Source organism: Scardinius erythrophthalmus (genome assembly GCF_964197995.2).
Source record: "Scardinius erythrophthalmus genome assembly, chromosome: 24".
NCBI classification, from domain to species: Eukaryota; Metazoa; Chordata; class Actinopteri; order Cypriniformes; family Leuciscidae; genus Scardinius; species Scardinius erythrophthalmus.
Window position 1 is genome coordinate 11,535,131 of NC_138244.1, and position 129,420 is coordinate 11,664,550.

The window sequence follows — 129,420 nt, forward strand, 5'->3', positions numbered from 1 at the left end:
TATATGAAATATAAGTGCATAAAGAGACAATAAGTCAGTCTTCTTTTAAAAAGATAAGACACAAGGCAGTTCTGATGGTCACAGCCAAATTTGCAAAAACAGACTCAGTATTTGTCATACTACTTCTTTTTTATGGACATAAATAATGTTTTTTGTGCACTTACACTGCATGCTTAGATTACCCATAAATTATTTTTATATTCTCAAAATAGTCCTAGGTATGACATTGCTCAATGCCCTGAACACATTAGACTATACTGAATATTTCAGTTAAAGTATCTAATGTGTTCAGGGCATTGAGCAATATAGGACCATTTTGAGAATATAAAAATAAAAGTTTAAAATAATATAAAAGGCCTAATTGTGAGGCAGCAGTTGCACTAGAAAAAAATAAAAAAATCATGTATTTTATGCTAATTTAAAAAGCCTCAGGGGAAGCAAATGTAATAATTTACATCGGTGTCTACAGTCCTGGTTACAAGATCATGCCTCTAAAAGATTTCAGCAAGTTTAATGCAATGCACACTATGATATCAGTGATGTGGTCCATACTTAATTTATGAATGCAGAAATATGATTTACTGCGAGCAATACAGCAGAGAGAGATGCTTCTTCTTGCTGGAAGTTTATTTTATTTCATATTTTTATATTGCAAATATGGATTTTCCATTTATTGTGATCATTTTACTATCACGATAAATGGTGATTTTACTATCACATTATATTTGCTTTATTTTATTAACACACACATAACTTTTTTCCTATAATTATGTGTGTGTGTATGCAACATACTAAATTGGCAATAAAACGTGCCATAAATTACATTAAATTGCAAACTGACAGAGAAAGATGCACATTTTGACTAAACGTGGTTTTCTTGTTGTCTGTCAAATGCCCCTGAGGTTGCATGGCTTGTTGACCTAATACACTCGCATTTTTGGCCCCATTATGGACATGAAAGACCATTAATTTTCAGATAGCAACTCAAGCATGTATAAGGCCCTCGACTGAATGGTTGCAAATGAAAACATGAGGAGTACCTAAATTAAACAATGTCTGCAGCCGGGCCGGCAACGTTACTGGGTCACATCTCTGTCCTCCTTTAACACCATATTCAGATCACCAAGCGGCTGTCGGAGGCGAGACGTTGTCTGTGTTAACTTCTTAATAATTGATTGTTTGGGCTAGGTGTTGTAAATCCATGCTCGCGTTTACAGCTCATCTCGCCACTGTTAATCCGCGTATGCGCAGTAACCGCCTCTATTGTCTCGGAGCAGCAGCAGCGCACGGACGGATCTGCGCGTGCAGGGGAGCGGCACACGCTGACCCGAATCTCCAGGCAGACGGAGGGGGGACGAGCGGACCTGGACGTGTACACTGAACGGGCATCATGACTGATGTATTTTGAGTCATTCCTCTTTGAATAAGAGAGAGCCTTCGCAGTCAAAGTACTGCGGATGTGTTGTTGCGCGTGGTGATTCTGGGCAGGCTGTCCTGTCAGTTTGCTTTTAAGCGGAGAACGTGTTGCGTTTTTGCTCGCGCGAACGGCTTTATCACCCCCTTGTTCCCTCGTGAGTTAAGGTGATTATTGAGACTTTAGGTCCATGATTCGACCAGGAAAATGGGCTGTTGCGTCTGCGAGACACAGCTGTTTTAGTCAGACTTGACAACCGCGGATTTTAGCGCTTGTTTTGGTCGCTTGTTTGAAAGGAGGCTCGAGAAGCGCCGCAGGGCGATCCGTGACACCCTTTCCGCGACACCCCCACCCATTTTTAGCGGATACTTTTGGATGGGGGGCAAACAGAGTACGGCGGGGCGGCCCCGGGGTGCTTTTCCCGGTGTCTCGACAGATGACAGCGCGGTGCCACCCTCGGCCCACTTCGGGCACTACCGGCCAGGTGGCACGATGGGACTGCGCAGCCGCTCGGTGAGCTCCGTGGCGGGGATGGGCATAGATCACAGCGCCACGGTGCCCTTCGGGTTTTACACCCCCAGAGGAACAGACACGGACAGAGCAGGAGGGGGGTCTGGCTCAGATCCTGCTCATAACGGGAACGGATACCAAGAAACTGGCGGGGGGCACCACACGGACGGTATGCTTTACCTGGGATCCCGGGCGTCGTTGGCAGACACTTTGCCCCTGCACATCGCGCCCCGATGGTTTAGCGCCCACAGCGGTAAGTGATAACTCAAACTCCGCATTTACAGGGCGCAGTGGCACAAAGCTACATCGATGCCACCACATGTAGTACGGAATATCACTCGAGGGCATATGCTGCTGCTGCTGCTGCTGCTCCAGTTTTCGCGCCGGCGGGAGGGGGAATGCGCACGAGACTTGTCTGACCAACGGCTGGACTCGACTGGCGCGAATCGACGTTAATAAGCCAGGTTGCAGCCTGTGATTTAAGAGGGAGGGGGATTCAATGGTTATCATCCGCTTAGCTCGAACCACAATATGTCTCTTCGACTGGGTCATAGTGGTTAGGGACATTGATTCATCCCAGTGACTCGAATTTTTCTGATCACTTCACCATAAAGATTTGTTCACTGGTTTGTAGGTATCGACCATGGAGCTTCTTTTTGTGTGCGAGAAAGTCATTGAATAATTCGCTGAGCCGATTTGTTACATTAATTCATTTTTGTTTCACATGAATTTAAAGTCACCGTGAAATCAAAATAGACAATTCCCATTTTTTAAGAAATATTGCTGTATTTCAGATATGACATCACTTAGGTTAAAATGCAAAACGAGTTAGCATTTTAGCACCTCCGGTACCGAAGTCAATGGGTTTTTTGAATGGGATTTTGGTTAAATGGCTGAAATAATGTCTGCGGTGCACACAAGCTCAAGGCATTTTCACATTTTATTCTATGACATATAATACATCAGTATTATTACCCCCCATTTTTTTAAAAGCTGTTATGTGTTTTGAAAAAGGTGGTTGCTAACAAGTGGCTAAATGGGACTTCAGAGGCTGTCAGGTATGGGGCGCCGTTTGTAAAGTGGCTCACGCTGAAAATAACAGCAACATTTTGTCACATTTAGCTTCAAACAATGTTTAAAAAACTGGTATGAATTTTTGATGGTCACTTTTTACCACATTTACAACAATATTTGTCAACTTAGAGATATTTTAAATAGTTAAATCTAAATATTAAATGTTACACCTAAATGTTAAATATTAAATCTAAATGCTAAATATAAATATAAATGTTAAATCTAAATCTAAATGTTAAATCTAAATGTTAAATATAAATATAAATCTAAATGTTAAATCTAAATATTAAATCTAAATCTAAATGTTAAATCTAAATGTTAAATGTTAAATCTAAATCTAAATGTTAAATCTAAATATTAAATCTAAATCTAAATGTTAAATCTAAATGTTAAATCTAAATGTTAAATCTAAATGTTAAATCTAAATCTAAATGTTGAATTTAAATCTAAATGTTAAATCTAAATGTTGAATCTAAATGTTTCGGGTGAAACTAAATATTTAACTAATATGCAAATTCAAAATGCCGGTAACCGGAAGTGCCAGAATAAAAGCTCGAGGTGGTCAGTGTGTGTTTATAGCATGGTTTATAACGAATAAAAACCATCTCATAATAATAACTATAATATAACGATAATAACTACCTAAAATAATAAACACGTTTGGAGAAACTGTAGAGTTTGTGATGAGAGTGATGACATTCAGTCAAAGTGAGCCCCCTAGTGGCTGGCTATTATGGCTACAGGTCATAAGTCCCGCACTTTTCATAAAAGTGACACTAGCCTACTCTTCAAATAAAGTTTCTCCAAGCGTGTTTATTATTTTAGGTAGTTATTATCACGATAATCCATGTCCAAGAGTCCATTTCCTCAGATGAGATGGTTTTTATTCGTTATTTGACACTATAAACCATGCTATAAACACACACTGACCACCTCGAGCTTTTATTTTGGCACTTCCTGTTACCGGCATTTTGAATTTGCATATTAGTTAAATATTTAGTTTCACCCGAAACATTTAGATTCAACATTTAGATTTAGATTTAACATTTAGATTTAAATTCAACATTTAGATTTAGATTTAGATTTAACATTTAGATTTAACATTTAGATTTAACATTTAGATTTAACATTTAGATTTAGATTTAACATTTAGATTTAGATTTAACATTTAGATTTAGATTTAATATTTAGATTTAACATTTAGATTTAGATTTAACATTTAACATTTAGATTTAACATTTAGATTTAGATTTAATATTTAGATTTAACATTTAGATTTAGATTTAGATTTAACATTTAGATTTAACATTTAGATTTATATTTAGATTTAACATTTAGATTTAGATTTAGCATTTAGATTTAACATTTAACATTTAGGTGTAACATTTAATATTTAGATTTAACTATTTAAAATATCTCTAAGTTGACAAATATTGTTGTAAATGTGGTAAAAAGTGACCGTCAAAAATTCATACCAGTTTTTTAAACATTGTTTGAAGCTAAATGTGACAAAATGTTGCTGTTATTTTCAGTGTGAGTCGCTTTACAAATGGCGCCCCATAGTTAGGGACAATAAACGTCATCCCGCTGAACAGGTTAACTCAGTCCGCTTTTACAGCAGCGTTATGCTTATAATTGTGCTTTTAAAATCTATTCTAACTCAAACTCTCTGGGAAAATGTTTTTAGATAAACACTAGAGCTGTCAGAGGTGATGGTGACGTTTAAGTCGTGGGCCTACCTTTATAAGTTTATAAGCCTACCTTTAGCTTTTTACTTCTGGCGACTGTATTTAGGCTTCAAAATTAACCAAAGTTGTGTTCATTTGTGAAAATTATTTTGATGGACAAAAAAGTATCATAATCTTTTGTTGATCACAAATCTTGTTTTTTTTTGCAATAATCCGAAAGCCTGTAGAAAAACCTATAGTGTTTTTGTCGAGGGAACCATGCAGTGTGATGCTAACTGGCGAGTGACGAATATAGCAAACGACACAATCCATCTTTAAACAAGCTTTAGAAAAAATGCAATAATATCCCTATTAACACAAGTACATGTACATCTCGGAGATGTCTATTTGATGTCTGCATTTACATCTGCAAGATGTCTCTAGGACGTTTCCTGTCAGATGTCATACAAACATTTACAAGATGTCTTTAAGATGTTTAAGGTGATTTAGAATGTATATAAAACTGACGTTTATCAGATGTTTTTACACAGCAGATGCTTTCCAGATTAACAGATTTATAGCAGACATCCCACAGACGTACCTGTGCTATTCTTAGCCACATAATACATTATTTTAATTATATTTTGTTAAAATTCCACATATTCATAGATCGTTCACACATTTCTGTCCTTGTTGTGTTCACAATTATCTCACTTGACAAACTGAACAAACAACTGTCTGTTAGTCAGCAGAACTAAACGTAAGAGATGCGGACCTTTCACGACCAAGATGTCTTTCTCATTTGTTTTGTTCAAGTTATCAAAATTTCTCATTCATTGCTGCTCTGAGCCTCGTTTAGACTAACAAATTGAACTCGTTCAGTGATGCGTACGTTCGTTTTAACCATTAGACAATGCTCCTTCGCCACAACCTGTGAAATCATATTTATGCTATAGCAGTCCTTAAAGACAGGAAAGCAGTCACTTGCATCTTAAGGAAGAGGAAGAAATATGAGTCAGTGCATGGAAGTGAACAAGAACGATTGATTCAGGACTTAAACACCACCACTGGGCTTGTCAAGGCCTGAGCCGCAGCGCTCTGATGTCTTCCAGCCTCAGTCCCTCGCTGCTCATTAAACAAGCCCCAAATGTGGCCTACAGAGGAAGCCTGCCAGATGTAAACAATCTCACTCAGTTTTTCCCTTAAAGGTTATTTCACTGACAGCAAATGAGGTTCCCCTTATTGTCAGGGAACGTAGCTCATGTTAGCAGGTGAGGCGTTCAGCTCTGAATGTCATGGTGTGTGTGATTTGGCTTCTAAACAGTGATCACACACAGGTTGCCAGGTTGCTACTGTGAGTTAATGAATGTCACAGTGAACACCGGGGAGGTCAGGTGCCTTTCTAAAGGGTGGGGTTCAGGGATCATGAGGGGAAACTGTTCTTGGAAAATTACTGCCTGTTCCCCTGTGTTTGAAAGTAAGACTTAGTAAATAGGTATATGTTCATGTCAAACGCTTAATGAAATGGGAATGACTCATCTGAAACACTGACTTAAACATACCCACACATTTCAGCCCAGTTCAGCTATAATTTAAAACTTTTTTTCCTCTTTTAAAAGCATAGTTCGTCCAAAAATGAAAATGTGGTCATTTACTCATCCTCATGTCTTTCCAAACCTGTATGACTTTCTATCTTCTGTGGAACACAAAAGAATATATTTCGGCAACACTTGATCCATTAATACTAAAACTTGCCTTTCTTTTTCTATTCTATATTTTAAAAATGTAGGTGGTGTACTGCTTTAGACTAAACTGGGAATGGTCACAGCACTTGCATATTTTTGCCCTATTGTTAGTTTAATTGCTTTATTGCTCTCCTCATTTTTAAGTCACTTTGGATAAAAGCATCTGCTAAATGATTAAATGTAAATATATGTTTAAAAAAACATAAATAATTATAAATATATAAATATTTTTTAATATATATTATTGATTAAAACTGAGTATACCAAGTAACACCAATGACAGTATTTTTTTTTAGATATTGTCTTAAATGTAAAATATCATATATTTTTTGGTTTCGATACTCATTTATACTTTTATTTAACAACTAGTATAACTTTCCTAGGTTTTTTCCTCCGAAAAAGTGTACTAATCTGTTTCAAAACATTGATCTGTTTGTTTGAGTTTGAGTTTAGGGCGGGACTATCTGTTAGACTGGCCAATCGTATGGAGGGAGTGTTCAGGAAACCTGTTTGACACTCATTGTTTTTGCAATTTTAGTGGCACAGAAACCCCATTTTTTGTTTAACAAAAGAACATTTAGGTCTATGTTTTGCTGTTTTGTTTGACTTTTCAGAAGAAACATTATTGTCATGGATTTGATACGTAGCCTAAGCGGTAAGCTTGTATAATCTGTAGAGCTATCAACCCCCTACAGGCTCCACAAAGCATGAATGAGGCTGGATTCAATCAGTGTCTTACAAGTTAATTCTGTTTATTCTCACTAGGCAAACAAAAGTTCTGTTTGTACCAGTGGCTGGCCTACTTGCAACATATCACATATAACTTCAAGCCTACTTGCTTTATTCATTTATCTCCTGTGTCAAACGTCATCCATGTTATTTACATTAACTTCATTACAGTGACCATCTTTGGTATTTGGAGTCAATCTTTCTTTCTTTCTTTCTTTCTTTCTTTCTTTCTTTCTTTCTTTCTTTCTTTCTTTCTTTCTTTCTTTCTTTCTTTCTTTCTTTCTTTCTTTCTTTCTTTCCTGGAAGATCCAGTTATTACATTTTGATTAAAAAAAAAGTATGAGGTAAAAAAATTAATTCATGAATTGTTCTCAATAAGATCATTAGGATGAATTTGAATAGGGTGAATTTCCTTCTGAATTTTTATTGAAAATTGATTATATCAGTATGCATTGTCAATATAAAAATGGATTAAAATCAATGTAAAACAAACAATACCTGTCTGAAACAGAAAATTCTGCTAGTCTGTGCAAAACTCACTTCCACACCATACTAGGTTATCACTATGCTGTAGCTAGAATGATCTGAATGGTTGCTGGTGTTTTCTGGGTGGTTGCTAGGGTATTACTATGATGTTCTGAATGGTTGCTAGTGTGTTCTGTCTGGTTGCTAGGGTATTACTATGATGTTCTGAATGGTTGCTAGAGTGTTCTGTCTGGTTGCTAGGGTATTACTATGATGTTCTGAATGGTTGCTACTTGCTAGTGTGTTCTGTCTGGTTGCTAGGGTATTACTATGATGTTCTGATTGGTTGCTAGAGTGTTCTGTCTGGTTGGTAGGGTATTACTATGATGTTCTGAATGGTTGCTAGTGTGTTCTGTCTGGTTGCTAGGGTATTGCTAGGACCTACCTAAGTTTATTTGATATTCTGATCCTAGGATATGATTTTTTTATTGCCTGCCTGGAGAAAATTATAATTCTGATTGCTTAGAAAAGAACTAGCACATCTCCCCTCAACAGACCACACGACTTGAGATGTCACTCATGTTCGTATCACAAACAGTGTGGGACTGGTTATAGGCTGGACTATAAGCATGAGCAATAGTAGTGAAGGTTTCCTTACAAAACACCTCTCATAATCAATAATTGCCTTTGTTTAAAGAGTAAGCACTGGTGATTTAACGTTGACTAATGGACATTTGTTTATTGGAAGTCATTGGAAGTTGTTCAGATTAAGTAGGCTCATTGTGTCAGTAACAGTGTTTAATTTCCAAAATAATTTATTTGCTGATCTTTTTGTCGAAACTATGAATTCCATTCTGCGCTGTCACAGCAGTCTTTATGCTCTCTACATACTGTAGCTAGTTTGTTTATTTCAAAGCTGGTCCATTGATGTTACAGCTGTAGCGTTTGTGTCGAAGGCTGGACAACTTATTGAGGCACTCACTCACCTGTTTGCTGCATTGCAAGCAGATTAAAAGCAAAAGTAATCGCTCTACTAAAAGTGCTCTGTTTAATCATTATTGCTCAGCCATTAGAAAACTGAATAATCATTCACTGGCCTTCGCTCCTGCGTGTTTCCACCATATATATATTCACACCTGAGCTGATATCACAATGGAAGTCTTTAAGATGATATTTTAAATCAACATAAACGTTTTACGTTAATTGCAATCGAAATAGAGTTCTATGGTGCTGGTTTCGGTGGAAGTCTTTTAGGAATGTTGGGATTGTGGAACATCTGTGCTGATCTGTCTGGCAGCACGATTCAAGAAATGTAGGTCACTCTCTTATTTCTGCTTTTTCTTTGCCTCACTGGTCTCTCTCTCTCTCTCTCTCTCTCTCTCTCTCTCTCTCTCTCTCTCTCTCTCTCTCTCTCTCTCTCTCTCTCTCTCTCTCTCTCTCTCATCTCAGGCTGTAATACATTTATGCAAAGACACAGATGCACATACACATGCGCTGCATCTTACTGACACAAAAGGAAGACACAGAGTCCCTAAAACAAAATTAGACATGCACACCTGGTATTGTCCTCTGAATTAGGGAATTTTGGGTATGCCGAATTATTTAAAAGTATAATGTTTGGTGGGAAATATATATATATATATATATATATATATATATATATATATATATATATATATATATATATATATATATATATATATATATGGTATTGGCTATAATTGTAATATTTAAAATGAATAGTATGCATATGATAATCTAGCGCAGGGATGGACAACTTCGGTCCTGTCCTACAAAGTTTAGCTCTAAACCTGAAAAAATCACCTGCCTGTAGTTTTCTAGTAATCCTGAGGACCTTGATTAGCTTGTTCAGGTGTATTTGATTAGGGTTGAAGCTAAACTCTGTAGGACAGTGGCCCTCCAGAACCGAGGTTGCCCATCCCTGATCTAGGTTGACATGTCAACATACACTAGGTGGCGGTATTGAGCCTTAGGCCGTGTGTCCACCAAAGCGTTTTTTCACGCGGCTGGCGTGTTTTTTCAATTGTTTTCAATGGGAGCGCCGCGTTTTTAAAACGCCATGAGCGCAACGAGGCGCTGAGCGTCTTTTTCACGCTGAAGCGCCGAGCGCTCTGCGCTCTTTACAGGTCGCCGAGAGTTGAAGAATGTTCAACTTTGGGTAAAACGCTGCGCTCATCACTGTCACTTTTACCCAGCCGTCCAATCACAGTGGAGGAGGGGCGGGACAAATACCACACCGACCAACTGTCACAACATTCTTTCTGTACAACGACATCAACCAGCAGAGCTAACCGAACAAAATGGATGAAAAATATTTTTTTAGTATGAAACAAATTATCTGCAAACCCAGTTACAAGTAAACTATGCTGTGGATATTCTGTATCATAGCAACGAAGCGTCTCAACTGAAAAAACGCTGTGCTGCCAAAACGCTCTCAAGCGCCCAGAGCTAGGCATTTTCAGCAGAGCGTCTAGCGTTTTCAGCTGGCAAAAAAACGCTTTGGTGGACACACGGCCTTAACGCTGGTTGCCACCTAAACACAAGGAGATACAGCACGCAGCTGCCACTACCTTGTATGTTGTCGAATGGACAAGACACTCTATCCACACGCCAAGAAAGTTAGTTCCCAGTGTGGACGTTTTTTGTATTCCGCGAAAATGACTCATCACCCTAGTCTGCAGGATTTGACGATCAACAGTGAGTGCAAAAGGGGGCAATACCACCAACCTCTGACTCCATTATCTTGCAGATTTGGCCACTGTACAGAGAGTAAATTGCAATTATTTTGCTAGTCTCGGAATGGGAAATGTTGTTATCTGCTGATGCCTTTCTGTGTTTTATTATATTTCCCTCTGGACTTTATACACCAAAAGTGTACTCATTCGGACAAAAACTTATGGATTATCATGTGTTTACTTCAGATCTTCTTTAGAAAGCAGTATTTATTCTATGTTTACCCAAAATATGGGAATGTGAGCATTATGGAACGCTAAAGGCCCTATCCCAAATGACAGACTTACAGTAGGCCCTGTCCCAAATGGCACCCTAAACACTCGCGGTCTTCCTACGAGTCCGCACTTTGACTGTCAGGAAAAGGTCTGCTGCGGAGCTCGCTTCAGTGCGTGCTCGGCAAAAGTGAGCATCCAGGGCGTCCCATATCGACCGCAAAGGGGGCACTTGTGAGCACAGTCTCATGGACTTAATGGACACGCACGCAGCAGCCATTGTAAGTCCACAAGAGTGCAAGGGCATATTTAGGCCCTTTCCCAAATGGCACACTTCATATTCACTTTTGATCTTGTCACTGAAGCGAGCTCCGCAGAAGACTTCTTCCCGACAGTCAAAGCGGCGTAACGTCACGAAAGTGCGGACTCGTAGGAAGACCACAAGTGCTTAGGGTGCCATTTGGGATAGGGCCAAACTCTCACATGTAATTTATGTTTCATACATACTCTACGCCGGAGTGAGCCCTCACGCAGAATGTCCACAAGTGAGACTCGTAGGCGTAATAAAACTTATGACATTCCAGGAAATCCCTAATATGGACAAAGCCTGCATCCGAAATCACATACTTCCCTACTATAGTAGGCAAAAAACAGTACAATATTACTCAAAAAGTAGGCAAAAAGTGGATGACCTACTCTGAAGTGTGCATATGATAGACACTTTACTATCCCATGAGGCCATGGGAGAGGATTTGTGAGTGGTGGTGAAATGACGCAACTGATGCTGGTAGGTAATGTGATAAGGCCAACATGGTGAATCCAGTACGTCCAGATTACATTCATACTATATAGAACATACTTTTTTAGCGGCCGTGAAGTAATTACTTATTCAAAATAAGTACCTCCTCAAGAGAGTATGCGATTTCGAATGCAGCCATCCAGCTATCGCTATAGCTGAATAAACTGCAAATAGAGACATTTGGACTGATTCAACATAAAGAGAATAAACACATCATTGCGACAGTATGGTTTATCTGTTCTTCAAGCCATCTCAGGTATTTTCAAAAGGATAATGTAATTAAATTAGTAGAGTGTGTCATTATACTCGACTCAAATGTTGAATCAAGTTTTGATTGCACTGAACTTCTACACATATCACCTTCTTAGTGCGTATGGATCAGTGTACACTGCGTAGGGCCCCTATGAATCGGAACGCAGCTACACACTGCAAAGTTGAAGGAGGTCGGCTGTTGCTGTGACAACCCTGTCGCTTGCCACCGCTGTTTTCAGTCTGCAGTCTTACATGCGGCCTCAACAAGCCTGCCACCCCCACAACACTCGCACACTCATTTCATCGAGACCCAGAGGGAGGGAGGGAGAGAGAGAGGGAGCGCCAGAAAGACATTTCCCCCTGCCCCGTTACTCACACTTCCTGCATGTAGTGAATGACAGCTGCCAAAGCTCCTTCAATGAAGGAGGAGCCGCTAGTGCAAACGACTGGCCAATTAGCAGCGCCTAGCAGACAGCAAGAGGCCATGACAACAGTTTCCATGGAGCGGGGACCAAACCTTGCCATTATACAGCGGAGACCAGCTAAAGATAAACCTGTGACAAGCACAAGCGTGACTTGTGTCACCCCAGGGACCTTTGCGATATAGTTTTACAATGGTTGCTTCGGTTTTCGCCATTGTGTGCTCACTTCCTTGTCTTTTGAGACCTTACACATTGTTATGTGATTGTCACGCACTGTCGACGGGCAAAATATACCCCGTCTTTTCTCTCAAGGGCCAAAACAACATCCTGTAATCAGGAAGTTTACAGAGGAAAACAGTATGTCTGCATCTATAACCACACACACATAAACACACTGGCAGACACTCCTCTCCCTCTCCATGTCATTACCTCCCTCTCATTCTGCTGTTGCCATGGAAACAGCTGTTCTTTTCTCACTGAAGGTAATAAGTTGAAACTAGTTGAGGAGAGTTCGTTCTGATGTCATGTGAACACGGTTACGTCCATGTATGGGCATCCTGGCCGTTCCATTCAGGAGCGATTCAGATGACCGCCGCCGCTGGTGTCAAGACACAATAAGCCTCCTCGCAAACAGCATTCTTTGAGAGCTGATAAGCAGCGAAAACAACATGCAATATTGATTTGTTTTTGTTGCCGCTTTCTATCTCTTTCATGCGCTATATCTCTCTGCTCTTTGCATTTAAATGCTTTGTGTGCTCATCTGTGTCTTTTAACCTTGTTATGTTTGGAGCATTGTATTAGGCTTATGTAGTGACAGATCAATAAATCTGCGATTATTTTCATTCTGGGATAACAAGTATCTGCTTGACCGATTGACATTGTTAGTTCTCTCTTGGTCATTTCCAAAATCTGTAATTATTTTGGAATCATTTTGGATGTTGGTGTGCTGGTGTCCTAACTAGCTTAACCAGCAATATATGCACACATATTATTAATATTTTAATAAAACTGATAAATGTAATCTTTAGCAATGTTTATCATTTATTTGATCAAAAATACAGTGAAAACCGTAATATTGTGAACTATTATTACAATTTAATATAGCTGTTTTAACATATTTTAAAATATCATTTATATCTGTGATGGTAAAGCTGAATATTTAGCATCATTACTCCAGTTTTAAGTGTCACGTCATGATCCTTCAGAAATCATTGATTTGCTGCTCAAGAAAATGTTGAAAACTTCTGTATCGGCCATCATTTTAATATCAACGCATCCCTAGTAATCTCACGTGTCATTTCTTGAGCTTCAGAAGAGATTTCAACAATCTCAAACTGTGCTCAGATTTGCCAAGATACCAATCATAATATCAGTCTGCAATCGGTAAGATTTCAAGCATTTCTCATCACATTCTTCCAGGACCACATGATCAGATCTGTGGTATTCACTATTATTTTATAGTTCAGTCCTTTCTTTGTATAATTAATTCATTTCTGCTTGTGAGATGGAGTCGACATAATGAAACAACTGTGAAGCTGTGAAAGAGCAATATATCCTCTGTGACTCTATATAAACACTTAAAATTGATGTGTTTGTGTATAACCGACAAAGTGATATGGAGGTACTTGCGCACAAACACACTTGCCAAGTGTCTACACAACGCCCTCGCAACTAGTGACAGGGAATGCCCTTGACTCGTCTGCTCTCGAATCCGAGGCTTCAAACGGCAAAGCTGCTTGTTGTGAGGCGGCATGCAGACGCAGGAACACTGTCCTGATGGGCACTGCTTTAAAGGATGCTGTCACGCTGTCTTCTCACTCTCTCGCTCTCTTCCCTCCTTCGACAGTGCTGTGTCACCATGTTTACGTCCTTGTCTCGCTCTTCTCCTGCACTCCTCTTTTCCCTCTGCTCTTTCCTTTCAGAGTGTTAGACTAATAAATCATTATGCCATTGATGAAAGTGATATACAGTGCCAACCGGCAAATTACAAAATACCATGTACTTTTTCATAATTGCAGAATCGAGTAAATGTGCATAAATTACCAATATTCTACATGTTACTGTGACATGTGAGGGCGATAATTCATTTGGTCTGAACTTCAGAGTTAAAAAAGTCCAGTTTGTAAATTTAGTAAATTTGTTCTAAATATTGCATAAAATAAAAATTTGAATCATTTTATTTATCTAGGTAGTTGACTTAAGAGAAAAATGTAAATTGTATATGCTTTGACTAGTCTACATGCTTTATGATATAAAACATATATATATATATATATATATATATATATATATATATATATATATATATATATATATATATATATATATATATATATATATAGCCTATATATAGCCTATATATATCCTTACATGATTAGTTTATATTTTTCAAAATCTATATATACTTCATATCTATATACATATAGGTCATTACATTGTTTATCCATTTATGATATATATATATATATATATATATATATATATATATACACACATATATACATATATTAGTGCTGTAAAATTAATTAATTGATTAATAAAATATATATACATTTACATATACAGTATATATATATATATATATATATATATATATATATATATAGTATTATTGCTATTAATCACATCTAACATAAGTGTGTGTGTGTATACATATATACACGTGTGTGTGTGTGTGTGTGTGTGTGTGTGTGTGTGTGTGTGTGTGTGTGTGTGTGTGTGTGTGTGTGAATGTATATATATATATAGTATATATATATATATATATATATATATATATATACACATTATATATTTACAAACTTTTATGTTAGATGCGATTTATCACGAATAATCACGCTAATACTATGTAGGCCTATATATATATACATGTACTCTACTGTATATCATGTCTATCTATCTTTTGTCTGTCTGTCTATCTATAATTTGTGATAATAAATACTATATATATCCCTAATTTATTAATAAATGGTTCCTTTTTGCACAAATTATGTATATCTACTTTTTATAATATAATATGTGTCAATTATACTGTTTACCACTAATAACTATGGGCACACATGTAGTATCTCTAAAAAAAGAATTATAATGACGTCTTAAGGTAAATCCCACTTTAAACATTACATCATAAAAGGTCATTTCTGAAGTTTCTATTGTTTGCTCTACTGTTTACACAATGAATGTAGCTGTTATGATAACTTCCACTGCCTACTGAACACTCTTTAAATGGACTTAAATATATATAAATAAAAATATATATATTTTGTCAAATCAACTGTCTTATGTGGTTCAGATAACATAATATTTTGAGTTTCTGTTGATTAAACCTTCATTTTATTAACTACATTTTTTAATTTCAATGAACTTAAAATGTTAAGGCAACCTGGTTGCTTACTTTTTTAAGTAAGTTAAACCAACAATAATTTTGTACAGTGTTCTTTCTGTTTGCTGTCAGAGTCATTGCAAGATGTACCACGATATAAACCTCACCTAAGAAGAGCAGACAATGGAGTTCTGCCATTGTATTGGTGCAGATGTGTGTCTTTTTCTAAACCCAGTTGAAGGTCAGGCTGGGAGAAATAAGCTCTGCTTGTCAAGCTTTAACCGAAAAGGGGGAATTTTAATAGCAACGAGACATTAAACACCAATCTCTCTGACTTCAGCGTTAGAGATGGTTCACTATGTCCCCAGAGTAGTTATATATTTTACAGATCAATATTTTTTTAATGAAAGAGGCTGGCGAGTGAAACCGAGCTTTAAAGTTCTGCAAGCAGTGATTGATGTGTGTACTGTGCTAAGCTGCAGTGTGTTATGACAAATGAACGGTCACAGGAAGTCACTATCTTCTGGGCAGTTTCTAGTCAGTCCTAAAGGCGCTTAACACCTTTTAATGGTTTGACCTGTTTTTGTGTGTGGTTTTCTGCTGAGTCATGCAGTGTTTCCTGCTTGTACAAAGGCCTATCTGTCTGACAAGTGGCTATCGTTCCTTTAATCACTTCTGCTTGAAATATCATGACATATTCTTATTTGCTTGATGTCAGAGCACTCTGAATGCAACATTCAAGCAGGCCGCAACTCACACAGTGTATTTATTAAGACGCTGTGTATGAATAGTCTCAAACAGTTTGTCAGTCGCGCATTGGGTTCTCTCGGCGATGCAGTTCTGTGATGTAATCATCGAGTCCTTTAGAGAGTCATGCTGATTGATTAAAGCATCGCTGGTGTCTGTTAATGCCCTCATTGTAATCAACCATTTTGTTTAAATACTGTTTAGGAAACACTGAACCTTTCAGGCCACCCTGTTAGGAGGCACTGATCAATACTTTGATTGAGAGTTGACTAGGGTTAATATAAAAAATGAAAACAAATGTACATGTACATACATGTATGTATAAATGTATGTACAGTTGTAATCGAAATTATTCAATTGCAAAACAGGTTTATTGGCTAAATTTACAGACTTTCAGCTGTTTGCAATAAACATATAAAACAATAGTAATTGAAATAGCTCAACACAACAAATGTTTCAAGTGGTTTCCACAAATTCAACTGAATATGCAACAATGACTTCCACAGTCTCAAAATGATTCAACCCCCTGAATAAAATCCCTCACATCAGCACAAATCTGCAAAACAGGTGTTGTCTCAAGCAACTTCATTAAGGGCTTCATTAGTTGCACCAGGTGGGCTTGAGCTAGAACACATGAAATGTCTGAACTGGCTTGGTTTATTGAGTGTCACATTTGACTGCATGTTGGTCCAAATATGGTCAAAAGATTGGTCCAAAAAGTTAAGAGAAGATATCATCGCCCTTCACAAACAAGGAACAAGATACAAAAAAATAGCAAAGGAACTAAATGTTCCCAGAGACACCGTTAGAAGCATAGTTCAAAGTTAAAGGTACAGTGCTTACACCTGGACAGGGCTGAAAAAGGAAGCATTCAATGGCTGCAAACAGATTTCTGAGAAGGCAGGTTCAGAAAAACCCTGAGGTTTCAGCTTGCACAGTAAGGCGTGTACTAAGCGCATGCGGTTTCCATGCCAGAACTCTAAGATTTACACCACTACTGACCCAAAAGCACAGGAAAAGTTCTCAAAATCATATAAATAAGCCACAGAAGTTTCGGGATTCTGTTCTGTGGAGCGATGAAACAATGCTTGGAACTTTTCGGCCCTATGGATCAGCGGTATGTCCGGAGGAAGAAGAATGAAGCATATGCTGAAAAGAACACTCTGCCTACAGTTAAGCATGATGGTGGCTCGGTGATGCTCTGCGGCTGCTTTGCATCCTCTGGCACTCTAAACCTGCAGCGTGTGGAAGGCAAGATGGATTAGTTGAAGTATCAGGAAATCCTAGGAGAAAACGTCATGCCGTCAGTGAGGAAGCTGAAGCTTGGGCGTCATTGGATCTTCCAGCAGGACAATGATCCCAAGCATACCTCAAATTCCACCAAGGGTTGGTTGCAGAAGAAGTCCTGGAAGATTCTACAGTGGCCATCACAGTCACCTGACTTGAAAATCTCTGGTGGGATTTGAAGAAGGCTGTTTCAGCACCCAAGAATATTACTGAACTGGAGGCAATTGTTCATGAGGAATGGTCTATGATTCCTCAGAGACACTGCCAGAAGCTGGTGTCTGGTTATACATCGTGTTTGCAGCAGGTCATAACAGCAAAAGGGTGTTCTACTAAGTACTAAAGATGCTTGCCATGGGGTTGAATAATTTTGAGACTGCAGAAGTCATTAAAAGTTGCATTTTCATTTGATTTTAGCGAAACCACTTGAAACATTTGTTGTGTTGAGCTATTTAAATTACTTTCGTTTGATTTGTTCATTCATTGCAAACAGCTAAAAGTCTGTAAATTTTATACAACTGTTTTGCAATAGGGGTTGAATAACATTGATTACACAAACATGCTTTTTTATTTTAGTTTAAGTTTGTCTGTTTTCTTCTTTTTTTTTTTTTTTTTATAATTTTTATAATTAATTTTAAAATAATTTCTTCCCATTATGTAGCACTTTGGGTTTGGATTTTTTATTTTGTCACAAAATGTAACTATTTTATCTCCCAACTCTATATGTAAATTTGGATATATAAGTACGTCCAACTTTATGCGCATAAACTATAATTGCGTAGGGCGATATATAATATATGGCATATCTCAACTGCTTGATTGATAAGGCATAGATATTAAGATATTATGAACATTAACATCATGATTTTCTGTAAAGCTACTTTGGAACAATGTGTATTGTGAAAAGCGTTATACAAATTGTAATTTGACTTGACTTGATCCATTTCACAAATTATTTGATTAATCAAATGAATCATTTAATGATTAGTCCAATTTGGACTGATTTGGTTGTTGAGTTTAATTCACTTTCACATTAAATGTAACATAGTGAAGTCATGTGACTAAATATATTTATCACTGATAGCAAATGTTTATCATTGTACATTGCGTACTATTTTACATATTGAAGAATTTTTGAATTTAAAAAAGCAGTACGCTAGAAGATTTTTAGTTGTCTTTGTTTTTGAAATGCTTCCGTAAATGTTTACTTTTGCTTGCTTTTCTTTGACTTGACATGCTAAAAAAAAGGTCCCATGTTTACAATTTCAAAGAGAAAATAGTATTTTGTACAGCGCAACATGTCTTTGAGTCTTGGGAATTTTGGTTTGCAGAGTTTAGAGTCTTGGCATGAGCGTCTGTATACATATTTGACTTCATCTTTGGCCGTGGGAAACGGAGCAAGAACTAAATGCAGAGGTATCATCAAAAATGCATGGAGATGAGACGGAGCAGTCAGCTCTGCTTGAGGAACACGTCAGCTCAGAGGAAGAGAGCCAGGGGACACTTTAACAGATGCGGAGCGTAATGACTCAATTTCAGATATGTGCAGATGCTCTCTGAGTCTCAAGCCTGGATTGTTTTTATGAGGTGAAGCGGATGCTGATTGGTGCTGCAAGTGTAGTGAACAACTTTGATATAAAAATAACTTTATAGGTTATAAGTTAATAAGTTATTTAATCAGGGTTGGAGCTAAATTCTAGCGCTATGTCAGCCAACTCACGATTATAGCTTCATTATAAATAAACATTACTTTGATTATATATCTGCAGAAAGGTTTATTGAAATGATATTATATGTTAGATTATCAAAGGTTTACTCACCACGCTAGCACGACGTTCTTCTGGTCTTCTGGCAACAAGCAGCACAAAAAGTCCACCTGGTGTCCTCACTAGATGTCGCAGCTAGTGCGCATGTCTTGAACTCGTATAGCAGAAATAATGTTAAAGTTTCCTTAACCATTTTAAGCTTGCTTTATTATTTGAATTAATCATTAATTTACAAATTTCGTTAGTTAAAAAAAAAAAGAATGTGGGGAAAAAAGATAAATATAAAAATACACTAATAAATACCTGTAGACTAAACACCTGATGCGCATGTGCACGCCGTCAGCGGTTTTGAGGTTTGTGCAGATATAACCTTTTTTTCAAAGAAAATTCAAGGCTTGCACCTTGTAATCTATTTCAGGGTTTGCGTTCTCGAGCCACCAGGCACTGTTTTGTGCGGATGAGCGGGTTGGAGCGTGTTGAGTGTTTTCTGTTAGAACGGTGTCGTGTTAGCGGCCCCTAAGTTAATAACTACTGATCTTTTCAACGAAAGTGAATCAATCAATCAAAACTAACTTTAGCTGGACAGTAACTTTATTCTAGAGCTGCTGTAAAGCCAAAACAATCTCTGTTACTGTAATTTCCTATTATCACTGTAAAGCGGCTTTGAAACAATCTATATTGTTAAAAGCACTATATAAATGAAGGTGACTTGACTTGATAAATAACAATGTTGATAGGGAAAGGATATTAAGTTTAAGGGTCACTGCTACATACAATTTAACACATTGTAAACGGAGACCAACCCCCAGCACTCAACCTAAACTGGGCCGTGTCTGTACGGCCATATCTCATCCAAAATCAGACCAGCCCTTATGGTCCGTAATCGGACCGAATGTGGTTAAATGTGCTGTGCCTCAGCGCAAATCCGCACTTCCAAAGCCTAGCCAAATCTGGCAACCATTACTGGGCCAGAGCTAGCTCACTTTTGGTGAGCCGCTGCCAGAACATGGCCGAGTGAGCCGACACTCAGCCGCAACTGGCCCGATTGGGCTGGCTACCTGGGGTCTTTTTGACCATTATCTGTCCCCCTTGACCAACAGTGGCAATTAACCCACAAACAGACAGAAAGTTCCAAACGCTCAGTCTCCCATTAATGTCCAGGCTTGAGCCAGAGCTCATTAAGACCAACAGAGTGTCTAATTAAGCCACGCACTGTGAGAGCAAGCAGCTGGTCTTCCCAGCAGCCTTTAGGACTGCACTGACTGAGGGGCCCATCGCTCTATTCCAGCCTTTTTACATAAACTCTTGCCCTCATCAGAACCCCAACATTATTTAAAAGGTTCAAGCCATAATGCCTAGCTTCTGAACTTCATATTTTAAGTGATAGTTTACTCAGTTCTAAGCAGGATGCTAAACAGGATGCTAATGTACCATAAAAGTAGTCCATGATTTGTGCACTATATTGAAGTTTTCTGAAGTCATACGATAGCTATGGAACCAACTGAAATTTGTGCCACTGAAAATCTTCCCTACTGAGTTTTTCTACTTTGTGCAACTTTAAATGTGCATGTGGTAAAGTAAAAATTCAACTGACATCAGATTCAGTTCACAAAACCCGTTTGAATGATTCATTCACTCATTTGATTCTTGAGTTCAATATACCGACTCAATGAATCAGACTCAGGGTGTTAGCTCACTGGGAGAAGATTATCAGTGAAAAATGACTTTAGTTTTGGTCTGTTTCTCACACAAAGCAATTTTTTTACTTCTGAAAACTTGAATAATAGTCAAATGGACCACTTGCTTTTGCATCCATTTCAGAGCTTGAAAGCTCCAGTCTCCATTCGTTGCAATTACATGAAAGCAGCAATCAGGACAAAATTCTAAATTCCTCATTTCGTGTCCCACAGATCAAAGAAAGTCATTCGGGTTCGGAATGACATGAAGATGAGATTATATTTAAAGATTTTTGACATGAAAAGCAAAACCTTTGTTGCTCTTGGAGATGAACCAACAATCCACTTGGACAAGGTCAGCTGAGGTAATTTACAAATAAGTTTAATAAGTCTAATGACTTGATCTCATAAGCTCATTTTCATTATGGCCGGTTTGGCATGAAAGACGTCTGGTCTGTTTGTTGCTGCGGTGAGCTGCTGTTGATATTTTCGGCGCTATGCGATATTTGCGGTAGTAGAGACAGTTGGCCTCTCTCGCATGTGCGACTCGAGTTCTCTGTGTTGACAGATGGAACCCCGTCGCCCCCCTTTTGTAGCTTTGTTTCAGTGAATCACACCTCATAGGAGATGGGACATCCCTGTCTGAGATTTCCACACCTCCGTTTTCCACTTCAGTCTTCTTTCCAACGCTCTTTCTCTCTCTCTCTCTCTCCATCTGTCCCCAAGGAATGCCTGAAAATAGCAGCCTAGGGAAAACTGGGTCAGGCATCATCATGGGTTCCTGGGGTGGGATTTAGAGGTTGGGGTGTGCGCTAAAGTGAAGACGCACTCTAGAGCAGGGGCGGTTCTAGACCGTTTTTAGGGGGCTTTAGCCGCTCTGTCTGTCGTCTCAATGCCCCTAAAACTATAATCACCTGTCTGAAAGATCAGGCCAGTATTGCTTCAAGTAAGTTTATAATTTTCACGTGTTTTTAAGTCTTATCAGTTTAAACATTCAAGTGATTTTAAGCCATTTAAGCGCAAGATGCCTTGAAAGTAACTTAATTCGGTACTTGCGTGCTGTGATAGCTGTGCGCGCGCACAGAAAGCCGCCTCTCAGACACACAAAATTCTTATTAAGTATTAGTATTAGCTAGTGTTAGCTTTTGCTGTGATCCGACCAGGCCAGAAGAAAAAATCATATTTTAGTTTTTTATCTAAAGTAATACTTGTTTATAATAATGATATAATAACAATTTGTTAGTCAAACAGTAGCCTAAACATATACCAATTTGAACTGTACTGCAGAAAGACTGGTATATTATATAATTTATAAAGTGTTTATATTGACTTGGTACCAGTACTGGTAGGGTACATTTGACTTATTATATATACTGTATATCGTAATATAGTGGTGCCAATTTACAAAGTGGCACCACTTAGGAAATGGTCTCTTGCTACATATTCCCACTAGAACTGTCCCTGCTCTAGAGTTAGGGGTGGAGAGTATCGAACCTGGGTTATATTGACAGATGGGACTGTCTTCAGCCCTACATTAACTTTGTGCCGTGATTTTACTGACTTTGTATTTTGGCTCTGGTTGGATTCTTATTCTGTCTCACTCTTTTTTCTGGCATGGCTTTTGTTCATTAGACTGTCTACACCTGCTTTCTTTTACTGAAGTTCACCCAAAATGATTTTTTTTCATCTCTTACCCTTATGTTGTTCCAAACTCATTTGCTGTTTTTTCTTCCAACACAAGAGTAGACACTTTTGAAGAAACTTTTCCCATCAGGATAGTAAATCCAATTTTTACTTGACCTGGTAACATTTTCACTGGCCCTACCACATTTTTAGCAATTTTTTATTTACATATGTGCACTACCGTTCAAAAGTTTGGGCTCTGTAAGATTTTTTTATGTTTTTTAAAAAAGTCTCATGTTCAAATAGCCTGGCAAGCCAGACACACATCAAGATGTTTGGTCTGGCAACTCTCCATAGACAAGGCTCAATCCGAGGGGCGGGATAAACGGCTGTCTTTCAAATTCCCTCTGCACGCAATAGGACAGCGCTTCAACCAACCAGAGCGTTTTCCCAACAGCGGAGCTAACGTTAGTTGATAGATTCAACTTTTGAATCTGGCCGGCAAAACTACGAACACATCTTCCTTTTTTAAGAATGACTTAAGTGCCGTTCTTTGCTCTTTTCTCAAAGAAAAACTTAACTCCAAGTCCTCCAGAGTCGCGGCCAAAGCCGATTCGAAAGACTGTTCGCCAGAAGCAGCAGCTCTTCTTTGTTTTCAAGTAGCAGGAACCGTCACAACTCTGTCGTCATTATGTTAAGCCCGCCCCGCCTACTCTATACACGACGTGATTGGCCTGACCCAATTTAGGGTTTTCCAGCACGAAAGTCAATGGAGAGTTGCTAGACTACCCTGGCTGCAAAATACATTTTGCTGCCGCTAGGGTGCATCTAGATTTCTAGGCTAATGTTCAAAAGATTATAATTAACAATGTTGAAAACAGTTGTGCTGTTTAATATTTTTGTGGAAACTTTATCAATTTTTTCAGGATGGACATAAAGTGCAAGTGAACAACATTTATCTAAAATATAAATTATTTGTAACATTATAAATGTCTTTACTCTCACTTTTGATAAATTGAATGCTTCCTTGATGAATAAAAATAGAAATTTCTTGAATTTCAAACTTTTGAATGGTAATGTACATTTATTTATATTTATATTTTTAAAATACATTTTCTTTACAATTTTACGTTAACAATTTTTTTCTTCACAACAAGAACATTTGCACCAAAACTGGAAATCATACTATTATGTCACTCCATATCTTCATTAACATGCTTGGCATATAATGCAAAGCATTACTTATTGATTTGTGCTTTTCAGTACTGATGATTCCAAGACTATTTTTCCAAGACCAAGTCTTTTTATCAAAACAGGCTTGAATAATTAAAGACAGAATTTTTCTAATTGGATGAACTGTAATGCTATTGCTTTTTTCTACCTCATTTAAAACAGAAATATCAGCAAAATTCTGAAGTTAACCAGAGATCTTATCCTGCTTAAGTTTTAGGCTGCTCCCACAGGGCAAACAACCTGTCTTCACCCTAAATAATTATCAACATAAGCACTGAAATGGTGTAAAACTTCCATTAATTAGATTTAGAATTACAATGGCCCTCTCAAACCTAGGCTCCACATCTTGAACAAAGAGAGATTCTCTCGGCGGAAATCCAATCAGGTTCAGGACTTGTAAAAATCCACCCTCCAGGCAATTATGAAACGGCCTCCTCTTCAGTCCTCTTTCCTAAACTCGAGAATACTGCAAGCAACTTGTAGTATCCACCAGGGAGTTGTACGGTTTTGAGCCTTTTCTGCAAGGTCAGGCCCTCATGTACAGTACAGTTTCAAAACCACACCTGCACCTTCTCCAATAAAAGCCCCCAAACTCACCAGCCTGCTTTTTATAAGCCATGCTGACGTGGCAAGTTTTCAAATAGTTGGTGAACGTGAATTCATTCATCAAAGTCTGGTAAGGAACAACACCTTTGCTTGCCACTTCTCACCCTAGAGTTCAGTGCATTGGGAAACGTTGACACGAATCTTGCGAAAAGGCCCGTAGGCTTTGCTGTCTGTTCAAAACAAGGACTTTGGGCATCACGATTGGATGTACGGTGCCAAACAGAGCCTCAATGACCTGCCGCTGCGTCTGTGTTTATGAAGGACACAGCCCGGCTCAGTGGGATGAGATTCAATGTGTGAATGGCTCTCTCTTTCTATCTTCCCCTCTGGGCGTTCGGTTGATGTCAGAGGGACAGGATGTTAGCCGATGCTCCCTTTGGTTGTTGATTTGATGCTAGTGTTGCGCTTTATCGCATAAAGGTAATGGACTAGTCAGGGCTTCCGACTATGTCTAAATAGTTACATTTTGTGACCATTTTTACTGTTGATCTGTATAGAGGTCTACAAAATGTGACAACAAAAATGATCCATGCTTTTTTCTGGATTATTTTATACTATTAAAGCATATTATATTACTCTAAACTGTATGGACATTGCAATACAAAACATATATTTGGAGGCAAAGGTAAATATTTTTAAATATAATATAAATATCTGTATCATATCAGCTGATATTTATTAATTTATCGCCATTGGTCGCTGTTGAATATTTCATTGTGTAATACTCATTTTCAATAATTTTACATTTAGATGACCTGCCTGGTAAACATAATAATAATTAAATAACAAAAATTTGATATCCATTTTTTATACTGTAGATTATTATGTTGTGAAGCCTACATTTCTCAGCATTTTTATTTTTAATGTACACTACCATTCATACTGTAAGTTTTTGTTTTTAAAGAAATTAATGCTTTTATTCAGCAAGGATGCATTAAATTGAAGTTAACAACAGTAAACACATTTTTAATGTTACAAAAAATCTATTTCAAACAAATGTGTTTTTAAATTTTCTACTCAAGAGAGGTAAAAAAATGGTTTTCACAAAAATATTAAGCAGCACGACTGTTTTCAACATTGATCATAATAAGAAATGTTTCTTAAGCAGCAAATCAATGATTTCTGAAGGATCATGTGAAACTGAAGACTTGAGTAATGATGCTGAAAATTCAGCTTTGCATCACAGGAAAAAATTACTTTTGAAAATATGCAAAAATAAAAAAAATGTTTATTGTAATCATATTTCCAAATTTTACTGGTTTAATGTATTTTTTATTAAATAAATGCATCCTTGGTGAGCATAAGGGTCTTCTAAAAAAAAAAAATGTAATTACCAACCCACAAATCTTTGAACAGTGGTATATGGCACTGCTCTCATATGCTAGTCTAAAACTCTTAGGATGCAGGTAAGGTATGTGAAACTAATCCCAGGCTAAGGAAACTGAATGTTTGTTTGCCGACACCAGCCTAACATGAGCCTTTTGTAGCCGCCGATATCATAATGACATTGGTGAACAAGTGACATTGATGTATGTGTTTGTAAAGTGTAAGTTTAAGTTAAAAAAGCTTTGTGTCAACAAAGTGAGCTAAAGCATTTGCGGCGGGCCGATAGGAACACATGTTGCGCAGGATTATGGCATTGGCAGTCATCAGACTGCTGCATCACTGTCACAGCCGATTCTTGGCGGTTCAAGAGTTCTGACGATGCCGTTTCCTCTTTCCTCTCCAGGATTTAAGTGTCCTGTCTGCTCCAAATCAGTGGCATCCAATGAGATGGAGGTTCACTTCATCATGTGTCTGAGCAAGCCCCGCCTCTCCTACAACGGTAAGACACGCCCTCCTGTTATTCCTGAGTATTTTATTGCTCAATAACTGATCTCTATTCTCGATAACTATCTACTCCACTACTCTCCTCCTTTTTGTGTGTCGTTGTATCAGTTTATCCTTTCGTTCTCCATTTCATTCTTGTTTGATTCCATTCTGGGGCTGAAAAGAGTCTGTGAACCGTGGATGGACCCCTTGGTCGGTCTCTCTCTCTTTTTCTGTTTTGCCGTGGGAAACCAAGGTTGCCACTGTACATGACATTAATTTTGTCATCCATTTTTCCTCACTTTGCTTTTTTTTTCTTCCTCCATCACTCTTATTTGCAGTTTCAAATAATCTGTAGGCTGTCAAATTACGGTCATTTTTTAAAAAATATTCCTCTATTGATTTTTATTCCAGCTTGTTTGATGTTACTGCTCATATTATCTTAATTTGCATCACATTTAAGTTCTGTAATATGATGGATATCCAGGTAAAACCGAATGATATTTGATTTTTCCCCCATTGGGTTTTCATTGAATCGATGAATGCAAATTCATCAGTCATGCAAAAGTTAAATGTTATGGTATATATTTAAATATTAATATTATTTTTCACATGGTTACATCAGATAAAAGCTTGTTTCAGAAACAGAGAAAACATTTTTTATATAAATCATAGGAACAATTTTCTTATTTAGAATAATGTTCAATTAAACCAGCAATTTTTTTATTTGAAATGAGGTCAGCTTTGATTACATTTTATCTTTTATGTTTTGGTTAATTAATTTAAAGTCTTAAGTTCAAAGGGCTGACTTGTAACATATAATATGTAATATTAAATGTGTGTGTGTGTGTGTGTGTGTGTGTGTGTGTGTGTGTGTGTGTGTGTGTGTGTGTGTGTGTGTGTGTAATCTTAACAAATCAATTCTATATATTTTTTTTTATCTTGTCTTATCTAAATCTAAACCTTTTGTCTTATATAAAAATCATTTAGATTTTTTATTTTATTAATTTAATGTTATTTTCATATAAAAAAAATATTGCAATTTTTATGTTTTAATCAATTGAATTTAATTACATTTTTCTATTATCTTAATCTTAAAATGTAAATATTTTTTATTATTTTTTATCTAAATTCGTTTTTAAAGAATCCCATCATTTCAAGAAGAAGCGATGGCGATACATTGACAAGCAACACTAGCTCACTATTGATTCTGTGAGCTTTTGGATCAGTCTGTCAAGTGCAGCTTTGCAGGAAAGTGGCACACATGACACAGCTCTTGTGACCCGATGACATTGGTCTCTGCTTGTAACAGCTGTGTTGGGTTGGATGGACGTCCGACTGAGGGACAGCTGTCCAGCTCAGCTTGAGCTAAAGGTGACCAGCAGTGATGCATCTGATTGTTAGATCATCTTTCTTCACAAAAACTTTTGTCTGTTTTTAATATATTAATTTAATTCCTTTTGGTTAGGCATTTTGTCAATAATTAATTGAGCAAAAAGGTTTTGAACTTACATGTACCTTTAAAAGTAAATTAATACAGGTTATTAGGGTTGTCGAACGTACCAGTTTCATTGGGTACTAAAAGAAGTTGATGGTACCAGCATTTCCGCAGTATAGGCTACCTATAGTACAGAGTATATTCGGTAACCGCTGGTAGAAGCTGCTTTCAAACGCTCTCATTCCTGTTTGTTTGAGCGCTCTCTTAGCGTCAAAGTTAAGTTTAGATATAATTTTTTTGTCTATATTTAGATAATATTTTTTATCTATTTAGTTTTTGTTATTTTAGTACAACGTAGCCTAAATGAAAATGATAAATGTTGTCTTAGCAACTAGCTGAAATAAAATAAGTTTACTTTTTTATTTCAGTCAATTTTATTTGAAGTAATGATAACATTTTTTATGGTTTTAGTTTTTAGTTAACAATAATAACCATTTGTAAACAGAAAGAACTCTTGCTTTTCTTGCATGTTAATTCGTTTTTCTTCTATTTAAAACCTTGTTTTATTATTTTGTCACTTTCTGACCCCACCATGTTCAAGTTAGTGACATTAACACTCTAGAACACACTGCAGCTAATCTTATTTCCCACAATGCACTCTGTCCCATTGTCAACTGCAGCCAGTGACAGTCACACGTCAGCAGATCTGCTCACTGTAAAACCCGCTCTCTATGAATGCAGTATTACACTTGTGGCCACCAGCCCTTCATTTCTCTATGAACTCTAATCCACCCCAGTTTGTATTGATCCAGGCTGGGAAATAACCCTGGACTAATGCTAGATGTAACATTGGACTAACCCTGAACTAATACATGTTTTACCTTTAGATGGGATGGTATTAGAGTTGAGGGTATTTCCTGTACCAGGAGATGGCAAAATACTTGTTTGATGTTCAGCATGTTTTTCTGAGCTTGCAGTCACAAAATAAGTGCTCAGTAATTTTTTTGACTGATTCACTGTGTGATTTGTTGAATGATTCTCACTGAGTTTTATCCGTTATGTGATAATGCTTTATTTTATTTTTATTATATAGTTACTTTTTAGTATTAAAAGTCAGGAATAATGTGTTTAAAGCAAAACTCTAAGTCAGACATTTCAGTATTGGTTAAATTAGATATAATATTTATTTCATTATAATTGTGGGATAGCTTAGTTAAAAGCTTACTCTTTGAATTTGCTCAATCACTGAATCATTTGAAGTGTTAACGTGTTTGAAGTGAACAACTTGCTGAACTGCAAGTCATTTTGAAAATCAAATCATAATTATAAAATTGTTTTAATACATTTTTTTAAATGGCATGTTAGGCATGGAATTTACAGACAGACAGACAGACAGACAGACAGATAGATAGATAGATAGATAGATAGATAGATAGATAGATAGATAGATAGATAGATAGATAGATAGATAGATAGATAGATAGATAGATAGATAGATAGATAGATAGATAGATAGATAGATAGATATACAGATAGATAGATAGATAGACAGACAGACAGACAGACAGACAGACAGACAGACAGACAGACAGACAGACAGACAGACAGACAGACAGACAGACAGATAGATAGACAGACAGACAGACAGACAGACAGACAGACAGACAGACAGACATACAGATAGATAGATAGATAGATAGATAGATAGATAGATAGATAGATAGATAGACATACAGATAGATAGATAGATAGATATATAGATAGATAGATAGATAGATAGATAGATAGATAGATAGATAGATAGATAGATAGATAGATAGATAGATAGATAGATAGATAGATAGACATACAGATAGATAGACAGATAGACAGATATATAGATAGATAGATAGATAGATAGATAGATAGATAGATAGATAGATAGATAGATAGATAGATAGATAGATAGATAGATAGATAGATAGACATACAGATAGATAGATAGATAGATAGATAGATAGATAGATAGATAGATAGATAGATAGATAGATAGATAGATAGATAGATAGATAGATAGATAGACAGACAGATAGATAGATAGATAGATAGATAGATAGATAGATAGATAGATAGATAGATAGATAGATAGATAGATAGATAGATAGATAGATAGATAGACATACAGATAGATAGATAGATAGATAGATAGATAGATAGATAGATAGATAGATAGATAGATAGATAGATAGATAGATAGATAGACATACAGATAGATAGATAGACATACAGATAGATAGACAGACAGACAGACAGAGAGAGAGAGAGACAGACAGACAGACAGACAGACAGACAGACAGACAGATAGATAGATAGATAGATAGATAGATAGATAGATAGATAGATAGATAGATAGATAGATAGATAGATAGATAGATAGATAGATAGATAGATAGATACTGTAGATAGATAGATAGATAGATAGATAGATAGATAGATAGATAGATAGATAGATAGATAGATAGATAGATAGATAGATAGATAGATAGATAGATAGATAGACCATGAAGAAAAAAAATAGTGTAGCAGAAATGTTATTCTGTCCTCTGAAACTCTCTCTCTCGTCCCCCTCCCCATCTGAGAGCTAAATTTAACAGCAGGTATTAAAATATCATCATGCATAGTCCTGGCTTGGAAAAGACACACTGGTCAGCTCACATGGGCCCTTCAGAGTGTAAAACACACACTCTCACACACAAAACTGCTTTCAAAGTAATAGCGTTACCATTTCACGGACCGAACCGAACAGCCTAGACACAAATCGACTGCTATCCAGCGGAAAGAATGGGGAACATGATTAGCAACAACTTGAACTAAAAGGCCTAACGACTGATCTCTCTCACACACACCTGTCCATTCCTGTAAACTAGTGCAGCTCCTCTGAGCTGCTGAAGTCATCGGCCCTAAGAGGATAACAAGCTCAAGTGCAGGAGGGTGTGTGTCCTGCTGTCGTCCAGGGATGTGTATGTGTGTATGTGTGTGTGTGTGTGTGTGTGTGTGTGTGTGTGTGTGTGTGTGTGTGTTTGGTTTGCCGAGACCAGCGTCTGGAAAATTGTGCAAGCGCTTGAGGATTTTTGAGGAGCTAGAATAATTTAATTTTTTCCCCCTTTTTTGTTCCTTTATAACTTGCAGACTATTACACATCTACCTGACATATTTTGATTTCCAGAAACATTTGTATGTGCAAAAAATAACTGTTACTGTAATTAAAATGTAGCTGTAATTAATATTGAAGTAGATAAAAGATCTCAGAGTGTTACAGTTGTCAGTTGATTGGGTTGAAGGCAATTGTAACAAAAAAAAATATTTATAATATAATATTTTTAAAAATATTAATGAATACATTTATCTTATAAATAAGAGCACACAAAAAGTAATGTCAACATTAATACTTATTACTGAATAGTATCTTTATTTTTATTAGTATTATACTAATTTTTTATTAGTATTATTTTTTTGTCAAAAGTAATGTTTAAAGCAAAAGTCTAAGTGAGACATTTAATTATTCAAAGTATATATTATTTTAATTATGGGATACACACTACTATTCAATATACACTACTATTCAAAGGTTTAGTTTTTGTCTTTTTAAAGAAGGATGCATTAAACAGCATAAAAGTGACAGAAAAGACATTTATAATTTTACTAAATATTTCTATATCTAATAAAAATCTGTTCTGTTCAACTTTGTTCATCAAAGAATCCTGAATTTTTATTATCATGTTTTCCACAAAAATATTAACCACCAAAACTTCTTTCAACATTGATAATAATGTTTCTTGAGCAGCGAATCAGCATATTAGAATGATTTCTGAAGGAGTAAAAATGCTGAAAATTCAGCTTTGAATTATAAACAGATATTTATAAAATATAAACAGATATTTTACATTGTAATAATATTTCACTTTTTTTCATATACTTATAATTATACTTCAAATAAGTTTAATCTCAGCCTAACTTTGAATAAATTGTCCCGTTCTCCATCGATTCAGCTCATCTGATTTGTATTTGGAGCATACGTCTGCTGTCTGTTCTCTATTCATTCCCGCCATCATCTCCTGTTTTTCCCAGCTCACCTCTTCTTGCTTTCCACCCCGTGTCGCTCCTTCACCCTCCATCACATCCTCTCTAAACTGCAATCAATCTTTTGTCCCGTCTGCCTGCTCCCTGCACACAAAACAATGGATCTCCATCCTCCCTTCTTCACCATTGCTTTTTCAGCAATGCAGGTGATTGGCCATACTAGTTAATATGTTATTGCATATGTTATTAAGTATTTATAGATATAAACAGACTATCCCTTAAATCATTACAAATAACTAAACTGAAATAGAAAACCTGAATACAAAACTCGTTATACCCATAAACCATTCAAGAGGAAACGGCACAAACCAATTTGTGTCACATCTTTCAGGTGGCATTGTACCTCTGTGTATCAGATTCATCCTAAAGCATTCTGGGAAAGTGGGTTAACCCTCAATCAACATCCTGCATTCGCTCAAACTCCATTATCCTGTCATGATTCTCTAACCTTCTGTCAGTATTCACCACACTCTTCACCTTTGCACACACAGAAACACACTCCAACACAGGTGTTTCCAGGGGAAGCTGCGAACGTTACGGGAAAGGAAGTGGCCCGTTTCGTTTTCAGGCGAATTTCCTGTGAAGAAGACTTTTACTGGAAACTAAAACAGGCTGATAACGGTGTACGTGTTTGTTTGTGTGAGTCATTAGGTCGGTATGGGCATGCAAGTCAAATCGTGTTTGTTGTTGCCCTTGAGCTATTAGCAGAAAATGAGTTCACACCTCGTCGCCATCTCCACCACAAACATACATTACAGAAGGATGAGTAACTGTCTTTAACTACTAGTTATGCTAACTGCCAGCCCACCTCACTTAACCAGCCGCGCCGCGAGTGAGAAAGTAGAGGAACACTGTACGCTGCCTGCATTTCATGCGTCTTTACTCTCCGCTGCCCCCTGCTGGCAAACAAGACGTTCTGAATGATAGAGAGGATGTTTTCATGAATCTGCAGTGCCAAACATCCCATTCAGAAAACAGTTGGTACTGCAAATGTGCCGCACTTAAGAATTATGTATACTATTTCTATTTAGAATGAAATGCTTGTGTGTGTTATAGATGACGTGTTGTCAAGAGACGCAGGAGAATGTGTAATATGTCTCGAGGAGCTACAGCAAGGAGACACCATCGCTAGACTGCCGTGCCTCTGTATCTATCACAAAAGGTGAGCAACAAAACATTTGTTTCTACTATACCTCTAAATCATCATTGCCACCACTGCATATTGAACAATTCATATTATACTTTTTTTTTTTAATCAACACAACTAACTACCAATAAAATGTTTGTGATAATGACAAACCTCCTTGTGTCGAACCTATGTTGGTCTAATCTTAAAGAGGACCTATTATGCTTTTTTACATTTTCAACTTTCTTTAGTGTGTAATGTTGCTGTTTGAGCATGGAAAATGTCTCACAAAGTCACTCCAAAGGGAGTTATTCTCTATATCAGTGCGCACTGTTTTTGAACTCCCTGAAACGCCTCGAATGTAGTCTTGAGTTTTCTTCTGGGAACGTTCATGTCACAATATTCCTCATTTAAATCATTCCTGGCCAAGGCACACGCAGGCCTGGTTGAGTAAGTTAGTAGTGTGTTGAAACTCGCGGTTATGGTAAGAGGTGTGGCATTTCCAAAACACACTCAAAACGGTCGACCTATCACAGCACACTGGTCCAGCCGACCAATCAGAGCACATTGCACTTTTCGGGAGGAGGAGCTTCATGAAGACGGGATCTAAACTTCATGCAGCGCTGCACAGAACGACGGGCGTCTTGACTTCAAGCAGTGCATGCTGGTTAAAAAAAATAGCTTGAGACAGCGCCGGCGCCACATCACTGTGACGTATGGCATCAAAATACCGCAAAATACCATTCACGATTGGCCGGATCAACCGCATGACTACGATCACATGCGTTTCGTGTTTATTCAGACACCTTAAGTTCCGCTAATGCTCACAAATAAGTGTTTTTATAACAGTAAAAGCTCTTTTCATGTAGTCACGATGTTATAATGTCATGTTTATCTAGAGAAAACTGATAAAAAAAAACAGACCCCACTTCAATGGTATTGCAATTGAATAGACTTATGTTGAACTTTATTCTTGTACAAACAGATGCTGTATTAAGCAGTACATAAAGTATTGAATGAAAACTGTGTATTTGACAAATACTGCATTTAATTCACTTCATCTGTGATAAAGTAGGCAAACACCACACAAGCGTCACTACAGGATGCAGAAAGTGTCCGACTTCACGTCTCTGTTTTCAGCTCCTCCCCGACTGCAGGCGGCATCTCTCTGCGATCGGTTTCATCCAGCCGAAGTCGAACACACCTAGAGTGTTACTGACAGACTGGGAAGAGAGGAGCTGCAACCATGTAAAATATGTGAAAATAAATAACATTCAAGCATGAAAACCTATTCTAGCAGCCCACCCCGGAAAAAAAAAAAATCAAGACTTTGTAAAATGGCATCATAGGTCCTATTTAAACATGATAAGGAAATGTTAGCTTTTAGTCTGTCAAATGAATGACAAATGACCTGAGAATTAACAATCTACTTTTTTTTTTTCTGAACATGAACACAAACCTTGTCATATCCTATATATAATTATGTGATTATGTAACTATATGATTGACATTTGATGTCTGTATATGGTGTCTCAGCAGGAGGTACTGGCTATTGAATAGCACACTCACGCATATGTCTGAAACCGCAGACACCTTGAAAAGTGAACCGATTGGCTGCCTGGTGTTGTTTTTGCAATCAAACAAATTTGCCACAAGCAAGTTATAAGCTCAGTCCTAACCAGGCGAGACGCAATAAAGCGACAACCAATAAATCCTTTCACTTCTAAGTTAATGCCTTTGGCTGAACCAGCTGCGACTGGCAAGACATTTGTGACTCTTGCTTGGTTTCTATATCCAGTCCAGAATCCCGCTCCACATCGCTGTATGTTAAACATCAAATATGTTCAGATTGGCTGTGATTTTGTCATTTTCTGCCCTTTTAGTGAGGACGGAAAAATTATTTGAAGCTTGAAACTCATTGTGCCTGCTTAGGACTTATGCAGAATAACTTAAAAGCAATATGCTACTGGAAATGTTGTTTTTCTGACATAGATTGCATTAATATTGAGCCTAAACTGACATTTGTATCATATTTTTCATTAGCTGTATAGACTCCTGGTTTGAGATCAACCGCTCCTGCCCTGAACATCCTTCAGACTGACCTCCATCATCTACTTCTGCTAACACTGAGAAAGGTGAACCCCATCACACAAATATCCACCTACATGCAAACACGCCTCGATAATCTGATATTTCAAGTTGTCAACTTTATTTATTACTTTATCAAACTGTAGCAGCACTTATCAATTCAATGCACCACTTTTGAATAGACCTTAGAAAGCATCCTCCAGAGTAGCAACACAAATTCTTTTTTGACAAGCTTTTATCGTAAATACACCTTCACACTTGTCTGGAACATTTTTAGACGCATAGTAAATGTGAAATTAACACCTAAACCCTCCTAATGGTCTCATGACCTATTATGAAGGAACTAAACTTGCTATGCAATGCAAATGAAAGTTTTCACACTTGAGTCCTCCATTAAAAGAAACTGCATTCACAAAGATCTAGAACTCAGACTGCTTTTATAGTATAATGATAATAATTTGCTGCATATGCAAGTTTTCATACTTGAGTCCTCTATGTAAAATTGCATTCACAAAGTTCTAGAACTCAGATCACTTTAATAATATATTGTTAATAATAATAATAAATATAATACCATAAATTATATTAATATGCAAATACAAGTTTTCACACTTTCACACTATCAATGGCAAACAGTGACGACTTTAACCGGGTGTACTGAGTGCCTCTAAAATGAGACACCGGTGTTTTTGAACAATCTATTGAATGGATGATTCAATGACAAATAAAAAAAATTGCATTCATTTGTCGGCACCTACCTCAATGTAATTGAAGCTATCTTTATTTGAAGCGTTGTTACTTTGAAAATGTGCTTTACTGTGTTTTGCTCGCTACCGTAGACATCTGTGTTTACATCCGAACTATAAACTTTTATCCCAGTATTTCTGTGATCATTCAAATGTTTGTAACACAGAAATAACAATAATATATTTAGTATATATTATATTAATATATATATTAATATATATATTTAGGCTACAGAAAAATGTATTGATGTGGTATTGAAAGGAGGTCTGCTGCCAGTTGCATAAACATAGCCATTATTTTATGACCAACTAGCAATTAGCCAAAGGGCCAATCAGTCTTCAAATTAGATCAATCTTTTTTTTTATATATATATATATATATATATATATATATATATATATATATATATATATATATATATATATAGAAACACACGTTATATGTTACCCACACCACTGACTTAAAGTAAACCACATTCACACTCCTTAGACCCCTGACATAAAACAAGACCAAGTCTGAAAACACCCTCGGGGTCATTATAATTCTTATATTCCTTCTTTATCTCTTTTTCCTCTCACTGTAGGGCACTTTATGGACCTAAACCTGGATATCCTGACACAAAAATAACCAAATAAATCAATCTACCAACCAATTCGGTCAAACCTACGGAAACGGAAATGTGTCATCGCAAAACTGAACCAAATAAAACCGTTCATCCAGCTGACACCGTCATTACCACTTGCATCCCAGAATCTCCTACGCGCTGTGCTAGAGATTGCTAAACTGCTAACCGGATCCCCCACACTAACCACCAACACCGGATCTCTGGCTTTGGATAACATCTCGTTTTCTTGCCCCCTCTACATGCTCCGTGTGCTTGTCGACGTGTGTTCAGTCTGTATTTTGACCCGGTCCTCTCTCCTTGTGTATGTAATCAGATGGAAGGAAATGGGAAAGAGGGGCGGGGCAACAAAAAGGGCGGAGCGATAAAGGGGCAGGGCACTAGCGTCAAAACAAGTAGGAAGTAGAACACCCTTTGCAAACCAATCCAGAGGCCATACCTGTCCTGTCAGTCAAACCATGCTGATTAGAGGAGCCATAAGGGGTGTGGCAGGGGGCGGGGTTTCATAACTGGTTCGTGGGAGGAGTTTCGTGTGCCGGTTCACTAGTTAGTGATGTGTTGGACAGCCGGTGGATGTAGATTTACTTATTCTGTGTGTGCATGTGTGTGATCATGTGTCCACAGGCGGGGAAATGTGTAAATTGTGTTTCCTGTTAGTGCCAGAGGAAGTCCAAGACATCAGTATGTGTGTTGGGATGGGGGTTTACGGTCATAAACAGAGAGAAATACACTCTCAGTCTGTCTTCAAATGTTTACAATTCACAGTAGATGTCTTTCCCCCATGGATTCTGAAACGATTAGAAGCTCAAAGCTATTTTCCTAGTTTCATCTGCAATTTTTGGGCAGTTATTATGAAGCGCTGACCATAATATTCGGACAATTTCCCTGTAAAAGCCTTGAGTACGTATTCAGTGTGTGTGTGTGTGTATGTGTGTGTGATTTCAGCTTCTGTCCATCTTCCCATGTTTTCTGTATATGACCGACCAGCTTGCGTCTGGTAAGCTAATGTTGCTTCACTACTGTATGTAAAACCCAGATAAACTGGTGTGAAACTATTACAAGATCATTTCTATGATCTGCATTTACTTTTTATTTTTGAAAAATCTGTGAGAAACCTCACAAGAAATATATTTAACCTTCAGGATGCCTCCGTCTACTGTGTAAACAGCAAGCACTGTTAGAAAATAATGTTGCAGAAATTGTAAAAAATAATAAAAAACAAAACATTTAAAAAACGAAAGGTGTAAAATGAAAAAGGTAGAAAAAATAACTGCAAGAAAATATTTGACAACCTATTACTTTTTGTGTTGGATAGAAGTAGAGCATTTCTGAGGTTTGTTTTCCTGCTTTGTGCCTGTAAATGAGGGCATACAAACACCATCCATCAAAACAATGGATAACAATTTCGCCTCACCGTGTAAAACAAATCAAACAAATAAACCGAGTCAGGTAGCGTAGTACTATCTTGTGCAGCATGGGCTGCAGAAAGTGACTCGGCACTCTCGAAACCCATCCTTTTCTTATTTTTGCGTTCAAGTCTGTTATTTTGTATGTTTTTCTTTTCTTTTTTTCCAGGGATATGAACGGATGCCTGTTTTTAGGAAGTACAAATAAGTGTCTGATGATTTTGATGTGCAATCTGTGGGACGAGTAATAATGATGATGATCATACATATAATTAAAACAAGATGAAATAAGACCAGATGTTGCTTTCTTTTAACGATCGGTCCATTGCACACACACAACCCAAGTGTCAAATCCAAAAACTGAATTTTCTAAAAGAACGAGAAGAGACAAAACCATATTATGTGAGCACTTTTTATTTTCTGCATCACATTTAGCTCATCAGATGTTGAGTTCTGCTTCACAGAATCTCTTTCATAAACAAATATATCCATTTCAGTAATAATTATATTCACAGATATGTAGAAGGGGAAATGGCCAGACTAAACACAAGTTTGTCAAGGCACTATGATTTCACATTAATTCATATTTCAGAATGGTTTCAGATTGCCATGGAAAAGCAAAATAAAAGAACTGAATAATAATTTTTCAAGGCTCTTAGAAAATTCTGCCATGTACATTCATAATGTGTTTTCAAAATGATGCTACATAAGAAATGTTTCATGCAGAGAGCTTGAGTGACATGCACCTTTCACAAAGAAAATGCAGATTTTGTAAATCATTCTTTTTCTTAAAATCTCAAACAAACCTCATTCTCCTCAAGTTTAGTGCAGAGTATAATTTGTAGTGTTCTGTGTTGGTTTGCGGTAATTACAACACCTTTCCAGGATTCATAAGGTTTTTGGGGTCCAGGCTGGCCTTGAGGCCCTGCATGACCTCTATGGCCAACGGACCGACCTCTTCCCTGAGCAGAGCCCGCTTTCCTTGGCCGACCCCATGTTCTCCGGTACAAGTCCCATCCATCGCCAGTGCCCTCCTGCATTGAGAAAGACAACAAGAGAATGAATTAATTCACTGTAATTGTTACTGGCAATAAAATTGACTATTTTAGGCTATGACTGCATTAACCCAGCATTGAAAATGCTGTTTTCGCGTTGTAGAGTGGATTGTGAAAATTAGTTATTTGAAAACCATGATGCATGTTTATGTAACGGACATAGGCCATTAAGAACTGTGCACGTAAACCTCACTCCCCTAGCCTCAGGAGGAACGTTAGCGGCTGCGATCTTTAGCGTCCGCAACTCCCACATCGGTTAGAATCCCGCTCGGAGCAGGTCGAGTAGGAACGGTTGGTGCCGTGACCCGGATGGGAGTGAGGTTTAGGGGGATGAATGTAACGTAGGCCAGTAAGAGCTGTGTGTAAACCTCACTCCCCTGCTATGGTGGAATGTTATGTGCAATTCACTAACACAGTGTTGCTAACGATAAATGTACAATCTTCATATAACATTCCTGCAAAGATTCCTCGCAATTGCCGTCCTGTGTCAAAACAGGGCAATTTTAGACCATACATGGAATGGCGATTGAGTGCAATTTGGATGGAGAGCGTTTTGAAATGAAAACGCTGTTTTTAAATGAAGCTGGATTGTAGTCTTAGGGTGAAACCAGAAGCACATCTGGCAGTCTTGATCAGCTGTGCAGCTGAACTGTCTGTCCAGTCCAGTTTCGATTCGCAGGTGTTTCCACCTCCACATTCTCCAACTGAATGACGTTGACTGGTCTCGGGTGCTCCCTGGCGCAGCAGAAATCCAACACCTACTCATCTTGTTCATGCAGGTTGTACACACTGTTCGACATGACAAGGTACACCACTGTATTGTATACTCTACCCATAATTCTTGCTGGAATAGAAGTCTAAATCATTTTGTGAGGCAAGCAAAATTATGGAACAAAAGCTGTTGATTGAGCTTAACTTAATTCAGGAATACACTACACGATCCGGAGTCGAGGCTAGTTGCCGAAAGTCAGAGCCAGTCTGAAAACGTTGGCCAATTGAAGTTGACAGGTTTGACAAAAAATCAAGTGTATAATGGGCACGGTCTCCGATTTTGTTTAGCTTCAGACTTCGATTCCATCCAGTCGGAGGAAATCAAACGTGTGATATTTCGAGCCGATTTTATAACACATTGTTTTTATTTGTCAAGCACATGTTTCTGTATGAGATTGTTCGGAATGATTTGAAAGTTGTTTAGCGTACGATGCCCAGTTTTTCTCTGTAACTTTTTACAAAGGCGGCAAGTGTGTGATGCCTACTGTTTTAAGATCTGCTCAGATTTTAAAAGTTGTGTAGTGTATTCCAGTCTTTAATTGAACCCCACACTTTTCTTTTAAAGGGATACTCCACTTTTTTTTGGAAATAGGCCCATTTTACAACTCCCCCAGAGTTAAACAGTTGAGTTTTACCGTTTTCGAATCCATTCAGCTGATCTCCGGGTCTGGCAGTACCACTTTTAGCATAGCTTAGCATAGATCATTGAATCGGACTGGACCATTAGCATCTCTCTCAAAAAAATGACCAAAGAGTTTTGATATTTTTCCTATTTAAAACTTGACTCTTCTGTAGTTACATCGTGTACTAAGACCGATGGAAAATGTAAAGTTGCGATTTTCTAGGCTGATATGGCTAGGAACTACACTCTCATTCCTGCGTAATAATCAAGAAACTTTGCTGCCGTATATGGGTGCAGCAGGCGTAATGATATGACGCAGCGCCTGAAAATAGGTCTAATAGATTAGACAAACTTAGTCCCGGTCACGTTGGAAGTTACTGAGCTGGGGACTATTTTCAGGCGCTGCGTCATATCATTACGCCTGCTGCACTCATGGTATGGCAGCAAAGTTTCTTGATTATTACGCAGGAATGAGAGTATAGTTCCTAGCCATATCAGCCTAGAAAATCGCAACTTAACATTTCCTGTTGGTCTTAGTACACGATGTAATTACAGAAGAGTCAAGTTTTAAATAGAAAAAATATCTAAACTCTTTGGTAATTTTTTTGAGAGAGATCAAAAAAAAGAGCTAATGGTCTTGTCCGATTCAATGATCTATGCTAAGCTATGCTAAAAGTGGTAGCGCCAGACCCGGAGTTCGGCTGAATGGATTCGAAAACGGTAAAACTCTGTTTAACTCTGGGGGAGTTGTAAAATGAGCCTATTTCCAAAAAAAGTGGAGTATCCCTTTAAGAGTCAGAATGGTATTGAAGGTATTGGTTTATGGAAGTTAACAGATTAATTTAATTAGGCCTGGTCAAGTTCCTCTGAACTTCCAGGTAGACTGTAGTAAAGCTCTCTAATACTAGCTCTCCACACAAGTTCAGCCCGGTAATGTTTCTTCTCCTCTCAGATTTGCTCTTTCAGTGTGTGAACACTCCTTTGGCAGGTAATAAGGCTATAGTTTTTGCAAACTTGTTCTTTTACATTAACATCATGTCTGTCATTCACAAAAAGGGCGCGTCCAACTCAATTTGCTCCTATCAGGACAAACTCTTGGACATCAGGTCAGCCAGATTTCATTGAACCAAATGAGATTGCGGTGTTTGTCTTCTCTATGGCTGGCGGTCAGTGCCAATCGCACATCCAATGTACCTGACAGAGACTGCACTTTACCCATAATGACTGAAGGCAGGTAGCCCTTTATTATTTCCAAAGCCAGACACTAGAACCTATGTCTGTCATTGTCAATATACACTGTCCAAATGGCAGAAGACATTCTGAGAAATAATCTTGATATTGATTGGTACACAAAACAAAACTAACAATAGGCACAAAAGGTGCTGCCATTCCCTTTCAGCCGCCTCAGAAGATCAACGCCGCTGAAAGGAACTAAATAGAAGTACCTGGCCAGTCTCTCAGTGAAGGAGTGAACCCTTTGCACCTCGTCTGGGTCATTAGGATCCAGTACCATTAAACAATGGAAATTTCCATCACCTACATGACCTGCAATAGGACCTAGAAAAAACCCATAATCGTATTATATCAGCAGTTTAAAAAACAGTTCTGAACACTAAATGAGAAAATCAAACTAGGCAAGCTACCAGTAAGATTGTTGCTGATTAGATCTTCCTTTGTCTCCACTATAATCTGAGGTAGTCGTGAGATAGGCACGCAGACGTCTGTAGAATATGCCTGCAAGAAAATGAGCACATTTTTGTAAGTTATGCATTCAAATATTTTCTCTTATTTCCCCCAAATAGTGTAAAACTGTCTGTGGCTGTGTGGTGCTTTCATAACATTGCTCTGTTTGCTAGGGCATTCTGACCAGCCCAGCATAGCAACTGGCTAAGTTTGGGGTTTGGCTGACCTATGGCAGAATGTTTGGGAAACCTGTTGGAAAAAGTCATGATTTTAAGTAAATAGAGATGTATAGTACTGTATTAACAGAATAAGAAATAAAAATATATATATTATTTATATTGTAATTATTTTAGTAGATTATAATATCATTATTACTATTATGTTATTTTAGTACATATTTGATAATTAGATCTTCTTTTGTCCAATAATAACCAGCTGCAGAACCATACGTCATAGCAGTGTGAGGATGACAGCTCCAGCCTAACAGTCTGATGCCGGAAGTGGGCGGGGTAAAAGCATCTAAGGGGTGGAGATGGGTAGGTTTAGGGGTGGGTTTAGGGATCAGGGGGTGGAGATGGGTAGGTTTAGGGGTCAGGGGGTGGAGATGGGTAGGTTTAGGGGTGGTTTTAGGGATCAGGGGGTGGAGATGGGTAGGTTTAGGGGTCAGGGGGTGGAGATGGGTAGGTTTAGGGGTGGTTTTAGGGATCAGGGGGTGGAGATGGGTAGGTTTAGGGGTCAGGGGGTGGAGATGGGTAGGTTTAGGGGTGGTTTTAGGGGACGGGGTGGAGATGGGTAGGTTTAGGTATGGTATATGTAAGGTGGATATGTATGGTATGCAGTTCCGGCATCAGACTGTTAGGCTGGCGCTGTCGTCCACACACTGCTATGACGTATGGTTCTGCGGTTCTGCAGTCAGACCTATCTCCTTTTGTCTAGGCACACATAAATCTGTAGAGAATGCCTGTAAGAAAATGTTATTTTTCAGTGTTAAAAAACGTCCAATTCCAACTTAAAATTCGTTGACAATTATAATTAAGCCATATTGTTGGCTGGTTTCCCTTAAAAAAATGTGTAAAACTGTGTGTCTGGCGCTTTCAAAACATTACTGTTTGTTTGAGCACTCCAACTCCAGCACAGCAATAGTGGCTCAACTAATGGTGTGAGTTTGGGGGAGGGCTATCTGTTTGGTTGACCATTGGCAGAGTGTATGGGAAACCTTTTTGAAAACAGTCATTATTTTTGCAATGCATTATGCACAATCACACAAAAATTTTATCTTGAGGAAGGACACACAAAAGGACAAAGCAATATTCTCAATATTCAACAGTCTCAAGTATAAAGTATGCATTTACAAGGAAATAAACTGCACTTGTCTGAGTCAGAATCAAGTCATGCAGTAAATGTTCCCACCTTACATCCAGGCCTCAGGGCCAGGGCAGCGTACCATGCATCATGACGGGCTTTCCACAGCCGGCTGCGGGTCTCCTCATCTTCCGCCCAGGCAAAGTCCGACCCTCCGTTATCACGCGTGATCTCCTCTAAACACAGAACACAATGCTTTTGCAGATGACACATTCTTTCACATATATTATCTGGTTATAAAAAATATGTTCGATATAGTATGAATGAAATCCGAACGTTCAACATTCGTCGTGTTGTTATTGTCATGTGACCTACAGTGTCAGTTGTGTTGCTTCACTGCCATTAGCAAATCTTCTCCCATGGGCTTGTGGTACATTAAATTATCCACTGGATGCACACTTCAGAATCTCATTAGAAGTAATATGTCATGTGAGCCGGGTAGTATATCCGAATTGCATCCGAAATCGCGTTCTATATAGTAGGTACTACATTTGGTTTTAAACTTAGTTTGTGACTAAGTATGATCTATATAGTATGAATGTGTGTAGTATGAATGGAATTTGGACCTACTACTTCCGCCATGTTGTCATAATCATGTGACCTATGGCATCATTTGCGTCACTTCACTTCCATTCACTAATCCTTTCCCGTGGCCTCATGGGATAGTAAAGTGTCCATCGTATGCGCACTTCAGTATCTCACCAGAAGTAGTACATCATACGGGTACTTTTCACTTACTGTTTTATCAGCTCACACACTGTTTTTCACCTACTATATAGTATGGAAGTAGGCATATTCCCGAGCCATAGGCAAGGCTGCTATCACTACCTAGTGTACTATAACCAAAGCTCACCTAGTGCAGAATAAAAACCCTCTAAATGGCATTGTTTTGCATTTGTAAAATACAGTTTTTGTACACATTTATTTTTTGGTTTTATCCACAAATACCTGTGATGGACACTTGCTCTTCCATGCTCTTGGAGCTCCCATGGAACTCCAGGAAGAGAGTGGGCGTTACGGCGTAGGACAGGTTGTTGAAGAGATTGCAGGCGTTTATCATCACATCATCCAAGAACTCTGCGAACGAAACATATCAGCACCAATTAAGTTGTGTGAGGCCTTTGTGGGTAGAAAGTCCAGGGTTAAAAAAAAATGTATGCCTCACTGCAGCCTCGATTTAAAAATCGAAGAGACCGGTCATGCCTGATTACTCATAAATTGGATGGAGCTACTGGTGGAATATTTTCCCTGAGTGGACTGCAAAAGAAGAAACACTTTGTGGTTCTGAGAACCAAGCAATTCATTAAACCCTTGACTGCGCTCGGTGTTGACTATGTATAAGGACGGTGTTTCCTTCTGAATTAATGTTTATCTTATTGCAAGAGCCTTTAATGAATAGATTAAAATAAAATGAATAGAGTTCTGGACTAAATAACACAGCTAGGCATGCATGTACTTTCGAGTGCCACAGTCTGTGATTTTACAAGAATACAACACAAGTGACCAACTGTTCTTTTGTTACGTTACATGGCAATGGCGGCAGCACACCAAGTACATTGCGACCATGTTCTTCAACCTTCACTCACCTATGCGGGCGATGGGCACTCCAGCTTGCAGAATCTGAACGGTGCTGTCCACCGCTGATTGGACGGATGGAAAGGAGCAGACAGCTGACACCATACTTTCAGGAATACCATACAATCGAAGTGTGGCTTTGGTAATGATTCCCAAAGTTCCCTCCGAGCCCACAAAAAGGTTTGTCAAGTTGTAACCAGCTGCTGTCTTTCTGAAAGGGCATTGCATTGTGAAAGTCCATCAAGTGTAGACAACAGTAGGTTTAGTTCAACTCGAAAGATGCTTCGAGTTTGCAGTCATACCTTGGACGACGCCCCCTGCCTGCTGTGTGGAGGACTGCTCCATCTGCTAGAACCACCTCCAGGTTCAGGACGTTCTCGCGCATTGTGCCATAACGGACGGCGTTTGTGCCTGATGCGCTAGTTGCAGCCATGCCGCAGAGAGATGCGTCGGCACCTGGATCTGTGGAAATATATTCCTCAACCATTAATCATTTCAAAACATATAACAGAAAAAATAAAAGTTTAAATGAAGGCCTGTTCGCACCAAGGACTAAATATAACAATAACTATACAGTAATCATCCCAATTCCATGAAAAAAGAGAAGTCCACATCAAAACTATAACAATAACGATATAGGAATATCAGGAATGAGATAATTTTTGTCAGCTGATGAAGGTTAGCAGCCAATCAGAATCCATCCTGCTTTAAAAAAAAGCTTGAACTTCTAATGCGGCAGGCAACAAAACTGCAGCACTCGCTTATAATAAACAGAACAATATTGTGTGTTTGTGTGGATGTGTAACCCCTCAAGTCCTACTTGCCCCGCTCTGTGTGGGCCTCTGTAAGACTGGAGAAACTGGAAGAACTTTCCCTTCACCCCTTCCCCCCCATCTCTTCTCTCTCTCATGCTGAGATCACCTGAAATTCACCCACAAATCTATATGGTTTAATGTGAACAATTATCATACAGCACTATTCATGTTTGGTATCATTTGAAATGTCTCAGTGCGTCTGGTACAAAGGTCTCAAAGGTAATAACGTTTTTAAATGTTTAGAGATATCTTGCTTACAGAGGAGGGTGGGTCTTTCATGCAAATGACATCCTGCCCTCAAGAGGCGTAAACTCTGGAGACCATGATTAATGCAAATTCCCATTGTTAGCACATTCTTCCATTTGAAAGAGGTTTCTGTCTTGGTCTGAGAATTTAAATAAATGTTTCAAGAGGCTCATGGCGATTTGTAACCAGATTATTATTATGTATACTATTTTCCTGAGTCAGGTATGCATCTTTTACTCTTTACTTCAGGGCATTTGATGTTATGTATTGATTATCTTTTAATTGATTCTGTAATTGGCATGATACATTTACCTGACTAAATTGTTACATTTGATTTTATTCTGACTTACTCTGAAATGATTGATTCTAGTAGATTACGTTAAGTCCACAACACCAAAATTCTACGCTCAGGTTGGTAACGGACTAAAATACAGCTTAGGTGGGGCAGAGGCGCACACCGTCTGAAGTTTTAGAGATCCGACTAACACGTTGGCATTAGTCATGTATACTTAGACTGTAGAGGCTAAAAATGGGTTTTCCGTTTAGAACAACGGAGTGTTGTTAGACCAATCTAAATAGGGGTGAGCCTCAACCTCTGATTATTGTATAGTATTATTTTAACTAAGTGTACGTGTGTAATATACACTATAAGTGTAATATAGTCTTACATTAATTATGTGTGTTTAGATCTATGGGGACTAAATAATATATTCTAAAATGAGCAAGTAGAGTACGGCTGTCTGACTATTAGTCAATAGCCTCTGTCTAATGACCGAGACTGACAAGCTTGTGGTTATGAGATCATATACCCAGCCGGTGAGAGACTCAAAGTGTTATAGGAATCCAGATGAACGAGTGTAATTTCAATAAAGAGTTTAATAGAATAACCAAACATTCACCTAAATTGAATGATCTTCAAACATCATTTAAAACCTTTTTAATTGTTGGAGTCAGATGAAATAAAGAGGTAAATAAATTACTTTGCCACACTGAAAAGACCTTCACCCGCTTATCGGAAACTGTCGTTGGACCGTTTGGGCGGGCCTAACACCTCGAACCCGGGTCTCTTGAGATCAGGGGAGTGAGGTTTACACACACAACTCTTACTAGTTGGCCTCCGTTACAGATGCAATTATAGACATTGCTATAGTTATCGTTCTTGGTGTAAACGGGCCTTTAGGCTTAAATTAATCTGTGTATTCAGGCATACAATTGATATTATTTGTGTGATCTACTTTGTACTTATAATACAGAAGAATTTGACAGACCAACAGGAAACCAGAGGCCAGTGTCACGCAGGTATGAATTGAGGCCTTTGCGCGTCACACCTGGCTCCACCGTCACGTCAAAATCCTCTAGGTGAAGATCAAGGACCTGGTCCATTTTTCTCAGACTGAAACACACTCCACCCTAACAAACACACACACTTTTTAAAAAAACATTAATAGATGTGTACTTAAGAAAATGTATCAAAATAGCTAAAAACAAGGACAAAATTAAATACTTTTCCTTTTTTGAAGGTTAGATTTGAAGTCTAAAACTTGCCCTGTCACAGTCAAACTCTTCTTCTGTCTCTTCTCTACTGGACCAACCTGCAGAGCACCAACACCTCCCTCCAGGCCAGTCCCTGTACCAAATGGGATGATGGGTAGTTGGTGGTGGTGACAAATTTTGGCAAGAGCACTGACTTCATCTACAGACCGAGGAAACACCACCACATCTGGTGGTAGACATCTGACATGGCAAGAAAAAAAACAGGAATATGTAAATACCAAGTAAATACCAAATCAGTTTTAAATGTTAGATAATTTGAATACTAAATTTTGATGTTTATTTAATTTTGCAATGAAACGGAAGTACGAAGCATCCAATCTTCCATATTGAGACACACATCCATGATTTGATACTCAGTTATTATCAATGTTGTAAACAGTTGTGCTGCTTAATATTTTTTTGGAACCTGTGATACCCTTTTCAGGATTCATTGATGAATAAAAAGTTAAAAAGAACAGCATTTATTCAAAATATAAATATTTTCTAACAATATAAATCTTTACCATCACTTTTTACAGTAGCAACACATCTTTGCTGAATAAAAGTATTCATTTCTTTAAAAAAAATAAAAAAACGTTTGAACGGTAGTCTATATTCTTACAAAAGATTCCTATTTTACAATAAATGCTGTTATTGTTTTGTTTATTTACTTTTTATTCATCAAATATTCCTGAAAAAAAGTATGACAGGTTATAAAACTATATATTAAGTAGCGCAACTGTTTCCAACATTGATAATAAATCATCATATTAGAATGATTTCTCAAAGGATCATGTGACACTGAAGACTGGAGTAATGGCTGATGAAAATTCAGCTTTGCATCACAGAAATAAATTATATTTTAAAAGTATATTAAAATAGAAAACCATTATTTTAAATTGTAATAATATTTCACAATATTACTGTTTTTTCTGTATTTTTGATCAAATAAATGCAGGCTTGAGGAGCATAAGAGACTTCTTTCAAAAACATTAAAAATAGTAATGTTATATATACTGAGGATTGATTTATTATGCCTGTGGATCCATGCTGGATGCAGGAGGGGAAAATAAAGTTGCATTCTGAACGGACCCACACGACTGTTTAGTGAATATGTCGCTTGAACTACTTTAAATCATTAACTCGGACGCTACAGTTGGTTTATTTGTACTTGAGGGTGGACCAACTGCTGCACAGTTTGCATAACATTTAATTGCAGGTGGCACTCACTCAGGTATGGCAGTGAAATCTTACCTGTGCACGGACTCATCCCTGCCGTGCTGTTCTCTGACAGCTGACCCCACAGACACGCCTTCATCCCCGCTAACCGAGCGAAACGATGTGATAGCCCGCTCGACGGCTCCAGTCTAATATTAACAAAGCAAGAAATGCACTGACTGTTTACCTGAATTACTCTATGGTGACAGGTACGTTAATAATTATTATTATACATTTTATTGTAATATTTGTATTTATTTTTAATTCGTTATTCATAACAAGTGGGGAAAATATTTTTATTTTTATGTTTCGAGATTTATTATCTGCATAAACAGACTGTCTATTTATTAGAATTATGTTATAGTGAACAGGAATGATGCCAGAGCTTACTTTAGCAGAATATCTCCTGCACCTCCCGTAAGTAAACGGCAGCCGTGGAGAAATTAAGCGTAGGGCTTGTCTGAACGAGTTCATTTCCACTTCTTACTAAATCCGTGCTGATTCTGAAATAACCAAGCTTTAATGCATAACGTCAGTTAAGAGTGTATATGTAAATATTCTTCCGGATCAGCGTAACTGCGTCACGCCTCCTCTGAACCTCAAGCCCCGCCCTGGAGATTGGGCTTTGAATATAATCTATGAATATAACGCGACCTTCACCCTGTAGATTTATCTGATTTGCTGAAAGACGGAATATTTATAAATGTTAATTAGCTTGTTAATTAATTAGCATTAGTCTCAAGTCACTTTCGTCGGAGCAATGGCGGAGTACCATTAACATCAAATCTTAAAAAAATGAAGACAGACATGTGCATCAGTAAATGTTTTGCTTTTTTATTTTTGTAATTAATTTACGAAGCCATTGTAAAAGTTTATCGTTACATACAATGCTATCATATTTTCGATTCGATTATTTCATTTTAAATAAAAACCCTGACAATGTCACTGCTAAATACTTAAATATTATGGTATTCCGCCATGTTTCTTGGGGCCTAATGAAAATCCCGAGTTTCCCACTCGTAAGTAAGCAGCCTAAGTAAAATGTATAGCACTTTTAACGCAACAATGTACAAAGTGGTTTACACAATATAAAACACAATCATTAAAATACATTAATGAAGAGCTATACATAGTAGCCTACGTAAAGAAACAAAAAAATATCAAAACCCAAAATGCAGAAGACCTCACAAAATATTAAAAGCACGTAGGCCTATACAAGTAGCCTACGTTTGGCTAGTTTTACCTATCAACTGGCTAACTATTCCATAGTTTTGTAGCCCTCCCTGCAAACGCCCTCCCTATTTAGTTGAAAATCTAGTTCTTGGAACAGCCAGCAGCTTATTGAAAGAAGATTTAAGACACCTCCCTGATTCATAAGGTCTCAGGAGCTCAGTTAAATAGGTGCCAAACCATTTACAGCTTTATATGTCAACAATAACATTTTCAAATCAATCCTTAAATAAACAGGTAACCAATGTAAAGAAGTTAAAACAGGTGTAATATGATGAAATAACTTTCTTGTCAGTAATCTGGCTGCAGCATTCTGCACTAGCCTAATGTTATCGCGATAAAGTGCGATGGTTCAAAGAAGAGAACAAAGCATTACAACAATCAAGGCGGGAAGAAATAAAAGCATACGTTTCTCTGTATCGTTAAAATTAAAAAACCGCCTCACCTTGGAAATGTTTCTTAATTGAGAAAAACAAGACTGAAACAACTTCTTGACATGAAATTAAACATTTAAATTGGAATAAAAACAAACCCAAATTTATTACCTGCTTAATATTCGGAAAAATTAAGAGCAAGCTCAATCTTATTTTTACATGAGCTCTGACCAATTTATCACAACTTCAGTTTTAATATTTACGACTTTCGTATTTACGACTTTGTGGGGCGTTCAACTCAATACGATCTTTCCCACATTACTTGAATGCACCGTAATTGCCTTACGTAATTAATCATAAACTAATCTTTATCATAGTAAGATTTGCTGGAGAATACGTTTATTTTCTAGTCTCGGTATGCTTTCAGGCATGATAACTTCCAAGGGAACAACTACTATTTAAAACGATCAAGTTTTAAAGGGATAGTTCACCCAAAAATGAAAAATTTGTCATTCTTTAAAAATATCTTATTTATGTTCAACAGAAGAAAGAAACAAACAGGTTTGGAACAACTTGAGGGTAAGTAAATGATGATGGGGGGAAACATGTTTGGGTGAACTATCCCTTTAATAGTAGGCATAGTTATTAGAGAGCAAGCCACAAGGTGGCAATATTACATCACACTGACAGTCCTCTGTTTTGGCTATTCAATAGACATCAGCATGGACCCACTGTCTTTGAAAAATGACTAACATGTGAAATAATTTAATATAGATATGAAAAATAATTCGTGAGAATTTCTCACAATTTACTTCTATATCTCTATACTACTTTTTCTAAAATGGTTTAAACAGTTTGGTCTTCCATTATATTAATTCTCTGATGTAGCCTATACCATTTCATAAACTTGACAAAATTATAAACATGTCCCAAGATTTCAGGAAACCATTAGTTTTTAAATTAGACTTCATTTTGAAGATTTTCTTCTTCGTTTATGAAATAAAATGAGCAGAAAAATAGGCCACATGGGATGTTGTCATTGTTCAAACCCGCATTTTGACAGGTAATATAAATCCATAATTATACCCAGATGATGATATTGTGCAAGTGTAAACTTATATCTCAATGCAGAAATGCCCCTGAGGTACTGTGAGTTGGGTTGAACTAAATCAGTTCAGCTGAGCTGACCTTTTTTATTTTGTCAGCATGCGTTTGAATTTACATATTAATACACCCTCATATGCAAGTCTAGATGAAGATCCGGTGGGCTTTGCAACCTGCGTAGATCGAGCTGACAAGTTACGGCATCGGTTCCCATAGTAACCAATGTGTTCTCCGCCATGTACGGACGTCATTTGTTCCCCATGGGGAGAGTCTGTCTTTCTCTCCTCTTAAATAGTTACATTGTGCCTGTGTTGACTAACACGGATGAAAGCGTACACTCATTACAAAGAACTTCAAACTTGATAATCGTCAAACCTGTTTCTAATAAAACCCCCATGGATGTGGTCTGACCAACGCTTGCTCTTGACGTAGGCTAGTTAATATGAAGAGATGAACAATGCAAGTATTTTTATATTATCTAAAATTAGGGTAAGCTAATGGAGGTGCTTGTGCTAGTCATTGTGTAAAAGTGTGTGACTGTCGGATTGTTTAAATGAATCTTTTGTGTCAAGGGCATTTCATATTTGGTGTTTTGATGACATCACAGTCTCCTTGACTCCAGTGTTTTGAGGATGTCAGACTCAGTCAGTCAACCTCACAGTTCCAGCGTAGAGAGGAAGTGAGTGCACGGAATCTTGATCAGTTCCTCCAGTGTTCTGGAATCTTAAAAATGTCCTCTGTTCCGACTTGTACATTCACCACTATTAACACTCACGGTCTGTTGAGACGTCTGGCATCCCAGACATCCTGATGATGTATAGTAATTTCCAAATTAACCTTTAATTTCCCCTTCAGAATCTTTTAATATGCTCCTCTGACCTCATGAAAACCCGTTCAGCAGCTGTTATTGAAGCTTTCTGTTGTATCACACTGTACTTTTGGGAGGTGCACAATGCAAACATATTGACCTGATGAGTTTTCCGTAAAGCTCCATAAATCTACACTGTAAAAATGTTACTAACTAAGTATGAGGCATAAAACTGCTACAATAAGTTACCTTCCTAAATATAGCACACAAAAAAACTTTAAATATAAAGTAAATATTAAAGCTGCAAGCAGCATTTTCGGGGTTCAAGCTATTAAGGCCTTTAAGGGTTTTTAAGCACAAAAGCATCAAAAGTTATCAAGTTTTATTTAGCAAGCATGTAACCACTGACATAATAGATGGAAAACACCATTTACAGCCAATACAGGCAATGTACCATAGGAAATATATGGTTTTAAAGCTTTTTAACAGTTATAGCGCCAACTATGGTCCGATCTCCATGAAATTTTGCATACTTGTTAATGATGTTATGTCACATATTTTTGTGAAGTTCTGAGTTTTTATTTAGGATTTATAGGCTTTTTAGTGTATTTTGCCATGCCCATTTTACAATTGACCCTATTACAGCCATCCTAATGCAAAAGTTTAACTTTTTTTTTTGATAATTATTGATCTAGGAGTGTCCAGAGAATTGTCCTAGACTGGTCTGGTTCCGATCGGGCGAAAAACCTAGGACTAGTTTGCAAAAGTAGGTTTTTAACATGTTCGCGAATATTTAATGAACGGTTTGATTGACAGCAATGGTTCTTGAGGCAAAGTTGTTCAGCATGAGCAGATCTATCAAATGAAATGTATTTTTTGTGGATGAATGTAACACCACGTGATTACAGAGCCATAAAACTCGTTAGCGCCAACTAGTGGCCGATTTCTTTCAAAATTCTTACAGACCTCTAGGGCCATGAGTCGAACATGCCCACCGAGTTTCGTTATGATCGGCGTTCCGTTAACCTTGTCTAATAGGTGCTCAAACTTCATTGGCCGATAGCGGCCATGTTTTTTGAGATACACCAATGTCCTCATACACATACATGGCACCTTGGACCAAGACACTGCATACCAATTTTCAAGTCAATCGGACTAACTTTTTTCATGTTATAGCGCCACCATGTGGCCATTTTTTTACTGTGACCTTAGATTGACCTCTTACACATGTGTACCAAGTTTGGTGAAGATAACTCATTTACTTTTGGAGTTATAGCCATTTTAGTAAAATAGGCCCCTCCCACAACATTAATTTATCACCCCCTAGCGACCAGGAATTGAAATTTCGATTTTTTTCTTTTTTCTTTTTTTTTTACACCCAAATGCAAAAGTTCAACTTTTTTTTTTATATTTATTGATCTAGAGAGTCCAGAGAATTGTCCTAGACTGGTCTGGTTCCGATCGGGCCAAAAACCAGGGACTAGTTCGCAAAAGTAGGTTTTGGACAAAACTCGACATAGCAGAAAATTTTTCCTGCCTAAATCGAAATTGGAGATAGCCATTTTGTCCGCTTTGGGCCAGGGATCACAGTGGTGTAAGACACTTGAGTCTAGGACAAACGGTCTAAGAGTTCGTACTTTTGGTTTCTGTAGCGCCACCTATGGGCCAATCGGGGTCATACACTGATAGGTTGTCCCCAAATTGAGGCCTACCATCTGGCCAGGTTTCAAGTCTCTAGGCCTTACGGTTTGTCCTGCACGATGCGTTTTACAAATCCTTACAATTACAATAGGGTTTCAGCATTTCATGCTTGAACCCCTAATAAGCAAAAAGTAGGCTATTAATTTTCCTTATTTATAATTTTTTATTCACTTATGGTTAATATAGGCTACATATTTACAATAAAATATATGTTAGTGTATTATTTTTAATTATGATTTTTTTTATTTTGTTCTTTTTAAGTAAAGAGACGTGGGTTTAGATTTTGTTTAAATACACTGAAAATAAATATTTTCAAATATTTTTGAAAGACGTTTTTATGCTCACCAAGGCTGCATTTATTTGATCATAATATATAGTAAAGAAATAGAAAAGCATAGAAATACAGTAAAGCTGGAAAATATAATTACAATTTGAAATAACTGTTTTCTGCTTTACTTATATTTTACAATGTAATTTATTCCTGTGATGCAAAGCTGAATTTTCAGGATCATTACTTCAGTCTTCAGTCACATGATCCATCAGAAATCATTCTGATTTGCTGCTCAAGAAACATTTCTGATTATTATCAATGTTGAAAATAGATGTGCTGCTTAATATTTTTGTGGAAACAGTACTTTTTTCAGAATTCATTAATGAATAGAGAGTTCAAAAGATCAGCATTTATTTGAAATAGAAGTCTTTTGTAACATTATAAATGTATTTTGATCAATGTAATGCACCCTTGCTGAGTAAAACTATTCATTTCTTCTAGTTAAAGTAATTCTTCTTAATTTAGTAATAATCTAGCCAATTCATTTATGTTGTTTAATTAATATAATAATATGTGTGTGTAATTAATACAATAATATGTGTGTTTAATTAATATAATAATAATATAATACTTTATATTATAATAGCATCAGTGTCTATGTTATTATTAACCCCAGATGTGGAGAGGCCTTTTCAAATCACTGTGCAGACTTCCATTGTAGCATGTGTTACTATCAGTAAGTAACAAACAGATTTTAATAGCTCATACAGTGCTAGTTGGTATAGAAACATTTTACTTTTTAATAGCAAACTTGCAGCAGCATGTTTTTTCTATTACAAGTCTAACAGAAACTATTTTCAATTCTTAAATTGCTCGTCATATGCCTGTATCCTATATGCTCATTACAGACCTTGCAAGAATGTTCAGATTGCACAAGGGAGTCAGCTTATTTGCATATACCGTGACATTAAAGTGACCAAAATCGCACATAAATGAGCGGAATGTCAGTCCGAGTGATGTTGTTCCATTCAGTCCCTTCTCCTAATTATAGCCAGTTGCATAATAGTCTTCTTGAGACTTAAGAAACATTTCATATGGCCCTGCCTAGTCAACTCACTCGCCCTCACTCACTCAAGTCCGGGTAAGCTGGAATGCATTGACGTCAGAGGAGGGAGAGCGCTCGAGCGCTAGAGCAGAAGTGAGCGCGAGCACTGCGGAGCGACGCGCGCACCACTACATGCCTCGTCCTGGTCGGACAGTGGGCATCATTTATTGATAAAAACAACAGCGAGCAGACGTGTGAAGATATTGGGAAGCGAATATTTTGTTTAGCCTCCAGAAATATACACAAGGGGCAGCTGAGAGTATTTCCAACGGATGCTCGTTTACATAGACGCATGAAACGCTGCCTACCACTTTATATGGTAAGTTAATATAGAAAACAAATGCGTTTTGTCTATTTAACTATTTGTTGAATTGAATGCTGAAATCGCCCGTGAGGATTGATACAGGCCTATGGGATAGCCTATTATGTAGGGTTTAATTCCATTGAGTTTCATTTGGGATCATTGAGAGCCTGTCAGAGTGTAATAGTTTGATGTTATTGTTTGTGTTATAGTTAATAATGATTTTAATTATTATCTGATGTAGCCTACTATTGGTTTATTCGTGTCATTTTATGTAGTTGACAGGTTATTAGCTAGTTGCTATTGTAAAGACTGTCTAAATTATTAAAGGTGACTTAGAGATGTGGTTTGCGGACAAACACTGGGTCGGACTCGGAGGCATTGTGCTGGCCTGCATTTCGGTTCTCTCTCTCTCCCTCACACACTCAGACACTCACACTCAGTATGGTAGTCATATCCTCCAGTCCGCTCTTTGTTATCCTAGGCCTGGAGACATTCAGGGGCATCTAACAGAAGGACAGGTAAGAGAAAGAAAACAAGGCAAAGAGACAGAAAGAAGGACAGAGGAATTGAGGGTCAAATTGCTTTATATATAATAGGCTACTTAATGAACAACATATTGCTCTGTGTTGGTGCAAAGTCAAAATGCCCTGTTCCATAAGTGCAGGAATCTTGTGACAATGCAAACTGATAAACTAGAGAGATGCATTTAGGAGCAGTTATTATTGGTGAACTGACAGGTTTTGTGGCAATTAAACTGAATACTTAGTGAGATTCTTAGCAATGCGATGCAAAGGATGCTGGCTAAAGTGATTAGACTGATGTCTTTCTTATGTATATATATATATATATAGCCTATATATATATATATATATATATATATATATATATATATATATATATATGGTCTTGTATGTTCTGCATCATTGTAGATACTTGAGTGTGAGTATATATATAGCTTGCAGCCATAGTCCTAGACTCAGCAGTGTTTGTTTGTGCACATGTACATGTGTGTGAGCATATGTGCAAGCGTGTGTGTTGGCAAACTACCAAGTTTGTGGGTTTCACAGTGATTCTTTTGTGCCTCAGATTGAAAAGAAGAAGTGTGCATGTGTGTGTCAAGTGTTATCACAGTAGTGTCCTAAGACACATCAGTTCCATCACAAGGCTGACCTAAGGGAATCGGGACAAGAGGGGAGTGCAGGTCACCTAGATCAAGTTTCGCCTACATTGTAGAAACCAAATTTCCTCAGACTGACTGATCGTGTCATATCGCACGGCAGATTTGCGCTCAATGTTGACAGACTAACTTCTTGTCACTGGAAATGTACATAGGAGACAATTTAAATTTCAAATTTAAAGCCAAGTGGAAAGAAAGAGACAAGTAATAAAAAACTACCTCACTGCCTACTGTCTACATAGGCAGCTATACCTTCTAAGATAGCATCCTATTAGTCATGCAACCTCATAAGTGATGAATTTGTAATGTTCTACATAGGCAGTATGAAAAGCAATTGAGTTTTCCATTAGCATGTTGCAGAACTAAACTTGTGATATTTTAAGCATATCAACTCTCTGCACACAAATACTGGGTAAATTTTTTATAAATAGTTTTCATAATTATATAAATAATTATAAAAACAGGCCTTAAAGGGAGAGTTCACCCAAAATTGAAAATTCAGTCATAAATGTTTTAATTTTATAACATTGTATTTACGCTTACATTTCTACACGCTTGAATTGAGTACCAATATAGAATTTACTTCTTGCCTGAACTAACTTTTTTATGTAAATTACATTGTTTTTTTCTGTAGTATTTGAGAGTGAGTAAACAATGACAGAATTGTATTTTTTGAGTGAACTATCCCTGTAAAACACGTATGCGCAATGGTCAAATAAATTCGTACAGCGCATGTTTACATAGAAAAACAATGGGAAAAGTAGTGCAGTGGAAAAGGTATATTAAGTATATTTATAGTTAACGATTCTCGTTTTGTCCGCCATCTTGGAACTCATTGCAATGCATTCTGGGATTGCATGCCTCCTGATTCGACGCTGCCTATGAATTTGGACTAAATTCTGTCACTTAGGAGGCAGATAGACCTGGAGTGTGAACTTCAAATTTTCCCTCAGTAGGCACTAGGCACCCAGACAGCAACATAGTGTCGGCTCAGATCCGGGCCACATCTGGTACATGTGGATTCCACAATTACTAGGTTTTGGAACCCTGGGTGTACATTCACGAATATTGGCATAGATTATTTCATATTTGTACGCACAGGAGAACTTCTTTCGAAAAAGAATTCTGCCTAATTCACAGGACATGCGCATGCGCATGAATTTATTCTTAACCTCATTCTATTGTTAATGAATTTGGAGTATTCTAAATGACTAAAAGGTTAATCGTTTGCATAAAACACGGCAAAACCATCTTCATATAAGGGCTTTTCACACAAACTTTCCACCTTTCCTTATCCTTTACAGAATTTCTTCCCAGCAAACATTTGACGCTCTTGAAGATCTCTCAATATCTACATACCAAACAATTTATCTTAACATGATTCTAAGGCCACCAAGAGTATGTGGTTACGTCTTTTTTTTTTTTTTTTTTTTTTTGCGTACATGGTTTAATTTTTTCCCCGTAAATTTAGAGTAATTTTTAGAATTAAAGTTATTGATGTTTGTATGCTGATTTCACTCACAAATTTGTGTGTACGCATACTTAGTGAATGAGTCCAACAGTTTGCATTTTGGTTCTAGCATATGAATTTTACTGATAGACCAGTGGTTTAAATGTTTTACTGTGTGTGTTTGAGTGTACATGTTAATGCACTCCGCACAGCAGGCACGCAAGCTCCCATTGCACCACGCTGACCTCATCACCATGAATATTGCATGATGGGAACATGGGGCGATGAGATCATATCTAAAGGAAAACCCCATTATATTCTCCCCAACTCTGCATCTCTTTCACATCTCTTCACTTCGCTCGTCCATCAGCCCTTCAAAAGAGAGAGTGGGATGACTCATCCTTTCACACCTCTCCCCTGGTGCCTCCTGACAGCCCCGCGGACGGGTTTGTGTGTTCCGTATCGGCGTACAAATGAGTCGGGGTCTGTTTTCCTTCTGACTCTCACGCAGCAGGTGACAAAAGACCCCAGCATCTCTCGTTCAGTCAGCGGACATTTTCTCGCAGAAACGCTGAGCTTGCTGAGCCTGCTTCCCTTCTCCTTGACGTGAGTTCCTCGTTTGCAGGAAGTCGAGGAAATGCCATGCCTGCGTGTGTTAGCATGTGTGAGTCTTTTGTAACTGTGAGAGTCATCCCAAATTGCGGATGCTGGGTGTCTGCCTGAGCGCTATCAGGAGGAAGCACCATTTGTGCTCCCTGTAGCCGTGCTTATATAGCTGATTCGGAACATGGAAAGGGTGGACAGCCCTATCCTTCCTCAATATAGAGGCCACCCAGCCTTTGTTACATCCTTGTGCTGTTTTTGCACTTTTATTTGTCATCTGGCTCTGTTTCTCTTTCGGTCTTACCAATAAATATATACATCTCACAAAAGGCAACAAACCATCAAAGTTTTTCTCTCCAAGGTGTAATAAGCAGGAAAATCTGAATGAAAATAATGATCTTGCAAACACTAAAACAGATCTGATTCTCTTCTGTTAAAGGAATAGCTCACTTTTCATTTGGGGAACGCAAAATATCATTCTATGGAGAATGTTCACACTGCTCTTTTGCATGTATACATTGAACATCCCTTTTTTCTCACATATCATTCAGATACCCGAATACAATGTGTATGAGGAGTGTAAATATTTGCATAGATGACATATGAATATATCATTACTGAATAATAACATTTTCATGTGTTAGAATTAGATTTAAGTTTTAGTGATTTTATGTGCATTTGTATTTTTTATTAGTTAACACTAAGTCTTAAATTGGGCATCGTGGCATTAGTGTTCTTTTCAACCTCTATCATTGGTCATTAAATATTAAGCTCCTTTCATCAAACCACACACACACGCACTCTAATAATGATATCGCATTACAGGTATTGATCTACACCATTTGTGCTACACCCCTGTCATCCGACTCCTCTGACGCCAAGTCCCAAAACACTTCTCTCCTCGCACTCCCCTCTTTTTCCACTTATCTCTTTGTATCCCCTCAATCAGAGCATATTTATAAGTTTTATCTGGGTTCCCTCAATTATTTCTATGTGAGATTAATGTCAGATTTGTATTTTATTTTATTTTAATGCTGTTGTGTGTCTTTTTAGGGGTTGTTTGTTTTTGTGTTTTGGTTTTGTTTTGTTTATTTTATTTTTTATTTGTTTGAGGTGCTGTGTGTCTTTTTGGGGCAGTTGTCTGTTTTGTTTTGGTATTTGTTGTGTGTGTATTTTTGAGACAGTTGTTTTGTTTTAGTTTTGTTTTATATTTCTTTTTGGGATTGTTGTTTTGGTTTTTGTTTGATTTTATGTATTTTTTTGGACCGTTGTTTTTGTTTTGTTTTATGTGTCTTTTAGGGACGTTGTTTGTTTTGTTTGTTGTTTTGGTTTGGTTTTTGTTTGTTTTGGTTTTGCTTGAGTCTTAACTAATCTCCTTTAAGTTTTCATGTGCACCTAATGTTTGAAATACATTTTCTTAATCACATGTCTTGCAACTGCGTGATACAATGATATTACAAAAGATGTGTCTAATACCATAGAGGGGATGTCACGGTAAATATAACTTCCTATAGAATTGCAGTATTGAATGGGTTTTGTCTTAGCATGCATTATGATGTTACCTCTAGGTATGGCTGAATTTGTAATAGACCGCCATATTCGTGCTTGAACATGTCATTATTGTCACTCCCTATCAGTTTGATAATAGAGGAGTTTTCTATTAAGTAACTGGGTGGATTTGTTTGAGTTCTTCGTAATAGTAACTACTGTTGCTAAGTAACTGCTGTACTACAAAGTAGGCTCTGTCTGGGTATAATAATATATAATAATAATAATTGTTTGCTTATGAGACAATTGGTTAATTAGTCAATTATATTTTTCTTCGAAATGTTATAAGATCAGTGTCTGGCGTTCATGCAGGCCAATACCAACATTATTTCTCTTCTCTTGAGCATACAGTATGCTGTACCTGTATACATAGTGTATACAGTATACCTGTTAGACGGCTTACCCTGAGCTCTCTCCACACACTCATCTTTCTCTGTGAATGTGAAAGTCAAGTGGAGTTAGCCTCTATTTGCAGCACTGTCTATTTCAACACAAAGAGCACTACATCCCTGCACTTAAAGATTCCTAAAAGGGTTTTCCAGTCTGATGCCACAGAAGAACCTTTTAAAGTTCTGTGCAGCTGCTAGATTGTTCTAAATGGCTGTTGGCACATTGCTATGTGGTTGCTAGGATGTCATGGGTGGTTGCCAGGCTGTTGCTATGCTGTAGCTAAGGTGTTCTGATTGTTTGCTACTTGCTAGGATATTGGTTTGAAGGTTGTTATGATTGGCTTTTGGCATGATGCTATGGGGTTGCCAGGGTGTTACTATGCGATGGCTCAAATTATGAATGGCTGCAAGGGTGTCGCTCAGCTGTTGCCAATGATTTGTGATTGGTTGATGACATGTTGCTACGTGGTTGCTTGGATATTGTAGATGGTTTCTAGGGAGTTGCTGTATGATTACTAACACTGCTCTGGTTGCTAGGCTGTTACTAAGGTACTTTGAGTGGCTATCGGCACGTTGCTTTGTTGCTGCTAGGGTTTCGCTGTTAGGTTGCTAAAGTTATGGATGGTTCTAAGGCCATTGCTCTTGCTAGCATGTTCTGGATTATGGCATGTTGCTATGCAGTTGCTACAGTTCATTGGGTGGTTTCTAGTATGTTGCTGTATGGTTACTGACATACTTTATGTTGAGTAATTGTTTGGTATGTGGTATGTGGTTGCTGGTATGTTGCTAGAGTGCTGTGGATGGTTGCCAGGGAATTGGTATGCAGTTGCTTGAATGTTGTGGATGGTTGCCAGGGTGTTGCCTTTCAGTTGCTTGGGTGATCTGAGTGGTTGCTGGCGTGTTGCTCTGCAATTGCTTGGCCTTTCGGGGTTGTTTGGTGGGTAAAGGTTAGGTTTTTTCCTAAGCAAGCATCACTGATTAGATACATTCTCCCCATATATGAGATCAAATTCATTATAACAATTATGTGCAGGGGGTCCGCTGTTTTTGTGTCATTTCCTCACTGTCATTTTCTCTCTTTTGTGTTTCCACAGGTGATGTCTCAGTAGAGTCCCAGTTTCCTTCAGCTCCCTTGCGTAAACGAGCCCAGCCCTGCAACTGTACCTCCACTGCTTGATCCAAAATGTCTGCCAAAAGCGGTTACGAGGGCAAGATAGCCGGCCTATACGATCTAGACCGCACGCTGGGCAAAGGTCATTTCGCCGTGGTCAAACTAGCCCGCCATGTATTCACGGGCCAACTAGTAGCAGTCAAAGTCATTGACAAGACCAAGCTTGACGATTTAGCAACTGGCCACTTGCTACAAGAAGTCCGTTGCATGAAACTCGTCCAGCACCCCAATGTAGTGCGACTGTATGAGGTCATCGATACACAGACCAAGCTCTACCTCATCCTAGAGCTGGGCGACGGAGGTGACATGTACGATTACATCTTGCGTCACGAAGGCGGGGTGGCCGAAGTCACGGCGAAAGTACACTTTGCGCAGATTGTACGAGCGATAGCCTACTGCCATCGTCTGCATGTTGTCCACAGAGATCTGAAGCCGGAGAATGTGGTGTTCTTCAGGCAGCAAGGGACGGTGAAGCTAACAGATTTTGGCTTCAGTAACCACTTTAAGCCTGGGACAATGTTGATGACCAGCTGTGGTTCACTAGCATATTCCGCCCCAGAAATACTGCTAGGCGAAGAGTATGATGCTCCTGCAGTGGGTAAGTGATGAAACTTTTTTTTTTTTTTGGACATTGCACCTCCTACAAATTCTTGTATCACAGTTTCCCTTCTTCTATCTGTTTCCAAGTGTGTTGTTATATTTAGTCAGTCAATTAGATCTCAGCAGATGCTAAATTCTGTCCTGTCGGACTCAGACTTTTCATTTACGTGCAGCGCAGTCAAACTAATCCGGCAAGGGATTAAATTGTAGTGGTTCGTGAGCTTGTGCGTTAAACTCATTGTTTGTGTTGCAAGAACGCCGGGTCGCCTCGCTCTCTTCCCGCAGTTGATTTTCCCCTCTCTTCTCCTCACGTGCCACTTCTGGGTTTAATCGCTGTCGTTTGCCGAGCGGAAATCTACTGAATGAACAGCACATCTGTGCCCTGGCAGGGTTCAAGCAAGGAGATTTGAGTCAGGTCAGACCTACACATGACTCAATTGACTGCATTCAGAATCCCTGCAACAAATCTGCATGAGAGCCAAATTCACATTGAATATCCTGAAATTTAACGATATTGAAATTGGTAACAAACATCGTTTCATTTTTACATTAGCAATATCCATTAAAAAACCCATATTGTTCAACCACAGAGATAAAATGCTTCTGCTGCCTACGGTACATTTTTCTGTTGTGTCAGGCAGTGCTTTGGTCTGGAACTTTCTCATATTTGCTGTAATGTTGTGTCTTGTCTTGGAAAATTGTTTTGAGGATGAATGTGGCTGACTGTGAACTCGCGAACTCTTCCATTATATTGTTCAGACCCAGTCACCTTATTAAGTTCTGGAGATTCAATGTGTACTGTATATGACAAAAAGAGTCGAGGAGAAATGAAAAGAAAAGAAAGCAGATTTAAAGAGAGAGAGAGAGAGAGAGAGAGAGAGAGAGAGAGAGAGAGAGAGAGAGAGAGAGAGAGAGACAGAGATGAGTATGGAGAGAGAGACTGGGTCAAGCAGGACACTTGAGCTTAACATTGACTCAGACAAGAGGATGAAGAGTAACTGGAATGACAACGAATCATTCTGTCTCTCTGTCTCTTTCTTGTTACTGTCTTGTTTCAGTTAAGTAGAGCTTTCTAGAGCACAGATGTACAGTACTGTTCCATTCCCCTGCTCTGAGATTCTAATGATTCTGAAGGCTCTAAGGGTCTTTTAAGAATCTGTAGAATCTAAAAAAATCTTTAGAATCTTAGAATCATTCATTGTAATATTCCAGCCATTGACGGAATTTTCCGTTATTTAGTTTAGACAACGCTTCCCCGCCATTGACTGAATTTTCCGGCTTTCCATGTTTTCACTGTTATACGGTAAGGGGCGCTATTACGCATCTTCTGAAAGAGTACTGAATCTCTGGATCAAAACACAGGAAAAAAGAAGCAGAAACAAGCGATAGCATGTAAGAAGATGTATATGTAAAATAATGCGATCATCAACATTAAAACGCAGGACAGAGCTTTGGGGGTGTTGATGGACTCAATCTACTCCATTTATGTTTTGATCATTCTTTCTGAATATGATCCAGACGTTCTGAATTCTGATCTGATCCTTTTTTCTTTTTTTTTTTAAACACTGGCGGGGGGTAAAGAGTTAAGATTCTAAAGGTTTGAAGATTAATAAATTACAAAAATTAAAAAGATTAATCGTTTCAAATAATCAAATGTAAATCAAACAGATTCACAGATTCCAAAAATTTTAATGATTCTAAAGCTTCATGGATTCAATGATTCTAGGGATTCATAGTTTTAAGATTTCAAATTTTAGGATTCCAAAAATGAAAATATTTAGTTTCAAAGATAAATTTTTTATTATTATTATTTTAAAGCTTTATAGATTCAAATTCATTGTTTGATAGATTCACAGATTCTAAACATTCTAAAGGTTATATTCTTAGATTCTAGTTATACATGCAAAGCTACACATTTTCAAAACTACTAGTTAGTTTGCCCGAGATCAGTCGTCTGTTTGATCTTAGGGAAACTGTGAATATTTAGACTGGTTTTGGGTTCCCCTGACCCTGATCTGATGCATTTCCTAGTGTGCGTTCACACAGCTCATGTTCTTGTGTTCAAAAATAGTTGGATGGAGTGCAGTGGAATAGAACAGAATGTAGGGATATGGAGATGTGTTTTGCAAGTTGAACTATTTTTAACTTGACACACTGTCTTAAAAACTCAAGGCTTATGATGAAAGATGGAACAAAATGTGAGTCACAAAGCTCGACACAATGTACGACGAAGACAGAGAGAGAGAGACAGTCTTCAGAGGACACTTGAGCTTAACATTGCTTAGACACTGAACCTGTCTGTCTCTCTCTTACTGTCTTTCTCTCGTTCCAGTTCACTAGGGCTTTCTAGAGCACAGATGTGTGCTGAGCTGCCATGTGTGCCCTTCCACCCCTCTGCTCTAACATTATTAATATCATATTTATGTTTTTTTTTTTCTGCCAGAGCGCCATGTGACTGTGGGACAGTAATTCTCACAGAGGCTGCCTGTGCCAGGATTAGATCTGCACAAAGTGGGTCAGCCTCCGCCGAGACCCAACAAAGTGTGCAGAGGAGGCAATACTCACACACATACATGCTAGGACGCTAGAGGCGTGTGAACCTGAGGGCTTGTCTCATCTTTCTCTAAGCGATAGAACTAGAGCAGATAAGAACTGAGTAGTCATGTGTTACTGATGTTTAACTTACTTTATCAGTCAGAATGAAGAGTAAACACGGACATAAAAGCAATGGAGCTGCTTTGCTATAGCTGTAGCTTAGCAGTTAGCATATTTGCCTGAATACATTCAGGTTACACAGGTTCATCTGACTCTCAGTGGTTCCTGATTCTCTATGATTTATGGTTTTCGAAGATGAGGGCATGTCACACAACCCGTCCATGTTAGCGTCTGGCTAATTTGGTTAGCTTCTACCAGTTCACAGGTACATTTGCATAAAATACTGTAAAATTGGATGCATGTTGTAGGGCTGCAAAAGGAATAAAACCAAAATCATGAGATGGTTTAGCGCGATTAGCAAATCACAAAGGCTGAAAATAATAATTTCTAGTCATATTGATAAATGATCTACAGAGCCCCGCACATGACTTGCAAAAAAGATTTAATCGTGTGCACGATTTACTATTTCGTTCCCTCCATTTGCTAAATCGTGTGGACGATTTACTAATTTGTTTAAAGTAATCAGTTTAAAGTCTCAATTAGATTTCTCCCCCCCCCCCCAAATCATGCAGCCCTAGTCATTTGACATCAACAACAATAGATATGAGAAGTGTTTTCTCCTCCCTTTTGATAAGCTTATTTATTTTTCTTTATTAAAAGGCACATTTATATTGATAGTTAGCTTACTTTCAACTTTTTTTTTTTTGTAAGATAAAATGCCGGCTAATTACATGTTGCTAGCACAAAAAACAGACTTCATTAAAAGCACCTGGCTTGCACTTGCATTGTACCTGAATTACTTTACGTTATTGTGCAGTGGGATACATCACATCTGCTAGTGTGTTTATTTTAGCAGCTCTAAACACACGGCAGTGCAGTGCCTGTCGGCTGACCATGTGGCCCGCTGCCTAGTAGTTTATTCAGCTCCTGAAGTTTGCTGGGCACTCTTCCTGTTTAGCTGATGACATTAACCTCTGTAGCAGAAGAGAGAGAGATGAGAAAGTGTAGAATCTGATATTTAAACGTGATTGGAGAAGGGTTTTTGCACGTTTTTTTTTTTTTAGCGTGAGCCTGAGCCTTTGTGTGTGAACGGCTGAATGTCCATTAGCTCTGTCAGAGGTTTTATTCATAGTCTGTAATCAGCTGCTCGACTCTAATCCACTCACAAGAGTTCAGTCACTCAATGCCAGCTCACATGCAGACACACACACACACTTAAGCTCTAAGTACCACTTTATTATATTCTACACACAACATATAAGTACAGGTTTTGTGGGGACCAAATTGTTCTCACATGGACATTACAATGTCCTCTTGATCTGGCTTACCGTGTATACTGTGTGTGAAGCAGCTCAGTGTCATCAGGATTCAGGTTGTTGACATTGCTGATCTGAGATGTTCTGAGACAGATAAGCTGGGAGAGACTGACTCACACTCTCTAAGATATCACACACACCTTCACAAACTGGCTATCTTACACTGCTTTGTGTGCATTTTTCTTTTCCTTTGAAAGAAACTACTACTTATATCAAACAAGGACACATAAAACTGATCAAAAGTCACGGTAAAGACATTTATAATGTTTGCGAAAGAATTAAATTCTGTTCTTTTGAACTCTTATTCATCAAAAAATCCTGAAAAAAATATATCATGGTTTCCACAAAAATATTAAGCAGCACAACTGTTTTCAACATTGAAAATAATAAGAAATGTTTCTTGAGCAGCAACTCAGCATATTAGAATGATTTCTGAAGGATCATGTGACACTGAAGACTGGAGTAATGATGCTAAAAATTCAGCTTTACCATAACAGGAATAAAGTACATTTCTAAATATATTAAAATAGGAAAGAGTTATTTTCAATTGTAGTAATATTTCACAATTAATCAAAAAACAGAGCCTAGGTAAGTCTTCTTTAAAAAAAAAAAAAAAATCAGACCCCAGAATTTTTAACAAATTTGGACAATCCATTTTATTAGAAAATTCAAAGATAATAAAGAGTTTCAGATATTAGGCTGAGTTTCAGAGATTCAGAGTTTGCAAACATTATGACATTTTTAGATTTCAAAAAAGATTCTAAGGATTCTAAATATTTTGATACTTTACATTTTTTTCAAGATTCTAACAAATATTATACAATTTCTAAAAACGTTCTTCAGATTATAAATATTCTAAGATTTAAAACAGTGCAAATTTTCTAATATTCTAAAGATTCTACTATTCTAGAAACTATAATTAGGACCTAGAATCTTTACAAGACCTCAAGTCTGTTTCACATTATGTAAACTCAACACAGACCCACTCCTTGTTACAGTAGTTACACTGTTTTGTGTAAACTGCAGTCACAGCACTCACGCATAGAGGTGTTCTTCAAACCAACCAGTCGCACTGGCCCTAGATCATATTCATTTTGATGATGGAAACATTTGATGCTGAAAAAAATAAAGTTGTCTGGTCACCTCCACACACTCACACTCTTTCTTAAGGCAGACGTTTTCTTACAAAGTTTCTAAGAAACCATTGCATACTGTTGATTATGTTTGTGATAATTATCATAAATTATCTTTATAAGGAAACAAAAATAAAAGTTTTAGTTATAACATTAATGCACTTGTTTGATCAAGGATACATGATTTTATTATGGAGTTTGAACCTTTGGTGTCATATCTCATCTGATGTCCAACCACATGTATATTTAGAGCATTTGAGTGTGCTAAAAGATAAAATACGTTACATAACATCCTGCATGCACGTGTGTGGCTGCGCGAGATTTGTAGCACTAGTGTCTGTTTGTCTGGATCTGTGGAGGAACACGCAGTACAGAGAGCAGAAGAGAGGAGTTATTGTCAGAGCAGTTAAAGACACTGTTTGGACAATGCTGTCTCTCAGGACTGTCTGTCACGCTGATTCTCTGCTCTGGTTCACACAGTACATGCTCTTTCACACAGAATTCATCCTTATACTCACAAATGTTGGGTTTCAGTGTTTTATGTTGATTAAAACTGATGATTATAATGATTTTATACTGTACAAATTGTATATTCTATGGCCTAACTTTAATCCTACCCATCATAAAAAAAACTTTCTGCATTTTTACATAGTCAAAAAACATCACTTAGTATGATTTACAAGCTATTTTCCTCATGGGACCAAAAATGTCCCCACAAGGCCAGAGATTTCTGGTATTTCCATCATTGTGGGGACATTTTGTCCCCATAGGATTTACCAGGAACACACACTCCACCACACTGAGACCAGCATGTCAGATTTGAAGTTGCCGTTTAAATGGGAAAGTTTAAGAAGTTGGCACAGGTTAAAAAAAAAAAAAAATAATTAACTTTAAAGGCATTTTTGGGTGACCTACTCCTAAAACGTAAAATTAAAACTAAAAAGTAATCCTAAATTTGAATAATTTATTATTATTATTAGTAGTAGTAGTAGTAGTAGTAGTAGTAGTAGTAGTATTAATGATGTTAAGATGTCAAGTTTAGAATTCCAATCCCATGTTGCAACAACACAGTGGAAATATCCAGTGTATTTAATGTTTGCATTTGTCCTTTGGCCACTTCTGAATTTCTGTATACGCCAAAATGGACCTCCAAGAATACAGCAGCCGCATTTAACTGCCAGTCAGGTCAGCGCACTAGACCAAAACTATGAATGAGCACATTCTCGGTACTCTTTCCTTTAGAAATCGTAGGTTAAATAAATGTTATGAATATAAAATGAGTGATCTGACTGAGGGAATCTAAACTGATCCTATTATTTTCAAATAATCTCTCTTAACAGAGCAAGGCCTAAACCTTCACCCATATTTGTACTTTTTTTGTGTTCACACGCACACAAGTGAAAAAGTAAAAGAGGAAGCTTGTTTCTTGGAAGTCCACCGTGGAAAAGTACGCCACCAAAACAAACACGTCTCTTGTGGGACTTACACGCCCTCTCTATTACTTTTCAATCTTTTTTAGGTCCCGTTCACCATGGTCTTGGTTCATGATGTTCTGTAAGACTTCCTGGGATCCTGAGTTTGCACAGAGTTGGATGGGAAAACAATGTCAGGGGCATTTTAGTCATTTAGCAATGTTGTCTGAGGACGTATAGTGAGAGTATTTAGAATTACTGGAGAGGTTAAGGCTCTGTTTTATTGGTGTTTAGTTTATTTGTGTGTATTGGTTGGTTTTGATAGTGTGAGCATGTGTCACATGTGGGCACTTCTTTGTTGGATGAAACCCTTGACATGTTTCTTCCTCTTTCCTGCACAAATCCAGTTACGCTTCTCTCTAGAGATGTAAATATTTACTCTGACAACAGTTTGATTTGTACAAATTCTGATATGAATTTCCCAGAATGCGATATTTAAAACCAATAAATGTGGAAAATGGATTTAAGATTAAGTCTGTTATTGTCTGTCTTCCAGATATCTGGTCACTGGGTGTAATCCTCTATATGCTAGTGTGTGGACAACCACCCTTTCAGGAGGCCAACGACAGCGAGACCCTCATCATGATCATGGACTGTCGTTACACTGTGCCCAACCACGTCTCTCCAGAATGCAAAGAGTACGTATGTCATCTGAGCTTGCACACATGAACTAATACTGTATACAGCTTTCTCTGATTTAATCCAGAAGGCTGGAGCTTATTGTGTACTTGTACAAAGCTTACTAAATTTATGCTTAAAACAAGAAAAAACAATTTGCCAAATGGGCTTAGAACATTTTTTATGTAAGACATATTCTTCGAAAAGAAGTTAGAACAATGTTATCTTGGGAATTTCACTGGAAAACATGACAAAAATACAACTCCAGAAACTCATCATGATAGTAGTAGGCCATTATGTAACAAGTCTTGTATTATTCAGGGTCAGTTGATTTCATAGATCAATAGTCTTTTCTTCCCAAGCTGGTGCTGTCGAGTTCACTCTTTCTGAAAAAGCAATATTCACAAGAACATGACCCTGGTAATAAACTTTCCAATAAGAGTTTCCATGCTGATCTGACCCGTGCCCACAAAAACAAGTTTGATTTAAAATAATGAGTTTTAAGATGTCATTGACACCTTTGTGCCACTGGAGCACAGAGTTGTGTTCTGTTGTGCTAAAAAACCACTCCCTCGCACTCCAGTTTGTACCACTTTCACGCCAAACTTCATACCTATGTGTAGACCAAAGCCCATATGAACATTCTGTACTTTATCTGTTTACACCTGCTTGGACCAGCCAATCACAGTTTGTGGCTCTTTAAATGACGCAAATGTTCCTGGAGTTTAGATTTAGGAGCATGTTATGACAGACTCGCAGAAATTGCATCCTTGGGCCAGCTGATGGATACTGAGAGTAACAGGTCAAGACAACGCCCTCATTTTGTCTCGTGAGGGCTTTAACTAGATATTCCGGTTGCATTAGATATGCTTGACTTCTTAAGTAATGCACTTTTTGAATCATAATATTGTACTGTTCTTAAAAAGGTTTGGGCGTGATTTGGAATTTGAACTTGAAAAGGAAATCGAGCCACAGGAATGCTTTGAAACAATACATAATTACATGATTAATTTGGACTAATTATGACTATTTGTAACTTAATAATAATAACAGGCTATATTTTTAATTATCATTTTTTTATTTAAAATGTGTAAATATATGTTTTTATAGGTGCCACTCTGTTTCTTTAAATATATTTTCTGTAACAAAATGAAATGTTCTTTCTTTTCATTTCATTTGTATGTACAATTCTGCGTCCTATTAGACACCATATTTCACATTCAGGAACTTAATTATAAATCACAAACCAATCTCAATTCACTTCTGAAAGGTGCACAAGCCTGCTTTTAAGTGTGTTCACCGCAGCTTTAAAGTGACCAGATCTTTACACAAGGCTGCCCTTTGTTGGAGTTATTTTTAAGTGGGTTTATTCCAGGCTATTTGTAGTCAGAACATCCCCAAAGCAACAGCTCTCAGGCTTGAGTTTAGGTCTGAATCAGGCAATTGTGCAAGAGTGTGCGTACAAGTTTGTGTTAGACATCTGGGCTTGGCTGCACAGCCTAACATAGTGACTGGGTCACATGATCTCCACCACAATCAAAAGCCTCCTTTAATGTGAAGAGGAGAACACTTGTGTCTTTAGGCAGACTTTCATCTTGCTGTTTATCTGTAGTTTGCTTTTTTTCACCCTTCTTCCTCACGGCTATTTAAGGTCTTGAGGTTAAACACATCAAGAGACTTCACTGATGTTCAAGGGCAATGGAGCATGTGGGATTATAAACACACACAAAAAAAAACACTTTGAAAGGGGAAACATCTCCCCCTGCTGGTCAGCTATGTGAGATGCAGGAACGTGTGCCAGTACCGCAGTGAAATAAAACACTCAAATGCCCTGAATAAACAAGCTGGATGCAGTGCATTCACACATACACAAGCAAGCTTGGATCGCAAGTGTTTCAACCAATACCGTATTCTTTCAGTTCGCCTCACTGAAGCACCCATTCTCTGCAGGTGCTCATGAATATTAATCAGCAGAAAGATAAGCACTTGCTTTTCATTCCGTCTCCTCTGATGGCAAGATGCGCCTGTGCAATCATCGTCTGTCAGCCAGGCAGAGAATATTTATTAAGATTGCTAGAAAAGGAAAGTACGAAAATTGCAAGTAGAGTGAGACTGAAATGAAGTGAGATGGAGGCAAGTGTGATGAAGGGTGACAAAATCAAGCCTATTTGAGATGATGGGATTTTTCTTATTTCGTTTTTCCCCCCCACAGAAGGTCATGTCTGATGTTCTCGTTCTGCTCTGGTAAAAAAAAAGGAATAACAATCTCTCATCATTCTCTCCCTCTTATTTTCTTTTTCTCCTTTCAGTTTGATTTCACGAATGCTGCAGAGGGATCCTGCTAAGCGGGCGTCTCTCACAGAGATAGAGGGCCACCCTTGGTTGCAAGGCGTTGACCCTTCGCCTGCCGGATACACAGCCGCCCCGCTTACCTCTCACCGCAGTTTGTTACCCGAAGAGCATGAGTTCATACTCCAGGCCATGACCAGTGGCAGCATCGCTGACCGAGATGCCATCCAGGAGTGGGTATCTCTTTATTCTTCTTGGATATTATCTTTTGGTCGTAGAATACAGTTATATAAGTTAATAATGCAAATATATTTTTGTGATAGAGCTTTGGAGGCTGACCAATATAACCACATCACAGCCACGTACTACTTGCTGGGAGAGCGACTCCTTCGAGAAAAGCAAGAGCAGTCAAGTCTCACTCCTGAACAAAGACATACACAGTAAGTCCCAGTATTCTTAAACATATTTTGGTTCTGAAAGTCTTTTATCTTCTTATGTGGTGGATCTAATCTTACCACATAACCCTTGGAACCTACTGTAAAGGTTCTTGATACTGAGTGCTGTTATTTCCTCCCGCTACAGGAGACCCATGTCGGAACCACTGGACTTGGTGAGCCAAGTGCCCCGGACTGATACACTAAGAGGAGCACCTATGGGTCCCTTAGCGCCTCTTGGCTCTCTGTCTTCCGGCTATGTCCGACGTGGTGTGAGCGAGTCTGGGGACCTGCTGGCTCCCAAACCCAACCGTCATGACAACTCATTCAGTGACTTTTGCAGCACAGCTCCATGCTTGAGCCTCAATTTGCGCCCTCCACCGCCAGACCAACCTACTGTCAAGAGCCTTGGAGCCTTACAGCAGATCTGTGAGGAAGAAGAGGATGAGGATGAGGAAAAGGAGCAGAACAAAGATGAGGGAAAGCTTGAGGTGGCACCTGGTAAACTGGATCTGTTTCCTTTGACAGATCTATCATTGAAACCTTCTAGAATATCTTTGCAATCAGAGACTCAGAGGAAAACAGGGATGCCATCAAGTAAGGTGATGGGAAACTGTGAAACTGTGGCCGAGGAGGATGAACTTGATGAAGGATCAGAATCAGCCTCTAACGTCTCTTCTGGCACCATAGAACATCAGGTAGAGATGCCCTCGAAGACTGAAGCCCATGTGGAGTTCAACCACACAGAACAACCAGGTAGAGGAGGGGGCAAGGAAGTTTTCACCCAACCTAGCTTGTCTTTAGATGAGCAAGAGGGAGAACAGATTCAAGATCCAAATATAGACGGACCTCCACCAGCTCCCACATTAGATGTTGTACAGTGCTGCTGGGGACAGCGAGAACCTTCGAAGGACACACTAGAAAACAACAATAATACCCTAGCCAAATCTCGACTGCTCGAGGTTGGGGTGGTGTCAACACCTTGTGGTTCCCCGAGGTCCCTGCCAAGGAACCACTGTGTGGACCTGGGTCCCGATGGGGTGGAGATGCGTAAGACTGCGGCTGAAGTCGAGAAAACTGAGGAGGTACAACCTAAACCTCAGACAGGCCTCCAGGAAACCAGGGACACAAGTACTGACTCTGCTATTCGGGCCGATCCCAGCAAGGTCAAGAACGTGAACTTACGAGAACGTCTGCTACAGTTCCCGCTCTGTGAGAAAGCCTTGTCCTTCAACATCCAGCCCACCTCTAAAGAGAAGCTTCTACCATTTGCACAGTACAACTGCTGCCATGTCTTGTAGAGATTGGATCCCGAGATCAAAGAACAAACTGGCATGAGAAGCCCTCAAATATCTGCAACTTACTGGACACTAAAAGAATAAGTGTGTTCTCACCTCATACTGTAACCTCAGAGGTGCTTTCCCACACAGTCTACTAATTGTATATTATTATTTTCTTTCCCTACCCAGCATTCATTGCTGCTTTCCTGTAAGACAGTTAACCTTTTGGCAATGCTGTGTATATGATCACCTGTATCTACTGACACTGCTCACTATATTCTGTGCTATCTCAGAGAATTTTATTAGAAGTAGCATATGTCTTGCTAGCGTAGAAGCTTTAATTCAATAACTTGTCATTTTGCACTGTAATATCTTAACCACATTAAGAGTACCACAGAGTTTACTGATATCACTAAACGAGTGACTGAAGACCATTCTTCACAGTGACACAGAAAAAGGCTACACAAGAACATACAGTGAACAATCACAATAGAGGCCATTTAGGCTCAAGGACTAGCCACTTAGTCAGTACAGTAGTCCTAACAAGTTTTTAGTCATTCATTTGGGTTGTTTTTGCCGTTGACTGTGAGGCAACGTTCTTTACTCGCAGAACTTTGAAGAAGTTGCATGCCGAGGCATTGATGAAGTTGCTAATTCTCGTGCTAGCATGTTAGCTTGCATCTTCGCTGTCAGGCAGTGGGACAGGAAGCGGAACAGTTTGCCACATTGATACAGTGAACAGTGACAGTTTGGGAGCATGGTTATGAAAGCATGCTAAATGAGAACAGCTTAGCATAACATTAGCATTTTGTGAGCTGGAGGAATGACCAGGGAAAGATGCTAAGTATATCTGTGATATATTTTCAAAAAAACGGAGAGGGCTCGTACAGAGATTATTCTGAGAGATTATAGCTAGAGACTTTTTGTGAAATGGACATAATGTTACACAAAAACAGAAGACTGGTCTTCCTGGAGCTGTATTTTGGAGTTTGTTTTAAAACTGCTAATTCTTGGAAATATTATGAAGCTTTTATCAAATATTAGAGAGTTATCAAGAGTTTTTTGGAAAGATGGTGACAAAGACATCTTTTTTGTTTCCTTTTTTACATAAGGAGATATGTGAGGGAGATTAATTACATAACATTGAACATCTATTTTTGTTTAATCATTTGCCTTTGGGTACATTTTTAACATATGTTGTATGGGTATAAGCTCTTTGAAATATCCATAATGTACAGTGTGTATATATTTTTTGAACGTTATGCTATTGGTATGATGTTGTATTTTGACCCTTGCACCGTATCCATACAAACAATTCAATCCCTCCATTTTAGATCGTATTCAATGAACGTAGCGACTTTTATGACACTAGTTTGATGATCGACAAAGATCATATAGTTTCTCGTGTCATAGTTGTAAATACATTTGAAGAGCTGTATGCTACCATAAAGCTAAATTGCGTAGCTGAGCCTAGCTTAAAATGTACATTGAGAAAATCCAGCCTTCGTATGTTGCAATGGCATGAGTAAAGCTAGCGGTTACTGTTGTTTTTACCTCCTAAACAGCCTAAACACGATCACATAAACATTTAGATAGCAGGTGTGACTGTGGTTACTGTTACTTTGGTACTCTAAAGGACGTCAAAGTTATTCAGTCACTTCACATGTTCGTAAGTTTCTGTGCTATACACCTTTCACTGAATTAATTATTTTTTGTCATACTGTAGTCAATGTTAATGCAAATGTCGAATCCACTTTCTTCTTCTTTTTTTTTTTTGCAATATCTTGGACCACGAATAAGCTTGACCAAATGCACAAGAATAGATGTAATAATGTAAAAGGTGCTTTGGGGAGAGATATCGAGGGTTAAATTACATCTATGTAACGTGAAATTTAATTTTCATTCCCATACAAAGTTTAAACTAGGAACAACCATCCTGACCTGCGATGTTTTGTAAGTACATCCTTCTGAACCAATCGGATGGCAGAGCGATACAAAAACCAGACGTGCACTATATTTTCGTAATCAGCATTTTATTTCTTATTATTTTTTATGTTACTCATTTGACATGGGTCTTCATCCTTCAAAACATCTGTAATCACTTCACAACAGTTGGATTTTGGTTTGTCTATAGTCCCATTGACCCTTACTAAAACTATGACTGTCTCAATGAGATTAATTTATTTTTATATTTATTTATTAAAACTGATTAAACTGCCCTTGTGTCGTTGTTTATTTCTTTTTTCAAAGAATTAGTGCACAAGACCACAGTGATGCATGACATGGCTTTCTCTGTTTAAAGCAATTTTAATATTTATTATTAGTTTTCTTCAAGGCCATTTACATCACTATACATTCACATGACATATTCAGTGAAGCCAGCATTGCGTGGTTATTTATACCGGTTGTAAGAATACAATCCGTTTTGATGAAATGCAAAACAACTGAAGGTAAAAAGTTAAAATTGTCACAATATATTTACAAAAAAATTAGTAAAAGCAAATATACAAAAAGAACCGCAACCGTAAAAATACTATACCGTAGTGATTGTGGTGAACTAATCTAAAATCATCAATACAGCACATTATGGGTCTATGTTAACCCACTATAATCTTCCTTGACCTTAATCATCTGTTTTCAGTAGATTTCAAAAAGGTACCACTGACGCAAACAATTATTACCTGTGGCTTAAACCCTGTAAACTGTAGAAGTTATCTTTGGTAAACTGTGCCATATGGTATATTAGCAAGCTAAGTATACAGTGGCTAAGTGATGTGACTGCATGGCCAAGCACCTTCTTTTTTGTGATTGTCTCTCCATGGAAATAGTGTATGGTCACTCTCCCATTTTGGCCTTCGGAGGGAGTTTATCATCCACAGGAGAGCTCTTGATCTTCTGAGGGAGAAAAAGTGAATGAATTTTTTTTTGGTTTCGTAAACAGTCCATAACATACATTAGATTTTAAAATAATTGGTTGGTTAATTGCATGATGCCTTTAGTCTTCATGAGCCATGAGAAACGAGATTAAATTGAGTCATAAAGTAATAAAGACAGATAACATTAGCATTCTGTCAGCTTTATTAACTAATACTGGGAAAAAGATTGCTGAAAATGACAGGCATGATTGTAATAACTTACAGCTACACTTTGTTCTCACCTTTGTATGTAGACAAAAACTTTGAATGTAATATACATTGTTAAACAATGTAGCAGAATGCTAACATGCTAACAGTTAGCAAAAGTGGTACCTGTTTCTTAAGCGCTTGCATGGAGTGATACTCGATTTGTTCTCTCTTGATTCGGACCCAATCCGGTTCATCAGGGATCATGAAGGCCAAAATCATCTTCACCATGATCAGGACGTGCTAGAACAAAATAGCATAATAAAACAATCAAGACACAACATTCATTCACAAACAGAGCTTGTGAAAACAGCAGCCAGCTAATTCACTTCAGATAAGTTTCCCTTCTGGGAAGTTCGTATTTACAATTTGGCAAGTCATAAACACAAGTCAAATCACTTTGATCAGAGCATGTCGATGTACCTTTTCTACATTAAAAATTATGTCTTGCACATCAGGTGTTTTTTTTATTTAATTCATGAAGGTGCTGTAAACTGAATCTTTATAAATATTACATTGTAATTGTACAATATGGTTGTATTATGTACATGCAACTTGCAAAAATGACTTCATTTAAACAAATTTACTGTAAACTACAAACGCTGCATCCATATCTATAGCATCCGCCATGTTTTCTCACAGCACAGCTCCAATTCGAAGTCTGGGCTCAAAGAAAATCCAGAGTTTCTCACTCATAATTATGACTTTGTGTCATGTGCGTCTAACTCGTAAATGCGATCTTTCCAACATGACTTGAACGTACCCTTAATCAAATTCCTTTAAAGGAATAGTTCACCCAAAAATGAAAATTTGGTCACATTTAACCCTCAGGTTATTCCAACCCCATGTGTGGTAGACAAAAGGCAAATTTTGACATTGTCAAAGAAATTTGAACTGTTTTGTCCTTTTTGGAGCTTGTGGTCACTATTTTCATTTTTTGATAAATGATTCCTTCGACTCTTTCCGAGGCTGTACCAAAATCTCCTCTAACCTCCACAATGACGGCAATGACTAGAACTTGGCTGCTGCTGAGGCCGGCTTCCTGTGTGAGTTCCTTCACACGTGGGGACAGAAGCAACAGCCAGCAGTTAGACACGACCGAGATGAAGCTCAGCACCTCAAACGCCAGCTGTAAACAAGACAAAGACGCACATTGGGACTCATATTATCATGAACGCATTTAAAACATCCTTATATCAAGTACAGATTTCTGACCTGCCATACTCCCATGTTGGCCACAGGGGCAGAGAAGGGCTTGTTGAAGAGCTTGCAGAGCTTGTAGGCATCTGTGCGGATCTCTGTGAGGTTGTTGAGCAGTAACAGAGGGGCAGTGAGAGGATAGACGCAAGAGAAAAGACTCAAGTAGCCAAACTGAACAAGCAGCTCGATGTACTCAGCAAACAGCCCCTTAAGAGGAACAAGATTGAGAATTGAAGAAAAATACAATTCTTGTATTCTTGATATTTGAGAATATTTGATTGCTACTCACTGGGAAAGCTGGCAGACTGCCTTGAGCCTGGAGACGGTCCACCTCTGGATCATCTTCCTTCAGGTTCCTGTCTGCAGATGTGAGGAAACGGTCCACCAGGAAAGGGACCACCACCTCAGTGAACTGATTCACTACCTGGGTCACGATCAGAAGAGAGGCCAGTCTCTGTGGACCAAATCAAGAGTATCGTGTTAAGAAGATTGTTGTTAAGATTATATGCGAGAGTAAGGAAATTCTCACCTTGCGCAGTAGAGGCATGTCCTCTTTGAAGAAGGCAATGTGGAACAACACAGCAAAGTTATTGAAAAAGGTGAACTGAATGAGAAAGAGAGACAGACAAGGCAAATGGGACATCTTCATTTAGTCCTACAGAAAATTCTGGTCTTTGAGGTATAACATCTGCAATGATGAACAGACTACATCTCAGAGATGGAAGGAAATCAAGATGGGGAGTTGGAAAAAAGAAGATCAAATGGATACGACAGAACTATACTCACCACAAGGACTTTGGTCGTATGATGATAGTCAAAAGATGATTCCTCCCTATGATTTTCTGAAAGAAGAGAGAGTTAGTTAAGTTTTGTGTTTCTCAACATTAAAATCTGGTTTCCTGTCCTTTTCCATAATCCTGATTACCTGATTCTGTTAACTGCAGGGCCACGTTACGATATATATTCCCCAGCACATTGGTGTAGACTATATGGGCTATAGAAGGAATATATATCAAGGGTGCAGTGAAGTATGATCCAGATCCTTTGTGCCAGTTTGAGACCAGGCGCTCACAGAAATAGAAACCTGCCATCCCCATGACCACCAGACCCAAAAACACCCCAACCACGGGAACTGAGACCAGGCCCATCCTAAGCCTCCTCTTCCAATCGGGAAACAGCGGCTCCAGTCTGCCTGTGACTGGATTGGTGCCGAGTTCTCCATGGAAACCCGGTCGGGGCTCTTGGAATTGTTCGGCTAAATTGAAAGTGCCCCAGCGATAGGATAAGGCCGCACTCCTCCTCTTCCACAGCTCCATGAATATCGTGGACCACAGCATGCTGAAGACTGCCTGCACCATGTAGGAGCTGACTGAAGGCTGGTCATCATCGTCCTTCAGTGCTGTCGGCTCACCGTTGGACTTATTTCCACTGGAGAAGTTTGCACTTGGGAGGAAAAAGGTGATGAAGAGGCCCAGAATGGCTGGAGGAAACAATGACAAAGTGTAATAGTCCAAGAAGCTGAAATAATAGGCTATAGTCCCACCAAAGTAAGCATGGATGGAGTCTGTAGAGAGAGAGAGAGAGAGAATTATTAGTGTTATTATAATAAATATAAACTAATATATATGTAGAGTCCATCGTTTGGTGATTAAGTGTGTTAGTAAAGTCTACACACTTCGTCATGTTCCTTAACAAAAAACTGATTCATTCTTGTTTCCAAAAAAGAACAGAAGAACACACACACACACACACATATAACATTATTACTTCATTTTTATATTTTCATATTCATTGGTATGTATATAATTATGTAATACATTTATGAGTTTCAGTCAAATGACTTCATAAAGTTTTATTATGCCCATTAAATTGGATTAAATGGTCCTGAACAAAAGATAATTGTGTATTATTTAAACACCGGATGGGTAGAAAAAGAATGCATACTAAATGAATGATTAGTTATGTGACGTGAATGTGTGTGTTTGTACCTAAAGGCTGCCCCCACAGACTCTTCTGAGAGTACCACTGCTTTCCCAGAGCCGTCAGAAGATTCTGATCATGAAGAGGAGTGACGTTCCGGATCACGCCTGCTTTCTCCAGCTTCTGTACTGCAGACAGAGAGAGAAAGGGATGAACGGGCAGACGGACAGACGGACGGACGGACGGACGGACAGACAGACAGATAGATAGATAGATAGATAGATAGATAGATAGATAGATAGATAGATAGATAGATAGACAGATAGATAGACAGATAGATAGATAGACAAACAGATAGATAGATAGATAGATAGATAGATAGACAAACAGATAGACAGATAGATAGATAGATAGATAGATAGATAGATAGATAGATAGATAGATAGATAGATAGATAGATAGATAGATAGATAGATAGATAGATAGATAGATAGATAGATAGATAGATAGATAGATAGATAGAACTGCATGCAGTGACTAAGCAGTTCAGAGAGAGAGGAGAGTGGAGCCTGCTGGCGACTCATGGAACTGCACGTTATGAATAGAAAACTTGCACACTGTTTACTAAAACACACTGTATAAATGTATAAAAGTATAGTGTGCAAAACAATATGCAAGCTTAAATGTTTAAACGAAGTCGTTGGATATAAAGAGAGTTAATTCAATCCTATTTTGTGTAAGAATGTTGCAATTTTTAGCAGTCCGATCAAATAATGAGCCAATCACAGGCTGCACCTGAAATAACATACTTCCCTACTATACAGTAGGCGAAAAACAGAATGTGACGAAAGTAGTCCGAATTCACAGTACTCGTAAAATAGTAGGCAAAAATTACCCGGATGACTTACTACTTTCGGAAAGATTCTTTACTATCCCATGAGGCCACGGGAGATGATTTGTGAATGACGGTGAAGCGACGCAACTGTCGCTGTTAGGTAACGTGAAAATGATTTTTTTTTACTAAAAAAACTTGTTTTACAATACATTCAACATTCATACTATATATAACACTTTTTTAGTGCTCGCCAAGTAAGTACTTAATAAGTACAGAGAGTATGCAGTTTCGGACGCAGTTGTGTGCACTGTATTGTGGGATGTTGACACACTCTTCTACATTAAACATGCATACTGTACACAGTATACGGCAGGCAGCAAAAATGATTATGATAGTATGCTAATCGAAACACCTCCAGTTGAAAATAAATGTTATTATCTTTACATTTTTAATCGTATTTTATGCACAAATGTCTAAGCCAACATTTTGTCATTCCAGGAAGGTGAAAAATATACATACATGCACATGCACATACTCACAGATGCTCACTCTGGCTTTCAGCTTCCCCTTGGGTGTTGGGATTCCTGGGATTCGCTGGTCCTCCATGGCTCTCATGGAATCCAATTCATATTTGACTATGTACTGCCTCTCTGCCAGCGTCAGGAACTTCTGCATGTCATCTGCAGAAAGAGTGAAATAACAACGAATTGTTGGTATAATAACATTAGCCAGATGCTAATGTTTACATGCCAATGCAGACACTAAAATGTTATCAAAATAAAATACATAGTTAAAAGTATTCACCAGTGAAGAACATATTTTTAGTGCATAGTAGAAATGTGCAAATTGAGATGGAGGCAATGTCAGTGAGCAAGCACAATCTTGAGTGTATTATTTTATTTATTGTGTAGGCTGTGTGTCCTCACCAATGTTGCAAAAGTTGTCGCGGTCATCAAAGGAGAAGGCCGTCATGTTTCCATCTTGATAGGTTTTGCAGAGGCCAAGGTCTTCAGTCACCCTAAGAAGGGTACATCGAGGGGCAGCCACAACTATCATGTCCCCTTTCATGTCCTCTCCCGGGTGAACTAACAGTTGAGCCCCTAAACAACAAGGAAGAAGGTTGAGTTATAAAAGTTATTCTATATTTAGTATTATTAGAGTATAAGCCTAGCCTATAAGCAATAATAAACGAAGGGCCGTCCCAGCTAACACAGAAAGTTCCCCTAACATTAGTATCAGGTTCCCATTTGGTTATTTTTTGAGAACCAAATAATAACGTTCTAGGCACTTTTTTTCTTTCTTTTTTTTTTTTTTTGTTGCAACCATAAAACAACTTTCCCAGAACGCGTTATAATGATCAGATAAATCCAACTTTATGCCTAAAATATTAAGCCAGGGTTAAACATAGTGTGAATAGCGCAGAAATCATAAATTTGTGTGGGGGTTCTATTTTCATTTAGCCTAACTGTGCGTTCACACCGCCGCCGACTTGAGCTTCCAAAGTTACCGGAAATCATTCATTTTCAATGGAAGCTGGCTTCTCTCAGCTGCAAGGAGCGTCAAATTCCTCGACGTCGCGTTTTGGGCGTTTTGAGCGTTTTGAGCGTCAATCTGAAAGTTGAGAGAAGCTCAACTTTATGGTAATGAGCTATGACGCGGTTCAGCGGCAAGCAGCGGCAAAACGCCAGCAACCAATCGGAATATAGACGTCCTTCGCGCTGGCTGATTCCGGAGAAACATACGATGTAAACTTTCGTTCCTACCAAAACATTAGTTCCGAGAAAAAATTATTAATTGCAGAGTTTAACCATCATACAGTGAAAGTGTATCATTTGCATGTGTTTTAAAGTCCTGTCAGCAAGAACGAGCAGAGAGAGAGAGATCCCCGGCCGCGCGCGCGCTTACTCACCCGAGCGCTGTCTTGAATGCAAGACTCTTGCTCTCTCTCTCTCCCTCGCGCATATTATTCAAAATCAATTGATACGATGGTGTCGAAAAAAAAACTCTCCAGTGATGAAATGTTTTCTGTGTTGACAAATCTTGCGCGATATCCTAAATTGCCGAATGCATTGCTTGTTTTTTCTGTTTACATTTCATGGTGTGACACTTCTCTTCTTCCATGATCGAACACAGAATGCTGCTACGTCAGAGCGGCCAAAGCGTCAACAAGCTTCCCCGTACTTTTTGACAAGCGTCTTTGACTGGGCGGCCAGAGCTTCTTTGCAGCTCAAGTCGGCGGCGGTGTGAACGCTCAGTAATTCGCGCCTCTGATCCACGCGCTTCTCCAGCACGCGCTTTCTCCTGTCTTCCACAGAAAACCGCGCGCTCGCGTATTAACGGTCGCTTCGTTTTAGTGCCTGACTGACTGACAGTCGCTTATCGACCTTGAGGGGGGGTAACTAAATAGAATTTTATGAAGTTTAGTGACAACATGTTACAATGTTTACATTGTACAATGACTGGTAGGATACAGTTTTTATTATTGCTTGACAAAAATTTCAAGATTTAATTTCCATTCTTGTCATTTGATTCCAATTTTGATTCAATATTGACTAATTTGGATACATGTTTATTTTAAATTTTATTTAAAAAAATAATCTCACCTAATGCTGTAAACATAGAGGGCATTAAATATAATGCAGTAACAATTATTTAATGACATAAGTAAAAATATAATACATATGTAATATAGTGCTCAGCAAAATCTCCTCTATAGCTATTTTTCTATTCAATTAGCATGCTATGGTCATTAAATGGCTTTCCTGAGGTAAATGTAACGTTATGTGACATAATTGTTCTCCTGCTGTTATATATTGACCTCTTTCCGTGGTTGAAAAACACTAATAGATCGATATTATGTATACTTTCGGTAAGTTGTACTGCATCTTTAAATAAAAAGTAACAGATGATCGGTTCACGTGCACTTGAAATGAGGCGCTCAGCGATCTGTCACGTCACATTTACAAGCGCCAAACGTATTTTTGTCTGAATTTCGTAATAAAATTGACGGAATCTAAGAGCTGAGAATTAGTTTAATATTAAAGGTACCTCTTTGCTCCGCAATTTTTCTGTGCGTGAGAAAATGGATGTGTGGCGTGAGAGTGTGTGAAAAGGGTCAATTGCGTGAGTCTCACGCTCAATGCGTGAGAGTTGGCAGCCCTAGTTTTAACCACAAACCAACATGAGACTTCAAGTCTTTTAAATAAATGATTCTCTCTTCTCTCTTCTTTTGGTATAGAATAAAATACCAGTTCCAGGGTTCCTCTTTCGGCTGTTGTTGCAGCCAACTGCACAACATATTGCAGGCATTACTGAGACCGTCGCGGTCGCAAAGATGGCGGCGCAAAGCTACAGTGACGTCATGTGAATCGAATGAATAGCCTACAATTCAGTGGTATGAATTTCATATTTTAAAAACCAGTGTGTTATGTTGAAGTCATTGTTATTTGGTGCTAAGGAAAATTCTGGGTTACGTTATAGCCTAACGTTACCCCGTGAAATAGCCTATAGTAAATCTTACATATTAATGGACCAAATTAATCTTATTTAATCTTCCATATGATGTTTGGTGTGCCCGGATTATTTCTATTAATTAAACAATAGATAAATAGCCTACAAGATGGTTTATACTGTTTATAGCGCACACGGTAGGTGTCCTTAAAACGCTCATGTTTAGGACTAATTTCTTAAGCATCTTGTCCCATGCCTCCATAGCTAATTCCAAAACGTAATTTTAGAGCTTGTAATGGAGGTTTGAGCCACTGATATGCAGTTATTGGAGATTGATTGATCGGTTGATCGATTGATTGAGTCTGTGTGTCTCTCAACATTGTTCGGCATCAGCATCTCTACTCATAGCTAAGTTAAGTTTAACTGCTTCAAAAGAGTGATGTTACCACCTCGATACTGAGAAATATCATGTTTTGCAGATGTGAAACTGCAAGGCAGCGCTAACAACAGGTTTCTGTGAATGTGAATATAAAAAAAGTGTTCTTCTCACCTCCAGCCTTCACAGGTGCAGATATCATGGACATGATCCACTGTTTGGTGATGGGCTGGACACTCTCAGCTAGCTGGATCAGAACCAAAGGCTCTATGTGGCTGGAGATACAGCAGGGACAACTGACCCGGGACCAGGAGCTGGGCCCTGTCACCTTGGTCAGGGTTGAAAATTCCCCTTGAGGTTCCTTCTGGGACGTCATGGTGTCCCTGTGGAACTGTAACCCACGAGAGAGTATGTCTGTTTTTATTTTATTTATCTCACCGTGTTCTCCATTTTACTGTATATTAGTCGGCATTTTCCAAGAGTCGAGCACAAAAAAGAGCCTGAAACTTTAATATTATTATTCATTATTACAATAAATTATAATATTATTATTAAAACTATATAAACTATAATATTATTAGTAAATATTATATTAGTAAATATAACAATGCATATGTATTTTAAAATTATATATTATATAATAGATATAAATATTTGTTTGTTGAGAAAAGTGTGAACGTTTGTTTTCAAAAACTGGGTGTGAATATAGGCTATTTAAAAACTCTGATTTGAGTGAATTTGCTATTTAATAAACATTAAATTTATAATGTTTGAATTTATTATATTTAAAATGTATAATATATTTTAATATATAAAAATACATTTATTATATTTAAAATGTATAAAATAAAATTACAAATTAAAAATCAATATTGGGTCATAAAAATACTTAAATAAAAATATTTTTTTATATATATTAAAGTATATATTTATAAAATAATCTGAAAAAGTATGACATAGTTGTGTGATTTTAATTGTTAGATATAGTTAAAAAGGTCAAGACCTCTGAGGACAAAATCTAAATTTTAAGGGGGTATACCGAAATTTGCAAGAGATACTTTTCATGTTGTTAATTTATATCATATTATAGTTAATCAAATATTTCTAATAATTTTGTCACTCTAATGCTTTAAAAACATCTTGAGCCATTTGTGGGAAGTGCTTATAAAGAATGTCTATAAAGATTAAACAATTATTACAACTGAGCCAAGAGATTAAAGTCGAAACTATATAGGCTATAACAGTCTAATAAAGAGGCATACATCTACAGTTCATTCAAATCACCGCCAGTAAATGCAAACACGTGAGAGTGCATGAGCTAGCAGATATATGGCTTCCTGAAAGCCTAGACAACAGACAAGCTTAAACAAAACAAAACATCTTTTTACAGTATCATGTACTAAACTACATAATTCTATACTAATAGAGAGAAAAGTAGCATTACTTAAGGACTGAATGCACTACTGTCAAATGAGGTCATATCCTCTGTCTGCAGCCTTTGTTTACAATGCCAAAATGGCAAAAGTTGTGCGTTCAACTCGGATGAGAGTGAAACAAAAAAATAAACAGGAAGAGAGCAAGTTATACAGAGTGAGAGAGGGTACAGAAAAGGAAATAGAAAGGAGACCGTTCTGCAGGATACCTGTCAACGGCAGGACCTTCTCTCGGAGCGCTTGTGTGTGTTGTTGATGTTCACACCCCCTCCAGTGTCCTGTTTAAAACCAACTGAAGTGTAAAACTCACACACAGACACTGAAACACTACGAGGATGGGTTGTTGACCACACTCACGCTGTTCAGAGCCAATCCATTCGCTGGTTTACTTGGAGAGAACAGGAATGCAGCAGAACGTTTCTCACTTTCTCCTCCCAGCCTTTAGGGTGTGGAGGGACATTTTCATTTTTTTCTGATGGTGACTGCATTTCTGCTGTCCGTGTGCACATCTGGGTCCTATTGCCTGCCATGTTTGTTTTTGAAAATAGCATGTTGCTAGTTGCTAGTTGCTAGTGCTAGTTTAAATTTATAGTAAGTATGTTATAGAAAACATGACCAATACGCACAATGCAGTGTATTATATGAGCATGAGCAGTGGACTACAAGGAGTAATTTAGTTTCTAAATTTTCTAATTTATTTTTCTAATTTGTAATACATTATAGATATATTATTATAACTTAATATACTGTATATATATTATAATTCACTATCTACTGTATGTAGCAAAATTAAAATTTATTTTTGGTAATTTTCTATTTAATTTTATTTTAATTTTTCAGTCTTTTTTGTTTTAGTATTTTATAACTATTATAAAATAAATTTAACTGATATCATTTAAATGTTTTTTAAAATATACATTATTGTCACATGTGTCTGTCCTTGGACTTTTATGTTGAAGTGTTTCCTGTGCTTTATTTTGTACTTTTCTACTTATGTTATTCATTTTTGGACATTTTCTATTTAATTTTTGTTTTTATTAACACTAGTCACTACTAGCACGTTTTTTTTCTCCAGAACTGCTTTATAGTTGAATTGGTCAACTTTACACAGTCATTGAACTGAACTAAATTAATACTGAACTGACTTCAGCTGAACAATAACACTTGTCTTTTTAGAGCTGCTTTATAGCAGAATTGAATTCTGTTTGCACAATTGATCATTATTTTCCTTTTTATTACGATGATTAATATCTTCATTAATTCACTTTCTTTTCAAAGCAAAAGTTAACCAAATGACACAGTAGTGACATGACAAAATGATTGCACTATCCTGGAAATGCATGTGCATTTAGTAGCTACTTTTTCAAGTATCAGGCAGTGTTCATTGTTATTACACGACTACTAAAACCACAGAGTGGGTGGAGACATAAGACTGGATGAACAGGATTGTTGGCTTTGTAAATAGATTCATGCAAATGATCAGAACAGCGAACAGTTGGCAACTCTTTCTGTTCATATAATGAATGAACAAAGCTGTATATGGGTGTGCTCAGTGGGTAGAGGTCACTGGTTCGAGTCTCGGCTGAGCCAAGAGGCCTTTCTGTGTGGAGTTTGCATGTTCTCCCTTCCCTGTCTTTTTGAGTTTCCTCCGGTTTCCCCCACAATCCAAAAACATGCAGTAGGTGCATTGGAGTCGCTAAATGTCTGTAGGAGTGTGTGAGTCCCAAGCCATGTAATGGGGAGGGTTGGGGAAAGACCTGGCGACCTCCCCCGGATAATCATCAGCAACAAAACTCAGGACAGCGTATGCCGTGAGATGGCCCATAGAATCACCAATATATACATATACACACACACACACACACACACACACACACACACACACACACACAAGATTGGGATTCACTAAGTAAAAAAAAAAAAAAAAAAAAAAAAACTTTTAGTTCAGCAAGGTTAAATAGATCAAAAGTGACAGTAAAAACATGTTACAAAAATTCCATTTCAAATAAATGCTGTTCTTTTGAAAATTAATATTCATTAAAGAATCCTCAAAAATAGATCACAGCTCCTGCAAATATATTAAGCAGCCCCACTTTAAATGGAAATGTTTCTTGAGCATCAGATCAGCCTTAGATTGATTTCTGAGGGATCAAGTGACACGTGAACACTGGAGTAATGATGCTGAAAATACTAAATTACAATACTTTAAACTACAAAACATCTATTTTAAATTGTAAAAAGATTATTATATTACTGTTTTACTGTATTTTTGATCAAATAAATGCAGCCTTGGTGAGCAGAAGAGACTTCTTTCAAAAACATTACAAATCAACTCCAAACTTTTAAATAGTAATGTATACACTCACCTAAAGGATTATTAGGAACACCTGTTCAATTTCTCATTAATGCAATTATCTAATCAACCAATCACATGGCAGTTGCTTCAATGCATTTAGGGGTGTGGTCCTGGTCAAGACAATCTCCTGAACTCCAAACTGAATGTCAGAATGGGAAAGAAAGGTGATTTAAGCAATTTTGAGCGTGGCATGGTTGTTGGTGCCAGACGGGCCGGTCTGAGTATTTCACAATCTGCTCAGTTACTGGGATTTTCACGCACAACCATTTCTAGGGTTTACATAGAATGGTATGAAAAGGGAAAAACATCCAGTATGCGGCAGTCCTGTGGGCGAAAATGCCTTGTTGATGCTAGAGGTCATAGGAGAATGGGCCGACTGATTCAAGCTGATAGAAGAGCAACTTTGACTGAAATAACCACTCGTTACAACCAAGGTATGCAGCAAAGCATTTGTGAAGCCACAACAAGCACAACCTAGAGGCGGATGGGCTACAACAGCAGAAGACCCCACTGGGTACCACTCATCTCCACTACAAATAGGAAAAAGAGGCTACAATTTGCACAAGCTCACCAAAATTGGACAGCTGAAGACTGGAAAAATGTTGCCTGGTCTGATGAGTCTCGATTTCTGTTGAGACATTCAGATGGTAGAGTCAGAATTTGGCGTAAACAGAGTGAGAACATGGATCCATCATGCCTTGTTACCACTGTGCAGGCTAGTGGTGGTGGTGTAATGGTGTGGGGGATGTTTTCTTGGCACACTTTAGGCCCCTTAGTGCCAATTGGGCATCGTTTAAATGCCACGGCCTACCTGAGCATTGTTTCTGACCATGTCCATCCCTTTATGACCACCATTTACCCATCCTCTGATGGCTACTTCCAGCAGGATAATGCACCATGTCACAAAGCTCGAATCATTTCAAATTGGTTTCTTGAACATGACAATGAGTTCACTGTACTAAAATGGCCCCCACAGTCACCAGATCTCAACCCAATAGAGCATCTTTCGGATGTGGTGGAACGGGAGCTTCGTGCCCTGGATGTGCATCCCACAAATCTCCATCAACTGCAAGATGCTATCCTATCAATATGGGCCAACATTTCTAAAGAATGCTTTCAGCACCTTGTTGAATCAATGGCACGTAGAATTAAAGCAGTTCTGAAGGCAAAAGGGGGTCAAACACAGTATTAGTATGTGTTCCAAATAATCCTTTAGGTGAGTGTATGTACATTTGTACATTTAATATAATGTACGTATGTGTAATAAATATGTGTAATAAAAATGTGTAATAATGTGTATGTACATTTAATATAACACAATTTTAGTTTCAGGATATTACATTGAACATAACTTTGACATTGTTTTTTGTGCTTTTAAATCTAATGGCTAATAAAAAACAATTCAAGTAAAAACACCACCAGATTTCCTCAGAAATATACATACGTTTATTTACAAATACAATTGCATTTGCATAGAAATTTAAAAATTCAAAATAAAAATACATAGTAGTAAACAGATTTATTAGAGGCATTTCTAAAACAATTTGTCTGAATTAAAAGCTCCCACTGTGATTACAAGTCAACAGATAAATATTGCTTCAACTGAAAGCATTCTCCTATGACATGGGATCTGTCCATGTAAGTTCAGGAGGGCATCACAGTTACAAAATCCAAATTCATTACAATGGCCATTTGTATTTTATTAGTTTCGTAGTACCATTTAATCACGGTATGAAGAAAAGCCCTATTCAAATGTCCTTCCATGACTTTTGGCTGAAACGTCAAACCAATTATGCGATCTAATTGGTTAGGAAGGAGAAGGAAGGTAGGGAAGGCACATCGGGATCATTTTTCCTTAAATATATCATATATTTAATCTTTATCTTCATATATAAATTCAAGAACAAACCAGGATAAGGTGGCCTCTTACCGAGAAATTAGGTAATCGATGAACGTACCATCACTGAAACATTAATTATGCTCAAAATGACTGTGTGAAGATGAGTTAAATGTGGCAACAGCTTTTTCTGGGAAATGTCCCATTATTCCAACATCATTAAACAGTATCAAGACAAAGGCAGGGGTTAAAACAAGCAGGGAAACAATACAAAAGTGTGCGAAATCTGCCGTGTGAACGGATGAGAGATCAGCCGAGGATGTTCTCGCTCTCCTGACGCCTGGTCAGATGCAACAGATCGTCACACCAGATGGAATGGTTGCGCCGGCTAGATCTACAATGACGACAGAGGATTTCTATAGACCCTCCACCCTATGACAGCTACGTACGGCTGGCAACCCTCACCGACAGGAGAGGCCCGTGCACCCCGCTTCATGCCCTCACCACCAGTTCAAAGTGCCTAATCGTCCCCATGTGTTAGTCAGGAGAACCAAAAGCCAACTTCAATCCTCCAATAACTTAATATCTCACTGGATATGTAACATATTATTCGAGGAGCAGCTACTTGAGACATCCTCCAGATACAATATTAGTAAGTCAATTGGCAAAAAAAACACCTCAAAGTGGGTGAGACGAGACAGAAAAGCAAGATCACCAGAGCAGCATGAAACAACATAATGAGGGCGGAGCCAAAGGTTTGATAGACAGCTGGGGGAAACATCAACACTGAGAAGAATTAAAGCATCTGAGACTTTCCTGAGTTTTCCTTAATGGCAATGGCTCATGTGGCCACCTAAAGGACTTCCTTCTGCTTGCCTTCAGCGTCTTAACACTACGACTAAGAATTCATTTCCACTCGCACCTTCACACACCGTCCCACACTTACCGGTCCCTGTCTATACCTCTCCTAACATTACATGGATGGGCAAAAACGGAGTTTGATATTGTGGTGCCTCTAATAAAAGACATTTACAGATCTCATCCAACGCTTGATTCATCAGTACATTCATACACATTATATAAATATTTATATAGCTTGACATTCTGTGATTCTCTATGTTTCAGGCTTCCCCTTCACAGAAAATTGATGATGATGATGATGATGATGATGATGAAGAACATAAGACTATGGCTGGTAGCAGCAGCAGGGTAAGACACTGTATCTAACACGGTGAAAGAAGGAGAATGCAGAAGGGAGAGACTTATGGGAGTTTGTTGGGGGCATTTTGATTTGGTCATTGTGGCAAAAAAGGGATCTTCTAAAACGTCTGCTCTGGGATGACTGTGTTGAAGGGGTGGTCCCAGAATCTGGTGGTGATCCCAAAACCTGGAGAAAATTCAGAATAAATAGAAGCTTTTAAAAAGGAGATAAATCAGTTTAAAAAGCAGGTTAAACGTAATAAAAAAATAAAATAAAATGTTTTAAATATTAAATGTTATATTAACATTAAATATTATAAAACAAATATTAACTCTCTCCCAGCCAGCGTTTAAAAAAAAGTATTCTATACTCTTTCAGAAGATGCACAATAGCGCCCCCTACTTTATAACAGTTGAAATATGGAAAGTCATCACTGGCGGGGAAAGAGTTAATCTATTTATAAATATTAAATGTCATAGCCCTGAGGACTTCTGAACCTTTTTTTACAAACAACCTGAAAGGCTTACTTGAAATCTTATAAGGAATTATAACTTTTATAAAAAAGAATACATGTTTGAAATGTTATATATATATATATATATATATATATATATATATATATATATATATATATATATATATATATATATATATACATACACGCACACAATTAGTTAAGTGATACATTTTGTTTATTTTTTATTTTTTTAAGTGTAATTTTCTGTGACAACAATATAGTTTCTCTGTGCCGTTATCGTTATAGCTGTGGTCTGAACTCTGCTCTTCTTTAATATTGAGAACGATTTTTAGAACTAAATCTTTGTCGTTTTCTTTATAGTTATCGTCCTTGGTGTGAACAGGCCTTTAATATTTCAAATGTAAACGTGTTATTTAAAATGTATTTCATATAACTGGTCTTAACTTGCATAAAATACAGCCACTTTATCCACTATTTTGTAGAGAGATGCTCTAATGCCTGATGCCTCAAAATATTACGTCCTCACCTGCCCTTTGGTGTTCAAAGTGGTGTTTGACATGGTACGCTTTCAGCCCATACAAGTAGGAGTCTTTCCGTGGCGAGCCGTAGTGCAGGTAGTAGTGGATCATGTCGTAGACCACGTATCCACACATGCCCCCAACAAACAGGGAGGTTCCCAATCCCTCAGACATCAGCTGCATGAGTATCAGATAAAATGCGCCAGCGGCGATGGCAGCCAGGCTCGGAGGAAACACCAGACGAGAGCCGTCAAACGGAGACTGATGGGTAAGAAAAGAGAGTTTGGTTGGTTTCAACAATAACCCCTTTCACATATACAGCCTTAACTGGTAAATTACCAGTAAAAGATCATGTGTGAACAGGACCTTTTCAGAAGATACCAGTAAGTTGTAACATTACCAGTAAATTACCGTTATGATGCTGTGAGTAAAAAAGAATGAAGATTACCGGTATGAGCAAGTACGAAGTCAGAATCCAATGGCAGTCTGCTTTGGCCAATCATAAAGTTATTATGGCGATGACACGTTTACTCCGTGCTGTTTACTTTACAGTAAGCTCAACTGCTTTTTAATAGTTTTTCTACAGTATGTCAATATGCGCTAGATGGACATCTTTGAGCAAAAAAGCATTCTGTGTAATCATCACCTTACACCTGTCACTCTAAAGTCAAAAAAACATTTGTCAAACTGAACAGATAGTGAAGCTAAAGCGCTTCTCCTCGTGCAGGCGAATGAAGACAACGGCTCAGCGTTTAAAGATCATTTCCGATCACAGATTCCATCACAGAATTTACCGGTATTTTGGTGCTAGTGCGTGAATGGTCGGTAAAAAGCCATGTGTGAACAGGATATTTGTGTAATTCATTTTGGTAGTTTTAACGGTAATTTACTGGGATTACTGCTCAATGAATTTGAAATGAATCTCAGATATTGAAAAAAATGAACACACCTTGTGGTGCTGACCGTGCAACAGGAAGTGCAGCGTGATGAGGTAATAATTGTGGGCGGGTGGGCGCATGTGGAAGACGAAGCGATGGATGCAGTACTCGACAAATGACCACAGAAACATGCCAAGCATGAAGATGAACGGAAAGCTGTACTTGTGGACCAGAATGGAGTAGTCTAAAAATAATAAATACAAGTATAAAACATACATTAGGACATTTTGGGCAAAATAACAATCCTTCACTGAGAAAAGTGTTACATATATCAATATAATGTCAACTAAAACGGAACTCTTCAAAATTGTGATTACACTTTCTTTCGATAGTCAACTTTAGACATTCTACTAGCCATACATAACTTTGCGCAAAAAGTAAACAACAATAACGACTTTATTCCACTATTCATTTCCTTCTCTCTGGGTCTCGAGCTATTTCACGTAGTGTAATAGCATAGCGCGTCTGTGTGGTACGTCACACGCATCACACATGACCAGTGTCGGCCAATAGTGAGCCTACGTGTGACGTACAACATAGACGCGCTGCGCAAAAACACTACGTGAAATAGCTCGAGACCCAGAGAGAAGGAAATGAATAGTGGAATAAAGTCGTTATTTTTGTTTACTTTTTGCGCACAAAAAGTATTCTCGTCGCTTGATAAACTTAAGATCGAGCCACTGATGTCACATGGACTACTTTGATGATGTCTGTACTGCCTTTCTGGACATGGACAGTATGCCGTCCATTGACTTTCAATGGAGGAACAGAAAGCTCTCGGACTAAATCTACAATATCTTAAACTGTGTTCCGAAGATGAACGAAGGTCTTACGGGCTTGGAACAACATGAAGGGGAGTCATTAATGACATAATTTTCATTTTTGGGTGAACTAACCCTTTAAAGTTAGTAGAATGTCTAAAGTAGACTATAAAAATAAAGTGTTTTTGTTAAGTGAAATAAAATGGATTAAAAACCTAAACATAATCATATTTATTCAGTTATTTGCAAAGGCAAAACTTTAGGTCCGAAATCGCTAAATCTTAAACTGAAATCTTAATTAATTAAAGCTATATAGAAGTATTTTACAAAAAAATGGCTAAAACTAATAATAAAAACGATACTATAATAGTATATAAATAATACTGCTGTGAGTAAATTAACTAAGTGTCTTAAAACACCCTTTCCACACACCTGATGTAATATACAGTCTTGTCGTCTCTTGTGCCAATAGTGTGTAGCAGTACCAGCTCAGATAGATAACCATAGGCATCCATACAATTGGCACCATGTACCTGCAAACACACATTTGTCAGTTAACCAGCACACACATGGCGTAGCAGCTCATGTAGCACAATACTCTTACTAATCTACAATGTTTAACTTGACTAAGCAAAAACAAGCACACAGATGTGATAAATCCTGTTATTTGATCTCTCTTACCATGAAGTCTTTGTGTTGGCTTCGAAAAAGTCATTTCCGAACAGTCTGATTGGTCTGTCCACGGGCTGATGGACCCATGTGTCATATTTCTCTCTGAGGTATCCGACCTGCCAGGCCAGTGGCTTCCGCCAGTCCACCAGATCCTGTATGGACAATGAAATAAATCCAATTATTATTTCATTTGATAACAGTGCTATATTAGCATTATTCATATACTGTTACTGTGAACGTGAAGTACAACATGCTCCTGGATCAACATCTTTGTTGATTCTGGAACAAAATTCCAACATTTTACATTCTTATCCGTTTTACTTTTAGAAATTTTAGTCCTTAAGCTTATTTATTACAAGTTGCCAAGCAACATTTCTAATTCAACATTTCTAATCTAATGTTTACTGATTGATGGTAATAAAAAAATAAAAAAAATAGATTTTATCTTATTAGTCATTTGTAATATCAGTTTTTTTAACTGCAATGTTTATCTGTGTTTTTAATTGGTTTGTGAAAATGACAAATCAGAATATCAACAAATTTTAGCATTTTTAATTGATTTAATAATAATTACATAATTTTGCCACATCAATTAACCTCATACTGACATCTTTATGCAAGTTAACTAGCATAGCAATTACTAACTTTACACTTTATTACCATTTATTAAGGAGTCCTGTTCATTTTTCTGCCGTTAGGTAAATAACCACTTTTGCACACTTCAATCAAAATTCATAATACAGAAGGTATTTGTGAAGCAGGAATGTTGGCTATCAATAATGTATGTTAGTTTGCTGAATCATTTGACTTGCTTGTTTATGGTGCAAATTTTGACCAGATGCTTTTCCTACTTTCTCCACTAGGGATCCCTATAACATTATAAAGTGTGTCTAAAACGCCATATTCGCCAAAGAAAACCTATAGGGAGCGGCAACTCACCAAGATTCAAACAAAGACAGGACACAGAGGCCTTGAACTCAAGGACTGAACCTGAAGTGATAGACGCCCATTTATGCATCTATCTATAAATGTACGTTATAAAACAGTATAAGCTAACATTACTCATACAGTAGTCATGTGCATATTAACAACTCTCCAGTGTAATACAGGATCACGCTAGGGACACAACTAGTCACAAGGTACAAAAGGTCATCGCATTTCAATTACATTATCTAGGGGCTGCTTAAAAAATAGCTTTATCATAGCTCTAGTTCAGTCAGTGTCATTTCTAGTTATTACTGCGTGACAGAATACCAAGTAAGACTTCACATAACCACCCACTTTATTTACTGACTATTTAGGCTACTGCTTGCTTTGAGAAATGAGGACAGACAAGTATTCCAAGTTTAGTTCTAGGAAATATCTGTCACACCATCAATAGGTGCACACGTTAGGACAAATTAACACCCTTTCCTTCATAGCAACGCTGGAATGAATGAGAGTGCAGCAATAAACCTGAGCCGAAACCACATGATTCCTGTTATAATGAACCCAGAAATCTGGTCTGGGCTGGTTGCCTATCCTGTCTGATTTACAAGTTTCATTACGCCATTAATTATGGTTTTGGTTGTTATGCCTAAGCCTGATGCACAAGTTACGTTTGCTACGTTAGTGTAACAGCTGAGGCTGAAGAATGAGTAAGCCAGAATACATACACTTACAATACAATATAATTAACAGGTGAATCTCACTAAGAAATGTTCAGGTGGGTCACATTTTACTGTGTACGTGAGTGTGTATTTATAAAATTGTAAAAAAAAAATATCAATTTATATAAAATTGTAAAAAATTATCTTAAAAATGAATCTTAAAACAATAAAATCTCATTCTCATTGCTGTAATTAATGAGGAAAAAAGAACATTTGTGAAATATAGCTCATGTATAAGTCATGGCAAATATCGAAATAAACTTTAAATAAATATAAAATATATTTGAATACATTTTTATTATTTTTATTTTTAATATATCCTTTTCCTTCATTTATTTAAGCTAAATATTTGTTTTTCTTCAGATTTTCTGAATACCAGTGAATAAGGAAACGATTCTCCATAAGCACTGTTCACACATATGCAGGTATTTATAACTACAAGTTGTAGTGAATGGTACAGCGTGGTTCTGCAAAGGGGGTCAGCGTTCTCTAGATCGCTGACCCCATCTGTCACACTCAGGGGGGTTGGACCAAACAATCGATGCTTGTGAAAGTCCTGCATGCCTCTGATAGAGGACACAGGACATTCACACACAAACACAGAGAGTGAGGGAAGCACATACACTGTAACATTTTCACATATCATTTCATTGTCAGCAAAGTACATAAGTGTTTTGGCTTTCATCCGCCTTGCAGCATCTTACAAACACAGAAAAAGGAAGCCTTCAAGGGATATTTCACCCAAAAATGTAAATTATCCCATGATTTACTCACCCTAAAGCCATTCTAGGTGTATATGACCATCTTCTTTGAAACGAACACAATCGGAGATATATTTAAAAATATCCTGGCTCTTCCTAGATTTATAATGGGAGTGAATGGGGGTTGAAATTTTTTGAAGGGCAAAAAAATGCACCCATCCATCATAACAGTAATCCATACGGCTCCAAGGGGTTTATCAAGGCCTTCTGAAGCGAAGCCATGTGTTTGTGTAAGAAAAAAAATCCATATTTAAAACATTATTGGCTATAATAACTAGCTTCCGGCAGATAACCGTATGCATACTGCGCAAGTCGACTTCCGCAACAAAGCTCCTCTTCTCTTATATCGAAATCCTCTGACATTTCTCTTTAAAATTTCTCGGTTTAGACTTCTAATTTGTGACCCGTTTTGTTTTGCTCCATCCTCTGCGCTTCCACGTTCATCATTGCGTCGGGTCAGAGTCCACTCTTCCACCGCAAATTGCTGTGTGCGGCCTTCTGCCAATAAAGTTGTAAATATGGATATTCATACAAAAACACATTGCTTCGCTTCAGAAGGCCTTTATTAACCTCCTGGAGCCATATGGATTATTTTTTATGATGGATGGATGCATTTGTTGGCCTTCAAAATCTCACTACCATTATAAAGCTTGGAAGAGCCAGGATATTTTTAAATATAACTCCAATTGTGTTCGTCTGAAATAAGATAGTCATATCCACCTTGGATGGCTTGAGGGTGAGTAAATCATGGAATAATTTTTATTTTCTGGCAGACTAACCCTTTAAGGAGGATAATCGCTGTTCAAGAAAGAAAGCAAAAGAAAGTCACCTGCTCTGTTAGTGTTTCACACTGTTGGTGCAAGTGAAAAGAGGAATGGATGTTTGCGGTTTCCTGTCATATGATCTAAAGCTTCACTTCCAGATGTCAAGCAGACAAATGCGTGGTACAGCGATTAAACGACTGTTGAAGGGAATATTCTGGGTTTAATACAAGTTCAGCTCACTCACTAGTCTCTGTGGCATGTTGTTGATTACTACGGAAAGTCATTTTGAGCCTATGAATGTGTAAAACTATGCTTTCATTATGTTTTAAGGAAGTCCTGTACATTTAGACTGGTTTAGCATCATGTCGGTCACACATCGATCAGATGCGTTTCCTATGGCCTGTTCAAACAGGATGTGTTGCTCTGCAGTGCAAAATATTAACTAGGCTAAAACTACAGTTAGAAAACCAAAATCTAGATAACCGTAGCTGTGCCTTAACTTAGAGCTTGTATTTTAATCAGTAATATGCCAGGTTGCATTTCACTTCTGCGTACCGTTTCTTCGTCGACTTTGCTGCATTTATTGATGGCTGAGGTTTCTTCTTCTTCTGTGGTGCTTTCTGGGATCTTCTTCCTCAGTCTCAGAGTCTAGAACAGAAGAACAGAAACATTTCAGATGAACTCTAATGATCATGTTAAATGAGATGAGATTCATCCGTGTTCAATTTGTGTTGTTAGGAATTTGTTTGTATTCCTATATATTTGATTCATGGCCTGACTCTGAGATAAAACAACCTGTCTGACAACAGAGGGAAATGACGAGTTGAAGCAAGTGGCATTTGACTGGTCATGTGATCTCAACATGGCGGCCACCACAAAGTGACCTGCTTCTTGTAAAAGAAAATAACTTTTATTAGGCTATTGATATGACTTTAATTACCAAGCACACCTTTAATGTTAATAATAAGTGATCAAATCTCTCACTGCTCTTAATTTACTTCTTTGTTCATTATTACGGACTTACTTTATTTGAAAAGCTTACTTGAAGACTTCATACTATTGTTTTAATTGAATATCAATAAATATATCAATAATTAACGTTTTAAATGAAGTGTTTAGTTCAAAAGCAATAATAGTTTTTAAAAACTAATCGGTTTTAATGTGGTATCAAAATTGCAAAATATTTCTTGTACAAGTTGACGAATGATATAGTATAGTCAGACCTGCTGTTATTGAAATATTTTAATCAATAAAATTAATTCTAGCAAAAACAAAACATTAAATACTACCAATAAAATAAAATATACCAATCAGAGACAGCGTACTATAATCAGGCTGTCTAATCATGGTCTTGATATTTCATCCCCAAGTAGCTACAGGCCTATTTCGAACCTCTCTTTTCTCTCTAAGATATTAGAAAAACTTGTTTCCTCTCAGTTACAGGCCTATTGAACAGCACATAACCTCTATGAGGCTTTCCAATCTGGCTTTCGTCCGTTAAACAGTACTGAAACAGCCCTGTTTAAGGTCTCTTAACTATCTCCTCCAAGCTTCTCCTTCTGTTAGACCTCAGCTCAGCTTTTGACACTGTTAAGGTCCAAAATTCACATCCGAAATTTTCGCACGTTAAAAAATAAATACGACCTCACGTAATGTCAATCATGCTTGCACACTGCCTCCAAAACTATGTTAAACACTCTTTGCATTCATCTCTAACCTAACTTTGTAAGCGACCTCTGTATATTACTTTTCAGCCCTTGGTATGTGTATTGTACTTTGTTGTTCATGTTTATTTGGTTCTGTTCCTTAAACCCATCTTTGTAAAGCGACCTTGGGTGTTGGAAAGGCGCTATATAAATAAAAATGATTATTATAAAACATGCAATACAACAGTAAAGTCCCTTATAAGTTGGATCTGCTATTTTTCAGAAACCAAACTCAATAAAATACCAACAAAACACAAAATAAAAGTCCCTTGCAAGTCAAAGCTGCTGTTTTTCAGAGAACTAAATCAATAAATACATCTAAAACCTAAAGATCAAGAGACGTTGTACTACAATAAGACATTCAAATGTGACAATATGAATTCCAACAAAATGGCAGACGTGATTAGACGGGGGTTTGTTTTTTTCACCGATAAAACAAACACCAACCCTCACTGTCATCATACCACCACAAAAAGTACACCACGCCTTATTCACGTGGTTCACACATCACAGCACACATTACGTCATGCCCCAACCCACAGGACACAAGGGCTACTCGTTTCTCCATAGGGTCACAAACACACTGGGACACACCCTTCACAGATGGCTAGGATGGTGGGACAGGTGAAATATTAAACAGGTCTCGCATCGAACCCTACCATTCTAATATGTTAAAGAGATGATTAACCCTGCCCTCCTTCACACCTGCTTACACACACACACACACACACACACGTTTTATGAGGACTCTCCATAGACATGATTTTATACTGTACAAACTTTCCATTCTATCCCCTAACCCTTACAGAAAACATTCTGCATTTTTTTACATTTTAAAAAAACAATTTAGAATGATTTATAAGATGTTTTCCTCATGAAAACCGAAAGTTTGTCCCCCAGAACGTCAAAAAGACCTGGACCATACACACACACACACGTTGGGATTCCATGTTTTATGGGGACTCCCCATTGACATACTGTACAAACTGTATATTCCATCCCCTAAACCTACCTATCACAGAAAGCTTCCTGCATTTTCACTTTTTCAAAAAACATAATTTAGTATGATTTCTCATGGGGACCAAAAAAAATGTCCCCCACAAGGACATTTTGTCCCCAGAACATTGGGATTCCCAGGACCACACACACATCTCCATGGCAACCTAACACCTAACCCAAGCCATATGATCTGCCATACTACTGTACCAGAAGGTGCTCAACGTGCCATAGAAGTTGATGGTTGAAGTGTTGCTGTTTGTGAAATTGAGCGTGACTAAGGCCTCCTGGGTTTGTACAATTTAAGCAGCACAAACATACTCAGAGGTAACATGGTATTGGAGGAAATTTATGCGATTGTACTCAGACCTGCATGAAATTTCAATACGTTTCGTACAATTTGTTTATAAAATATGCTACTAATATTTTGATGCGGTTTTCAGCTACCAGTAAGAACATTAAAATTTACTCTGATTTATTCTTAATATTGGAAACTGTCACAATATATGTGAAAACTGGTGTGAAATTTTAAAATGTATTCTGTCACTAAAATGAGAATGAAAATGATTGATTCATTAGATTTGAGCGCTGTGGCATGGAAAATCTCCATCAGTGACTTCACTTTACAGGGTCAGGTGCTTAGATGGAGTAATTGTGCGGTTTAATGTGCTTGAGAGATGTTTTTCCCCAGTGCAGTACTTATTTTATTGATGTAATCTTATCTGGCAATGTTGTAAATACAAAGTCATTCGGGAATTTCTATTTTGCAAAACACCTTGTCCTAACAGCAAATGGTATTTTTAAAATATTGTAAAGATTGAATCACTAGCACAAGTAATGATATTTGTATTAGAAGTAAAAGTTTAGGGTTGGTAAGATTTGTTGCTGTTTTTAACATTTATTTGACAAAACGTGCAGTGAAAACGTTAATATTAGGAAATATTATTGCAATTAAAAAATAACTGTTTTCTATTTCAATATATTTTAAAATGTAATTTATTCCTGTGATGCAAAACTGAATTTTCAGCATCATTACTCCAGTCTTTACAATGTCACATGATCCTTCAGAAATCATTCTAATATGCTGATTTGCTGCTGATTTGAGGAAACCATGATACTTTTTTCAGGATTCTTTAATGAATAGAAAGTTAAAACATTATAAATGTCTTTACTGTCACTGTTGATTAATGAATGAATGTGTCCTTGCTGAAAAAAAGGTTTCATTTAAAAGTAAAAGTACTTATTTTTAATAAAAACATTTAATTTAAAGAAATTGTAGTTTTGAACAGTAGTGTCCAAACACATATTGAAAGGGAGCTCCTTGCAGATACAAACAAAGTCACATTCTTCTCATGGTGAGCAACGCATAACTTTTGAAAACAGATGCGCCTGACCAGATATTCCAGATGACTATCGGTCTAAACATCACAAACACAAACATGCAAACTCGTCTTACGATGCATTTTTGTTGACACTGACACGCGCTAAAGCTTACTCAGAATCAGTCCATTTTGTTATTGTCACACATCATTCACTTTAATGCTTAACTTACAGCCTAAAAAAACTCTTATACAACAATTTTATAAAAATACAGCACCATATCACGTGGAAATTTAGTTTTATTGTACCCAATAGACACGCACACAGTGTGCATACGTGCCTGCTGGGGTGTTTTACTGTTTACAAAGAGCCACGCCAATCATTAGTCTAGAAATACACACAAACCAAATGCAAAAAGAGGAATTTTACCACTTGAGGGATGAAACTCCATCAGTTGTCATAGTGACACTAAATCAAGGGACATGTAGAAATCAAATATTTAAAATGACATTTATGTGATTTTGTTTTACACCCTGAAGAAACATTCACACACACACACACAGAAATTAACACTTAACCAGTGCCTATAGGACAACACACAAGGGATTGTATCCAGAAACAAACAATTGTCGTTATAGATACAGTCACTATCGTAGCACTGAAGTCAGTGAATAAACTTGCACGACAGGCCTTTCACACAATACAAACCAGATTAGAAAACAGGTCACATGAAACGATTCAATCTGGCATGCACATGCATGTTGACATCTTGATCACATGCTTTCAAGCGAAACAATACATAAACATCCAAGTACCAAACTTAGAAACTGTCAAAAAGACAATATTATCTGGTCTTTATCAACTCTAAGGTACCGGAAGGTTTCCTTTGAACACGACTCTCATTTACACTTTACGTGCCGTTTTTGAGTTCATGGTCAAAGAGGCACCGCAAATTGACTGTGAATGACAGCAAATCATTTGCTTTTATAGCTCAAAAACAGTTTTGTATTAGTGGGCGTGATACGAGATGTGTGCTGCCCTTTTGTCGAGGTGCTGAAGCGAGAACCGGGTAAAGAAGCCTTTAGGAAAAGCAGGGCAAGATGTATTTTGGAAAAGTGCAAAAGTCCTTAAAAGAAGGGCAAACAAATGGAGAGTTATCTCAGGGTTATGAGGAAGGAAATTAAAATGAAACCTTGGGTAGGGTAAGGCTGATTTGGTCCTAGTTATAAAGTATGAGACTTGGAATATATGGTTAGAGCAAGCTGCAAATGTTCAGAGGAGATGGCAGCTGTAGGGTTGGTTAAGGTTAATGGTCCCATAACTCAGATGGCTGGTTGGGGGGTCTATCAAAGTTCTCTGATCTGTGGTGCAGAAGATGGTTTGAGCTCAACAGGACTGCAGGGTAAAGAACCTTCAAAGGGATTGTCTATAGCTCATTCTGCGAAACTCTGCTTCCAAGGATAAGGTTGGTATTGGACTCCAAATAAACACAGCAGCTGACGCAGCATGTCCAAGGTCGATTTCAATCAAGATTTTAGCTTGAAATGTATGCGAAATTTAAGAAAAGTGTGCATATTTTATAGCTATTTTTAAACATTCTATTACTAATTCATTGTAAAAAGGTCCTGTGACATGAATTAAAATTAAGAAAATAAAATAAAAAATAATAATGTAATTAGCTAAATGCTTTATACATACTTCTCATTTTTACTGGATAGAAGGTTACATTGTGTCCAAGTGGGTGAATATGGCTTAGCATGTGGATAGGTATTAGTGAGCAATGCCTGGAAAAGTTGTTAAAGGCGATCCACGGTCAGAGGACTGGAATGGATAAACCTAAAGTTGGCCATCCATGTATTCTGAAGGTTGTCTTTATATTTAGTCAGACCACTTTATCCATACATCAAAACCACAACAGAGACTCCCCTCACCATGGAAATTCTGAGAAAAAAAAAAAAAGATCACCACCACAAAACTTCACCACTTCCTATTTCCATTTCATTTCCATTTTTATGGTCTATACCTTTGTTATATTTCTTCACAGTTAATTAAACCTAAACAAATCTGAAAATCAAATCACGCGTGCATGATCCCCTCTTGGTAAAAGCACACAACGCAACCCACCACCTATTGTGTGTGTCCCATTCTACATTATATCTTATTACTTGTAAAAGGGTGCTTAGTTACAGAAAAGAGACTTTCCAATTGTCCTTCGGGGTCATTGAGAGAAATTTGGATGAGGTTAGTATTCCTTCAATGTGGATGTCTAAAAAGTAAAAAAAAAAAAAAAAAATCAACATTCAGTGAAAGCACTGTGTGACTATGTCTGAAGCTCTGCCTGATGACCAACAGAGTGGAATGTATGAAAATATAGACATAAGTCATTACACCTAGACGGTGTCATTTTCCGGTGTGGTATGCAAATATCTAATTGACTAAAGTTACGACAGCTGCACTGGCTGATATAAAATCAGCGTTGTTTACATAGTTTTCAGGGTTACCCAATTTTTGGGCTTGGCCGACCATGGAGCATGGAGTTCTTTCAAAGCCAATCTATCCAAATGTATCCAGATATAACGGATCAACAGGATTCCATGGATGCAGCCATATCCTTCTATGTTTTTTGGTGAGATTCAAAACTAGATGTGTTGCAAATCAAGTCATTTGAGACAGTGGTGAAATGCAGAAATTGCGTGTTAAGGGCAAGAAGGAGGCTGGCGTGGTAGACTGGCATGGGGGCTAAAAGAATTCCTCTGGGAGAACAATAAGGCTTCTTTATGGAGCAGTAAGGATCCGGGACACTGAATGAGAGAGACGCACATACATACAGAAAGAGTTACGAGAACAAAAGCGTGAAGGACAGAGGAAGAGGGCTCAGGCTGGCACAATCCGAACAGTGGCAGTGTGTGGAATGGTGTTGGGGCGGCTGCAAGAGCATGTTGGGGGTTGAGAGCCTCAGATACATACATTCAAAAGGGCACCCAGGCCATCAGAATCGCCTAGCCAAACCCTAATTAGCTTAACCCTGTACTGAGTCATTCCCAGTCAATAGTAATTCTTATCAATTTGCAAACCCACCACATTCCCCAGATAGAGATGTACTATAGGAACAAATGTGACCACATACCAACTAATGAAAAAGCACACCCATACCTCTCGGTAAGTGAACAGGAGCAAACTGCATACATTTGGAATGGTTAAAAATAAGTTTAGCATTAACAAAGGTGTGGGAAGAGAGAATGTTTGGTATGAATCATCTTTGTAAAAGCATAAATGCTACTTTTGGATACTTCCACCTGAGTGATTGTTCCTCTAATGCTTGTACAAACGAGATGCTTGCTTAAGTATCATTCACTGGCAAAGTCTGCGTTTTTCCCCGAGAAGGGTTTCCAGTAGAATAAAGAGCTACGGTCAAAATTCACAATGACATCGACTGACATTTTCGGGGTCTATTTAGATCAGGGTTGTCCAATCCTGCTCCTGGAGGACCACTGCCCTGCTGAGTTTAGCTCCAAACCTAATTAAACACAGCTCTTTAAGCTTTTCAGAATAGCTAAACTTCCAGACAGGAATGTTTGGGCAGATTGGAACTATACTCTTAGACGTTGGCCCTCCAGAAGGATTGGACACCCCTGAACTGCAAAAAAAATAATTTTTTGGTTCTAGTGCTCATGCAACTTAATCTCTGAAGAATCTTAATGCAATCTTATCAGGCATCATTCTGGAATTTCTTACAAAATGAGTGATAAAGTTAGTGGTTCTTCAGAAACAAAAATGATGCTAGCTTAAAATAAGCTATGTCGCATTACCTCACCTGTTTCAACAGTGTTCAGGGCAAGAGGGTCACATGACCCATGAGGATTCTTTTAAGTTAATAATTAACCATTATCCAATCAGTGCCAGGATACACAGTTGGACGGACTGATCTTGATAAGAGGCAGTAACTGATGGACTATTCCAAGCTGTCGAAAACATCAGCCATGTGAAGTGTCACTGATTTGGGGCAGATGTAAAACATTTGGCTTGTGTTATTCAGAGGAACACTTATGTAAATTTGCAGGCAGAAGTCCCTCGACAACCTGTCCAATTCCCAAAGCATCTCTCTCTAAACACACTGGTTGATTGTATAAATGAATATTTGCTGATTCTCCAGCAAAATCTGATGCTCAAGTTTTAATTCAAGTACAGCTGAAAGCAATGATGAGAGGTTGTCAAAGACGAAGCATGGGAAAGTCTTGTGATAGAACTAGAAGCAGAAGAGGCAGGCTTCTACAAGCTTACACATATGTAAATGACTAAACAAAAATACATGTTAATGCAAATGCCCTGGACAAGCTTGGTTGTAGTATTTCACTTTTGGGCATACAATAAAACCAATAATTACAACTCGCCTCTTGCTCTTAAAAATAGGAAAAAATTTAGTTTACAATGAGGTACTTACAATGGAAGTGAAGGGGGCAATTATTAAGGATTGCAAAGCAGAAATGTGAAGTTTGTGAAATTGTGAAACTGTTTATGCTTTTTCAAAGAAAGGAGGGACAAGCAGAATTTTTTTTTTTTTTTTTTTGCAATCATCATAAAGCCACAAATGCCATTTATTGAGCTTAATGTACTGAACCCAGAATATCCCTTTAATATTTCGAATTCAGAGTTATTTGAAGCCATTCAAATCAATGCCTCTTTCCTTGTGCTTTCCTCTCTAAAGCATCACTCTACAGCTGGTCCAGGATCTGCTTTTTAAACGCTTATCTTTGCTCAAAAAAGACACTAGTCCAAAGTTGAAACTGATCCCAAACCTGTGGATCTGGAATTTTAAGTGGTAGGCAGGGTCAAGACCCGTCTACTCTCACCATAAACAGGGATGTTGTTGGTGAGTAAGCTGCATCACCCAGAGAACTGGTGGAACCTGCTAGGGCAGATACTGGGAGCATTTTCTCACTCTCTTTTCCTTAATTCCTTCCCTCGTTTACCAAGCCAAATTTAAAATCAACGGTCAGCTTCATTATCCTGGATTTGGCAGATACAGTATAAGAAAGTTTAGATGTCTGGGCAAGGGTGGGTATCATCAAGCAAAGGTTGCTGTGACTATTCGGCATTATCTGTTCAAATACCAGTCAATTCTCATCTGATGATGACTTTCTTTAAATATATATATATATATATATATATATATATATATATATATATATATATTACTTAAACCAGTTGTGTGTATTTGCATAGTGCACAGGTAAAAAAAAAAACATGAAAAGGGTAAACGAGAAGGCTGTCCGCTTGCCCAACCCTACATGCAATAACAGAATTTTTTTTCAGTTCCCTCCCTTCAAACAAATCATTTGCAGGTCTGCACACATGAGCTTGTCCTATCGTACAGAGTTCAAAGAACAAGAGCACCCTCACATGTAAAGACCTTCAATCCAGAAAGAGCATCAGCGAGGAGATTAGAAATATGTGCAACAGGATTAGCACGTCTGAAGTTCACAGATTCAAAACTCACTATCATTTTGCTACGCGTGTACCCTGGGCACTTCTTTTCCAATTTTGAGATTATTTGTGTGTTAATGGATGAAGTTATGCCTGTAAGGATGTCAAAATTGTGGGACTTCGGTACAAAGTCCGATGTTTGCTTGTTTTTAAAAGTGTAACAATACCACTGTTTTGTGTTAATATTTAACTTTTTATACACAAATGAGTTTAATCGCATATTTGCTTTTGCTATGAAATTTGTTTAAAAAAATAATAATTAATAGTGTAGTTACGACCAATGACTACTGAAAATGTGGTATAGTGACACAGACACCCCTGCATGCCTGTAGTTTAAAGTTTAATACTTAACCTTACCAAATATTCCCCAAGCATACAAAAAAGGGTCTGCCTTTAAGTCAAAAGAGGAATATCTCAGCTTCCTGTTCTCTACAAAGAACTATTATATAATCCAGTTATGTATCTCATGAGATAAGGTGACCTAAAATCAATAATCATATTGTGGAAAAAGCATTTGAAAAGTTAGAGGACTGGTGTGGGAAAATGCACATCATACAGAACCAATGACCTAAAACACAATTTTCCCAACACCTCTACTGAAGGGTTCAACAGGTTGAACAAATGAGGTTTATCTCAACTTGCTGAACCTGTTAGAAACTTCATCAGCACATTGAAAACACTTCTTAGAAGTAGAAACTACAAAAGAATGATACCACCTGATTGTTCTAAAATGTATAACCTTCACTGGTCAAACTTGTTTTAGATAGTGTCTTAGTATCTTTAAGAAGCTTTGTTTTAACACATTGTTCAGATTTCAACTTTCAAGCTGTGAGATCTGTCAGTTGCAATGGAGTTCAAATAGATGATCAAAATATAGATGGAGAAACTGGTTATTCAGATGCTTATTCAAAATATTATGTTCAATTTACAATATCAATATTATGTCAATCAATATTACATGTAGGCCTACATTTTCCAGCAAATTGACATTAAAATGAGTAAGTTGGTTCTGCTGAACTTCTATGGTGTCAGCTTTGGAACAATACACCCTTTTTCTTTACGAAGCCACAATTCGGACAGGGTTTATATGAATCACACTGATTCAGTTCACACAATGATTCTCTATGCATTGTAATAAGCAGTTCAATTAGTCTGCATGAGACTAAACCATGTGTGCGGCTCATTGGAGAGTCGGAGTGAACTTTGAATACGCTTCCTTTCTGAACACATTTTAAGTTTAAGCACTGATTTCCCTCTTTTACATCAACTGACAAAGTTACGGAAAAGAGTTAGTTGGTTTTCGGGAAGCATTTAAAACCAACCGATAGTCATAGTATGTTTGCTACATTAGCCATTGAGAGATTCCTGGTCCCAGGGATCCACTCACAACCAAGGCAACAGGTGTCTCCTGGTGACGCCAGACTTATGACTCTTGTACCCAGCATGCTCCTCTCCTGGGGCCCGTCTGGTACTTTGATGCAATTAATGAGCAAGCAAACCTTTATTACTTAAGGGACCGATGGTGGCCGAACCGTCTGTCTATAATCTATCAGTGACCTACGTTATAAATTTATCAGTGAGAACTTCTGAGCATGTCCTATGATTGGACCATTGGCTCCCAAATGCCTTGCGCTCCCAAGGTGCAATTCACCAGTCTGACACGGTCTCCTTGGGGAAAGAGAATGGAGGGTTACAAAGTGAAGTGGTTTGATGACACTGGAGGAGCTAAGTACTGAGGCCGTCCCTGTCGGCATAGCAGCCCGCAGTAAACAGTTCTCACACCAGAGGATACCTATTCATCCTAAAGTCCTGTGGTTATTGGTGTACTTACAATATAGCACAAACTACACTGCTCCAATATGAGGTCCCATCACAACCACGAGACTTTGTGAAAGGAATTTCAGGGAATTTCACTGTATTGAGCATTCACAACCAAGATGGCCCTTGTTTAAGGTTGGCATGCTGCTGAAGCCATGGAAAACAAAAAGGCTATTGAAGGAGAAATGAGATTCATATCCTCAGAAAGGAAACATTCCAGAGATTCATGCCTCTGCCTTGTACGTTCCTCTCAAAAAATCAGCGGGCGACTAACCCGGTTCACTCTGACCAAATGTTTCAATTGGACTAGAACAGCTGTAAAACTGAGTGAAACGTAATTTATTGTATCAGTCGATATTTGATATTTAATTTAGGGGAAAAGAGCATGTGCATTTGCATTTTACAACCTGTCATCATCTAACACTTAAAATATAATATAATCCGATATAAGTTATTTAGTCCTGTAAAGCGGAATATCTCTGTAATGGAAAACAAAATAAACCTTAAGCCTAAAACCAGCCATTAATCAAATCTTCAGTCATAAATATAAATGTGCACAGGTCAGAGCATTTGGGAGTGAGAGTGTGACACCACCACTACATGCCACAAAAAAAAACGGTGCTAAATAAATGTGCTAAAGGAGCCTTTGTCCTTTCACCTGTGTACAGAGTTGAGTTAAAGCGATACCATGTTTTACAATGACCATTATGATTTTACCATTCTAGTTACAAGGTAACTCGCAGCCACAAGACCAGTTGTTTCATAAAGGACAATCATATATATAAACCTAACAACTACTTACCTAGACATTCATTCATCACTTTATTCATCCTTTTATCTCAGTCTCCTAATTCAAATTCATGCTTGCTCAAGAAGTGGAACCGCCCGGTACCATTTTGTCATTACATCACTGGCAACACGCCCATAACAGGTCATCGCCTTGTCATACCCTCACTAGATATGAGCAAATGGACAACAGCCCCTGCACCTAGTCAACAGGCCAGCTGGTTTCATGAGCGATCAATAAGCAAGAGAGACAGACGACCCCCCAGTTTTCCTGGACGTTTGTTTTTGGTACTGGACTAAGGCCTTTGAGGTTGCTCTAGCAATGTCATAACCATTAATACTACGAATACTTCCAAGTTTTAAAAATGTATAGCAGGTCTAGCCAGTTTCTCAGAATTAAATAGGAATATGTGACTAATATCATGAGTCACTCTTGTCTTTTAGTGGGAACAAACAAACAGCAATCAATGGGCTCAAGATCTCAAGGAGGGGCTTGTTTGAAAAGCAGTGCGTAATAAATATGATAAAAAAATTGATAAGAATGATAAAACTTTGCACATGTGACACGATATGAAAATAATAATACATAAACCTGGAACTGGAAGCTGTGATACTACCTGGTCCCACCCCCACCTGTTCCTAAGGGATTGACACTGGTTTAGTGCTGTCTTCTGTTTGATAATGCGATTCAAATCTAAGGCGGAAATGTATAGGAATCTCATAAGCTCCATTAAGAAATCCAGGGCTCAACAGTGCAAGCATTTCACTCGCATTTGTGACTAAAAAAAACAAACATGTGTAGACTGTAAAATATATTTAGAAGCACGTATGTGAATTAAAAAAGTTCCCGCTCATTCTTAAAGGAGAACTCCGGTCAATTTTAACATTGAGCTCATTTTTTTGTAAATTTGGAGTGCTGTCAATACAGAGAACAACGTCAAAAATCGGTGTTGCCTACACCGTGTTATCCCCTTTTTAAAATGTGCACCCTGTTGACTTCAATGGGGCAAGTTTTAAACCTGCTTTTAGCCTCTTAACATCCTTGATGTGTCATTACAAGTGCCCAGCCATGTGGAGTGATTCCTTTAGAGTGATCACGGGTGAATCTGACTGCAGTAGATGTGAAAGATATTAATAAAAGTGATGTTATTTCAGCCAGCGCACATACCTGTATTTACATCCTGTTTTTGGTCGAAGTCCATAGTAATCGATTGTCGAGTTCACACGCATAGGTTTAGTTACCTATGATCACGCGCGTGAACTCGACAATCGATTACTATGGACTTCGACCGAAAACAGGAAGAAAATACAGGTATGTGCGCTGGCTGAATAAACATAATTTTTATTCATATCTTTCACATCTACTGCAGTCAGATTCACCCGTGATCACTCTGAAGGAATCACTCACATGGCTGTGCACTTGTAATGACACATCAAGGATGTTAAGAGGCTAAAAGCTGGTTTAAAACTTGTCCCATTGAAGTCAACAGGGTGCAAATTTTAAAAAGAGGATAACATGGTGTCGGCAACACCGATTTTTGGCTTTGTTCTCTGTATTGACAGCACTCCAAAGTTACAAAAAATGAGCTCATTGTTAAAATTGACCGGAGTTCTTCTTTAAAGTCTAAAAATATTCAGGTCCGGTTTCACAGAAAGGGCTCAGATTAAGCCAGGAGTTCAATTAGGACATTTTAAGTATCTTTTCTAAACATACCTTAGAAAAAACATTACTGGTGTGCATCTTGAGACAAAACAATGGCACTGTCATATTTTAAGATATGTCAGTGCAAGTTTCTTTCAGGTAAAACAGCTCAAACATGCATTTTTGACTGGGACTAGCTTAAGCCTTGTCTGTGAAACCGGGGGAAAGGTCTTAAATATCTTAAATGTTATAACGAACGTATTGATAACCATTTTAAGAGGTCTTAAATTTGGGGGTGGAGAACCAAAAGGTATAGGCTAATGTGATTATTAAAGTTCAAAGGGCAATGAACTTTTGACCAAAGTTTGTGGTCAACATGATTTTTTTAATGTTTTTGAAAACAGTTACTTATACTCACCAAGGCTGAATTTATTTGATCAAAAAATGACAGTAAATTATATTACAGTAAAACGGTAATATTGTGAAATATTATTACAATTTAAAATAACTGTTTTCTCACAATCAAATGATGAATAGAAAGTTCGAAAGAACAGCATTTATTTGTAATAGAAATCTCTTGTAAAATTATAAATGTCTTTACTGTCACTTTTCATCTTTTTAATGTGTACTTGTTGAGTAAAAGCATTAATTTCTCAACAAAAAAAAACTAACCCCTAAAATAACCCCAAACTTTATATATATATCAGATACCAAATGTCTGAATACTTTGAAATGCCTTGAGAAAAAAAATTGCATTTATCTTTTGATATTTTGCAATGAAATAATCAAAAATAAAAACAACTGGGAATGAAAGAAAAATACTCGATAGCCACTGGTAGCTCGCTATAATGGGGATTTTGCATTTAAATTTGTATGTCATACTCCGATATCAGATATCAGAGATCCAATAAAAATTGCAAATCACCTGAGATAATCCCATCAGACTCTGACCCCTTTTACTCTTGGGAGAAAATGGATTTTGATATTTTGCATTAGAAAAAAAAAAAACCTGTGCCACAATCACACAACCATTGGTAACTCAATACCCTTTAGCTGATATTTGAGATAAATCTCCTTGAGATAATTCTCCTTATGGCTCATTAAAAATATAAGAATCTTCTGAGGGTGTTAAAACATGTTTGTGAAACTATGTGGAAATAGATTAGCAATATCTCAGGCCGAGCCCTTGTGTTGAGTGGTGAGGAGTCAAGTCCTCACACTATTTAAAGGATCAGACTCTTTACACTGCAATCATAGCGGCTAAGAAAGGACTTTTACAAAACCACTAAGTTAAATTCAGCATCAAATATGGGCAATGTGTCAGAAGGGCTCAAATCCGCGCAGTCCTCACAAATACACACACTCGTTCAATATATCACATACAAACACACTCCTGCTTAACAACAAACACGCTAAATGATTACAGCAATGAGGGTTTAGCAATAATCAATGACATCATCTGTTCTTCAAAAAAAATTCCTAGAGTTCCTAGATTATGAATTTTTTTTTATTGCATGATGTTTCTGGTTGTTGGAGATTACTATAAGGATTGCAAACAAAGCTGTTTTTATCTTAGCGTAACTAGAACGTTATCCCCCGGTTTAACAGAGAAGGCTTCAGCCTAGTCCCAGTCTAAAATGCATGTTTGAGCGGTTTTAACTGAAAGCAACAAATCATTAATTTGTCTCAAGATGCACACCACCCGTAATGCTTTTTTCTAAGACCCATTTATAAAAGCTACTTAAATTTCCTAATTGAACTAAGGCCTAATCCTGGCTTAATCTAAACTCTGTCTGTGAAACCACTGTCTGTACAGTTGAAATGGTCCAAGATGCCAGAAAATAAGTGAAGCTCGATTTAATTTAAAAACGCATGTAGTAAAGTGTAAAGTGACCATTAATTACAATGATACTTCATGTGAACCCTCTCAAACACTGACAGTACTCAGAAAATTTTCCTCCTCAGCTATTGTGTTGTGGGTCATGTCTGAGTAGACAAGACAGACCGGTTTGATTGTCACACACACACACACACACACACTCGTTTACACCTCCTGCATTCTGAAATATCCACCCTTCATATCCCAAAAATATCAATTTTTTTTTCATATGACAAGATATGAAAATTAGAATAATAATACATAAACCTGTAACTGGAAGCTGTGATACTACCTGGTCCCACCACCACCCACCCCCACTTGTTCTTTAGGGATTGACATAAGAAAGGCAAGCAGAGACAGAAGGCTTGTTTATCTAATAAGAGCCCTCAATGGAATATCCAACCTGCTGACACGACGCACAAATATCACGACTATGATAATCGAGATGGCTTCTTATCCAATGGTTTTCAAACATTTTATAGTCGCCCAATTTAAAAAAAAATCGTTACCTTAAATTTGCTGCACAAGTTAAAAAAATGTATATGTTGATTACTTTACGCACTGACGTTAATTGAGTCATCACGTTCCTTGCATAACGGCGTGCCATGCGATTTGTTCTAAAATGTGCATAAAGATATGAAGCAAATATAGTACTTTTATTAGTTTTTTTTTTCGGCTAAACCTTATTAATAATAATGTTTTGTAATATTATGAGACCCAGATTGGTTTGTTTGGTCTTTCAGAACATAAATATAATTTGCATTTACACTAGGCTACACAACTCTAAAATTCAGCAAAAAAAAAAAAAACAACAACACCAAAATATTTTTACCTGTTTTCGTAAAATATTATTAAAAAAAAAAAAAAATCCTGTTCCGTATGATATACGGTCATATTTCCCGTAGCCTATGTGTTTTTTTTCTCGGTTCAGTGAGTTCATGACTCGAGAACTCAATTCAGTTCGAACTTTTTCCACATTCATTGAAAAAATCCGACTCAAAAGAAAGTTTCTCGACTCTGACATCGCTATAAAAACTCGTAACGGACCAAATTGTCTTCTTAAGTCACTTTTATGGCTTGTTTGTGTGGTGTAAAGTTCCTGAACATCTTAAAGTGACTTACTAGTGACTTCTAGTTGAGTTAAACTTCCTCTAGATAGTGCTTGAGTTTCTTTCGGTTGCTATTTCGGGACTTACCTCCGTATCTTCATCTGTGCTGTCTTTGTCGAGTTCACCGATGTAGTACTGCTCCATCCACCTTCGGGCGTTCTCCGAGTGCCGGTGTGGGGGTCCTTCGATCTCCCGGCTGATGTCCTTGCCGGACCGGTGGAGGATGAGCGCCTCTCCGCCCGGGTGCATTCGGAGGAACCCTGTCACATCGTACACGCGCGTCCCTAACAACACCCAGCACGAATCCTTAGTGCAATGTTTGGCTACCTCCTTTTGAGAAAAAAAGCGAGGGGACACCGAAGGCGACATTTTTTTATTCATTTAGGGGTGTCCACAAGAGGATAGAGAAAGGTAGGCACATAGGTGGGACCCCCACTGACTTTCTCCAGCGATAGTGTACCAACTACTGACTATCGACTTCGAGCCTGAGCAGAGTTCATAGCCGGCCTGCTCATTATGCAACTCATGAATAATTCATGACACAGTCACTGCTGATCCAAGCACCTGTCGCGCGTGCTGCAAAGTCCAATGGTTTACACAAAGCACACGCTGTAAATTACTGTGTTTGAGTCGTTTTTTCTAGTGCATTTTTCACAAGAAAGTTTTTCTTTTGCTGTTGTTGTTTTATTTTACTCTAAATTACATTTATGTCAAAAGTTGACTAATGTAAACAATCGATACTCGCACATTGCACTTCCTTCTTGTGGGCGTTGTTAGTGTCATTACACTGCTGTACGTTCTGTTTGCACAGAGGGCGCGACTTTAGATAGGCTGTAAAATCAATAGTGTTAGGGCATTGTGTGACCTGAACAGTGAGACATTTTTTACGTTTTTTATTTAACTTGAGCTGACACACACATACACAAACACAAAACGCGCTACTGTTTTCCCATCCTAGTCATCTCATCTGGCTGTCAGATAGATAAACCAGCTAAGACCAGCTATTTTTTTCCCCTAATTTTCTGTCATTTTACCTATAACAATATACAATGCGTTTTGGTCTTTTAAATATGATTGTTTATTTGTATTGGCATCCACGAGCCACTTTCAATAGCGTTGTGACGCCACGCGCACACATCAGTTGAACAATAGAGATAAATGATAACAAACATTAACTAAATATTAAATTAAAAACGAACATACATACATACAAACAGTGATTGATTAACGAAAGCCAATCTGGTCACACTGTTCTACTCAGATTTTGAATAATAATCTAGTTTTTGCCATCAGTGCCATACATAATAAGTTTTTTTTTTTTTTTCATCATGCTGTCTATTTCACCTCTTCAGTTTTGGGCCCAGTTTAAGTTTCATTGTTGGGAATAACAGTTTCGTCTCAGGGTGGCAGTATTGCAAAGTACATAAATAGGTTTCACAAACATGCTCAATGTTTTTTTTTGTTTTGTTTTTTCAGAAAGGATATAGTAAATTACAATTCAATTGACTAATTATAAATAAAATTATAATATGCTTATATTTGGAATGAAAAGTTCTTCATGAATTTGACATGTGGAGTAAGGTAGGGAGACGTCAGTGGTGATAGTCTACGTAATGTAGGGTGACATCATAATGGGAGGAGCAAGAAAACAGGAACGACATTTTAGAGGCTTTTGAAATTTGCACGGTTACTAAGAGATTTATTGCAGCTCAATATTTTATGGCACTGAACCATACACATTTATAGCATGTGAGGAGATAAAGAGAAGAGAGTTCAGAGAACTTTATTCCATTTTGTTTGATCAAATAATGTACAAAAATAATGCCTATTGCTTTTCTAAACAATTTTTCGTTTTTCTAGTGAATTTATTTAAGATTAGGGTAGGGTTGGAAATATTATCATGATCGGTTCTAAATAATTCAACAATACCTTTCACTCACATTTGATGGTTGCAGATCTAACAAAACATTTATAGGTTTGAATATGGCTACTGAAAGTTGCTTCTGGTTTTTGTGTGACCGGCTACATCGTGCAAAGCTGACAAGGCCTGTCTTGAGGTTTTTGGTTTTCATGAGACAAGAGAAGTTATCTGGTTTTCGAAGCTTTGGTTGTCAAATGTATGCCAGCACATGTGGTGTGCATTTGTGATGATGTCAATTTAGATAATTAACTGTTTTAAGTCTTATAAAAACAGTTTCTAAGACATTTTCAGTGGTGGGTGCTGATGTACTGTATGTAATTCACTGAAGAAGGCTGATTGCCGAAACGTTTTATCTTGATATATATGTGCTTTGTTACATATAAAAAACTAATAATTCATTAAGAAGACACAAGCAAGTGCGGATCTTTCGTTCTTTATTTCAGTGTTGGATGTTCAGAAATATATTCATGAATCCACAATACACGTTTGAATTTGTTGCCATATAAGAATTGATTTTAAGGTCCTTTTAATGGTTTTAAAAGTACTAAATGCACTAATACTAATATATTTCTGATCACATTTTTAAGTTATTTATTTATTAAACAATACAATTTAAAGAATCACACTGTAAGCAGGTGAATCTGCTTTTCAAAAAGCCTTGATGACCCAAAATTCTGTAAAATATCATACAAATAAAAAAATAGACAAACTCAAAATATTCACATTTTTAAAAAGATTCTAATGATGTTTTTTTATTAATATTTATTAGGGCTGTCAAAAGATTAATCGCGATTAATCGCATCCAAAATAAAAGTTTGTGTTTACATAATATATGTGTGTGTACTGTATATAATTAAATTTGTATATATAAATACACACACATGCTTGTATATATTTAAGAAAAATGTGTAATTTATATATAAAAAAAATATATTTATATATAATATAAATTATATATAAATATATACAGTATATGTATGCAAATATTTCTTAAATATATACATGCATGTGTGTGTATTTATATATACAAAATAATTATACACAGTACACATACATATATTATGTAAACACAAACTTTTTTTTTGGATGCGATTAATCGCTATTAATCTTTTGACAGCCCTAATATTTATTAATATAGTCCTTCTTTATGCCATTGTCATTTTTATTTACTTTCCATGTGTTTGCTTTTTTCTGTAATATAATTCATTCATTCACTCACTCATTCATTTTAGCACCATACCATGTAAAGAATCAGAGCACGTGAACCTGCTTTTCAAAAAGGCATAAAAAATGTCCCAAAATTGTCACCAATTGAAATGAAAACATTTTTTAAAAGTTTCTGAAGATCTTTCTTTTAGCTTTTAAATAATTTATGCCTGCTTTTACCATTGTATTCACTTTTATTTGCTTTTCCATTTAATTGCTTTTTGTCTGTTCAAATGTAATCAAATTTTTTTAAATAATATTTTTAATTTATAAATATATGTATAATATGTTTATCATATTTATTTATTTATATTTTTATTCATTCTTTGTTTGTTAGTCCGATTTTTATTTGCCTTTTTAATTTCTAATACGTTCAAAAGTTAAAGTTTTTTTAATAAATTAATTAATTACATTTGCTTTGTCACAATGTGATTAAAATCATAGTTTTCAATGTATGTATGTATTTATTGTTTGTTTGTTTGTTCCATTTCTGGGGGCTTTCCAATATTTCTAGTTTATTTTAATTAATTATTTTTTATTAATTGAATAATTTATTATTATATCGTAATATACGTAATCCATGACCCACTGTCATTTTATAGCAGCCTCATTGTCAGTAAAGCATGAGCTGCTTTAATTTATGTTTGTGGGCTACACAAAGCTTCTCTCCCAGGAGCACGTCGCCCAATTCACAACACCCTTTGTTCTTAGAATGGTTCTTTGTTCCCTCCTACGAGATTCTAAATTTACCCACCAGAGACAAAAGGTAGCGTGATAATTAACTGCATGTCACCACTGCTGAGGACCTGAAACGCGAGACACCCTCTGCCCATTGTTGTGTCCAGTTCAGGGCAGTGGCGGAGTGACATCACTCGGTGATGTCAGGTTCCGAGGGGCGGAACTGGACCACCAGGGCCCCTGTGATTGGTCTTCTTGTGGCACCTGGGAAGAGAACAGGTATAAAAGATCTACGCTCAGTCAAAGCAGGCAACATTTTAAGCATAATTCAGCAGCATCCCTAGGACGACCTTATCTGAGTTGGTTACCATGGCAACTGTTGTACCGGTGAGTACTTGGAGAACAAGAATGCTCTTTTTGTGTTGATAATTCACTTCAATGACAGATGGTCCAGATAGAAGAAACAATCTCTTAGAGAAATTTAGGGCTCATGTTGCACACCAAAAAGTATTTGTTTTATTTTATTTTAAATTTTATATTATGTTTATATTATTTTATTTATTTACCAATTTTGATATTGTTATGGTGATATTTTCATTTTAGACGCAACTATGACTTACATGTTCAGCTTGTTTGTTGTGAAGAGGGTTAGAAGGGGTTGAGAATTTAAAAATACATTGCTATTTAATACAATAGTGTCTGTGGTGGTGATACCAGTGAAATAAAAGACATGCACTGGATCACTTAACTTATTCTCAGTTCGGTTAGTTTGAGTTTTCTTTGTTCTTGGCTGGGTCATGTTCTGTCAGCACTATTGGTGTGGATGTATCATGTCTGTGCTCTGGGCCGATCAGGTGTCAAGTAAAATAATCTGTGTGTCTTCAAGTTTATTGTATAGAGTCGAGTGTGTGTGTGTGTGTCAGGGCTTTGGTTTCTTAGGATGTAGTTAATTAATCGTGTCCTTGATGTTAAGCCAGTACCTTGTCGAATGATTTTCTTATCAATGGGTTAATTCATAGAAAAGGTCTCCAAGTCCCGATTTCATGCAACATAATTCAATATCTTTGTTCTTGTTGTTTTTTCAGTTTGCATCCTGCTATGGCAGCAGCAGCGCTCAGCTCTTTGGGAGGGGGGCTGGTGGAGATTACATGTCCCTTTTCAGTTACAGAGGGCCAAGAGGGGCCCCTCGCCCAAGTCTGACGTGCCACGCTCCGAAGATGACACTGCGTCAGATTTGTCGCATGTTGCGTATAATGCGGCAGCTGCGCAATAAAGAAGCAGCGGCCGCTGCTGCAGCAGCCAGGTGAGGCTTACATTCCCAAACACTCATAATCCCTCAAAAGAATAGTTCACCCAAATATCTCAATTCAATCATCATCTTCTGTTATCTTCATGTAGTTCCAAACCTTCTTTCATCTGTGGAAAACACACACAAAATTTATTTATTTTTGCAGAAAATGTAAAGTGAATGGAGACTATGGTCCAACAATTTTTTAACATTAATGCTAATATATAAATAAATAATATAGTGGAAATATTTATAAATATAATAATGTAATTTTTTTTACATTTGCAATTGATGATTAAAGACTTTTTATTTGTGACTTTTTATACACAAATGTTAAGTATAATTTAATTTAGTATATAATTGCATATATATATATATCATTGAACTGCTCTGTTAAAAATTAATTAGTAATTATTAAATTTATACATTCAATTTGTTTTATACAATAATTTATAATAAATTTTAACTTAATTTGCTGCATAATTTGCCAGTTACTTTGTAAATTTTTAATTCACCTGTGAAATTAGTTCCAAACGAAGCCACTTCAGTTAACAGTTGTGTGTTTCTGAGCAACACAATGCAAGGGAACGAATTGTTCTTTGTCTGTGAAAGAACCGACTAATTGTGTGATTCAGACACGCCATGGACTCCCGTTACAATGTAAACTCATCCGTGATGGTCCTCGAGGGTCACTTCCAAGTCGGATGATCTCAAGTCCGGTGCTTGCAGCGCTTGCAAGTTTCGTGGTCCCAGGTCCATCGTCTCCAGAGCCAGGCCAGATTCTCCAGCCGTTACTGTCGCCACGCCAGATTCTCCAGCCATCACGGCCACCACGCCAGATTCTCCAGCCATCACGGCCGCCACGCCAGATTCTCCAGTCGTTACTGCCGCCACGCCAGATTCTCCAGCCGTTACTGTCGCCACGCCAGATTCTCCAGCCGTTACTGCCACCACGGCAGATTCTCCAGCCATCACGGCCACCACGCCAGATTCTCCAGCCATCACGGCCGCCACGCCAGATTCTCCAGTCCTCAAGGCCGCCACGCCAGATTCTCCAGCCGTTACTGCCACCACGCCAGATTCTCCAGCCGTTACTGCCACCACGCCAGATTCTCCAGCCGTCACTGTCGCCACACCAGATTCTCCAGCTGTCACTGCTGCAACGCAAGATTCTCCAGACGTTACTATTACAACGGCAGATTCTCCAGCCGTCACTGTCGCCACGCCAGATACTCCAGCCCTCACGGCCGCCATGCCAGATTCTCCAGTCCTCAAGGCCGCCATGCCAGATTCTCCAGCCATCACTGTCGCCACACCAGATTCTCCAGCCGTTACTGTCGCCACGCCAGATTCTCCAGCCATCACGGCCACCACGCCAGATTCTCCAGCCATCACGGCCGCCACGCCAGATTCTCCAGTCGTTACTGCCGCCACGCCAGATTCTCCAGCCGTTACTGTCGCCACGCCAGATTCTCCAGCCGTTACTGTCGCCACGCCAGATTCTCCAGCCGTTACTGCCGCCACGCCAGATTCTCCAGCCGTTACTGCCACCACGGCAGATTCTCCAGCCATCACGGCCACCACGCCAGATTCTCCAGTCCTCAAGGCCGCCACGCCAGATTCTCCAGCCATCACGGCCGCCACGCCAGATTCTCCAGTCCTCAAGGCCGCCACGCCAGATTCTCCAGCCGTTACTGCCACCACGCCAGATTCTCCAGCCGTTACTGCCACCACGCCAGATTCTCCAGCCGTCACTGTCGCCACACCAGATTCTCCAGCCGTCACTGTCGCCACACCAGATTCTCCAGCTGTCACTGCTGCAACGCAAGATTCTCCAGACGTTACTATTACAACGGCAGATTCTCCAGCCGTCACTGTCGCCACGCCAGATACTCCAGCCCTCACGGCCGCCATGCCAGATTCTCCAGTCCTCAAGGCCGCCATGCCAGATTCTCCAGACGTCACTGTCGCCACACCAGATTCTCCAGCCGTTACTGTCACCACGCCAGATTCTCCAGCCGTCACTGTCGCCACACCAGATTCTCCAGCTGTCACTGCTGCAACGCAAGATTCTCCAGACGTTACTATTACAACGGCAGATTCTCCAGCCGTCACTGTCGCCACGCCAGATACTCCAGCCCTCACGGCCGCCACGCCAAATTCTCCAGTCCTCAAGGCCGCCATGCCAGATTCTCCAGCCGTCACTGTCGCCACACCAGATTCTCCAGCCGTTACTGTCACCACGCCAGATTCTCCAGCCGTCACTGTCGCCACACCAGATTCTCCAGCTGTCACTGCCGCAACGCAAGATTCTCCAGACGTTACTGTTACAACGGCAGATTCTCCAGCCATCACTGTCGCCACGCCAGATACTCCAGCCGTCACTGCCACCATGCCCGATTCTCCAGCTCTCACGGCCGCCACGCCAGATTCTCCAGCCGTCACTGTCGCCACGCCAGATTCTCCAGCTCTCACGGCCGCCACGCCAGATTCTCCAGCCGTCACTGTCGCCACGCCAGATTCTCCAGACGTTACTGTTACAATGCCAGATTCTCCAGCCCTCACGGCCGCCACGCCAGATTCTCCAGCCGTTACTGTCGCCACGCCAGATTCTCCAGCCCTCACGGCCGCCACGCCAGATTCTCCAGCCGTCACTGTTGCCACACCAGATTCTCCAGCTGTCACTGCCGCAACGCAAGATTCTCCAGACATTACTGTTACAACGCCGGATTCTCCAGCCCTCACGGCCGCCACGCAAGATTCTCCAGCCATCACTGTCGCAACACCAGATTCTCCAGCCGTCATGACCGCCACACAAGATTCTCCAGCCGTCACTGTCACAACGGTGTCACACGCAAGATTCTCCAGGCCTCACGGCCACCACGCCAGATTCTCCAGACGTTACTGTCACAACGCCAGATTCTCCAGCTGTCACGGCCACAACGCTAGATTCTCCAGCCGTCGCAACGCCAGATTCTCCAACCGCCACACCAGATTCTCCTGCACTCACGGCCGCCACGCCAGGTTCTCCAGCCATCACGGCCGCTGTACCTGAAGCAACTAAGGCTGCCCCAAGGCGTTTCAAAACTAGCTTCCAGTGTAGGGGACCCACCACTGATGGGGACCCACCAACATCGTCCTTAAATCCACCACACCTGAGTCTGGGGGGGTCTCAGAGGTTCTTCCACCGTCAGCTGCACTTCCTGTAAAGGCAGTTGCCATCTTGTGTATTTGTGCCTAACCTAACCCTAACCCACACTTGGCGGCAGTGTCCACTCCAGCTCCTCCCAAGACGGCAGAACCTCCAGAGGCAACAGTGTCTGCTTGTGAACTCTCTTTTTGCCCTTACATGACCACGAAGGTCATCCCTGAACTCCCTGTCTTCTCTGGCATGACCACGGAGGTTATCCCCGAACTTCCTGTCTACCCTAACACAATGATGGAGGTCGCCCCTGAACTCACTGCCTACCCTGACACGGCCACAAAGGCCATCTGTGAACTCTCTGCCTGCTCTGAATTGGCAAAGGAGGCCTTTTCTGAATCCTGTGTGTTCCCTGTCATGGCCAAAGAGACGTTTCTGACCTCTCTGTGCTCTCTGTTACAGTCCCGCCTGCTCCAACTTGGTGGGCTTCTGCCCTGCTGTGGTGGATTCTATCCCTGCCGGATCTGCTGTGGTGGTCTCCAGTTCCGCCTGATCAGCCGTGGTGGTTATTAGTCCCATCTGCTCGGCTGTGGTGGTCATCTGCTCAGCCATGGTGCTCTCCAGCTCCGCTGAGATGGTCTTCAGTTGCGTCAGCTCCTCCCTGGCCACCTGACCTGCCGGTTCCACCTCCGGTCCACCTCCCTCCTGGACTTTTTGTTGTCTTGTTGAAGAGCATCTGGAATCCACTCTTTAAATGGGGGATTCTGTCATGATTCCTGTCTTGTGTGGACTTTTATGTTATTTCCTGTTTTGCGCCATGGTTTGTAGTCCTTGGTTCTTTGATTGTTCCCAGGAGTGTTTTGTTTGCCAAATACCGTTTGTGTATATATAACCTTGTGTTTCTCATATTCCTTATCTGGTGTTGTCCTCTATGGATGTGTCGTGCATATTGGTTTCAGTTTCAGGATTTTCCTGTGTTTGTATTATTTTGTTCTTTACCCGTTTTTTTTGTTATTCTCTGCCTGGATTTACTTAAAATTTTTTGTTTAATAAATATTAAACTGCATCTGGATCTAACACCCTGTCCTTACTGAAACAGTCACGTTACAGTTCCTGAATGAATCTGAGTTTTGTACGAATTAAAGGCTGCATCGGAAATCACATACTCACTTGAGTAGGTACTTATTTTAAAATAAGTAATTATTCACGATTGCTAAAAAGTATGTTCTATATAGTATAATATAGATCCGCACATAATCCGTCATGTTGTTACTGTCAGTTGACCTACCGGCGTCAGTTGTGTCACTTCACTGCCATTAACAAATCCTCTCCCGTGGCCTCATGGGATAGTAAACTGACCATTGTATGCACACTTTAGAATCTCACCGATAGTAAGTCATCTGGTAATTTTGCTTACTCTTATATGAGGACTATGAATTCAGACATACTTCTTTTCTCAAATATGCTGATTTCTGTAAATGAATGCTAAACTAAATGTATCTTGCGGCACAGGGTGAATTACATTAACGACGATTTGAGACAAATATAATGTAAATTTAATATAAAACTATGTAAATGGCACTCTGTGGTGTCGCAGGATTTTGAACAGGGTTCTGTGCCGAACCGTGGATGGGGAACGGTGCGATTTTGAAGTTGAGAACCCTAATAAAGACCGATACCTGTCGCCACCTACTGGCGTAACTTCCAGTCTGTCATGAACTTGCACAGACAAGCAGAGAGATGAAAACACTAAAAAGTCCCTGTGTTGTTTGTTCTCATCAGAAACTGTTAAATAAAATAAAATGTAAAATAAAATGTATGAATCAATTGATTTTAATATATTTGATATTTACCTTCTGTGTTTCTGTTTTACAGAAAACAGGCCTCTCCTCCCAGCTCACCTACAGTCAAATCAGAGAAGCGATGCTTACCTGCCTGTTTTCGACGTAGACGTAGTAACAATATCAAAAAAGTGAGTTAAGCGTCCAGCATCTCCAAAACCTCCCAACAACTTCAGCCCTGTGGGAGTTTACAAATTGGGGAAATGGAGCCAGACCTCACTCTACACAGAAGACTGAAAGTGAGGGACCAAGACATCACGTTCTACAATATTGTTGGATTCTTTTGTTGGGAGGATTTGACATGCAGCAAATCTGGTTTTAAAGGGAAGAAGTCAAGCAGATCTTTAGGTGTCCTGAGTGCTGGAACTCTATCTTACATAATGACACAAGTTTTTTATATGGTTTGTTTTTTTCCTGGACTAGTTTGCACTCATAGAACTCGAATTGTGCAAATCTATGAAATTCCAGTAGGGTCAAACAGTTTTGTGTGCTTCCATCTGTAATTAAACCAGCGGAAAGTCCTCATCAGGGTTGAAATACGACACAGCTATTTGTTTGTTTATTTATTCATCTGTTTGTTGGTTTCTGTGTGGGACAGGGGGCCCAAACTTCCTTCTATCTCAAAGAGGTGTGATGGAAACTTAGAACGGTGTGCATTACTGTGTTGAAACTAAAACTGCCACACTGTACGCAACTTATGTGTGACAAAATTGTGAATTTACTGATTTCCTATTTATCTGCCTAAGATTAACCTTTCAATAATAAACACCTACATGATTTCAAAAGATGAGTGACATTCACGTGATTGAGCACAAATAATCATTAACTCAACTTCAGATTACATGCACAAAATTTCGAGATTAGCCGTAAACGCTTTCAAGTTTCCAGTATAAAATTTATTTGGAAATGTTTTCTGGGCTATTTTTACCGCTTAAACAAATAATTAGCATATCATGACTGATTTTAGAGCATCAGAGATGTTTGTGAATTAATGACTGAATGAATGATTCGATGTACACTGAAGAAATGATTGAACCCCTCATGTAATACTGCTCAGAAACTTCAGTAAAGATTTGATTCGAATTCAAGTCGTCATTCATCATTACTGCATGCTATAAGAAAAGACAAAGAGTTTTATACTGTTAACACTTTTGGGAATGCTCAAATGTTTGAACATTTCTGCATAGTCTTTTATGAACAACACAATAACAATGCTGCCACTTCACCACATAAAATAACTTTTGAACTGCGAAGAAAAGTTTAGATAACAGAAATGAATACTTAAAAATTTAGACAAAAATGTTTTGTGTAAATATTGCATAAATAGAAATCTTGTTATAGATTAATATAAATTACAATCTAAATCTAAATTACAAGAAACCCTAACAGACAAATAAACAAAATAAAGTATTGGGATATTAAAAAGTAAAGTCATATGACTCTCGTTCTTCTGTGGAAAAGAAAAGGAGAAATTTATTGCAGAAAGCCCAAGCTGCTTTATTTCAGTCACCTTTATTTATTTACTACTGGCCAACAGCGAATGTTCACAACTGTTTCTTTTTAGAAAGAAATGGCATCCATTCAGGATTTCTAGTCAGGATTTAGACCGTATGGTACTGAGACTGCTCTCATTAGTTGCAAATAATTTGCTCTTATCATCTGATCGTGGTTGTATCTCTCTGTTAGTGTTACTGGATCTTAGTGCTGCATTTGATACCATTGAACACAAAATTCTTTTGAATAGACTCGACAATGGTGTTGTCATTAGTGGAATTGCATTCGCAAGGTCTCAATTTGTAGCAGTAAATGAAAGGGTGTCATATCGATCCCAAGTTCAGTATGGAGTACCGCAGGGCTCAGTACTAAGACTGTTGCTTTTCACCTTGTACATGCTACCAATGGGAGATATCATTAGGAATAATAGCATTAGTTTTTACTGTTACGCTGATGATACTCAGCTGTATATTTATTCAGCTAACAAAGTATACCTATGTAAACATTTTTACACAATTCTATACAATGAAAGTGAATGGTGACCACAGCGGTCTGAGTAAAACAACTTAAATTGCAGCCTTTTCCCCACAGAAAGCTATCATCTGGCTTCAGAAGACTTGTAATATAGTGCAAAAGTTGCATGAACCGTGAAGAATGTATGGTTCTTTTGGAGCTTGAAATCACCTGGTATGAAAAAACATAACATGAACATTCTTCAAAACATTTTCTTTTGTATTCCACAGAAGAAAAAAAGCTATTTGGGTTTGAAACGACGTGAAAGTGAATCAATAATGACAGAAGTTTTATTTTGGGGTGAAATGTTCCTTTCAAGAGGTTGAGCTTACCTCATGGCTCCGCTGCTTATGAATTACAATGGCTTTCCAATGACAAAGGACAGGTGAGGTCATCATCATCATTCACCGCTGACTGGACATCACAGACTGTGGTACAAACAGGCCGTGCTGAAAATTTCATGGGGAAGATGTTTTCTGAACGTGAGCTGCTGGGGAGTCAGGTTGTAGGACAGGAAGCCGGGGATCAGGTGTCCTTTTTGAACAGGAAGTGTATCTTGAGATCTCTCTTACATTAGATGTTGGCCTGTAGTCTAAGGCAAACAAACTGATGCTCTAAATAAACACATTTGAAAAACAGCCAAGTTTGAGTTTAAAAAAGATGCACACAATGGCAACCACTTACCTAAATCACAAGCTCTGATCTGATTGGCTGGCCTCATGCAACTTTTAAGAGTCAGTGTAGGCTACATTTTTTTTACTAGTCTGCCTGGAAACAAAGTTGTGTTTATAGGTACTGGGCCACAAAATGTAATTTTAAGTAAAATGTCCTCTTTTGAGAAAAATCACTTGGTTTGCCAAAGTTTCTGCAAGCTTTGTGCCAGCATCAAATGATCAAAAGATATTCAGAATCTGTCTCATTTTTATGGAAGCTTGTTTCCGCCACAAAATAAAACATTTTAAAAGATAATTGCGACTTTTTATCTCACAATTGCGAGTTTGCATCTCGCAATTCTGACTTTATTTCTCAGAATTGTGAGATATAAAGTCAAAATTGCGTGAAATGAAGTCGCAATTGCGTGTTATAAAGTCAGAATTGCGAGATATAAAGTCAGAATTGCATGATATAAAGTCGCAATTGCGTGTTATAAAGTCAGAATTGTGAGATATAAACTATTCTGAGGTAAAAAAAAAAAAAGGAAAAAAAAGTCCGTCTTTTTTCCCCCCTTAGAATTGGACATTATATCTCACAATTGTGAGTTTATATCTCACAATTGTGAGAAAAGATGTCAGAATTGCGAGATATAAACTCGCAATTATGTGTTATAAAGTCAGAATTGCGTGATATAAAGTCGCGATTGCGAGAAAAAAAGTCAGAATTCTGACTTTATAACACGCAATTCTGACTTTATAACACGTAATTGCGACTTTATTTCACGCAATTGCGACTTTATATCTCGCAATTCTGACTTTATAACACGCAACTGCGACTTTATTTCACGCAATTCTGACTTTATATCTCGCAATTCTGAGAAATAAAGTCAGAACTCTGACTTTATAACACGCAATTCTGACTTTATATCTCGCAATTCTGACTTTATAACACGCAATTGCGACTTTATTTCACACAATTCTGACTTTATATCTCGCAATTCTGAGAAATAAAGTCAGAATTGCGAGATGTAAACTCGCAATTGTGAGATAAAAAGTCGCAATTATCTTTTAAAATGTTTTATTCTGTGGCGGAAACACATTTCTCTATATGGAAATATAATCCTAACCCTATCCATAACTTATCCTAAAATTAGAAGGAAATAAAACTGATGTAGAAGCATCTAACCCTGGTTGTAAGCCTAAACTTGTCATAAACTGTAAACTTGTTCCTCAGATCTGATTGGTTGATTGGAATGTTGATCAAGGAGCATTCTTGAACTTGGTAACCCCCTCCCCCCTCCCCCCAACTGTCTATATGATGACATCACTGATTTCAGATTTACCCGCCTCAAACTGTGTAAAAATAAACTGTGGTTAGTTTCATTTTTGCATGTCGGTCAGATGATCTCTTCCTGTTTAACCATATGGTACTTAGCCGGAACAATCTTTCAAGTGGATCACAATATCAATAATCAAAAGTCTGGTTGCATGAGACTAATGACAAAATAATTCCAGAAAACACACAAAGTTTAAGTGCAAATTGTCAGCTTTATACTAGTAGTATTTCTGTGTAAGGTTTTGATAGCGCAGCTGCAGCTTTACACCAGGAAACAGGTTTGGAGATGAATCTCAATCATTCTTACTAGGAAATCAATCCTTCTGTTTTCTCAAGCAAGATATCCTATCACTGAGTCATCTTGTAAAAATGTGGTCACCAGACCAAAAGTATGTTTAGACAGCTTCATAACAGATAACGTTTCTGGCATTTCTCAGTTCATTTCAACCTCACACCACAGTGAAATATGAAACTCTTCAATATTGGCATCAGTCCTTTAATTTCTCAAAATTACTCCTCTTATTACCTTTAAAGGGATAGTTTAACCAATAAAAATTACCCTCATGTCGTTCCAAAGCTGCTTTCTTTCGTCCTAGACTATAGATATTTTGTATCCACACAATGTTATTTTGGACCCCGTTGACTTTCATTGTGTGGACCTCAAAATATATATTTATTTTGCAGAAGAAAGTATGTCTTACAGTGTTGCAACAACATGAGGGTAAATAAATTACGACAGAATTATAGGTTTTTGGGTGAACTATCCCTTT

General features: G+C 38.0%; 5 protein-coding genes across 8 annotated transcripts; 2 read left to right on the forward strand and 3 right to left on the reverse strand.

Annotated features, from left to right (window-relative positions):
* Positions 1–1,262: 1,262 nt before the first annotated feature.
* znrf1 (zinc and ring finger 1) lies at positions 1,263–38,095 on the forward strand. The gene is made up of 5 exons (XM_081356458.1): positions 1,263–2,177; positions 26,030–26,125; positions 32,723–32,828; positions 34,836–34,927; positions 36,211–38,095. The coding sequence occupies exons 1-4, from the start codon at positions 1,790–1,792 to the stop codon at positions 34,891–34,893; spliced, it is 648 nt and encodes a 215-aa protein (XP_081212584.1). The 5' UTR covers positions 1,263–1,789; the 3' UTR covers positions 34,894–34,927; positions 36,211–38,095.
* Positions 38,055–49,179, reverse strand: ldhd (lactate dehydrogenase D). Of its 3 annotated transcripts, none has more exons than XM_081356456.1 (11): positions 48,926–49,179; positions 48,572–48,684; positions 47,377–47,518; positions 47,053–47,194; positions 45,026–45,185; positions 44,735–44,934; positions 44,097–44,225; positions 43,197–43,324; positions 41,747–41,837; positions 41,549–41,660; positions 38,055–38,689 (listed from the first exon to the last, which is right to left on the reverse strand). In XM_081356456.1, exons 1-11 carry the CDS (start codon positions 49,007–49,009, stop codon positions 38,524–38,526), a joined length of 1,467 nt encoding a protein of 488 aa, XP_081212582.1. In that variant the 5' UTR covers positions 49,010–49,179; the 3' UTR covers positions 38,055–38,523. The 3 variants fall into 3 exon arrangements, 2 of the variants coding, with proteins under 2 accessions (XP_081212582.1, XP_081212583.1); XM_081356457.1 differs by having other exon boundaries at positions 38,056–38,689; positions 47,113–47,194; positions 48,926–49,101; XR_014029411.1 differs by having other exon boundaries at positions 38,240–38,689; positions 43,202–43,324; positions 48,926–49,101.
* Positions 49,180–55,212: 6,033 nt separating this feature from the next.
* Positions 55,213–75,786, forward strand: snrkb (SNF related kinase b). Its single transcript, XM_081356850.1, has 6 exons — positions 55,213–55,447; positions 61,694–62,368; positions 69,443–69,584; positions 71,874–72,086; positions 72,177–72,293; positions 72,436–75,786. Exons 2-6 carry the CDS (start codon positions 61,783–61,785, stop codon positions 73,586–73,588), a joined length of 2,211 nt encoding a protein of 736 aa, XP_081212976.1. The 5' UTR covers positions 55,213–55,447; positions 61,694–61,782; the 3' UTR covers positions 73,589–75,786.
* On the reverse strand, positions 75,588–86,383 carry ano10b (anoctamin 10b). Of its 2 annotated transcripts, none has more exons than XM_081356852.1 (14): positions 86,261–86,383; positions 86,113–86,181; positions 84,645–84,861; positions 81,571–81,744; positions 81,184–81,324; positions 79,878–79,997; positions 78,815–79,453; positions 78,676–78,731; positions 78,419–78,493; positions 78,179–78,343; positions 77,905–78,096; positions 77,681–77,818; positions 76,816–76,932; positions 75,588–76,459 (listed from the first exon to the last, which is right to left on the reverse strand). In XM_081356852.1, the coding sequence occupies exons 3-14, from the start codon at positions 84,844–84,846 to the stop codon at positions 76,403–76,405; spliced, it is 2,076 nt and encodes a 691-aa protein (XP_081212978.1). In that variant the 5' UTR covers positions 84,847–84,861; positions 86,113–86,181; positions 86,261–86,383; the 3' UTR covers positions 75,588–76,402. The 2 variants fall into 2 exon arrangements, with proteins under 2 accessions (XP_081212978.1, XP_081212977.1); XM_081356851.1 differs by having other exon boundaries at positions 75,588–76,462.
* Positions 86,384–89,685: 3,302 nt separating this feature from the next.
* Positions 89,686–115,069, reverse strand: fa2h (fatty acid 2-hydroxylase). Its single transcript, XM_081355556.1, has 7 exons — positions 114,666–115,069; positions 98,394–98,486; positions 94,674–94,816; positions 94,425–94,525; positions 93,243–93,415; positions 92,302–92,554; positions 89,686–91,483 (listed from the first exon to the last, which is right to left on the reverse strand). Exons 1-7 carry the CDS (start codon positions 114,957–114,959, stop codon positions 91,416–91,418), a joined length of 1,125 nt encoding a protein of 374 aa, XP_081211682.1. The 5' UTR covers positions 114,960–115,069; the 3' UTR covers positions 89,686–91,415.
* Between the last annotated feature and the right edge of the window lie 14,351 nt (positions 115,070–129,420).

What these genes read in the sequence shown, in the direction of transcription:
- znrf1 (XM_081356458.1), top strand. Translation starts at nt 1,790, where the DNA reads ATGGGGGGCAAACAGAGTACGGCGGGGCGGCCCCGGGGTGCTTTTCCC. An exon ending in ATGGTTTAGCGCCCACAGCG is followed by an intron (nt 2,178 to 26,029) that starts GTAAGTGATAAC and finishes TTTCCTCTCCAG; the next exon opens with GATTTAAGTGTCCTGTCTGC. An exon ending in CTCTGTATCTATCACAAAAG is followed by an intron (nt 32,829 to 34,835) that starts GTGAGCAACAAA and finishes ATTTTTCATTAG; the next exon opens with CTGTATAGACTCCTGGTTTG.
- ldhd (XM_081356456.1), bottom strand. Translation starts at nt 49,009, where the DNA reads ATGAACTCGTTCAGACAAGCCCTACGCTTAATTTCTCCACGGCTGCCG. An exon ending in AGTGCCCATCGCCCGCATAG is followed by an intron (nt 44,226 to 44,734) that starts GTGAGTGAAGGT and finishes TTTCGTTCGCAG; the next exon opens with AGTTCTTGGATGATGTGATG. An exon ending in CCCTGAGGCCTGGATGTAAG is followed by an intron (nt 41,838 to 43,196) that starts GTGGGAACATTT and finishes ATTTTCTTGCAG; the next exon opens with GCATATTCTACAGACGTCTG.
- snrkb (XM_081356850.1), top strand. Translation starts at nt 61,783, where the DNA reads ATGTCTGCCAAAAGCGGTTACGAGGGCAAGATAGCCGGCCTATACGAT. An exon ending in GTCTCTCCAGAATGCAAAGA is followed by an intron (nt 69,585 to 71,873) that starts GTACGTATGTCA and finishes TTCTCCTTTCAG; the next exon opens with TTTGATTTCACGAATGCTGC. An exon ending in GACCGAGATGCCATCCAGGA is followed by an intron (nt 72,087 to 72,176) that starts GTGGGTATCTCT and finishes TTTTTGTGATAG; the next exon opens with AGCTTTGGAGGCTGACCAAT.
- ano10b (XM_081356851.1), bottom strand. Translation starts at nt 84,846, where the DNA reads ATGACGTCCCAGAAGGAACCTCAAGGGGAATTTTCAACCCTGACCAAG. An exon ending in GAAAGCCAGAGTGAGCATCT is followed by an intron (nt 79,998 to 81,183) that starts GTGAGTATGTGC and finishes CTCTGTCTGCAG; the next exon opens with TACAGAAGCTGGAGAAAGCA. An exon ending in ACATGCCTCTACTGCGCAAG is followed by an intron (nt 78,344 to 78,418) that starts GTGAGAATTTCC and finishes TTTGGTCCACAG; the next exon opens with AGACTGGCCTCTCTTCTGAT.
- fa2h (XM_081355556.1), bottom strand. Translation starts at nt 114,959, where the DNA reads ATGAATAAAAAAATGTCGCCTTCGGTGTCCCCTCGCTTTTTTTCTCAA. An exon ending in GCCAACACAAAGACTTCATG is followed by an intron (nt 94,526 to 94,673) that starts GTAAGAGAGATC and finishes GTGTGTTTGCAG; the next exon opens with GTACATGGTGCCAATTGTAT. An exon ending in AAGACTGTATATTACATCAG is followed by an intron (nt 93,416 to 94,424) that starts GTGTGTGGAAAG and finishes TATTATTTTTAG; the next exon opens with ACTACTCCATTCTGGTCCAC.